Source organism: Microtus oregoni, unplaced genomic scaffold (assembly GCF_018167655.1).
Source record: "Microtus oregoni isolate MIOR12 unplaced genomic scaffold, Mior012 000012F_ref0000307, whole genome shotgun sequence".
Classification (NCBI taxonomy): Eukaryota; Metazoa; Chordata; class Mammalia; order Rodentia; family Cricetidae; genus Microtus; species Microtus oregoni.
Genome location: NW_024543071.1, coordinates 22,781,520 through 22,889,424, shown reverse-complemented (window position 1 = coordinate 22,889,424; position 107,905 = coordinate 22,781,520). Strand labels below are relative to the sequence as shown.

At 43.1% G+C, this 107,905-nt stretch overlaps 2 protein-coding genes across 4 annotated transcripts; one reads left to right on the top strand and one right to left on the bottom strand.

Annotated features, from left to right (window-relative positions):
- The first annotated feature begins 271 nt into the window (after nucleotides 1-271).
- Nucleotides 272-40,435, top strand: Pde6c (phosphodiesterase 6C). 2 transcript variants are annotated; one of them, XM_041661651.1, is made up of 22 exons: nucleotides 272-751; nucleotides 6,722-6,874; nucleotides 6,975-7,064; nucleotides 7,831-7,971; nucleotides 8,575-8,649; nucleotides 9,731-9,795; nucleotides 9,892-9,958; nucleotides 11,615-11,662; nucleotides 17,132-17,281; nucleotides 18,196-18,339; nucleotides 19,655-19,723; nucleotides 20,489-20,635; nucleotides 20,877-20,984; nucleotides 21,391-21,500; nucleotides 29,192-29,279; nucleotides 32,677-32,777; nucleotides 36,668-36,775; nucleotides 36,874-36,937; nucleotides 37,621-37,695; nucleotides 37,783-37,866; nucleotides 38,356-38,512; nucleotides 40,172-40,435. In XM_041661651.1, the coding sequence occupies exons 1-22, from the start codon at nucleotides 272-274 to the stop codon at nucleotides 40,231-40,233; spliced, it is 2,586 nt and encodes an 861-aa protein (XP_041517585.1). In that variant the 3' UTR covers nucleotides 40,234-40,435. The 2 variants fall into 2 exon arrangements, with proteins under 2 accessions (XP_041517585.1, XP_041517586.1); XM_041661652.1 differs by lacking the exon at nucleotides 37,621-37,695.
- Nucleotides 40,436-41,995: 1,560 nt separating this feature from the next.
- LOC121454357 (protein FRA10AC1 homolog) lies at nucleotides 41,996-71,900 on the bottom strand. 2 transcript variants are annotated; one of them, XM_041661655.1, is made up of 15 exons: nucleotides 71,725-71,900; nucleotides 70,520-70,610; nucleotides 69,438-69,511; nucleotides 67,788-67,880; nucleotides 67,618-67,663; nucleotides 64,486-64,562; nucleotides 63,181-63,264; nucleotides 61,934-62,018; nucleotides 58,045-58,090; nucleotides 55,589-55,702; nucleotides 53,825-53,867; nucleotides 51,719-51,834; nucleotides 48,898-48,936; nucleotides 43,480-43,558; nucleotides 41,996-42,290 (listed from the first exon to the last, which is right to left on the bottom strand). In XM_041661655.1, exons 3-15 carry the CDS (start codon nucleotides 69,509-69,511, stop codon nucleotides 42,248-42,250), a joined length of 939 nt encoding a protein of 312 aa, XP_041517589.1. In that variant the 5' UTR covers nucleotides 70,520-70,610; nucleotides 71,725-71,900; the 3' UTR covers nucleotides 41,996-42,247. The 2 variants fall into 2 exon arrangements, with proteins under 2 accessions (XP_041517589.1, XP_041517590.1); XM_041661656.1 differs by lacking the exon at nucleotides 70,520-70,610.
- Between the last annotated feature and the right edge of the window lie 36,005 nt (nucleotides 71,901-107,905).

Sequence of the window (107,905 nt, the reverse complement as noted above, 5' to 3'; positions counted from 1 at the left end):
GGGCTAATAATGCTGAGGGATTTTGGGCCTGAAAGGGCTGACTAATCCACTGCTTCTGGGCTCCCATAAGCCGAGGTCTCAGGCCACGTCCCAGGCAGTTTGAGAGAACGGCTAAGCAACCTTCCTGCTTTCCCTTTGGGGGCCTAAAGAGGTATCACTGAAGCTTCCTTGATGATTTTGGCCAGGATGGATTTCTTTTTCGTCATACTGGCCCCGGTGTCACTCTGAGGGGTCTTCCTCTCTGGACAGCAGCAGCAACACAAGCCACACCATGGGTGAGATCAGCCAAGATGCTGTGGAGAGATACCTGGAAGAGAACCCTCAGTTTGCCAAGGAGTATTTTGACAAGAAGCTTCGGGTGGAGGCGCTGGGGCCGATCTTCCAAAACAGCCATCCAGGGGTTCAGGCCAGCATGTCTCTCCCTGAGATGGCGCAGGTGGAGGAGTCAGCCCTGTGCCTGGAGCTACTGCGGCAGATGCAGGACGAGGCAGGCAGTGCCGAGCAGGTGGCTCACAGGGCCCTGCAGAGGCTGGCTCAGCTCCTCCAGGCTGACCGCTGCAGTATGTTCGCATGCCGAGCCAGAAATGGTACACCCGAAGTGGCCTCCAGGCTGCTGGACATCACCCCAACTTCTAAGTTTGAGGACAACCTGGTGGCCCCTGACAGAGAAGTCGTGTTTCCGTTGGACATTGGGATAGTTGGCTGGGTTGCTCATGCGAAGAAAGCCGTTAATGTCTCAGATGTGAGAAAGGTAGGTGGCCCTTCCTGCAGTAGGGCGGAGGTCTTGTCACAGACCTAGCCAGACTATAGTTAACAAAATACAAGGTGCCCGTCAAAGCTAGGTTTTAGAGGAGCGCTGAATACAGTTTTTATTGTAAGTGTAAGTGAGTCTTGAAGTGTTTTTGTTTGTTTTTGTTTTTTAAAAGCAGGTGCTCCTGGCTGGCTAGGTCTAGTATGTTCCTCATATTCTCCCCATTTCCTCCATTGCTTTGGGAACTACCATTGTGCCAAGCCCACTAGGAGATTAGCCAGCACATCAAAGTCTAGTACAGGGAACCGTTCCCAGGCCTCTCGGTCACAACCCTTGGAGGTTTCTCTACGATGAACCGGCTAATACACAGATTCTTCCATCCATAGGTCTACGGTGCAAAGAAAGAAAGCATTTCTCCTATTCAAAGTTTAAAATCTTTGACTTGAATCCTCACAAATGTGGATTTAAGTGATTCAGTGCCCATCCCCCACAACGGGGATGATCAGCTGCAAGTTCCAGCAGTCACAAATTCCAATTATATAAGGAGGGGTCATTGCTAATGACCAAGACATCACTGTTCTAAGACAAGGCATCACTATGCTCCTTATGGACACAGAAAAATCATCTCTTTCTTCTGACCACTGGCACACATGGTCAGTCATTTTAGAAAAGCATTATAAAACGCTAATCACCCATAATCCCTCACTGGGAAGCACCCAGAGTGCTGGCCCGCGGTTTCTGCCATCTTACACACACGTCCGTCCCATTACTGTGACTTACTGTTAACCGACGGGGACACCCCTGTTCTGAAGGAGGGGAGATGAGTCAGAGGGAAGCCCCTGAAGTGTCTTCTGTTCAGGGTTCATAAACCGACCCGTGACTAAGGGCAGCTGAAAGGTCGGAGATAATCTCCAAATACCTCCTGAAGCTGATTACAGGAGGCTTACCCCGACAGTGAGGATCAGTGTGTCAAACATTAGCGCCATTCCGCAAACCACCGCAGGACACTCCTCAGGTCCAAGGGTTGATTTGTCTAAAGACTGCATCTCTTGACCCCAGCTAACAGGTTATGTCCTGATGTTTTCGAATGAGAATATACTTCTTCACATCTCCAAAATTAGAGACATCAAACTTCAGAATCTGATGTGCGCCGTTTATTTTTTTTTTCTTCTGAGACTTTTTTTTTTTTTTTCTAAGGAGAATTGGGCAAAATGATTTCTGGAAGGGAGGAGATAACAGCAAGAATGCATCCTAGCCTGTCTTGTCCCTGGAGCGTCGCAATAAGGGTGACGGACTCGGGGAAAGCTTATCCCTGTTTCCCTCAGCACTCCTGGTATTCAGAATCAGGTGGAGAGGCACACCGTGTAGAAGCTGGAGAAGCTGAGCTCAGCGGGAGTCGGAGGCCTCTTTTCTCTCCAGTGGTCTACTAGAGTAGTCAACTCCAGCTCTCCGTGAAATCAGATTAATAGTGCCTGTGCTTGCGACTCCCAACAGACCAATCACAGTAGACACTCAGTCTGGGACGTGGGTTCCCCAGGTGGTTCTGATACGCGGCCAGTGCTTTACACACAGGTCTGTCGGGTGAGCAGATGCGGGAGAACAAAGAGAACTTCCTCAACTGTGGGCTATCAGAGTAGGGAAGGCTTGGTGAATCTTTAGCCCAGCCCTCTCCTCTGTCAGATGGGAAGTTGGAGGTCACAGAACAGTGTTTGCCCCAGAGTCCTTGGTAGATGTCAGTGAATGGAAGAGCTGGGACGGAATCAAGGGCTCCTGACTCTGGCCAGCGCCCTACCACTGCTCTGCATCTTCGTAGTGTCCCGTGCTTTGGCCACTGCAGTAAAATCTGCAGCAAAGGAAGGTCGGAGCTGCAGTTTTTTGTGTTTGGTTTTGTTTTGTTTGCTTTGTTTTTGTTTAATTACGTATTTTTATTGTTTTTATTGAGCTACACATTTTTCTCCACTCCCCTCTCCTCCTCCCCTCTCCCCTTCTACCGTTTTTCATGACTTCCACGCTCCCAATTAATTCAGGAGATTTTGTCTTTTTCATCTTCCTATTTAGATCCATGAATGTCTCCCTCAGGGTTCTCTCTGTTGTCTACTTTCCCTGGGCTTGTGGAAGCCAGAGTTTTAAGGGAACTCAGAATCACTCTTCGCCTTTCCATCGCATTTGCCAGTTAGTAAAGAATTTTTACTTCTTAACCTTCTTTGATTTGTGTGTGTTTGTTTTTTTGCTTTTTGAGCCAAGGTTTCTCTGTGTAGCCTGGAACTAACGCTCGTAGACAAGACTGGCCTTGAACTCACTTGTCTTTGCCTCCTGAGGGCTGGGATTAAAAACGTGTACCACTACTGCCCGGCACCTTATTTAGTTTTTGACAAGGACCCTTTACAGATGCCATGGCCCATGACGACATTTCCACCTCTGTAGTAAGAATCAGAAAGACAGGGTGTGAGGTCTGGAACAGTCGCCGAGGTCCTCAAGGCTTTCCTTTCTCAGCACATCACTGATTACACACACCTCCCATTGGGGTAGCAGTGTGGACAGGGTGAGCGTGTAGGAGACCCCTAGACAACGATGCAGAGGTGGTTGCTGCTGACCATGGAAGCCATGAAGGTGGTAACAGGGAAGTCATGACAGTGGCCTGGGATCAGATCCACGGCTGAGGTCTAGTCACTGTAATGAACTGAGTTTCCACCCCTGAGAAGGGAGACAACTAAATAAAATGATTGGCTCATAGTAGTTGCTCAGTTAACTACTACCTGAGGCTAGATAGCCCAAGGACTCTAGGTAAAACCATATACCACTGTCCTAAAAAACAGGACAAAATCCTAGGTCAGTGTCTACATTTCTGGTAGCATGCAGAATACCTTCCTGTACCAAAGATACTAGAACACAGGGATGGAGGCTCTATGTAGGCATCGTTTTGACATCGCCGTGTTCAGTGAGTTGTGTAGGTGTTGTTTTAGCAATGAGGCCCTGAGGGCAGTTTGTGGACAGCAACCTATGGTCTTGGGCCGACGAGTCTCATTCCCCTAGAGTGGGTGTTCTCTGAAATTGAAGAGCATATACTAAGTGCCTCCACAACCTGTTTCTCAAGTCCCTGACTTGGAGCACTTACTCTCCAAACTCGGCTGTCAAGTATTGCCATGTGTCAGCATTACCTGCTGCGGGTGCTGTAGGAGTTTATGTCCAAGGAGATCCATTTCTTTCTCTTCTCTCAAAGGAAATAAAGTGTGACAGGAAAGACCTTAGCTTGAGGAAATCTTTGGAGAACTGGCAAGCTCTGGCAGTGGCAAGGGGATCAAACAATCCAAGGGGGCAAGAATTTCAATGTGCCAGACACAATGACACATGCCTACAATCCCAGCACTTGGAAGGCAGAGGCAGGAGGAGCTCTCTGAGTTCAAGACCAGCCTGGTCTACATAACAAGTTCTAGGACAGTTCAGTTCAGGGCTACATAGTGAGACCTGTCTTGAGAAACATTAATCAATCAATAAATAAAATAAAAACAAAAACAGTACACAGCATACCTAAACTTACGGGACACAATGAAGGCGGTTCTAAGAGGCAAGTGCACAGCACTAATTGCCTAATAAAAAAATTGGAGAGATCTCATATTAGTAACCTAGCAGCACACCTGGCAGCTCTAGAACAAAAAGAAGAAATCATACCCAAAATAGGAAGAAATAATCAACTGTTTATTGAAATCAGTAAACTAGAAACAAACAAATTAATTAAAAACCAATAGAAAGACAATGAAACTGAGAGTTAGTCCTTTGAGAAAATCAAGAACCGTCAGCCTTGGGCAGGCGGCCTTCTTTCCAACCAGTCTGGACAGAACCTAAGCATTCAGTGACCAGCTTCCCCAGTAGGAAAGAAAACAGCATGGGGGGCATATCTCAGCTTCCTGTTGTTAAAAGATTTCCTCCTTTTAACTTGCTCTCAACCATCAAGAATCACTGACCCTTTTATTGACTAATCACACCTGGTCCCCAAATTCCTGCTCATACGATTGCTATGGAATAAAATGACCCCAGATGACATTCTGCTGTACTCAAAGATCGGCGCCTTGTTCAGCCATCATAGAGAAGCTTCCTCCTGCAGCAGATAGGAACAAAAACAGAAACCCACAGCCCGATGTCATGAAGGGAATTCCAGACTCTGAAACAGTTCTGAGAGGGATGCCTTGATTAAATCCCCTCCCGCCCCCCTCCCAGGGCTGAAGAGTACCTGCAGAAGAGGAGGTCAGGAAAAGTACAAGAGCCAGAGGGCTTGGAGGACAAAGAAATCAAGACCCTCTAAGTCAACAAGATGAATGCGCGTAGGAACGCACAGTGGCTGAGGGAGCATGCGCAAAGCATGCGCAGGGCCTGCGTGGGGCTGTAGTGCATGGGGCTCTCCCGCTGAATGGAGAAAAGCACACATCTCTCAGCAGGAAGTTATCTCCAATTGATAACTACTTGCAAATGAAAATTTCTTTTTCTCCCATGGAGTCTTGCGAGGGAAGTGAATAGCTCTTAGGGGCAGCCTGCATGCCCAGTAGTACATGGCCAACAGGAAATGAATACAATGGCATCTTTGGAGCTTCCTTTTCTTATAATGTTGTGTCAGGGCTTTCCCTCGATTTTAAAATTTTATCTTATTTTATTTGATATGTTTTTGCATTTTGTCTCTTTTAACCTTACAGGTTCTTTGCATGCACATTTTGGCTTCCAGTTTAGTGTTTTTATGGGTTTCCTGAGTGTGTGAACGAGGGGTCTCTGTTTCTTGCGCCTTCTCTTTATCTGTTTTGTTCTATACCGATGTGCTGGGTTTTGTTCTAACTTACTGTATTATACTGTATCCCTTAGAAGCCCATTTGTTTTCAGAAGAGACAGAAAGGGGGTTGTTCTGGATTGGAGGGGAGGTGGGCAGAAACTGGGATGGGAAACCATATGCAAGGAACATTATTTAGGAAAAAATATTTTCAAAAAAAAGGAAAAGAAAGTTTAACATTCCATAATCGAATCTGCACAAATAATTTCATGCAACCTGTTTTTCCAGTCAAAGGGGTCTTCGCTCTGGAAATCTATCTCATAAAAGCAGGAACAGAATGACTGGTGTGGTCTTGTTTGCAGACTGCTCAGGAAAGGACAGTCACAGGGAGTGTCGTCTAGGATCTAAGTGGAGTCCACAGCCACAGGCTTCACTCTGGAGGACAGGCCCTAAGACGATGTTAAGTGATTCAAATGTCACATAAAGTTAGACAAGTAAATAGAAAATAGAGACATCTTTGTCCAGTCACAGAGAAAGGTCTGGAAGGCACTACAATCTTCCTTACGTGGGAGAAGTTAGGAGGTTCTTGAGCAGTGGTTCTCAGCCCCTCTAAAGCTGTGACCCTTTAATACAGTTCTTCATGGTGTAATGACCCCAACCATAAAATTATTTTCATTGCTACTTCATAACTGTAATTTTGCTACTGTTATACATTGTAACGCAAATATTTTTGGAGATGGAGGTTTGTCAAGGGGGTTGCGACTCACAGGTTGAGAACCAGAGGTCTTGAGGGATTACTGATTTTTTTCTTATGCTTTGTTAGAGGGGTTGGTGGTTTCACCTGTACAGTTTGCATTAGCAGTCCTGGTGTCCAGCACACTTCCCCTCCCTGCGCACACGGCAATAACCTGGTGACCCCCTTTTCATCTTCCTAGCACCTCACTTTCCACCAGGTTGTGACATCACCTCCTTCCTCCTAGTCCTACCTCTGCCTGATCCAGATAAGTTACTGCTTGGGTGGGAAATGAACATTCCAACATGGACAGTTTTGTCCCACACTGATTACAGAATGACACAGGGCAGGGCTGAGGGCGGGACTACTGGACTAGAGCTCCTGCCATCTGTTCCTAGGATTCTAGAGAGTGTCTTAGAGCTAGCTACCACTCTCTGATTCTGTCCTATTTTGGCAAGTTCATGAACGTTTTTATCTTTTCCAGAACAGTCATTTTTCTGACTTTATGGATAAGCAAACTGGGTATGTCACCAAGAACCTGCTGGCAAGCCCGATTGTGATGGGAAAGGAGGTCCTTGCTGTGGTCATGGTGGTAAACAAAACCAACGCTCCTGAGTTTTCCAAACAGGATGAGGAGGTAATGCTAACCCAGAGTTCACCAGACACGCACAGGAAGTGACTTGGACACCCGAAAGACGTGATCCCAACTATAACTTGTTCCTCTCTGTTGCCTGTAGATCTTTTCCAAGTACCTCAGCTTTATTGATGTCGCCCTAAGGATGCAGCACACCAGCTACCTGTACAGTGTGGAGTCCCGGAGAAGCCAGGTAAGGGGACAATAGCTGTAGTCGTCCCATGCCTTCCCTCCCAGCCTTCAGCCTCCATGTGTGTGACAACCGACTGAGCTTGTTCAGTCTATGTCCTTGTTGCCTGTGGATTCTGCACCTAGGATGTGGTGGTGATTACGGTACCCACCTCGTATGGCTGGGGTAACTGTTAAATTGTCGCTAGTTCCCACTTAAAGCTCTTAGTTCACTGTAGGAAAAGAATCATTTATTTGTGGCTACCGGTTCCATGAGATAGAGGGGCAAAGAGGATTATCTGTAGCCAGGATTCTCAGTCCCTCATCCATGTAATACAGAAGTGGGCCTTGAGATGAGTGCGTCCAAGGTCTCTCCCTATTCCACTGTTCCAGGTTAGGCTAACTCTGACTAGCTAAGGACGCAGGGAGGAGTTCACAGGTTCAGTGGTAGCCCACTGATACTGGACCCTTTGCAAACGTTGAGAGCATTTGTTCTTTGTGCTGGACCGATCACGTGCCCCCCCCTTTCATAAGCCCATGGCTTAGCAAAGGTCATGGGTTTATGACCCATGATTATACATAACTCCACTTAGAGAGCCCACGATGGAGGTTGTTGGAGGTTCAACATAGAACTGCGGTTTCTTGTGTGTTCATTTTTGAATACACCTCTTGGGTTTTGTTTTTGTTTTTGTTTTTTTTTTGACTAATATTTGACTAATATCTCTGTGTGTCTGTTTCTCTCCCTCCCCTCTCTCATTTTGTTCTGTTTTCTTTTTAATGCTCACTTTCAGATCCTTATGTGGTCAGCCAATAAAGTGTTCGAAGAGCTCACCGATGTTGAGCGGCAGTTCCATAAAGCGCTGTACACCATCAGAACATACCTGAACTGCGAGCGCTACTCCATTGGTCTCCTGGACATGACCAAGGAGAAGGTTTCCTCTTCCATATGCCTCACCTCCCCTTGGGTCACCTAAAGAATGCATACCAAAATGAAACCTGATTCACTGACAAACAGATATGCAGATACCCAGCTCTGACCAAGAGCAAGAGCTAGGGCTACAAAGGCACAGCCCAGGGGCTAATGCGAGCAGCAAGGAGCAAAGGGACACAGGGATTCAAATTTGGCTTATCTGTCTCACACCTATATCCATCACCAGCAAGTCTCTTGTTTTGATTAATTATTAGTCTTTCATTTTAGACTAGTTTTGTGCTTATAATAAATGGAGCAGAAAGTACAGAATTCCAGTATGCTGTACATGGAATTCTTTGAACCATATGCCAGTGTTTGGTGTATACTGTTCATTTAATCCTCACAGCAAACTGAAGTTGGGCTGTCCCCATTTTACAGACAAATCAAAGATAAGCCATAGTCACAGGTTCATGAGCAATATTGCGGAGAATTAGGGTTTTCTCTCAAGTCTAAAATTCTAGAATGATAGAGAGTAACATGAAGTGTGTGAGCGTGTTAATTTGGGCAAGGTAAGGTGAATCATGGGCTAGCTTATTTAATAATGGTTAACTATGATTGCCTCCAGGAATTTTATGATGAGTGGCCAATCAAGCTTGGAGAAGTTGAGCCTTACAAAGGACCAAAGACTCCAGACGGCAGGGTAAATGCGAACATCTCCTTTAGTGCTGTCTGGGTACGGTGCCAAGGAACTGAAGTGCACGGAGGAAAGAACTTCACCAGGACTCTGCCAAGCACAGTCCTGCACAGCAGGGTGGACCGGAACATTTCATTAAGCTCTTGCTTTCCTTCTCCCCAAACCCCAAACTTGGCCTGTGGGTCTGCGGTTCTCCGCATGAGGCCTGTGGGTCTGCGGTGCTCCGCATGAGGCCTGTGGGTCTGCGGTTCTCCGCGTGAGGCAGGCATCAGAGCCACTGGCACAAGGTTGCTTGTTTGCTTTGTTTTTTGAGACAGGGTTTCTCTGTGTAACAGTCCTGACTGTCCTGGAACTCACTGTGTAGGCCAGGCTGGTCTTGAACTCACAAAGATCTGCTTGCCTCTGCCTCCAGAGTGCTGGCATTAAAGGCGTGCGCCACCCCAACACCTGGCAACACGATATTTGAAGAAGTCCATGGGCTCTTTTTCAGCCATGTGGTATGGGGAGCACTGGGGGCTGGGTTAGGCTTTCTGCCACACTCAGCTTCGTGGAGGCAGGAAGTGCATTCACTTCACAACCATACACTCTGCTCATGTTGAGTAGAAGTTGATTGTTTTGCTGGGCCTCAGATTCTTCATCGGCCCCAGGTCCTCCCAGCAGTGACCTCTCTTGTGGAGGGCCTGCTGAGATGAGCCGGGAGAGAAGGGCCGTGTGCTCAGGGCATGATCCATGTCTGCCTGTGGTTGATAAAGTCCTTAATGTCAGCTACACCTGGACAGCAAAGAAGCAACCTGTTCAAAGGAAAGACAGAGTCCTTGGTGGTTTGGTTATCAGAGTCCCCCTCAAAGCTCTTGGGTAAATTCAGCATTTTAAAATGGCATTGAGCCCACTCTTAGTGTGGGTATGCAGTCAGTACTGCATTACAAGCCTGTAACTAATATATGATTCGTTTAGTAGCTTACGTTATACAGAAAACTGTGGCTAGGAAATCAGGTACTATTTACATGAATTTTAAAGCCCACATCCTCCAGTGAAGACTATTTTCTTTGGGAACTAATGTTGTGCCCACGATCTCCTTCCCTCCTAGGAAATCATCTTTTATAAAGTCATCGATTACATTTTACACGGAAAAGAAGAGATCAACGTGATTCCGTGCGTGTTTCCCTGAAGTAGCCATGGGAGTGGCCGCTGGGTTTTCCTACTTGATCATTTCCATTCATGCCAATGACTTTTTTAATCTTCTCCAAGGTCCCCTCCTGCAGACCATTGGACGCTCCTTAGTGGACTGCCGACATACGTTGCTGAAAATGGATTCGTAAGTCACTAGACAAACTTCAATACGAAATAACAGCCTGAGAAACACTTAGTAGTTACAAGGTAAATGCAATGGTTGAACCAAGCACTCAGGAGATAATAGTGAGATGACCACTTTCTTTGGCACAGGAGAAAGGAAAGGAAGCTAGGAAAGACAATCTAAGTTAACCAGGACATTCTTATTCTGAAGAAACACAATTTTCAGAGATCTGCTTAAAGCTGGGGATATTAAGTCAGTGGCTGTGCCTCACGATCGGTTCGAGTCCATCTCAAGTGCTCGGCTGCCTTAGTATGACTATGATCATTTTCTCTGAGACCTCCCAGCAAAGGTTGAGAAACATGTCCATCACAGAAAGGTTAGAAGACTAGATTGATAGACATCATGAAGCCACACTCGGAGGTCAGCAGTCTGTGAAATGATGTCAGACATTCAGATTGGATCGTGAAATTACAATGGCACCAAAGAGTCCTCGAAGTTCTTAAATTATCAATACTCAGGGAGACAGTAAGGGGGAGTGTAGGGGGAGCGTGTGCCTATAACCCCAGCAGTGAGAGGCTGAGGCAAGAGGATGGCTAACCCCACACAATGCAGAGCTGCAGAGAGAAATCCAGACTCGCACAAAGAAACAAGAACACGACAAACCCTGAAAGTAAACATGCACCAAAAATAAACAAAAGCTTCGGAAGATTTCTGCATTTTCTTTGTAAGGCTAGCATAAAAAGAGTAGCGATATTTCATCTGCTCTTAGAAAGATCTGAGCCCCAGCAGTTTCCATGGCTCATGGAGCTTGCAGTAGTGGGGGAGATAATCCTTCAGACCTCACCCCAAACTGCCAGGTTTTTTAGGAATTGTGTGAGCAGGTAAATGTTGTCAGCCTACACCTCTAGGTAGAAGTGTTTATACTAGATGAACAGTATACAATTTATACAACGCCGGGGTTCTCCCTGAACCCTAGCCAGGAGAACCAATCCCAGCAGCCCTCTTGGGAGATGACAATTTGAGTCTCATCCAGTGAATTTGAACAGAGCCCTAAACTTTTTGGGACTTCAATGTCCTCATCTTTGAAAGGAGAAGACTGCTCCAACCATTACCATCCAGGCTTGAAATGCTGTCAGTTCAAGTTGGACTTTGGTTGAAGTGAAAATACAGTCTTGAGATAAGACCTATTTGCGCAGGTACTGAAAATTGAGAGCAACTCAAAATGGATATGAGAAACGGTCTCCAAATTCTGGCTGTAAGAGGAGTCAGTTTCTCTAGGGAAATCTTACTTTGGAGCAACTGAAACACTGCCCGGCCTTTTCCTCTTACCCCTCAGGCACCTTACTTTAGGGAAGCATAGACAGCGAGGCCAGGCCTGGCCCCCACACACCTGTCTCAGCATGGCTGTCTTTCTGTTCACCTTTCTCTTTTGTTTGTGCGGAGGGGTTGTTTGGAGGTGGCACTGAATGTCAGTCAGTGATGCAGCAGAAGCAGAGGTGACAGCAGTGAGCCTAACCTGGGCTAACTAGATGTGGCCTAACCTAGAGAGCGGGTGTTAACGTGTTTACCAAGAGCTGCGTGGGAAACACTCCCAATACGCACTCCCTCGCCTCCCTCATGGGTTATGTGGCCCTAACCTCACCATGTTTCAGAAGGACTCTGTCCCTTCCTTCGCAGATCTGCAACATGCTGAATGCCCCTGCAGACGAGTACTTCACATTTCAGGTAAGGGCAGCCATGAGCCTGCCTGGTCCCTCAGGCAAGGCGAGTGCTCTCTTCTTCCTTATCCACAGAGTCTGCCTTACTCGTGCCTTCATAGGGGGCCAACTAGCAAAGCTCTAGCTAGGCCAATGGCCTTCATGAAGCAGATTCTTCAGTAAAGGAACAAGGGGTCTGAGAGAAGAAAAATAAGAGAAGATGGGAGATTGTGTGTGTGTGTGTTTGTGTGTGTGCAGGAGTGTGCGTCTGTATCTGTATGTCTGTGTGTGCATGTGTGTGTGAAAGCAAGAGTGCACGCTGACACACTTCCACTCCCTCCCTTCCTTGGTTCTCTAGGGGCAACAACTGAGCTTGGTGCATGGCAAGCAGTCTATAGCTCTTGTCTGCGTGAATGATTGACTGGAGACATTGTATGGCCCAAAGCCAGCCCCATGGTGCCTTTCTCGGGAGCCCTTCCTACAGTGTACTGTAACTAGGATCTAAAAAAGAAAAAAAAAATCTTACCAGGTTCTGAATTTTTACATTCTTTTAATCAACATTCAGAAACCTACTTGTGGGAGAATCCACTTCCGGGAGAATCTTCCTCCACTTAGCACAGGGGACTCCCCAGCCAGCCCCTCTGTATTTACTGTCTGGACTAACCACTTCTACCCACTGTCACAGCTGGGTTTGAACGTTACCCCTTAGGGTTCATGTGTTGAAAGCTCAGTCCCCAAGCTCATGTACATACTATGTCTTGATGAGCGTGTTTGGAGGGGTGCAGATAGACCAGGGTGTAGCGAGAAGGCACACAGCCTTACCAGCTTCCCAAGAAAGGGAAGAGAGACTTAATCTGGCCCTTTCAGGGCCGTGTGTCCTGTAATGCTCTTTGCCGTGTTATGATTCAGTGAGCAGAGCCTCTGAGGTTATGGAGCTAGGCCCTTAGGCCTTCCAGTTTCTCAAACTAAATTGACTTTTTTCTTAATAAATTACTCAGCCTGTAGTATTCCATCACAGCAGTGGAAATGAGATCCCAGTGATAGGACTTTGGAGTTCATCTTCTTTCTAGCTTCATCGGACCTGCTCATCTTGGCTATACCTTCCCTGTCCCTTTGGAAAACCAGACAGATGCGATGGCTGTACCAGAATGCTGCAGCCTCTCTTCTGTGCATGCTGGCACTCCATGCCCAGCATTTCATAGACAGTAAAGCCCTGATCTGAGTCGGGAGGAGAGACTGCCCTCCCCAGGGACACTGCTAATGTTTGTCTTTCTCCGTACTATGGAGACACATGGAGTCCCATTGATTTCCCTAGGGTATGGGTGATCCTGCCACAGTAGCAAGCTAAACCCATCTTGGGAAAACCTGTCCACAGCTGTTTAGTTAAATGGAGGTTTCCCCGGCTCTGCCTGCCCATCCCTTTGCTTACCGAGGTGGAAACACACAAACACCATATGGTCCTGTTTCTTCTTGTCTCTCCCTTCCTGCACCCAGAACCTGCTCATGATTGTGTTGAGCCCAGCCCTGGCCCCTAGGTCTATAACAATTGTGTGCCAGGATAGAATACAAGTGAATGTCAGAGAGGGGAACAGCCAATGTTTCAGTGTCTGAACCTGGAGCAGCCTCTGTGGAATCAGCGAGATGGAGGTTATACAGCAGGTGCCCACTGAGGTTTGAGGGGCCCTAGAAAAGAATGGGGGGACCTTGTTTTAGCATCAGGAGTCCCTGGAACGGGGCAAAACTCCAGTCTTCAGTAACCTCCCAGAGATGCAGTATACTTCAGTGTGGTTTCTATGGAAATGAGCCTGTAGGAATCCCAATGGTTCAGGACTGCTGTACCCTGCAGTAACATTTGTTTCAAGGCCCGGCCTCCCAGATAGTAACTGATTGGCAGGCCCATCCTGGAAGGCAACCAGAATCCTCTAATGGGCAATATTGACCTAGGAAACCCCAGCAGCCATGTGTATTGTTCCAGAGCTGCACTGGGGTGATTTTACTCCTCCTTGGGTCCATCCTTTTCTCCGTAGCCTGGACCCTGTCTATCTAGCTGCCGTTTCCAGCTCTCTCCCCACATCCCCTCCCAAGCACGCCCTGTGTACGAGTCCCCAGAGCAGATATGGGTTGGGGTATCTGCCGTCCCCAGAACACCAGCTTCCTTCTGCACTCTGCCTTCCTGCTCTTACCCTACTTCTCACTCTCGACCCTGAATCTCATTATTCCCTGTTGTACCTAAAAATGTTAAGTGGAAAAAACCAAGCATTGAAAATGAGCTGTTTGGGGAGCAAACCAAGAGAGGCAGTGGTTCTCAAACTGTGTTTCCTGGAGATCAATGTATATGTTTCCTACAGTGTTGTAACCATAACAGACAGCAAACAACAACAAAGTACCACGTACTCCTGGAAACAATCTGATAAGTATGACCTTGTGGTTCTGAAGCCCAGAGTATAAAATGTTGCATACTGTACTAAAATCAAGATGTCAGAAGACGGTGTTCCTCTGGGAAGACGCTAGGAAAGAACCTGTGCCCTGACCTTCCCAGCCCTTGGCCCCTATGGGCTTCTGGGTTTCCATGGTTCATGGCCTCTTCCATCATCCACACCAGCAGTTGGCCCTCCAGACCCTGCTCTGCCGGATGGTCCTTCCCTGATTCTGACTTCACTGCTTTTAAGGGTCTCGGTTATTATAGGGGTCCTCCTGTAAAATCCAGGGTAGTTTGTGATTCTCAGTTAACTGATAGGTAACTATAATTTCATCTGTGAGGTCACACTCCCAGGAGCTGGAGATTAGGCATAGGCACCTTTGGCCAAGGAGTCTTCGTTCTACTTACCATCAGTGTTTCTTGAATTAGGCTCAGGGGTCCTTCCTTTAAAGAGACCCTTAACTCTGGGGCGGGGTGGGGGCAGTGATGGAGGAGTATATAGAATTGTCCCAGTTAGAAGTTTTTGTCCCCAAGTTAGATTTTTGTCTATCATTTTGCCATCAAAATCTCTAATTAACAGCAAAACAGACGAAGATGAACAAATAGCAAATGAACATTTACTAAAACACCCAGAAGCAGCCAGTAAAGCTTATTTTGGAAGATTTAAGATGGTACATGAAGGATGGGAATGTGGCTCCTAGGTAGTTTCCAAGGATGGACCCTTGAAAGCATTGTATATTGTGTTCTTTTTCCTAAAGCTTAAAGGTCCATACACTGAGGTTTAGTTTCTCTGCTTTTCACTCTCAGGACAATGACAGGTAATAAATGATAGACCAGTTATTTTATATATACTTAAAATATTAAATCTCTGTCTCATCATTTGGGAACTGGTTAGTGACCCAGAAGAAAATACCATAGGCAACAGAATCTTTAAAAAATGTTTTATTTTTATATATACTTAAAATTTTTAGTTACATGCTGTGGCAGGTTGAAAGAAGCTGGCCCCAAAGGGCGTGGCGTTGGAAGTGTGGTGTTGGCGTAGGTGTGGTCTTGTTGGAGGAAGTGTGTCGCTGTAGAGGTGGGCTTTGAGGTCTTATATATGCTCAAGTGTCTCAGACCACTTCCTGTTGCCTGTGCAAGATGTAGAACCCTCAGCTCCTTCTCTAACACAATGTCTGCCTGCACACCACCATGCCACACCATAGTGATAATGGACTAAACCTCTGAAACTGTAGGCCACCCCATTAAATGTTTTCCTCTATAAGAGTTGCCATGGTCACAGTGTCTTGTCACTGCAATAGAAACCCTAAGACACATGTGTAGTAATAGGGAGCTGTGGGGCTGCGTCCCCAGCACCCCGGCCCGCCTGCCAGCTTATGCCCGAAATAACAACACACAAACTGTATTCATTTAAACACTGCTTGGCCCATTTCTATCTAGCCTCTTCTAGGCTAATTCTCACATATTAAAATTAGCCCATCTCTAATCATCTGCATAGCACCGCTAGGTGCACTTACCGGGAAGATTCTAGCCCACGTCCATCCTGGGTCCGAGCTTCATCGCGTGTGCCTCAGAGAGCAGAGCTATCACGTCTACCCGGGAGAGCGGAGCATGGCGTCTCTTTGAGCTCACTTCCTCTTCCTCCCAGCATTCTGTTCTGTTTACTCCTCCCACCTATGTTTTAAACTATCAGGGCCAAGCAGTTTCTTTATTGCTTAACCAGTGAAATCAACAGATTGATAGATGACACTCCCACACCACACATGTATTCATGAAGGGTGGTGAGTGGGTGGGGTGACATGTGTGTGTGTCTGTGGATGGGTTTGTGCCTTATCTTAGCTCTTATTCTAATTTTTCTCTTCATCTACATTTTGCCTCAGGGATTTTTACCTTCTTTCTTTCTGTATGTCTTACTTTCCCGCTGTCTCTACATCTGGCTGTCTGGCTTCTACCTGGTTTCTTGCCCTGGGTGTGTCCCTTCTTTCTCTTCGTTCTCTTCTCTCATTCCTCTCCAGACTAGCCTTCTCCTCCTATATATTCTCTCTCCCTGCCAGTCCTACCTATCCCTCCCCTGCCTAGCTATTGGACTACCTCTTTATTAGACCAATCAGGTGCCTTAGGCAGACAAGGTGAAACAAATGCAACACATCTTTGCATAATTAAACAGATGCAGCAAAACAAAAGTAACACAGTTCAAGTAATATTCCAAAGCATAGACAAATGTAACACATCTTTGCCTGGTTAAGATTAATATTCCACAACACTGTGGTCCATGGGTCACATTTTGAGAAGCACTTCTGAAGCTATTTGTCTGCATCCCTCCCACTGGCATGGGAGCATCTTGACATAAGACCCATGGTTGACTCATAACTCTGGCAACTGGCCTGGGGCTTGCCTTGCCATTGGGTCTCACTGGTTTTCATAATCACAACATAGCATAACCTGAAAGTCTATCTTGATGGGTTAGATAGGAATTATGCTAAGTACTTGAACAGAAAGATCCTAACATAAGAAATTAACTACACAAACATTGTAAGATGAAAACAGTGCAAAAAGCAGAGAGGTAACGTAAGGATAAGAGCCCTTTTCATCCCCAGGGGTGCAGAGCAAAGGGGAAAGTTACAGTGTCCAAACACAATTGCCCTAGTTCTGGTGCATTTGAATGGACAGCCTAGAGTACTTATCCTAACCACGCTCTCATCCTAAGATTTACTTTAAAATAAGCTAAGTGGTGTTTGGGTAGTGGTCGTTGTAGGTCTAGGGTTTATTGTGGGATGGGATAGTTTAGTTGATTTTAATAGAAGTTGAAATTTTCCGTAAGAGATAAACATACACATAAGCACGAAGACACACATAAATCTAGAGAGACCCCAATAAGGACTATGATTGTATATTGTCTGTTTCTTGGTTTTTGGCACTGTACTGTGGTTACAGAAGATGTTTCTATTGGTGGGAACTGAGTGAAGAGCTCATGGATTTCTCTGTACATTTCTTTTGGAACATCTTGTAAATCTATAGTTGTTTCAAAATTGAAAAGTGAAAATATTGAAGTAACTTAAATTCTCTTATTGTTTATAGAAAGGACCAGTAGATGAAACTGGCTGGGTCATTAAAAATGTCTTGTCCCTGCCTATCGTTAACAAGAAAGAAGACATTGTGGGAGTGGCTACATTTTACAACAGGAAGGACGGGAAGCCCTTTGATGAGCATGATGAGCACATCACCGAGGTAAACAGGAAAGATCAACAGAGGCATCTGAGCATCACGAAATGACAGCGGCGGCATGGCTACTCCTTGGTCTGGAGTGACGTTCTGAAGAACATTTGAGACATGATCTCATTCTTGTGATCAAGATGCCGCTGTGTCATTTCTTTTCTGGGTTTCTACACTGCAACCTTTTATGTTCGAGTACAAAGTTTCAATTTCACCCAAATTCTTTTCCAATCTTATAAAAACAGCAGAGAATATTTTTTATCCCCCGCCCCTTCCTCTTCTATAATCTCTCCCATTCTTGGCCTCAGACGCCTGTCTAATTTTTAGATCCTACTTTATTTTACTGTGTTTGTAATTCCTTTCCTGCAGCAGAATATTCTGGAAGCATGGTGTATTGAAAAGAAAAGCTTAGTCAGTCTTACTGTCTGGGTAATAAATTCAGATATTTTTTTCCTTCTGTTGATACAAGCAGCTGGGTTGGCAGCACAGATGGGGGAAAGGGTTTGTGAAGTTCTATCCTTTAGTCAAGGAACAACAGTAAATTGGTGGCTTCAGGAGAAGGCTCAGTTTTCTTCAGAAAAGAGCCTCTGGGAAGCTACTCATGCTCCAGTAAGGGTCCCACACTCACGCACATACAGACGGCACTAAGTGGATCCAGTGGTTTAAGCACATGAAGTTGAGAGGCAGAAATGGTGGTGGAGCGAGCGATAGGTGAAGAATTGGAAAGATAATAAAGGTGAATTTAATTAAAACACATTATACGCACACATGCAATTCTCAGGTAATAGTTAAAATAATAAAAGTAACTTTAAAAACGAACTGGGTTGTCGCGGTGGAAGGGAGATCGTTATGGGAAAGTGTGCACATTGTGCACAGAGCAAGTTTGCCTCAGCTGTGGAGGACCTGAGCCACTGTTTCTTACACTTCAGACTTTAACCCAGTTTCTTGGATGGTCTCTCCTAAACACTGACACCTATGAGAGACTGAACAAACTGGAAAGCCGGAAGGACCTTGCCCAGGAAATGATCATGAGCCGCACAAAAGCCACCCCCGATGAAATCGGCTCTATTTTGGTAAGTGGGGCATCCAGTCCTAGATGGCATTTAAGCTCAGCTTCTGGAAATCACCTAGTGACTGGGGAGTCAGACTTAGTCCTGGGATAAGAAGAGGGGAACACAGTAAGGTGTGGGAGGAGCTCCGTCAGCCAGTGAGCTAGGTTTCCTGGAAATCCAGACTGCAGCGTTCCAATAGCACTTTGTGAAAAACAGCTCCTGGGCGTGTAGGAGCAGAAGCAGTGACACCAAGATTTGAGTATACTAGTGAGGGAAGCAATATTTTGAAGAAGAGTAATGTATCCGTCAGTCATTCTTCTCCAGTGCTGTGTAACAACCGCTGTATCATCTCGGTGACCTACATTAGTAGGCACCTATGTTTTATTTACATAGCTGTGGGTTGAGCAGGCTCTGGCTGACCTTGGTGACCAAGCTGTGAGTCTGGTTTGCTCTATGGCCTCTCATCTTTTGTGGACCAGCAGCTACCTGGTGACTTAAACTCTTTGCTCACATGGCAGTCTCTAAAAGTCTCACTGAAAAAAAATCTCACCAAGTGGCAGGATCAAGTCCATTGTCTTCTGATGAGGGAGCCACTGGATTTTTGCTGGCAATGTTCTAATTACCACAAAAGGAAGGGGAGACCACATCACATAAGCACTTTTTGTTGTTGCTATTGTTTTGGTTTTTCGAGACAGGGTTTCTTTGTGTAGCTCTAGCTGTCCTGGGTCTATCTCTGTAGACCAGGCTCCAACTCACAGAGATTCACCTGCCTCTGCCTCTTGAGTGCTGGGATTAAAGGCAAATGCCACCACCGCCCAGCCACATAATTGCTTTTATTTCTTGCTTTTTTTCTAGTCTTTTGAGTGTGTATATAGGTGTAGTATAGTGTGGGGTATTTGGTTTTGTTTTGCTGGGGTCATTGGGAGTTAAAAGATACTTCACTAAAGCGTTAAGATGATAAAAATGGCCACACATGCACGAATTAAGTGCAACTGCTATTGGCAATTGAGAGAGAGCGAGGGGGGGAAGGGAGCGAGGGAGGGAGAGAGAGGTAAGCCACCTATTTCCTTTCTTCCTTTCTTGCCTACCTGAAGCCCATAGCTTGGCTTTAAGATGGCTACCGCTATGTTTGGGCAAGGGAGAGAACTCAATCGCATTAGATCGTTTCTTTGATCTAATTCTTCCTAATCACGTGCCGTAAGGCTCTTCCCAAGCAGAATGGCTCAGATGTAACATGTGAAGCCTAACTCGATTTTATCTTAACTGCCTTAATAGTAGAGGGATCAGATGGGAATCTTTGTAGAAATTTTACACTTCTACTGCTTTTCCACTATAGAAATTTAAAGAGAAGTTCCACGTAGATGCAATCGAAGAGTGTGACGAAAGGCAGCTCCTGGCCCTGTTGGTAAGTGTGTCCCTCTGACGCCTGTGCTCTCCCAGTAGACTTGGCTGGGGCACACATTCTCGCTTTGCAAGTCAATGTTGAGCTTCTTTTTCCTCGACATTTTCCAAGACTGGAAGGAAAGATTTCTTCTGAATACTGACCTTTTGGTTTTCTGCTTTTCGCCATCATTGCTCAATATGATTCTGTCCACAGAGATCATTTACAATCCTAGCTAAACTAGACGCCTGCAAGAGGTACCTCGGGATCTAGAGAGACCATGGTTAGAGTTATCTTAGTAGCTTCCAGTCACAGCATAGCCATCCCAGAGGGCATGCCAGGGTGACAGACCTCAGCCCTTCTCAGGGCAGGGACCATAGTGGGAGAGAAAGCACCAAGAGGGAGGAGCAGGCAGCAGCTCTGTGGTCCACCCCAGACCTGCAGGGGAACTCCGTCCAGGGACTGTTGGCTGAGTGTGGTTCAGGGACTTGTACGTGGGTTTCTTTTATCATTGTATTTCTTTTTAATTACTCGATAAATTAATTGAGTGGGGATGGGGGGTTGAATCACGTGCCATGGCGCACATGGTGGCGGTCAGAGGCTAACTTCCGGAGTCGGTGCTCTCCCTGTCACGTGGGTTCCGGGGACTGAACTCAGGTCATCAGTCCTGGTGCAAATACCTTGAGCTTCTGAGCCATCTCCGCAGCCCCTTTACCTTGGATACTGGGTGTGTGGCGGAACAGGCCGTCAGCCGAATGTCACCTGCACCCATCTGTCCTGTGTCAACAGAAGGAGGACTTGCCGGACCCAAGTGCGGCAGACCTGTACGAGTTCTGCTTCAGCGACTTTCCCATCACGGAGCACGAGCTGGTTAAATGCGGGCTGCGGCTGTTTTTCGAGATAAACGCGGTGGAGAAATTCAAAGTACCGGTAGAGGTCAGGAGGCATTTTGCTTGAGAAGCAGTTTGGTTCTGTTGCTGTGCCTTACTGATGTTTTCCACAGTTCCAAAGATTAGCTCAAGTTAGGATTTCGAATTATCATTAACTCTGAGAATACCATGGCTTAAGCTCTGTCAACAGAACCGACACACTTTTTTAGATAAGCGTGCCCCGGGGCCTCCTACCCTTTAGAATTCTGTTCTAAAGTCTGAACAGTGTTGTTGCCTTTGGGTAACAGGTTCTTACGAGGTGGATGTACACCGTGCGGAAAGGGTACCGCCCTGTCACCTACCACAACTGGCGGCATGGATTCAATGTGGGGCAGACCATGTTCACGCTGTTGATGGTAGGTAGCACTGTTGGAAGCCGCTGGAAGGGTTTGCAACTCTGAACAGTTCCCATCTGAGAAAGAATGAGAAACGGTTGCAGCCCGTCATGTCTGATTTATCATTTGACATTCATGGACAGACGCACATCGTTCCAGAGCTGCTACCAGAGATGTGGGTCTCCCTGGGCACTCGGCTAGATTATCAATCAGAAATTCATATGTCTGCCATTTTAAAGGCAGATACAGACATGTCCTAGGTTTTGAAACTGCCTGGGATAACACAAGAGTCACTAAACACAAAACTAATTTTTGGTGGAAGCAAGATGCCAAACCCCTCACCCCCGCCTCATTTGCAGTCAGACTGGGCTACGCTGGGTATAAGATGTGCTGACCTCTATAAATACGTACTCATATATCTTTCTAGACAGGGCGACTGAAGAAATACTACACAGACCTTGAAGCCTTTGCCATGCTCGCGGCTGCTTTCTGCCATGATATCGACCACAGAGGCACCAATAACTTGTACCAAATGAAGTAAGTGAATGTGTGCCCTGCGCTGACCGATGCCGGCGAGGGAAGAAAGAGCCCCCCTGTCCTCCAGTCCCTTCCTCTACCTCATTTATGGTCTCAGGCAGGGCTACTCTATCCCGCCTCAGCTGTAGCCTTGTGGCAGCATCTGCCCTTTGCCCATGGTGCTCGCATGCCTCATTCCTTTCTGCTTCCACTTCTGGGGTTCCCCAGCTGTGTTCAGGCAGCTTTAATGAGAGTATCGAATTCAAATATCTGAGTATATTAATCTTAGGCGTACACTAGTGTATACCCAGGGATGGCTCCCCTGCTCAGACTAAAAAGCATGTCTTTTGGGGGTTTGTAATCCTTCAATTCCTGGTCCTTTGAGTGCACCAGGCCCCTCTCAGCTGCTCTACTAGCGCATCACCATGCCCTCCCCTTCCCTTGTGCTGAGAAAGGAAGAGTAAAGACGCAGGTGCAGACTTGTAGCGGACAGACTTAGATTTCAAGTCATTGGCTTTCTCAGCCTTGATTTCCTCATCTGGACAATAGGAATTAGGATAATGGTGTGCAGCTGCAAAGCTTAGCTGGCATACGGCGCATAGAACCCTCAGTCACGCTCCGCTCTCAGCTCCTAACACCTGACGCAGCATCCTCCTGAAGCAGTGAAGTGTTCCAGGAACGGCTTTGGTGTGTTGGCTTGTGGGCTCCAACTACTTCCTGGATGAAAAGCCTTAGGCAACTCACTGATTCTGAGACTTGGTTTCTTAACTTGAACATGGCTATAACATCGACCTGTCAAAGATTGTTGTGGGAGTCAGGTGACATCACCCCTATGAAATGTGCGTCAGGGACTTCAGATAAAGGCACTCCGTGAGTGAAGAGCAGTTTCCTCCCACTTTGAACAACTGGGCTATCAACCTTCATCTTGAAAGGAGCATCTCCACTGAAGCACTTTCCCAGGATGTCACCATGCCTGAGGCTCCAGTCCATGCTGGCCATTATGTCCTCCCTAAGGCAATGGTCCTGGCAGAGGGGTGAGGGGGTGTCAGTGGAGTTCCCCGTGTTCTGTTCCAAAGAAACTAAGACTTACTGGGCAACCCTTTTTCACTTAATTTTCTTTCTTTTGTTCTTTCTTTCTTTTACCAAGATTATGTTGCTATATAAAGCTAACCTTAATCTTATCATCTTCCCGCCTCATCTGGGACTGCAGTTGTGTGCCGCTAAGCCTAGTGGGTAAAACACCTCCCGTGGGCTGGAGGCTGATGGACACACGTGGTAGGCCTTGTCTCACTTCACCTCCTGCTGCCTCACATTATCCCCCTCTCTCAGGGATGAGCAAACAGACTCAAAGATGAAGATGAAGTCAGACTTGTCCTAGGTTATAGTCAGCAGTAGAGCTAGCTGAGGCACCTTCCTGCCTATGCTTTTCAGGACAGATGGAGCCACATCCCGGGCCTCACAGTGGCCTGGTATCTAATCTGTTGATGTATTCCAGCCATTTCCAGACATAATGAATGTATGTGACAGAAGAGTTTCATGACACCAGACTGGGGACAAGGCCATCTTCTTTACCCTTAGCGTGGTTGAACCCTCTAACAGTTCCATTAAATTCCTGGAATCAAATGAGCTCTCCAACTGACCTTCAAAACAAACAAACAAACAAATAATAAATAAAGCCCATGGCAAGCCCCTTTATGTACTTCTGCTTCATGGAAGAATTGCTCGGGATCCTTCAGAGATCCCACTCCACTGGCAAACGTAGTCACTGGAAAGTCTGATAAGACTCAACTGCTCTTCTCACTCCGATGGTGGTGGGAAGATCTCCCGCAGAGTGACCAGAGCTGTTGGGACACAGGGGACTCCTGGCTTGACCCCGCACCTTTGGTCTGATCCTTGTCTCCAGGATGTCTGACCCGTTATCTCTCACACTCAGACTCTGCCCTCTGATAACACCTGAAAGCTCCCATTTTCCCGTGTGATTGTTCCAGAGTTCCTGTGGACTCTCCGCTCGCTTTGTTTTCCCAGCCAGCTGGTTTTTTCCATCCTTTGTGTGTTTGTAGATTTCTTTCCCCTCTCATCCCCCTTTGCTCTCTTATTTTTTGGTTCTCTGATATTTCTGTCTCCTTGGACAAATGCAGCAGTTTTCAGAAGAATATTGAGAACGACAGCTTTTCCTTAGCTTCCTCTCTACATCTCCTGTATTTTGCAGTCTGCCCTTGACTATTTTCTGTAGTGGAGGACCCGTCTGCTCAAGGCGGGCTCTCCCTCTATTCTGGTATGAGTCTAAGAAGGGACTCTTGATGTTGACCTGAAATTGGTCTGCCTTCTATATAATTTCTATTTCTCCTCGTTTGGGTCTCTGGAGCTGCAGGGATTAGTATGGGTTCTCACCCATTGTCCCTTCTTCATGCATTAAAGAGGATTAGAACATCTTTCTTACCAAAATATTTGCTTTCTAGGCTGAACACACTAAGATTTTGAAAACTTTGAGGCATTTGCCTAGGAGGAATAGGGTCTTGCTACATAGCGAAAGCTGACTCCAACTCATGATCCTCCTGCCTCAGCTTCCTGCATGCTGGGATTATAGGCGTGTGCCACACCACTGGGCTTGAACTGCTCTTCAAGCAGAAGTTCCTACAGGATAGTTGTTTATAATGATTCTCTGCACTCCAGCATTTTCATGCCATGTCCTTCCTTCCTTTCTTTTCTTTCTTTCTTTTCTCTCTTTCTTTATTTTAATTTTTTGAGGCATGGTTTCTCTAAATCTCTGGTTGTCCTGGAACCCAATCTGTAGACTAGGCTGGCCTTGAACTCACAGAGATCTGCTTACTTCTGCATCTCTGAGTACTGGGATTAAAGGTGTGCACCACCATCATCTGGCTAATGTCTTTTCAAAACTGTGGATCCCAAAATTTGGCACGGTAATCCAGACATGCCTTGAAGTACTTTATATTTAATCCTATTGAAATTGAAATTTCATTACCTTAAAATTAAGGGTTCTTCAAAACTGTTAAAATTACACTTATTGATTTGTGTGTGTGTGTGAGTGTGTATGTGAGTGTGTGTGTGTGTGTGTGTGTGTGTGTGCTTGAGCACCACAGTACATGTTTGGAGGTCAGAAGGCAAGATTTTGGAGCCAGTTCTCTCTGTGTGTCCTATGGGTTCTTTGGGTATCAAACTTGGGGCTTGGTGGCAAGTATCTTTACTTACTGAACCATCTTACCAGCCCTTAATTCTTTAACCTACCTTTTTTTTTTTTTTTTTTTTTTTGAGACAGGGTTTCTCTGTGTAGCTCTGGTTTGCCTGGAACTATCTCCACAGAACAGGTTGGTCTCGAACTCACAAGAGATTCACCTGCCTCTGCCTCCTGAGTGCTGAGTGCACCACTACCTGGCCTTTAACCTACTTTTAATTGTAGCTTGGTGTTCTTGTGGGACTCCCAATAATGGAAGTGTGTGTGTGGAGGGGAATGAGGTGTCTCTGACTCTTTTGCTGCACTTGGGACCCCTACTTCTACTGGGTTGCGATATCCAGCTGTGATAGGAGGGTTTGTGTTCAGTCTTATTGTATCTTGTTAGGCTATACTGGGTGAATATCTCTGGGAGGCCTGCTCTTTTTTTTTTTTGAAGTGTAACAGAGGAGGAGTTGATCTGGGGGAGAATGAGTAGGGGAAGGGACTGTGAGGAGTGGAGGAAGGGAAAACAGAGGTCAGGATGTAATGTATGGGAGAAGAATAAAGGTTAAAAATAAGTAAAGAAAGGAAGCAGGGAAGGAAGGGAGAAAGGAAGAAAGGAAGGAAGGAAGAGAAAGAAAGAAAGGAAGGAAGGGAGAAAGAAAGGAAGGAAGGGAAAAAGAAAGGAAGGGAGAAAGAAAGGAAGGAAGGTCTATTTATGTCACATTGTGTCAGAGCATGATTTAAGATGCTCCCCCCAGTGTTTCGTCATGTGGAAATCAGGTAGTCATATTTCCACCGACGCTCAGCTGAGTGATGGTAATGTACTTCAGGACAGAGTTAAGGGTAGGACTCCAGCACATGACTGGAAAGATGCTTCAGGAAACCAACTGTGAGACAATCAACAAAGCCACACCCCTAAGTACTGCTCCAGCTATTTCAGTGAGAGCTGGGTGGATACAATCCATATCCCAACATTCACAAATAAATACAACCCATATCTCAACATTCATGGAGGATTCCATGGGGGAGGGGCCTTCCCAAGTGACTGGCTGAAATCGCCACCCCGCTGTCACTAGGTTTCCACAGAAGGGCCGATCACACTGCTTTGGCATCATTTCCTCACCCCAAATCTTCTCTGAAGCTCTCAGTGATTATTTATAGACCATCTATTTGAGCAATTACAGAACCAATCTCCCCGTTCTCTCATGCACAAATCACACCACTTTCTACTTCTTGAACTTTGAGGAAAACTTTGTGTCCAGCCTTTGGTTACCAAACCATCACCTCAGAATTTCCCAGGGAATATTGTAGATGGTCTCCCAATGACACACATGTCCTCAAATATCTGTGAGATGATTATGTATCGGTCAACTGGGCTGAAAAGTCACTCCAGTTTCACCTGATTGTCACCCCTGTTGGAATTTTAATCTTCAAGGATCATTCTCAGGAAGATAAGGAAACCCAGTGGGTTAAATAATCAAACCGCACACATTGCCTTTGAACTCAAACTCCTCTCTGGTCATTTTTGCCTACATGGATAGACAACATCAATACGAACTGTATGTTTTTGTCAGTTCAAGCTCACTGTGGTCAGACGTTCTAAAAATGGAAAACTAGTACGGATTTTTATGTTTCTTCTTTCTCCTTAAGATAGATAGCTTCAACATCTTCAGTAACTTTTCTGAAAACTGCCATTCTAGGAGACGGCCATGTCACGTTAGTTTTCTCCTATAATACATGTGTGTGAATATGTATACACATAGATCAATTCTCTTTGTTACTGAAGTATCTGTGAGTCACCTGCAGTCACCCAGGCATTTTGTTCCTAATTATTTCAGCACGTGCTTCCCAAGCATAAGAGGGCTGTACGCGGAGACACAGCACAGTGGCCCCACCCCCACCCCAAGGAAATTCTACAGCTGTGCTGTGATATTGTTTGGTGCAAGCTAATTGTTAATTAATTAAATTAAAATTAATAATTTTTCTAGTCACCTCAATACTGTCCTCCACAGCACCCCCAATTGATTGGAGAGATAAGCATCATCTGTTGCAGATCATTGTTGGTTATCTTTATTCTCCTTTAACGCATGGTAGTCTCTTCCTCTTGTGTTTCTCAGGATACTGTTTGTGAAGAGTCTAGGCACATTATTCCTTGCCATCCCTCTCCATCTGGATGTATCCAATGCTTCCTGATCCCTAAATACATCATAAGTATTTTTTGGCAGTCCCTTCTATGTGAGCTGCGTCCTCGGGATATTGGTATAAGGAGGCCCAGGGTATCAGTGTGTCCTAATTGTAAACTCCTTGTGGTTTAGATGGACATGCTTCTGTCTGTTGTTTGGTTATCCCTCTGTGTAGTGAAATATTCCTTAACTCTGTAATAGTAATATGTGAAGTGTGACTTCAAGAGTGAGCAAATATTTAGTTTCCCAATAACAAATTTGACTAATTTAAATTTTTAATAATTTGTTTTAGTTCTTTGAGTTTTTGTACATGTTTTAGTCACATTTGTCCCTTTTTGTTCTGACTCTTCCCAGATTCACTCCCTTCCCCTCCGCGTCCACTTTGTATCTTCTTGCCCACCAAAACCCGTTTGTGCTGCCCAAATGCTCTTCGCTGTGTGGTCTTTCACTGGGGCCTGAGCTGTTTATCAGGGGCTGCACACTTTGAGGAAACCGACCCTTCCTTTTCCCAGAAGCTAATATAGCCCTTAGCTCTACAGTTAGGAGCAGGAATTTGTGTTCATCTCCCACTCCATCCTGGAATCTGATCTGGCTCGTGTTGGCAAAGGTCTTGTGCACAGTGTCGCCCCCACTGTGAGTTCACGAAAGGAGCTGCCCTGCTGTATGTAGAAGACATGAGTTCCTCAGGGTCATCCACTGCCTCTGGCTCGTAGGCTCTCTCTGCCCCCCGTTTAGACATCTGCTCCCTATTGCACAGTGATCCCTGAGCCATGGGAGGAGGCGGTGCTGGCTATGTGTCCCATTTAGGGCTGAGTTTTCTGCAGTATCTGAAAGGAATTAAACATTTCCCTCTCTTCTAATTGAAACTGAACTTAAAAAAAAATCTCTGGTGCTGATATCCTGTAGAACTAAAATATTTGTTTTAAATGACCAATTATAATATTGGCTACTGCGCCCACGGTGACTTGGCCATGCCTCCTCCTCACAAAGGCCTGTTCTTTGTGGTATGAAAGGAAAATTTCTAGGGCTGCCACCCAGCTTTCCGATATTTTCCTTCAAAAGATTTGTTTGTCTTTCCCTGGAAAATCTTCCCATAACCTGCAGAATTTTGGTCTCGAGCTCTTGTCACTTTTCTTCCTTTTCTTTTTTTTTTTTTTGTTTTTGAGACAGGCTTTCTCTGTGTAACAACTTTGGCTCTTAGACGAGGCTAGCTTTGAACTCGCAGAGATCCACCTGCTTCTGTCACCAGAGTGCTGGCATTAAAGGCGTGGCCAGCATTGCTCAACTGCCTTTTGCCTTTCTGTATTTACCATGTCTTCCCCTCCCAGCGCAGGTGGCGTTGAAGAATAATGTTATCAAGGGAGTGGGGTCCTCACTCGCAGAGACGGTCTTGTACTTAACGAAGGGAGGATCTTAATTTCAAATGTATGCTATTACCTCGGGGAGGAAAGAAATGGCACTTTATACTGACTTGCAATTGTTTCCTGGGATTATTAATTAATGAATTTAATTAGTTTATGGTTTTTGAAACAGGATCTTGCTATGTAGCCCAAGCTGGTCTTAGTCTTGTAATTCTCCCTCCCTCAACTTTTTGGTTACAGGTTTGTGATCCCCAGGCTCAGCTTGGAAACTCTTTTTTTTTTTTTTAAGATTTTATTTATTTATTATGTATACAACATTCTGCCTCCATGTATGCCTGCATGACAGAAGAGGGCGCCAGATCTCATTACAGATGGTTGTGAGCCACCATGTGGTTGCTGGGAATTGAACTCAGGGCTTTTGGAAGAGCAGCCAGTGCTCTTAACCACTGAGCCATCTCTCCAGCTTGGAAGCTCTTAATGGACACTTTCTATACAGAGAATCCATGAGCTTACACAGTTGCTGGATGTTACATAAGTCATAGGACGGCACCACATATCCAGAGAACCTAACGATTTTACCTATAGATCAAACTTAGTAGTCTAAATGATTCAAATAATTCAACCACTTAGACATTGCTCCCCGCCCCCTTTATTTTTCACTGTTTGGAGACAGGGTCTCAGTATGCATGTAGCTCTGGCTGTCCTGGATTCCTTATGTGGACCAGACTGGCCTTGCACTCACAGAGCGCCATCTGCCTGCTTCCCAAGTGGCAGGATTAAAGGTGTGCACCACCATGCCTGGCAAGTAACTTTCTTACCTTCTACATTAACAATAATCTTTTCCAATAGTTTGTATTTGTTTATTTTCATAGACATTGAGTAGGGAAAGAGATGAGACTTGAACGGGAATTCTAGAAGAGCGAAGGTGCTGTGTGGGTGGATTTCTGTGTGATCTCTAAACGGAAGATCTTTGCCGTATCCTTTTCATCCCAGGTCCACATCTCCACTTGCAAAGCTTCATGGGACTTCCATTTTAGAGCGACATCACCTGGAATACAGCAAGACTCTCCTGCAGGATGAGGTATGAGAGTTTTTCTCTTGGGAAGCTTACAGGTTCTGGATCTAAGACTATCCCAAGTGCCCGGGGGAAACATCGGTCTTCAGTGAAAACACTGGCGCTGTGTCCCCCTGTCCAAGTATAGTCTACATGCCCCTGCCTCAGTGCAATGGCAGAAGTTGCTATACCGCATCCAGGTTTTGAAATACCAAGCTGCAAGTAGTTAAGACCTAGAAGAAAAGAGGCACAAAAGTCACAGAATCTCTGGGATCATTGGTAAAGAATTCAAAAGGGCTCTGGGCACCCTGACCATCTATTTAAAAATGTAAAGGGGACTAACAGCTATGCAGACACTATTTTTCTTACTCATGGGGCAGGAGGTTCTAGGTTGTACAAGAAAGTTTGCTGAGCGTGAGCACGAGGAAGAAGCCAGTAAGAAGTGTTCCTTCGTCAGAGTTGGCCTTCAGCTCAGGTCTCAGGTTCTTGCTGTGGCTTTCCCCAATGATGGGCTGTAATCTGCAAGCTAAATCAAACCGCTTCCTCTCCATATGCTTCAGGTTAAGGTGTTTGCTGGCGTCAGAGATGCAAACTAGAAAGCCTGACTTTGATGGCTGTGCAAACGATTGTTATTCTTTCTGAAAAGGAATATTGCCTCTCAGTAATGTATACTGTCTCTTCAAGAACTGTCTGCAGTGCCGTTCAGCCTCTGATTGCAGCTGTGTAAGCGTCTGTCAACATCGTTGCTAGACAACACAATCACACAGTTCATTTATGAGCAGTTAAATTGATCACAAAATATTGACGCTTTAGCTCATAATATCTGTCTTTTATATTTTAGAAAACAGTGTGGCTCTTTTTATTATTCTGTAAGGAAAATCAGCTCATTAAAAGTTTTCATATTTTTAACAGGAGGAATCCTTGGAATTTGTTCAGCAAACTTGTCTCTTGTGGTCATCACTCAGACATTTTGCTTTTCAGACTGTAGTACATTGAACTGAAATGTCCTTATCTTTCATAGATAGGGCTGCCTGTATTCCAAACTAGAGAGAAAGCAGCTTGTGACCCAAGTGACTAGGTGGAGATATTGTTAGCTAAATTTGTAAGAATACATACACGCGCGCGCGCGCGCACACACACACACACACACACACACACACACACACGCACACACACACCAGCTAAGCAATTAGGGGCTGGCCTGGCTAGAAGTGGGCTAGAGACTAGGCCTCCTGGCTTGTCTGGGCACACCTGCCTCTCTCTATATAATGTCTTCAGAACAATGTGCAGGGATAGAGAGATGAAGTATTACGTGCTTATATATTTTAAGAATTAATAACCTAGGAATTAGAAACAACACCCTATCTCAATTATAAAAGTTCAAGAATTAGATGAAATATGAGGGAAAAGTATAAACAAAAAGAGCAGTGTTCACCCTTCTACCACAGGACGAGCTTCGCTGCTATAGCATGGTGGTGTGGTGTGTGGTGGAATGCCTATGACCCGGACACTTAGGAGGGAGAGGCAGAGGGTGAGAATTTAAGGTTTTTCTTGGCCACACAGCCTGGGCTACTTAAAGCCATGCCTTAAAAAAAATATATATATACAGAGAAAATCCATGCAGGATCTGAACTGAGATGCCTAGTGAAGTCATTGTGAATAGTCTCAAGTAGAAACATGATTTTAATCCAGACATTTTTTTCCTATAATCTGGGACTTTGCTGGCTATCGCTTGACTGTCCATCTAAAAACACTGACTGTAGTTGGAACAATGAACTCAATGTTTTAACAAAACAACAAAATAGATTCCTGTCCACCAGTTGTGTTTGCCTTGAGAAATGCCAGTTCTCGTTCCAGATGATGTAAAAAGATGGCCTCCATGAAAGCTTGTCATGTCTAGAACAAAGGTCGTCTGGAATGGCTGACAGCCAGATTTGGTTTGGGGTTGAACACCTTGTTTAGTTTCATTTTAAACTGGAGCTGATCTCAAGCTCTATATGATAAATAAGATCAATAGAGATATAATAGTGAGTTAACATGTAGAAATCTTAATTTCTGAGTGATTCCCCAGGTTTGCTTCACTGGAGTTGACCTTGCATGGGTCTTTACTGAGCACAGACCATGAGTTAGACAGCTGAAAAGACAAGTTGATCCCAACTGAGAAAACGAGGGCGGATGTTAGGGCTGTGTCCAGTATACACCGCTATCCGTGGTGAAGCTGGGACCTGGCCCTGGCTTCTTGCTGAAAGACAGGATGGGGTAAAAACTGAGAACCCTCACTGTGTGGACGGGCCACATGGGTTCAGATATCACACCTGCCCTATTTGGCGGTTTAACCCAAAGCAAGTTGCTTAACATCTCTGCGTTACGGTTTGCCAGAGATTAAGGACATTCATGAAGCACCGAGAAGCTGGTAGAGGCACAAGCTCCTCAACATTCCGCTCTACCTAGAATTCCTCCTGTCTCCACACGGGCCTACAGCCTACTGTCTTTCTCCCTCCAGGGGAATGGTCCTGTGTTTCGTCACTATCGCCTTCATGTGGCAAAACCATTGTCCATCTGTCCTCTGTCCTGCAGGGCTAAAATGGTCAACCAGAAAACCATGACTTTCAGTAGCCACTCCCACTGCCTATTCTGGTTATCTAGAAAACAAAGACATGAAACTGATTCAAACACAAAAATTATTAATGAAAGACTCTGAAGAAAAGTTTTACTAATTCTTTATATGATACTGCAGACCATTTTAAGGATAACACAAGGGAGGGTCATTATATCCCCCCATACATGTGGATATTAACACAGCCGGCAGTTTCTGAGAGACAGGGGTCTCATGGTTACTCTAGGGTCGGATGGTCAGCAGTGCCACATGGCTGACAACTGGGCATCCCCCTTTTCAACAAAAAAAAAAGTTTTGATTTTATTGTTGTATTTTCACATGGTCCTGAAAGAGGACAAGTGATTTATTCTAAAAATGTAGATACAGAGGAGCTGAACCTATTTTTAGAGTTTCAAGGACCTACTCAACATAGAGTAGAGATGAGCACTTAGACTGTGAGATAAACAAAAACAGACAGCAGGGGTTGAAGACACGGCTCAGTGGTTAAGAGCACTGGCTGTTTATCCAGAGGTCCTGAGTCCAATTCCCAGTATCCACATGGTGGCTCACAACTGTTTGTAACTCCAGCTCCAGGACATCTGACACCCTCACACAGATATACACACAGGTAAAACACCGATGCACATAAAATAAAAATAAATAAATCATTAAAAAAAACCAGACACCAAAAAATGCTGAACGACAGGCTATATCAGCTCCCTAAGTATGGCTTCTTTTGTTTGTTTGTTGAATCAAAGGTCAATTGGTGCTTGTGTTCTATTGTGAATTGATGAATTAATCCTTTCTTGTGAACTGTTCACCTTGCAGAGTTTAAACATCTTCCAGAATCTAAACAAGCGGCAGTTTGAAACAGTGATCCATTTGTTTGAGGTTGCAATCATAGCAACTGACCTGGCGTTGTATTTCAAGTAAGTATAAGGATGGGGATCAGAATGCTCCTGAGCCCGGTGTGGTTCCGCCTTCCATGACCCGCACTGAAGTTAGAAGAGATGGCTCATTCCTTGTGAGCATTTGATATTCTTGCAGAGGACTGGAGTTGGATTCCCGGGACCCACGCTCACAATGGCCTCTGACACTGACTTCAGAGGTATAATGTTCCACCTGGGCTCTACTGTAGGCATCCACGCTTATGCATACGTTTTTTAAAAGCAGGCTCAGAAATCTCCTTTCTTTTTGGAATGGCAGTTATCCTCAAGATAGTTGACTGAGAGTGAACTTACTCTATTTGGAGATAAACTTTGAAAGCACAAGCCTGCCCTGTTAAATAGCTTGTGATCTGAGGCGGCACAGAGGGGACAGCGGTGCCCGGCCTGAAGAAGAAGGTCATGAAACTGCATGCCATGGCGATGTGTCCTGGTGATTCACCATGGTCCGGGGGCTAGTTTGTAACTGGGTTTGTTCAGAGGTAGAATGCTTGCCCAGAATCTGGTATGTGCTATTTCAGGCTCAGAAATTTAATCCTGTGAGAGTTTTGGATTGAACAATCTTGATGATTCTAACACACAAAGTAAACTCACAGAACCTGAGTTTTTACACAGCAGAGGACGAAGGAGACCGGATATGCCAAGCATGTGCGCATTCTCTCCTAAGTGAAATGAAGTTTCATGGTGAACGTTAATTAGAAAGAGGTGGGCTATTTATAGGATCCAAATATTTGGTGACTTTGGCAGTGTCAAATTTTGCCCTGATCATCCTCCTTAAAACTCTATTAAACAGCCTGACTATGATTACAAATGCCCAGGATAACATCATGGTATCCAGACACCCAGGGCTCACAGCCCACCAGTGAGAAACCATCATGTCATAAGTGCTTCAGAATTGAGGGGTTTTGTTTTGTTTTTTGTTTGTTTGTTTTTGAGGCAGGGTTTCTCTGTGCAGCCCTGCTATCCTGGAACTCACTCTGCAGACCAGGCTGGCCTCAAACTCATTGAGATCCACCTGCCTCTGGCTTCTAAGTGCTGGGATTAATGGCTTGCACTGCCACCACCTGGCTCAGAATTAAGTTTTTAAGGGCAGACGCAGAAGCAGTGTTGCAGCTGGGGCACTCCTGCCACCGATCTATCACGGAAAATCCTCTTACTTTCCAGAGAGAGCCACTTGCTACTGAAATGCTCCGTTCTTTCCACTCAGGCTCCTACGTGGCACTGCTGGGTGCATCTTGAATCTTTCCCCCTCTATGACACCATACTGTCTGTAAATATCTTTCCACAGCACGTTTTTCCCACACAACATTTTGTTTTAAAGATTTGCCTTTGGTGACATGACACTTCTAGATTGATTAAAAATATTCATGTTGAAGCACTTCAAGTGGATGATATGGCATTCACTAACACGCCAGATTCAAGACAAGACCCTGAAGAAATAAACATGCAATTTAAAATTAGTGAAAGGGCTGGCAAGCGGGGTAATAAGTAAAGCAAATGCTGTTAAGTACGGAGATCCGAGTCTGGATTCCTCAGCACCAGTCCAAAAAGCTGAGAGTGACAGTGACCAACTGGAACCCCAGCATAAGGAGGGACTGTTAGTGAGGACAGCTGGAAAGATGTCCACCTCTGGCTTTTACACAGAGATAGATGGGCACTCCTCTCCTCCATACAAACAAGTACACATACAGAGATAGATAGATAGATAGATAGATAGATAGATAGATAGATGATAGGTAGGTAGATAGACACATAGATGATAGATAGATAGATGATAGATAGATGATAGATAGATAGTTAGAAGATAGATAGATAGATAGATGATAGATAGACGATAGATAGATAGATAGATAGATAGATGATAGGTAGGTAGATGATAGATAGATGATAGATAGATAGATAGATAGATAGATGAGATAGATGATAGATAGATAGATGAGATAGATAGATGATAGATAGATAGATGATAGATAGATGATAGATAGATAGATGATAGATAGATGATAGATAGATGAGATAGATGATAGATGATAGATGATAGATAGATAGATAGATGAGATAGATGATAGATGATAGATAGATAGATAGATGATAGATAGATGATAGATAGATGAGATAGATGATAGATGATAGATGATAGATAGATAGATAGATGAGATAGATAGATGATAGATAGATGAGATAGATGATAGATGAGAGATAGATAGATAGATAGATAGATGGGATAGATAGATAGATGATAGATAATAGATAGATAGATAGATGAGATAGATAGATGAGATAGATGAGAGATAGATGATAGATGAGAGATAGATGAGATAGATAGATGATAGATAGATAGATGATAGATAGATGATAGATAGATGAGATAGATGATAGATGATAGATAGATAGATAGATGAGATAGATAGATGATAGATAGATGATAGATAGATGAGATAGATGAGATAGATATAGATGAGAGATAGATGATAGATAGATGATAGATAGATAGATGATAGATAGATGATAGATAGATGATAGATAGATGAGATAGATGATAGATGAGAGACAGATAGATGGGATAGATAGATGATAGATAGATAGATAGATAGATGAGATAGATGATAGATGATAGATAGAGATAGATAGATAGATAGATGAGATAGATGGGATAGATAGATAGATGATAGATAGATAGATAGATAGATAGATGAGATAGATAGATAGATGATAGATAGATAGATGAGATAGATGATAGATGAGAGATAGATAGATAGATAGATGAGATAGATAGATGATAGATAGATAGATGATAGATAGATGATAGATAGATGAGATAGATGAGAGATAGATAGATAGATAGATGAGATAGATAGATGATAGATAGATAGATGATAGATAGATGATAGATAGATGATAGATAGATGATAGATAGATGAGATAGATAGATGATAGATGAGAGATAGATAGATAGAGAGTAAATTGAAAGAAAAGATTTGCCATTGGTAATGCACAGAGAGTCAGTTGACCTGCTTCAATTGTAGCGCATTTAACCGCTGGATAGACAGTAACACCCTTACACTCCCACACATAATAAGTTCCCATTGTGTATTATCTCCAATATCGTCCACAAGGCTACATTGCAGATCATGTGCATATATGTGGGTTTCTATACATAACGGTGGGACTATGGTGGGGTGCATATGTGTTTTGTGCGTATGCCGCCTTGCAGCGTTGGGCTCCACCACTTACATCCTATCCGCAGCACGTCAGGCCCCTCTGATCCCATATCTGAAGTACTCTTGATCTGGACACATTGGATTTCGGTTTGCTAACTTATTGAGTATGAGAAGATACCCTTCTGTTTAGGTCTGTATCTCCCATGTATGAGACCAATCATCCATGTAGTTTGGCTTCTGTGTTTGTTTTTTTTAAATATTTATTTATTTATTATGTATACAATATTCTGTCTGTGTGTATGCCTTCAGGCCAGAAGAGGATACCAGACTCCATGACAGATGGTTGTGAGCCACCATGTGGTTGCTGGGAATTGAACTCAGGACCTTTGGAAGAGCAGGCAATGCTCTTAACCTCTGAGCCATCTCTCCAGCCCCGGCTTCTGTGTTTTTGTTGGGCAGGGTGTTATGATGGTACAGCTCCTGGCCTTTGTGTTTCTGTTGTGCTTTTTCCTCGTTTGAACTTTTGGGTGGTTTGTGCTTTTTCTGCCTCCAGCCCTCTCCATGCGGAGATAGTCAGATCTGCCTGCCCTCTGTCCTGGCTCTCGGCCCCTGCTAGGCAGACAGCCTAAGGCAGAGTGGAACACAGACTATGAAAAGCGCACCCTAAAGATCCTTTTCTGTGCAAAAGTTGATGCACAGCTGCATCTTTTCCAGGAAGAGAACCATGTTTCAGAAGATTGTTGACGCCTGTGAGCAGATGCAAAGTGAAGAAGAAGCCATCAAATATGTAACCGCCGACCCAACCAAAAAGGAGGTCATTATGTGAGCAGTCAGAATATTAATTCCTTTTTTTTTTTTTTTAGCAAAACAGCACGTTTTGTATTTTTTTCTAGTTTAATAATTTTTCTTTTCTTCATAAGGGCCATGATGATGACTGCCTGCGACCTGTCTGCCATCACCAAGCCCTGGGAGGTACAGAGTCAGGCAAGTCCCATAGCCTTGCTGGTCTGTCACACACCTGTGACCCTGTCACACGTCTGTGATCTGTCTGCTATCATTAAGCCTTGGGAGGTGCAGTTAGGCAAACCCCACAGCATTTCCTGTCACACACCTGTCTGCCATCATCAAACCCTGGGAAGTGCAGTCAGGCAAGTTCCAAGGCATTTCTTTTCTTGACACACATCCCATGAAAAGCCACACAGTGATCTCTGGCAACCCCAGAGTCCTATTCTGATTTTTACAAACAGCAACGGGTCAGCAGGTCATTGGAAACACAGAAGGCTTTGAAAAGAAAATGGGGGGGGGGTGAAAGTGGGCGACAGATTTCCTTATTATTGGCTATAAAATGTTTATGTGGAATTCACCAGACATGGTCATTCAGACCTGTCATCCAATTGCTCATGAAGAGACCGAGGCAGGAGGATACAGGATTCAGTGATAGCCTGGGCTACATAATAAGACCCATCATGAACCCTCCAGTAGGAAGAAAACCCTTCCTATTTCAAAATAACCTGGAAGTGGCAACTCTTTTATAACTTCAGGGCAGCCTTCTTGATTACGCCTCAAGCAATGACTGGAAATCCTACCCTCGGATGTCACTCATGCTAACGTGACGAAAGATCTCTGCTAATCATGGGTACCACAAACCATGCCTCTGTTCTTTGCAGGTAGCACTTCTGGTTGCAAATGAATTTTGGGAACAAGGCGACTTGGAAAGGACAGTGCTGCAGCAGCAACCGATTGTAAAGACCTTGTCATTCCATGTTACTGGTTCAAAACCATCCGTAAATCGCAGGAAACCATCTTAAAGGGGTTTCTTCTCTTTCTAGCCTATGATGGACAGAACCAAAAAAGATGAACTCCCCAAACTTCAAGTGGGATTTATTGATTTTGTTTGTACTTTTGTATATAAGGTATGTAAACAAATTATTTGAATGAACTGTATAGTCATTTCAATGATAATTTTTCTTTCAAACTATAACTAGAGTGAGCCAGGTGTGGAGGTGCATACCTGTAATCCCAGCACTAAGGAGGCAGGGGGATCAGAGTTCAAAGTCATCTTGGTAAGTTTCAGGCCAACTTGGGCTATACAGCAAGACCTTGCCTAAAAAAAAAAAAAAAAGTAAAAAAAAAAGTTACCAATGAAGAAAACCATTAGGCCATTTCCTCCGTAGTATTTTGAGCACTGAATTTGATTTATTCAGAGTGGAATAAAAGGCACAAGAGCCACGCACAAACCCCCTTGACATCAAAGAGCACCTGCCTTCCCCACGCTTCAGAAGCACCCAGGCTCATCCCAGTAGCTCCAGACACCGCCCACCTCCCAGCTTCTCCTCCATAGATGAATGCTGCTGAAAGTCAACTGTAGGGCGCACTAGTTTTCCACCTCAAATTCTCCGCAGGAGTTCTCCCGCTTCCACACGGAGATTACCCCCATGCTGACGGGCCTTCAGAAGAACAGGGTGGAATGGAAATCTCTTGCAGAGGAGTACGAGGCCAAGGTGAAGGTGGCCGAAGAGGAGGCAGGAAAGCAGGAAGAAGGAGCCATGGATGAGAAAGGTTAGCCGGAGCCTGAGTCTGCGTGTGTGAGTGTGTGGGCAGCTGAGTGGGTGTCACATGACACAAATACAGACCATACGTGCTAGCAGGAACCCTGCTTCGCCGATCCAGTCAGGTAAGTGTAAGAAGTTATCTCCAAGTTCTTACCTCTGAGGGAGAACTGGGTATTAAACAACCAAGGCATAATCTGACAGTGAGCCTTGGCGAAAGCATGGGGTGTGTACTAAGAGCAGAGGAAGGCTTCCTCGAAAGGGATTGTCTGTGCTGAGGTCCCAAGACCCTAAGCCCCAACCCACACAAAGGAGCAGAGGTGGGGCAGAAGAAAACAAAATAGGGCGTGTAAAATACCTTCTGAATGGCCTAGAGGGATGGCTCAGCCGGCAAAGGAGAGGCTCACAGCCAAAATAACTACTCAAGTGGGAATAAGCTTGGGGTAGCAGAACCATTTAAAAACACGTCTGTGTATAGTCAAGAGAGGGCAGAAGCCCGAGTACCAGATGAAGCTGGCAGTGTAGGCAGCTGACCTAGAGAACATAGCCTGCAGTCAGCCGCATTACACAGTGGGCAGGGGCTGCACAGGATGGTCTGAGCCGCACTCCAGGAAGGCAGCAGAGATCTTGACTAAGTGTTTGTTAAACTTGGGAAGTTACTTTGTCTCTTCCATTAGAATGTGAGCCCAAGAGAAATCCTAGGACTAAGAAATTTGATGAGAAAGATACTGTCCCCTTTTCCAAGTGGCTCCTATATTTATTGTCAGCATTCTTTAATACAATATTTCTGTCAATTCTTTGAGAATTTCATGTAGATGCACAACGCATTTTGGTCGTTGTGACTCCAATCCCTTCCGATTCCTCCCAGAGTGGACACAGGTCTTCTCTCCGTCATTTGCATACATTTATTTCTAATTTCTGTCTATTTCTTGGAGAGTTCATTGAGAATTAAGACCATTGATTGTGCTCCTGGGTTTCAGTGTTTGCTCCTCCAGCTCAGAGTCTAACTTGTTTAGTTTCACTGAAACAGAAACGGTAACTGCTTATCAAGTTTCATTTTATTTTGTTTTTTTGAGAGAGCCTATGCAGCTGTCTAGAACTCACAGAGATCAGCCTGTCTCTGTCTCCCGAGTGTTGGGATTATAGGTGTGTACCAATGCACCCGGCACCTGGGTACCTATATACTTTTTTTTTGAGTCACACACTGCCTTTGCCTCCCAAGTGCTGGAATTAAAGGCATGTATCTCCACACCCTGTTCATTTTTCAATTTTTCCCCCAATTTATGTGTACGAGTATTTTGCCTGTATGTGCATGCGCCTGACGTACAGAGATCAGGTTTGGATCCCTTGGAATGGGTCCCTACCGATGGTTGTGAGTGAGCCACCATGTGGGTACTGAGAATCAAATCTGAGTCCTCTGCAATAGCAACACGTGCTCTAAACTGAACCATCTTGCTAGCTCCTTGAATTTTATTTTTAAGTGAGCCAAATGTGAATAAAAAATTGGCTGTAAACAGTCAAACCCTTGGAGTTGCTATAAGCTAGTGTTATCTTGAAGTAGTTATAAGCTAGTATTATTAATAATAAATCTGACACAGATTTCATGAGAATCTTGGAATAAAAGTATTTATCACACTGACTGCTGATGTTTTTTCTGGTTTTTCACTAGCTGCCACAGATTTAGGAGGGAGCACCGAAGACAAAAAGTCCAAAACGTGCTTAATGTTGTAATATGATCCAGCTGGTCAATATTTCAAGTATCATCTTAGTTTCCATGAAAAAATATCCAAAGGAACCTCACTGTAGCCCTGCAGTAACAGAACAGCAACATCTCCAGGAACACTGCCCTGTGACTATCCACAGAATACCTACTGTTGACCTGGAAACCCCATGAGCTAAATAAAGTTCAATCAAAGAACAAAATATGACAAAAAAATTAATTTTATGCCAGTTTCTTTTAAATTAAAAAATATGCTTTCTTGAAATGAGTCTGAAGGTATATTAAGATTTATTTATATGTATGTGTCTGAGTGAGTCTATGTAACATGTGTGTCTCTGCTGGTGAAGGCTGGCTTCCGATCCACACAAACTTGAGTTACAGGCAGCTGTGAGCTCCCTGGCACAGGTTCTGGGATCCCAGCTGAGGTCCTCGGGGAGAACAGCAAGTGCCAGTAACTATGGCCTGAGCCTCAAGTATTAAAAGAATGGCAACGTAAGGAACCAGAGCATGAAGCAGCTGGCCAATATTTCAAGAAAAAATATTCAAAAGAACCTCACTGTAGCCCTGTAGAGTCGATGTTAAATATCACCTCAGACTTTGCAGCTGCCTTCACATATGACTCCCATAATCAGCCACTGTGCTAGATCACTGTAGGGAGCTCCAGCAGGGTTGCAGCTGGTTTGATTTCTGGTGTTAGCTCCTAGTTTTAAGCTGTCTTTTGTGACTGCTACCTTTTTGTCTCCAGTACTTTCCTTTTGAAATATGTGAATCTTGTCTGGTGGTTTTTTAAAGGTGCAAAGCCCATGCAAAACTTGGCTGGGGGAGAACCTGGCCAACCGAGATAGATGCCCCTTAGCTGGGAATTTGCATTTCGCATTGACTCTTTGGGGAGCTTAGATAAGAGGTTTTGGAGCCGGGCAGTGGTGGCACATGCTTTAATCCCAGCACTCGGGAGGCAGAGGCAGGCGGATCTCTGGGAGTTCGAGGCCAGCCTGGTCTACAAGAGCTAGTTCCAGGACAGGTACCAAAGCTACAGAGAAACCTGTCTCGAAAAAACCAAAAAAAAAAAAAAAAGAGGTTTTGGGATATGGAAATTAACTTGCTAAAGGTATAAATTGGATTAATGATAAAAAGAAAAAGCCCTTTGCTAAGCTATAGAGAGTCAGTCTGCCAGAGGCTGATCCCCTCCAGCTGGAAAGGCTAGACACCATCCTCAGAGTGCCTGTGTCTCCTTTCCATGGACCCCTGAGAACCACACCCAACATACAACAGATTGCTGTGATTTTTATATAATTATCTGAATTCATACTTGGACTTAATATCATCAACTGTATTTCAAAATATATTGTTCTATGGGAAAACAATGTATAGTCTTCCCAGCATTTCATTTTGTAGAACTCTATCTTCTGATGATCACAGGATGATGAAAATACCTTCATTGTAAGAATGCTTAGCTACGGGAATTCCAGTACTAATAACTTTGGTGTTGGACATTTCAGATAATTTCCCTCAGAAATCAGGATTCCTTTTTACTCACCTTAAGTGGTAAGCTGAAGAACACCTTTAAGAAATGAGGAACTTTTACGCAATATTTAACATCAGTACACCCGACACAAATTTACTATTTTCTGACAGTTCAGAAAGGACTGCAAAATGACTTCTGAAATAGCTCAGCACAGGGCCTCATGCCTAACAGAAGCTGGGCCAGCAGTTACAGAGCAAATGAACAATTGTCCAATAAAAGAAAAAACTCTTAACACTAACCATTTAAAATTAGACACGAAATAATTTATTTACAGTTTACTGCCAACCACTCATGTTCAAACGTCACTTAAAACAGTGTATCATATACTGGAGAGCTATGGACAAAACAGATTTATAGAAAAGCAACTGAGACGCTACACGAACGAAGGAAGAAGTGTCTGAAACAGTCTGTCCTGGTGGCTGTCCAGACTCAATAGCACGGACAAGTTCACGGAGTTTCACGGTACACTTCCTCACCAAGGAATGATGCACTCTCCCAGTTCACAGAAACAAGTCCTGAAAATAATCATCAAATTCTTCTTCCCTATTAAAAAAAGTACAAACATGGATTATACTCAAGAGTACTCAAAATAATAAAAACTAAATAAAAAATCAATAGTGTAAAAAGTTAAGATACATTTATATGAGACTAATAAAAATAAAATACTTTCAGTATAAGAGTTGACCATTCTATATATCAATATGTTTTTATAATTCAAATAATTCTGAGTTTCTAAACAATCATCTATTCTCAAAATTGTTAAAATTGGAATATCTCACATGCTGGTACCTCTCTCAAAAGCCCTCAAGTTTTCTTTGAAATACTTTTGTGAAACAACATTGCTTGTCTTTGCTCTTTTGGTTGATTTTATATCTTCTCGTTTCAAATTATAATTTCAAATTCTAATCTGCTTAAGAAATGCATGAAACAGAAACTATGTTTAAAAAAATACAAGTCTTGGGGCTGGAGAGATGGCTCAGAGGGTAAGAGCACTGGCTGCTCTTCCAGAGGTCCCGAGTTCAATTCCCAGCAACCACATGGTGGCTCATGACCATCTGTAATGAGACCTGGTGCCTTCCTTGCCAGTAGTACATTGTATGCTTAATAAATAAAAAAATCTTTAAAAAAAATACAAGTCTTACTCTCAGGGATGTGAGGACATTTGAGAATAATAAATATGTACTTGTAGCTCATAAGGGTTATGTCTAAGAGAAAGAAGAGAACTCTGAGTAGAACCTGTCACTACTATGAGGAGCGTCAAGCGCTAAATAAGGGCAGTGTTTACAGCCAGCCTCAAGCAGCCAAGCAGCCCAGGCTCTGAAGTCAGCGGCGGCAGAGAGCAAGTGGTCCGAGTTATCGGTTGTTGGGAGGCTGGGGTGAGTGCTGGCAAGGATTTCCACAGCTGTGTAAACCCTTCATGGGGCTCCTCAGCATGGGTCCTGAGAATGTAACATCATGGGACAGGCTGTCCTAGATGCAAGTGAGCAGCCGCCTCAGAGGGAGTCCAAGCAGGAACAGAGGGCTGTCTGTTCCAGTGAACTGATGCTGGACCCACTGGCTCTCTAGGGCCAAGAACAATGGCTGGTAATAGACTTTCACCTTGCCAGGGAAGGGAGTCTTTCGCACTAAATTTTCATGGCATTAAATATTTTCATTAGCTGATACCAAGAACAGCTGTATCCACAGCCCCTAAGCTGACGCAGAAGGGAGCATCTACGAATCTAGCACTTACTGTGACTTTCCATCTGTCTCTGGCAGGGGACCCTTCCAGAGCTCGGACTCTGAAGCACTGTCTTCCTCATCAGTGTTTCCTGCTCATTTAGAAGAAAATGTTTTGTTTTAACATAACACATTTTGAATCATTTACCAGTGCAATTAAATTAACTATCAATTTAACAGCAATTTCTACAATTCCCTGGAAATTTAAGTTATCCCTCCAGATACAATAATTTAAAAATTAAACAAGAAATACCAGAGTCTCAGCAAAAAGGGCACATCTTAGGAACACCTTCCCCATGTTACACTGAACAAAACTAGCAGCTGATTTAGTTATTTCCTTGGTCATAGAAGAGAAATGAAATTAAGATTTACATCGAGACCATATCTGGATTAGGACCAACAGTCGAGAACAGCTTTAGACCAACAGCTGTCACTGAAGAGGAGTCACCAAGTTAATCATGGGTGGTTTGTCTGCACATTATCCAACACTGTGTAAATTTCAGTTGAATATTAGGCGATTCATTTGAGGTCTACTTTTTAGTATTTTTAAAGAGGAATATATTATTTTTATTATTTTAGAGGTAATAAGTGCTCACTGTCTAAAATAAGAGCGATTTGGAAATGTTTTAAAGTACAGAGGAAAAGTTATTCCAAGCTTACAGGTAATACGATCATTATTTAAGTCTGGTTGGCCCTTACAAATTTATGACACATAACATACACATTTTTAAATAAATTGGATTGTACTGTGTATATTTTCTGTAACTATAAAAGGTTTGCGATAGCACAGTTTTCCTTCACTATATATAAATATGTCAAAGGTTTTTTATAATTAAGAATTTTTTAAAGAATTTATTTTTGTTTTTAATGATGCACATGTGTGCACAGGTTCCTACAGAAGCCTGACGTGTCAGATCTCCCAACAAAGGTCCTGGCAATTGAACTTGGGTCCTCTGTAGACCACTATATGCTTCAAGCACAGAGCCATCTCTCTAGTCCCACGAAAGCTTTAAGCAAGCAAACAAATAAAAAAAACAAAATAAAAAGTTATATTCAATTCCTGAATAGTGGAAATTTAGGCTGTTTTCTTTTGTTATTTTTATCGAGGGTGTCAGTGATAGTGATTAAACCCAGGGTCTTAAAAAATGCGGGCAAGGGCTTCACAGTGGGACCACAGCCCAGCTGAATTGTTTCTCTTGTTGCACGGTGCACATTACTGTTTGCATTTTTCTGGGTGCTTACCTATTCCAAATAAAATATCAAATTCTAAAAGTAGCACCACCGGCAACCAAACATGCGCTCTAAAGCAGCTATAGGGCCAGACTTTCCTCCAGAAGAAAGGTTACTCAGTTTCCACTCTTTTGAACAGCTGTTATAATTAAAGTAATAAGCACCATTTTTATAAATGTCTGGCACATGTTTTTTCGTAAGGTAACTGCTGTTTTACACAGAGGCTGGGTCTCCCATGTGCTCACCCTAACACAACGTGCTCTTTACAGACCTTAACTTCCACGACTTTGATGACTAACAGACACTAAGTCAAGAATGACATTGCAAGAGATAATCCCCTTGGAGGAGTTAACACTGCAGTTCTGACTTAACCCAGATTTGGCTTGCCAGTACAGAATGTCCCTCGGCTCAGCACAGCACAGCACAGTACAAAAATAAAGCAGCATTGATTTGCCACGGTGGTGCTAGCCTTTTACCCGCTGGACTCTGATCCTTGAATCAATGTGTATGCCTGAACTTTGATTCTGAGTCTGCTGTGGCACCGATTTTAACAAATAGCAGGGGGAGGTGCAATCTAATGAGCTATGTACACATGGTGATGAAACTAAAGTCTTGGAGGAAGATGTCTGTTCTGTGACAGCCATCACTACAATTCACAGTATCCTGAACAGATCACACAAGAAAGAATAAAATCTTCCACTCACTGAGATTAGAATAGAAAATATTATGCCTAATAAAGTCATCTCTCCAGCATTACTGTTAAGATGTCAGAGAACAGAATCTACAGGGCCTTCCAAACCTAGCAGCTGATTTAAAAAGTTTTACATTACAAACTGCTGTTGCTTACTCTTGTCCCCTTCCAAGAAGATTTTCCACAAGTCAGCTTCCTCTCCCCAATTTCCTTTGTGTGAGTGTATTTATAGCTCTATGTATGTGTGCATGCATGGAAAAGCATGGAGGCCAGAGGTCAGCGCTGTTCCTTGGGTGTTGCCCACCTTGTTTTTGGGTAAGGGTCTTTCTTTGGCCTTCAACTCACTATGCAGATAAGGCTGGCTGCAAGGACCCAGAGATCTGCCTGTCCCCACTCCCCAGCAGGAAGACTCAAAGTGTGTGGGACCACACCTGAGCATTTCTCTTTACACTTATTTGTGCACATGCAGGACACAGTATGGAGAGCAGACAACAAGCAGTGGACGTCAGTTCTCTCCCACTGCCATGCGGGTTCCAGGGATTAAAACTATCAGGTTGGTGGCAAGCACCTTTACCTACTGAGCTGACCTTAGCTCTGTTTTTTTTTTTTTTTTTTTTTCTTTTTTTTGGTTTTTCGAGACAGGGTTTCTCTGTGGTTTTGGAGCCTGTCCTGGAACTAGCTCTTGTAGACCAGGCTGGTCTCGAACTCACAGAGATCCGCCTGCCTCTGCCTCCCGAGTGCTGGGATTAAAGGCGTGCGCCACCACCGCCCGGCCCTTAGCTCTGTTTTTAAAGTGGGCTCTGAGGACTGAGTTTAGTTTCTCTTGTTTCATGGAAGCGCTGTATCAACTGGACTACTGATCTGGCCCTGCACATCAATTTCCTGATACCAGATAATGCAATTTTACTTTAAAAAAGTTAACTCACCTTAAAATGCCTCAGGAAACAAATGTATAGACTAGACTAAATGATTTGTAAAGTCCCTTCTACCCTATGAATCTAAAACTTCCTGGTTCCCTGAGGTGACAGTCACTACAAACACCAGCCAGCAGGGGTGACAAAGAGTACTGCTCAGGACTGACAAGGAGAAGGGCTGATACACAATGACATCCTTACAGCATCACTGTTGAGTCTCTGCAGTAATCAGGTCAGAGGACATGTGAATTCTGAGGATCGAACCCAGGTCATCAGGCTTGGCAGCAACAGCCTTTATTGGTTTCTGTGAGTATTTTCATTCAACTCTACCTCCAAAATGAACCCATCCATTGTAACACTTCTGATAACATGCAGTGTGCAGTCTGTCTCCTGAGACAGCTCACTTCCTCTATTCCTTTTACAGACAATTCCAAATGGCAGTTTTTCTTAAACTGAGACAAAAATATGTCGTCAGGCCATTTTTATCTATAGACTCTAGTTCTGTGACCAATCACCAAAAATAAATCTCCCATATAGTAACAGCCTCCAAACGCCTCCAGTTTCTACGACCTCATCCTCCCCCTTCCCTCCTCTCACTCCTTCACCTTCCTCCACTAGACATCTGTAGTTGCGCCAGCATCTTCCCAGAGCACAATTTCAGTTCTAACACACTGGCTGCTCTGTGTTTCATCTACTCAAGCCTCTGATGTTCTCCTTAGTGTGGGTGCTTAAATACTTTGGGTTTTCCTGAATGGATATATATGGTAACTAAAACTCACTCCACTGATGAGATGGTGAATGTCTGCAGTAACTATAATAAACGACAGGCATTAACTTTTGATCTGATCAATTCTAGAGAGCAAATACAGGCTCTGTTTAATGTCTGGCATTTTTCTTTTTGCTGGCATTGCAACAGAACTACAGGGTATCAAGGACTTCCTTTGTGTATGGCACAGGCCTTGTGCGTGGGTGTCTTCTCTTTTCACAATAATTCAATGAAGCTGGCCTGTTTATACACCCATTCTACAAAAGAAGCAAGACACGGACAGATCAATCATTTAAGATGGATCTGTCTGTCTATCTATCTCCCTCCCTATCTATCCATTCTGTCAAAATTACAATGTAAATAATAGGGCTACACCTATATTAACTCATCAATAATGGACCAAAGAGCAAAAAGGTACTGTGTTAGAGACTACAGACTTGAATCTAACCCTATCTTTGACAGTAACTACTTAGCCTTGAATAATTTTCTTGAGTTTTCTGGTTCCCAGGGGACCTAGTGAATAGTTTAGAGCTTAACTCACCACAAATGGATGTCCTCTAACTGGACACAGTGGCATATGCCTATAATTCTAGAAATGGATGTCCTCTAACTGGACACAGTGATATATGCCTATAATTCTAGAAATTTGGAAGACTGAGACAGAAGGATCATGAATTCAAGAATAGTTTGACCTTGTCTCAAAAATAAATACATTAAAAATTTTAAGCAATAAAAAGAAATATTTTAAAAATGCAGGGAAAGGGGCAGCACTGGAGAGGCTGGTAAAGAGTGCCGCTCTTTCAGAGGCCATGGGTTTGGTTCCCAGTACCCACATTCAGCGGCTCAGTGGTAAAGAGTGCGCTCTTCCAGAGGTCATGGGTTTGGTTCCCAGTACCCACATTCAGCGGCTCACAACCATCTAGAACTCTAGCTCCAAGGGGCCAGTGCCCTCTTCTGCACTTCAATGGCACCTGCACTTAAGTGGATATACTCACACATATAAGTTAAAAAATAATAAAAATAAACCTTTACAATTTAAAAAATAAAACTAATTTTCTCTATCACAGACAGAGCATTAAAAAAAACCCTATAAATGTATGTTCCTTTTTATAATCCTACAGGAGATTCTTCCCTCAAAGCTTCCAGGAAAAAGCTAAATACACACTGAGGTCTCTTTATTACTTCACAATGGCACTGTTATTCTGCTGGTGGTTTCATTACTTGCTTTAGTTATGGGTAGAACAGTGACAGAGCCGAGGTCTGTCTTTGCAGTCATGTGACGTGCACTTTTGCCTCTGTCTTTATTCTGCTATTCTACCTTGCTTCCCATTCCTCCCACATCATGAATTTTAAAACAACCTTATACACTTTTTGTAAGTCACTGTGCACACCTGGGGCAGTCACCCGGTAAAATCACTGCTTTACTCTAAGCGGTAAAACTGAAGTACCATGCACAGCAGCAGCTCCTCCAGTCCAGAGCCACAGGGCCGCTCGGACTCAGGGACAGTGAGAAATCTCTATTCTCAACTGCCTTTCCTTCCCCACTTCAACTGTATCTCTGTCTCTTCCTGCACACTCTGCAGTGTGAGATTGAAATGCTTATGAACGATATTTATTGAAAAGATTCTGGTGCTTTCTATAATTAAAATAAGAAACTTCAAATTATTTTTAACTGAAGAATTAATGTTCACTTTTTGTCCTTTATGATTCTTCTCATGTTGTACAAAAACAAATATAATTCCTATCAGAGTAGGAAACAAACAAAAAACACAAATCACAAATGCTTTGAATCTACATATTGCTATTGAGAAAGAAAAGCTTGATACTTACTGTTTCTAGAATCTTCTGGCTTTTTTGAGGATGAATGTCCTGAAAGGAAAACAGCATCATTTTACCAAGAATCATCTTTGGGTGGTGTTGACAGTTGTAGATAAAACCATAAATTTTTCACAAATTTGGTTTTCTTATGCTCAAAAACAAACAAACAAACAAACCCTTACTACTTTCTAATCTTTCAGGTTCCTTAGTCTTATCTCCTCAATTAAAATGTTAGGTCCTTTTAGATCGATCACCTTATGTGTTCATAAAGCCTGGGATAGCTAACATAAAACTTAAAATCTGAGAGCCTAGGAAGAGTCTCACATGACTAAAAAATACTTCACGTTGCAAATTGATAATAATAATATTGCTTTTTCCTTGTGGAGATGTTCAGCCCTTCCACTGAACAGTGTACAAATATACATTTCTTCCAAGGCTGGAAGGGGCGGTGAAGGGTTGGAGCTGCAAAGCAAGTGCTCCACCATTGAACCACACCGCAGCCAACCTTGTCCAGCCATGGGGGCTATTAAAGCACAGCTTTTCAGCAGTAACTACTGAGGGAGACAAGAAACGAAAAGTACACATCGTGTGTGTGTGTGTGTGTGTGTGTGTGTGTGTGTGTGTGTGTATTTTGTTTTTGGAGACAGGGTTTCTTTGTGTAGCCATGGCTGTCCTAGAACTACCTCTGTAGACCAGGCTGCCCTCGAACTCACAGAGATCCGTTTGCCTCTGCCTCCCAAGTGCTGGGACTAAAGGTGTGGGCCACCACCACCATCTTTCTATATCTTAAATCACCACTCTACAAAATCCTCTGGGAGACATTTCTGGAGGGTGACGAAATAAAAAGCAGAGGTGACAGAATGACACCCTAACAAAACTGCAGAGGGCTAAGAAGCCTAAGTGTTTGTCTTTCAGAGGCAAAAGGGGTCCAAGAGAGCAGAGTAAAGGCATGGGAATGTGCCCAATGTAGGTGGGAAAGTGAGGCTGACTCTGTGGGTCTCCTGACATCAGCAGAACCAAACTGGGAAGTGTAGGCTGGGGCCACACGTCAGGGGAAGCTCTAGCAAACACGACCATCTGAAATGTGAAGGGCTATTGTAGGTGGGCTAGGTTCCTCTTCCCTGAGACACTGAAGCAAAGCCACAACCAACACAGGTCACAGGGCAGAGCTCTCAGACAGTGACTTCAGACCAACATACAACTGATCAACACCGCTGATCGAAAAGCAAGAACTCCAGAACATCATTTTGATTATAAATCTGGGACTGATTTCTGGAGTTTCTCCAACTACGAATTCACCGAAGGACTCCCTCACCTAACATCTACTAAATGCCTACAGTGTTAGAAATGGAGGTGAGTTAAACAGTCACACAACCCCTTCTCACAGAAATGAATTATTTCAAGGGTTCTGTGCATTCCTAGTCTGGGGAAGTGAGACAGACGGTCTTAAGAAGGGCCTTTCCAACTGAGCTGAACTGAAACTGAAGGGTGAGGTAGCTGAGAGAAAGGGAAACGGGGAGAGACGGTCTTGAATCTTTACCTAAGGATTTTGTTCTTCCTTATTTGCAAAAGTGATCGCTCTTCACACATAAGCTATTGTCTTACTTCCATCTCTACACATCATTATTCTACACATCCACCAATGTGTAGCCCAGCCACTCACTTAACACTCTCTATGATGCTAACATGAAGCTATAAAGGATACAGTCTCATATAACGGGAAAGAATGTCTAGGTTTGGATAAACAAGCAGTGCCAATGCCATACGCAACTGTGATGTTTAAATATTATTAAAGCTTATGCCAAATTAAGAAGGTCTAGGTAGACATAAGCTCTTTCTTAATTGAATAATTACACGATATGATTATAGCAAAAGGTAACATTATTAATGTAATAATGAATATAACCAAATTTTCAAATGGTATATTACTATATTAGCATATTACAATAAATAAATTTTAAACTCAAGTGAGATTTTCACATTTATTAATTGAGATTTACTTTGGAGTTAGGAAATAATTAAGAAAGACATGAAAAGACTTTCAGGTTCAAATGTCAACTCTGAATAAATGACAGGATAACAGTTCTTCTACTAACCATCCATTGCAACTCAGCAATACTATGTACTATATATGCAAGAAGGAAAAATGCATGTAAGAATGCACCTCAGCCAACTACCTTCCTATCTAGAGCAAGGGAGCCCTCTCCTGTCCAAATCTTATATTAACATTAGTTTAAATTTAGTTGAATCTTGCATTGCCCACCTAGTGTGATGCAGTTGAAGTTACAGCCAATTAACTAATGATGCTGAAATAGCAATTAGAAGTAACCTTTACAATAGCTAATTACATGGCAGGCATTAGTCAAATTCTTTAACAAATTATCTCGGTTTTCTCCTAATCCCGTATGCTAGGTGTACAATCATGACTTTAGATTGAGTGACACACTGTAAAGCTGCTTTACACTTCTGGGCGCCTTCACATTCTCATTCTGACTCTGCTTGAGCTTGACAAATATGGAGGTGGGTGTTCACATCACCCAACACACACGGAGAAAGTAAGCTCAAAGAGTCGGTGTGTCCTCCAGGTAACTCAGCTTGGAAATATCAGGAACTGACACTGCTTGCAGTATCATGTGATATGTTGTACCTGTCCAAAAGGAATCAAAGCCAACTCTGCTCTTAAAACTGTAAGTGACGATAAATCTACATCTGCTTTCTCACCACTTTACTTTCCTTGCTACAAAACAGAGTTCTACTGCACCACCAGCGAGACTGATCAGCACCGCACAGACTGCACCACACTCGGAATGAGGAGCTCTTGAACCTCCTTTACCTTCCTCTGTCCCCTTGGAGGCCTCTGAAGAAGACGATCTGGATTTCTTACGTGGTGAATCGTCACACTCAATCTTGGTTTTAGCCTTCCTTTTTTTTGACTTGATTTCTTTTCTCCTTTATGTTAAACAACACAATATTGAAGTTAATTTTTTCAACTTATTTTATAAAAAAAATTGAACAAATTAAAAAAGTTAAAGTATATATAATTTATATAATAAAGAACCTTGAAGGAGTATGTAAATATTTTAGGTCAATATACAAGTTAAGATAATTCTGTAAGATAATAAAGCCTAAACAGAGACAGGGAACTATTTCATGAGTCTCCACACAATAAGACAGCTTTACTCAGCCCTCCGCCAGCAAGAGACCCACACCCACCGAGCAGAGAAAACACGAGGAGAAGCAAGTGCTGTGACGGTTCTGACACGGTGAGAGTACACTCTCCTCTCAGAATACAGACTAGAGGAAAGGGATCTTGGAATGGAGAAAGTGCTGATTTTTAATTCACCTCTCAGCATTAGACAATTTATAATTTGCCTTCTTATTGTTCTGGCTTTACTTCTTCTTACAATTTAGTCAGTACAATAGATGAAAAGCAATTAATTTTAACAGCTTAAGAAGGAAGCACGAGGAAAAAAGCTCTCAAATATTTCTCAGCAGACTCCTGATTAAGACATCCCTGCTGATGCTATCATGCTGTCACAGCAGTTAATCATATTTTTTCTTTTATCAAAGTCATTTCAGATTTGATGACACTCAAAAGAGAAAATCACAAAAGACTTTCAGTCTCTCTCAGCATTGCTGACAGAAAGAGGAAATTAAGGTTAGGGCTGGCTGCCCATGTAACAAAACATCTGCTGACTTTAAGAATTTATTACTCATTTGTAGCAGCTATAACACTATATAGACATGCTTATAATAAAACCCATTTTAAGCCAGGTGTGGGGGTATATACCGGTAACACCAGCATACAAGAATCTGAGACAGGAGAATCACAAATTTGAAGCTAGCCTCAGATACATTATTATTGAAGGCTAGCCTGCCTCAAAAACAAAACAAACCAAACAACAACAATAAAGAAATAACAACAAGGGGACTGGAGAGATGGCTCAGTGGTTAAGAGCATGTCTGCTTTTCCAAAGGTCCTGAATTCAATTCCCAGCAACCACATGGTGGCTCACAACCATCTGTAATGAGGTCTGGTGCAATTCTTCTGGCCTGCAGGCATCCATGCAGATAGAATATTGTATACATAATAAATAAATAAATAATTTTAAAAAAAGAAAAAAAAATAACAACAATATGAAACCAATAAAACCGAGGTCAATGATCTCCTATGCATGCATGGTACAGGCCAGTGGTGCTCCTATCTAACTCAGACACAGTCCCCATGACTTAACAGGAGACTGACTTGACCAATGACGCTTGTATCACTGATAAACTCTATTTAAAAGACTGTTTAAAAGTAACAAGGAGGATTGGAAAGATGGTTCAGAGTGTAAAAGAGTCTTCAGTACAAACTTGAGGATCTGAATTTGAATCCCAAGAATTCACGTAAATGTCAGTGTGACCATGTCCACAAATAATCTTAGGGTTAAGAGGCAGGAAGGTTGAGACCAGAGACTGGAGAATCACCATGGCCTGCCAGTCAAATTAGTCAAAAATGGCAATCTCCAGGTTCAGTGAGAAGCCTTGTCTTAAACGAGCAGTGCTGAGAAAGTCGGACAGCACAACAATCAATGTCTGCCTCTGGCTTTAGAACACACATGCATGCACACGCTTACTTTTGAACTTTAAAAGTTCTAAGAACCATTCTATGTAGTCTGCTTTATAATATCATTTCTAAGAATATTACAGTGTCTGGCCATTGGCTCCAAACTAACAATTCTCCTAACGGGCATCTTTGCCCTCCACAGATGTTCACATACAAAACTGCTTGGCTGGATCAAGGTAGAGTGGATGTCCGGTTCCATGAATCACACAATAATGTTCAATTTTCTAAACAATAAACTAAATCCACTTTCCAAATTGAGATTTAGACAAAACAATGAGTATGGTCTAAATTACTAAATATTAAAAATAGTATTTTAAAAGAAAAAATTACCTGTGATGAAAATTTAATTTAAAGGAACATTCTTGGCATAATCCTAAAAGAGAAAAGCATATATCACTAAACTTCTGAATCTGTGTGATTATATTGCTAGTCTATTTTAATTATGATTTCTCATGTTCTATATACCCCTTGCTATATATAGGAAATAATATGAAGAAAATAACCTAACATTATACCTCAAATTATATTAAAATGTCTGAGAGTTGAAAATATTTTTAACAATGCTTTGTTTTTAAAGTTTTTCATACAATGTATTTTGGTTATATTATTTCTCCAAAAGACCCCCTCCACCCACCCCACTTCACATTCTTTCTCTCTTAGAAAAAAGGTATGACTCACTGAAGACAATGGATTTTCCCTGCTACAGCAGCTATCAACTACATACACTGCCCACCTCACCTTCTGCCCCACTGCTGGGCCCTGCCCCCAACTCTGGCGGACTTCCACTGCTCAGGGCAAGCCACACCAGCCAGACGAGCAGGTGAGGAACCCTGTGCCAGATGAACTGCCCCTCTCTGTACTCGGTTCTCAATTACAAATAGCTTCTTGCTTAGGATCAGGACTTTGTACCCATTTCCCCTGTCTAGTTTGAACCTGTGCTGGTCTTACGTATGCTGTCATAGTCTCTGTAAGTTCATGATGTATCAGCCCTGCTGTGTCTGGGAAAACTGTTTTAAAAGGACTTTAGAAAGTGTCATCCATTGTGACAGAATTAGTGTCCGACATCAAAGATATCTCCTAACATAATAACATGATGTCATAGTATGCATATAATAACACTAATAGAATGGTGCTGTGGTCAACTTTTTTTCAGTGAGAGACAATTACTGCAGAGACTTAAACAGGTCAAAGTGCTGAGAATAACCAGCTGTGAGTGTTCAGCTCTGCACAGGGCACCTGCCCTACCCTCTCCAAGGCCCAAGGAACATCAACAAGAAAGCGGGGAAAAGATTAAGATCCAGAGGTTGCATGGTATGTTGTGTGATGCTGTCCTATGAGCATGACACGGCTACTAGACTCTTGAATGCTCAGCAGTCGTGAGTACCTGAAAACCTGCACTAGATAAGTGAGAGTGGGGGAGACACACGAGGCCCTGTACCTTCCTGAAGACTTCTAAGTGCTGCCCATGCAGCTATAAATAATCCCTCACTGTGTTCTGTAAGGAACCCCAATTACACTCATTGGACCACCAACAAAAACAAAAATCAAGACACGTAGGAGGACTAGTGAAGAATGGACAGCCAGGAGGTGAAGGGTAAAAGAGAGTGAGTGGTTTGGGATGAAAATGTCATTGTGAGACCTATTATTAAGTAAAATTACTGTATGCGAGGTGAAAACGTCTTTGAAAGGATTCTTTCCTAAAATCTCGACTCATTGTCAAAGAGCGAGCTTATTTCCTGTCTGTGCCACGTGACAGCTACACATTCAGCCACAGGGTCCTCACCACCTTTTCTGACACTGTCATGTAGACACACAATCTAGTGACATTCTCAACTTCGTGAGATCTTCACTCTACAAGTTACCAGCTAGAAATCTGACATTAGAATTGTTTTTATCAAAGTGCTACCAAAATGCTAAAAATTTTAGACTCAAAGTTTCTTTGAGGTTTGGGGAAACTACAGGGGAAAAGAGCACTTTCAGGAAAAAGCATTGAATCTTTTAAAATTGAACTGTAAATAATCTACACATTTTCCAATTCCAAATTAAAGATTATTGTGGAAGAAATCCACCATATCTCCACTAAACTCAACTTACTTAATTTAACAAGTGCATTTCTCTTTTCACCGTGCTCAATATACCCAAAGTTAACTTCCCAGCTCCTCAAGCCTTCTTTCTCATCACAACGTTTATTTCCACAAAAAAACTGACCTGCAAAAAGGAAAGGACTATCAGCCAGGACACATGACTTATTGGCATACAAACCTATGACCTCTGAACTTTAACCCTACAAAACTATTACCTCTAAAACCTTCTTTTAAAATTGTAAAATAAATAATAAACATAATAGGATGCAAAATAAATATTCAAAAATATATAATTGTAACAAAGCTTATTATTAAAAATAATTGACCACAATAACTATAGCATCATATATGATGCTGCATGAAATCAAAGAGATGATTTGGGTTTTTCCTTTTGTGACGGCAACTGAACCCAGGGGCATGTGCCTGCTAAGCACGTGCTTTACCACTAAGCCACATCCCTGCTCTTTTGTTTCTTGCTAGTTTGCTTGCAACATTGCATCAGCTGACCTAGAACTTGTTCTATAGGTCAAAGTTGAACTTATAGACATCTTGTCTCATCACCCAAATGGTAGCCGGAACCATCAGACTGTGTCACCAGACCTCAAGAGCTGAACTTTTAAAGGAAAGAAAATAAAAACAAAAACCAGTCACAGAACTCCTGATGAAAAACTGTTCATGTAGGTAGAAATGTAGTGAGTCCATATTAGAAAATCTTGCACTTGGGAAAGTGAAAACATGAAGTGTGCTCACTAAAACCCTGGAAGGAGAAATCATTTCCAAAATATTTCTTCTTAGATCTGAGTCCTTAGTCTTTAATGGCAATATTAAAATTAATGTTCTCAAGTATTGTTACATTCTTTACTTGAAGTTCTAGCAAAAATGTTCATAAAAAAATTTTAAAACCTTAAACCTGACATACTAAATTTTAACATCTGACTGTTCTATCATATATCTGAAACTTCTAAACCAGGACAAAAACTGATGATCTGGAGGTGAAGGGACAACTAAAAATTATCTATTTTGTCAGAAAAAGAAAAACTAAAAATGATTTATACAACAATTTCCACCACAATAATTTACACTAAGCAGCAAACAGAAACCACAAAATCCTTTTCATAAAATGCAAAAAACTGCCAAAGTGAATTTATAACATTAACATCTAAAAGGCTAATTCACAACTCAGCTTTTTGAATCATAATCTATTGCATGTAGCCCAGACTAACCTCAAATTTACTGTGCAGCAGAGGATGATGAACTTAATACATATTTTTAATTTAGTCTGTCTGCCTATCTATCTATCTATCTATCTATCTATCTATCTATCTATCTATCTATCGTGTATGTGTATATACATGTTATGCCATGGCATATATAAGGGAGTCACAGGATGACTTTATAATTCATTCCAAATTAAACATGCACATGTTTATTTAGTATGTTTAGTAATGGCTGTTAAGCAACAACCACAACATTCTATCTTAACAGAGCAACAGCTTGCCCTCCACCCCAACTAGTCCTACACTCACGACCTTAGAGAAAAACGCCCACCAACTTTTTTAAAGGCAGTTTTATATACTCTCCTAAAAATTATACTTGACAAAATTAACACAGACATTTTTATTAGTGAAAGACATTTCAGGATCTCTCATTATGTTAGATAAAATTATAAAAGAAAATGTAATCTTAAGAAAATGTCTACACTGCCTTATTTTTAGATGTTTATTAGTATTGTGTATGTGTGCAAGTGTGGTGCCTGTGTGTGTGTGTGCCTGTGTGTGTGTGTGTGTGTGTGATACATGTGGAGGTCAGAGGACAACTCGGTTGAGTCTGTTCTCTCCTCCCACTCCAGGTTCCAGGAACTGAACTGAAATTACTAGTCAGGTGTGACAAGTGTCTTTACCTACCGACCACTCACTGAGCTGTTGAACTGTTTTTCCTTCTCTTCTACAGAAAACATCCCTGCCATTTTTATGTGTGCACCCCAGGCATGCCTACTGCTGGGAGAGGCCAGAGAAGGGTTGGATCCCCTGGAACTACAATGTTCTTGAACGGCTCTCAATGCTTGATCTTTGATACTAGACTAAATATTTGGGCTCAGTCTAGAACTAGTCTGTACAAAACTTCTATTGGGTTCACATTTGATGCTTAATTTCTACTTTCAGAATGTTGATTTCTGTTGGAATAGAGTACTGCCAATATTTTATTATAATTGGTAATCAAACACTCACTTGTTCCCTGTTATTAAGTCTTTAATTCTCATAACATTTTCTACATATTCTCAAATATTCTAAAGGTCAAATTCTAAAGGAAAAGTCATGAAAGTGTTTATCTGAAATACATATTCCATAATTTTATTTTATAGATAATAGTTTATTGTCTATAACAGAAAAAATCTTACCCAATGATTTCAATTCTATATAACAAAATAAGCTGTGTTCTATTAAAACATAATTTTAAAAAAGTTACCTTTTCCTGAGATGACTTCTTTCTCTATTCTCCACCTGAATCCAAACTGGCATGAAAATAAATGCAAGCATAAAATTTAAATTACATATATATTCACATCTAAATATAAAGCCATGGATGACGACATTTTCAGCCTGAAAAATAAACCCAATTCTCAAGGTGATGGCTTTTCCTCTTTCTACAGGAATTTGAAATACCTCTGGACAATCACCAACCTCTGTTAAAAACGACTTTTAAAATCCACTACAAGTTACAGGTGTCAAGGCAGGAAAACACCTGCATTTATATTAGGGGTTGTGGTTATGGCAAAGGACAGTATTTCAACATGTTAACCCTGTAGGATCATGGTACTGAGAAAGAATCCAGGGGCTCAAGAGACGGCTCAGTGCCTAAGAGCACCGGCTGCGATTACAGAGAGCCAAGTTCCACTCCCAGCACCCATGTCGTAGCTCATAACTGCTTGCAACTCCAGCTCAGGGGATCTGACATCTTCTGGCCTCCACGAGTACAGAACACATGTGCTGCACAGATATACATGCAGACAAAACAGTCATACACATTTTTTTAAAAAGAAGGAAAAAGGAACAATTAAAATTTAATCTTTTTTGTCAAATTTATATCTTAAATGCAAACAAAGACTCAAAAGAATGTCAAAACATTCTAGTTAAACCCCACATAAAAATAAAATCCTCCAAGTTTGCAAAGAAAAACAAAGTAAAAATTCTAGGATAGCCCCCTTTCATTTTGTGGTTAAACTTATGCAAAGAAAAACAAAGTAAAAATTCTAGGATAGCCCCCTTTCATTTTGTGGTTAAACTTATATATGAGTGCAGAGACTGTGTACCATTCAACACTCTCGGACTGTCTGCTGAAGCACCAAATCAAGTGCATTACTAGCAAGGGTTTCCCAAACCTTCTTAAGTTAATTTATTTAACAAATATACTTATTAAGCACCCGTTTATTGGATGTGGTATTCAAATGAGGATAACAGGTAATTCTAAAAATAATGTCCATTAAATCTTATTTTTTAAAAAATGGGAGAGGGGGACGGAAGAAATGGCTCAGCTGTTTAGAGTGCTCAGTGCTGCTGCAGAAGACGCAGGTTTGGTAGCCAGCATCCATAGAGTGGATCACAACCACCTGTTCCTCCAGTCCCGGGGATCTGGCACCCTCTTCTGGTGTCCACAGGCACCATGCACCCACATAGTACACATACGTGCAGGCAAACATTCATACACAGAAGATAAAAACAAGTAAGTCTTTACAAAGCGATATCCATCATCAAGAAAGTTGTAATCTATGGGGAATGAGGAACCACACTATCATATGAGGTAACTTCTGTAGCCTCATACTCTTTACTGATACCAGTTCTTGCTGGATTCAAGCTGCAGTTACTAAAGGGTTGGTCCTGAATCCTGCATCCTGCAACACAGATTCTGTACACTTGAAATTTTGTGAAAGAAAAATAGCCTTTGGCTCATTTAGGGCAGTGTTCTTCTTTCCTTTTTTTTTAAAAGGAAAAAATATGTTTTTTTTTTAAAGTTATCTTTTGGGGGGCTGGAATGATGGCTCAGTGGTTAAGAGCATTGCCTGCTCTTCCAAAGGTCCTGAGTTCAATTCCCAGTGACCACAACCATCTGTAATGAGGTCTGGTGCCTTCTTCTGGCCTGTAGGCATACATGCAGATAGAATATTGTCTACAGAATAAATAAAAAATATTAAAAAAGTTATCTTTTTCTTGTGTCTGAATCTAATTTTAAATGACAGACTAATCCAAATATATTCTGAATTATGAAGTTTTCCTTTCTTTTTCTTTCTTGGTTTTTTGAGAAAGAAACTCTATCTTGTCCTGGAACCTACCATGTAGACAAGGCTGGCTTTAGACGCACTGAGATCTGACTGCCTCTGCCTCCCGAGTGCACTCCACAAGGCATGAAAATTTTTTTCAAAGAAAGGTGTAGAAATGTGGAACAAAGGAAGTCACTAGAAGTGCCTCCCCTCTCCCCTCACTCTCTATATGTATACACACACATATACACGTGTGTACATATACAGAGTGAGAGAGTAGGAACTTCTAGTGACATGTATATATATATATATATATATATATATAAAATGTATATACATACACACATACAGAAGGGGGGAGAGAAGACATTGAATTAATAGCTGCTTAGTTAAGTGAATAAAGCATTATCTGTGTAAAAAAAGTTAAGAGCAAATGAATCCTAACACTGGACCACTTTCTGCAACACTTCAAACATAGTATGCCAGGATACATCTACTAATACTTTTTAAATAGAGCCCTTAAACACTTAACTTTTATTTGTGTATATCTGTTCTCCTCAACTACACCACAAGTTCATTTTCTTATTTGTTTATTTGTTTGTTTTGAGGGAGGATCTCCCTCACATTTGTTTTGCAGCCTAAGCTCGCCTTGAATTCACCACCCCGCCACTGCCTCTTGAATGCTGGGATTATGTCCTCTGATGTGGGAATGTCATATATCAATCTGTTGATTTCATTGGTTAAGCAATAAAGAAACTGCTAGGCCCATTTGATAGGCCCACCCTTAGGTGGGTGGAGTAAACAGAAGAGAAGGCTGGGAGAAAGAAGCTGAGTCAGAGAGTTGCCATGATTCTCCCACTCCAGGCAGATGCAGGTTAAGATCATTCCTGGTAAGCCAGCTCGTGGGCTACAGCAGATTATTAGAAATGGGCTAGTCCAGGTGCGAGAGCTAGCCTAAAAGAGGCTAGATAGAAATGGGCCAAGCGGTGTTTAAAAGAATACAGTTTCCGTGTAATTATTTCGGGTAAAGCTAGCCGTGGGGGCGGCCGGGTGCCGGGGACGCAGCCCTGCCGCTCCTATTACAACAGTCCTCCACTATCACATCTGGCTAGACTGCAGCTCTTCATGAAGGGCAGTCACTATATACTGCTTCCGGTTCAATTTCAACAAACACTGGAGTGATCCATAAAAAGCCATGGCTGAAAAGCCACTGCCATGTATCCCTGAAAAGAAGGTGTTTCAGACTTGACCAGCAGTGCCATGGGGATTCCAGATTAGTTACGACAACTAACTGGTATAGACAGGAGCTCTGCAGCAGCACCCACAACGAACCTACAAGAAACTGAGTGGCCAGGGTTATGCAAATAATTATTGCTACCGTCTATACAGAACTAGAAAACAACTTACAAACTAAAAACACTAAAGAGACCAAACTAAATGAAAAAGAACTCCTTACAGTTTCTTTAAAGATAGCTGTTTACAAATGGTTGTTTTCTTAGTAGACAGAAATATGCACTACCCAACATGTATTCCTTCTTTTCGCATTTCCGACTGAGATTACCCGTTCCTGGAATACCTTTTTTAGTTCCTGTGGAAGTTGAGCTAGGAATAAAAATAGCTTTAATATTAATTAAAGATGTAAAGTAGAAATGGGAATCTGCAACTACTAATTAGCACTGAAAGTGAATTTCATCAAAATAGAAATATTTATGTAACAAAAGTGCATCTGCTACTCCATAAATGTCAATCAATCAAAACCATTCATTTCAAACATGATCTGTGAATGAGACATCATTCTACAGTGTTTAGTCACTAGAGACTCAAGATGAGAGCCCGAATAGGATCCAATTGCCAGCTGTGTGTAACTTTAGGCTTTTTATGGTCATCTCACAAACAAAAAACACCCCATCCTTCATAAATTCCATAGATTCTTTGTAAGTCCCATGATCGCACAAGTTAAGCAGTCATAATGATATTTCAAAGTGCAAGATAACAGATTCAAATCAGTGCCATGAAAGAATAATGTGGGTCACAGTGGTTAATAAAAACTAATGTTGTAATTGAACAAGAGCTCCAGCTATAAATAGTCACAGGACATACCTTATTTTCTTTGTATCTACTGAGGTCAGCTATGCAATATTCCTTGAATAATTTATCATAGTATTTCTTTGCAAGTCTCTTCTCCCTAAATCCATAAAAAGTATGTAGCATACATTTAGAAATCCAACCACAGTTTGCTGCTTTGAAACATTATCAAATAGGTAGCTTATGATATAAATATTAATGTTAAAAGAGGCCTAACGCAGACAGATGTGCTGACTATCTGGTGATGAACTGCTAATGGCAGGTCTCTTGGAAACTGAAGGACTTGGGGAAATGAGAAATAGAATTACTCTTCATTCATTACCCTTTGTGATATCTGCACTTTCATGGCTTCTTTCTCCCAAAGTATTCAAAACATTTTATAAGAAACATAAAATATCTTATTATAAGGCAACAATAAAATAATTATTTTTGAAGATGGGGGGGTCAAACAATTAGAATTAATATTGCCAACGATTACTGGAGGAAATTTAACATTTAAGAGTCAAGAGTCTTAAATGTTAAGTTCTATCCTTGATTTAGAAACTGTCCTATTAAGAGTTGAACGCCTTGAATCAATGATGACTAAGACAGTGTAGACTGGTGCTGGAGAGACGGCTCAGAGACTAAGAGAATGTACTGCTGTTCTTCAAGAGACATGAAATTCCCAACACATGCTGGGTGGCTCACAACCACCTGTAATTCCAGGGAATCAGCATCTTCTGGCCTCCACGGGTTCCCACATACATGTGGCATATACACACACAGACACACACATACACACACACAAATAAAAATAATAATATCTTTAATAAGTAATAAGCAAAGAGAAAACAGAATAAGAAAGACAAGACTGGAGAGACGGCTCAGTGGTTAAAAGCACTGTCTGCTCTTCCAAAGGTCCGGAGTTCAATTCCTAGCAACTGCATGGTGGCTCACAACCATCTGTAATGAGATCTGGTGCCCTCTTCTGGCTTGCAGGCATACATGCAGACAGAATATTGTATACATAATAAATAAATCTTAAAAAAAAAAATACAAGACTAAAACATCTGCTTCACTAGAAGCTAATGGTTGAAATTTCCAAGCCATCAAAATGGCAACACGGTTTAACCAGTGACAGCTCCTGCCAATCTGCTGATCTGCTGATCTGAGTTTGAACACTGAAACCACAATGCAAAAAGAGAACCAACTCTTTTAAGTGGTCATTTAACCTCCATCCACATATACATACAAAGTAAATAAATAAAATGTAATAAAGTTACCAAGTCATATCTGTTTCATCCTCTTCATTCCATAGGAATCTATGGTTTTCTCGTATAACATCCAGGTCTGTCTTATCATTCTCCCTAGGAAGCAAAAATTTTCATTTAGTACAAAAATAAGTCAGATTTAGATTAAATAGTGCTAAAATTTTTGAAACCTTGAATAAAAATATAGATAAAAGTACAATTCTATTTGGAAATTTTTACATAAAACAACTATTTCAATATTTTCAGAAACTATTTAAGAAAAATGCAAGAAAGGAGTAAGTTCAGTAGAGAAACAAATTCAATCATCTCTATGGGGTCTAATCATACAATTAAGGGGTATAAATATGCAAAGTCACCAAAGCAAGAATGAGAAAGTGAATAGACTCTAAGTGAGGAAATGGGAATAACAACAAGTGAGGCAGACCCAAGAGACCAGCCCTCGATGATAAGCAATGCTACATCTTTTCACCAGTTTCCTGGGAAGACTAGTGGAGAAGGAAGAGAAATAGATGCTCAGCATGGAAGCAGAAGAAACGCTTGAGCAGTGGGCTCAGTGGATGGGGAACAGAGTGGGACAGCTAAGAGAGTGTGCTGAAGTCTTTAGGGCCTACTACCCAGGAGGAAATTCATGCAAGAACAAGAGCCTCAACACAGGAAAAAATTCTGTGTGGAAATTCTAGAGTGAAGTTTCTAGTTTGTCTTACCTTTTTATTAATATTTTTTATCTTTTTGAGATTATAAATATAATTACATCATTTCTATCCTTCCCTTCCTCCCTCCAGCCCCTCTCAGATACCTTCCCAAATGCTCTCATTCAAATTCACGGCCACCTTTCCAACTGTTACACACACACACACACACACACACACACACACACACACACACAGATGTATACAATTATTGGTTGCATCCATTCTTTGGACACTCGCATGGCACTTTCTGGTTTGGGAAGGAGCCTTTCAGATCCTTTTATGAATCGTGTGTCCTAAGTGTCTGATATCTTCAGTAGGGACTTACCTTCAACCTTCAGAGAGCAACCAAGAGCAACAGAAATAGCCTTAATGTTTGGAGAGTCTCTTGGACATTGCCTTATTTTTACAGTCTAGCAATCCTGGACACTACAGTTTCCTCATCAAGAAGACACAAGTGTATTTCCCACACAAGTGTATTTCCCACACACACTGGTACTTCCCACAGCACTCTTGCCTCGACAGGTAAGGAAGCTACCTGAGGCCTGTTGCCTGGGAGGATATAACAGAGGTCCTAGAAAACCATCCATACTCACCCTACATCCTATGTAAACTTCACAACACTTACCCTAAGCGCTTGAAGTCCTCCCTTTTGCCACCATAGTACAAAATATAGTCATTTACAAACTTTGTGTGCCTTTGATACTGAAATGCAAAACATTAAGGATCTTAATAACTGTTCAAGAACTGATGCATTGGAATATATTACTAAATGAGAGATACATTACTAAATGGAAAGACAGAATGGCATGAGTCCATCTAGCATTTTCAAATGTCAGGCAGACAACTGCATGACAGACTTTCACTTTCTGCTGAAAACAGTTCAAGTGCGTATCACTTGTAGTATCTGGAATCTTCATGCATACATTATTCTTGTGATAAAAATGTACAACCATCAGGGAGAAGAGGGAGCTTTCTGTTCTGTTCCTAGACTGCACACAACCCCATTCTCTTATCCAGTCTAATAATATTACAAATTAAGAAACTGTGGCTTCTAAATTACAGGTAAGAAGTAGAAGTTATTGTCCATTATTACACAATGTAATAATCAATGATAATGTATATAAAAATAGGATATAATGTTTATAAAATTAAGTCATACCAACATTAAGGTTTCAAAAAGCAAACAAGAAATCAGAAGACAGGCATGGTGGCTAACACCTATAATGCCAGTGTTCAGGAGGCTGAGGCAGGAGAACAACAAGTGTTGTTCCCCTCTGTATGTTGTAAATATCACTGGTTAATAAAGTAGATGTTCTGGGCCTGTGGTAGGGTAGAGAAGAACTAGGCAGGGAAAACTAAACCGAATGCTGGAAGAAAGACTCGCTGAAACTTTGCCATGACCTTGTGGTGATGCACAGATTAATAGAAATGGGTTAAGTTAGTATGTAAGAGTTAGCCAGCAAGAAGCTAGAGCTAATGGGCCAAGCTAATTAAGACAGTTTCAGCCTGCTCTTCAGAGTCTGGGCAGCTGGGAAACAAACAAGCAGCCGCCTACAACACTGGCCAGTCTAGGCTACAGAGTGAGACAGTGTCTCAAGAAGAAAAGAAATGAAATAAATAAATCACAGGTATTTTTTTATTCCACAAAACCATGTATATTTTCCACACACTGTAACAAAATATATAAACATTTAGCATTTGCTTGTGAAGCCTTGGCAGCACTCTCTGCACTCAAGCAAACTGAGCTGTCTCAACTCCTGTGACTACATTCTTGAAGACACAGTTATTTCACTGGCCATGATGTGAACATGAAATTGAGGTGGGGGAGCCCAAATACCTCAAGGCCTGGCTTCAAACTCTTCAACTACCACTAAATGGGCATGGGACAGGAGCAGCTAATTTTTTCGATAAGGATCTAGGTGACAAATCTTGCAGGCTTTGCAGTCTCATGTCTGCTGTCACTGCTCAGCTCTGCTAGTATAACATGAGACAGTCAAAGGCAACAGGCAACTACGTCAGTGGGAGCTTGGCTTCCAAGAGAACCAGTAGACAAAGGCGCACCCCTCCAAATTCCTCATATACTAACAACTCCAACTTTGGGCACCATATATAAAAACAAACACAAGCCTGGAGAGGTGGTGACTGAAGGGCACATCCCTAGGCTTTCTTTGTGCCTCATCTATCTCAGATTTGGAGGTGAGACTAGCAACTAGAAAACACCAATAAGCACAGACTGAAACAATTACAACAGCTTTTCTCCCTCACCATTAAAAGGCCAAAAGTCATTATAGAAAAATCATCATCTGTTTTGTTGTTGTTTGTTTTGTGTTGAGACAGGGTCCCACAATGTAACCCTAGTTTTCTTGGAGCTTACTATGCAGACCATGCTGGCCTCAAATCCAGAAACCTGCCTGCCTCTGACTCCTGCATGCCGATACTGAAGGTGTCCACCACCACACCCAACAAGACCGCTAACTTTTAAGATAACTACTTCACTGTAGCTAAACATCCCAGAAAAAAACTGAGGTCCTCTGCTGCGGACAATGGTTTTACCCTATAAAGATTTGTTTCTTGTACTTGTTCAATAAAATGCTGATTGGCCAATAGCCAGGCTTCCTGTATAGGCGGGGTGACCAGGCAGAAGTAGAGGCAGGGCAATGAGAACAGGAGAATTCTGGGAAGGGGAAAGAGTCAGTCTGCAGCTGTCACCTAGACACAGAGGAAGCAAGACTGCCTTGCCGAAAAAGGTACCAAGTCACATGGCTAACACAGACAAAAGTTATGGACTAATATAAGTTATAAGAGTAATAAGAAGCCTGAGCTAATAAGCCAATCAGTTTATAATTAATGTAGACCTCTGTGTGTTTCGAGACTAAATGGCTGCAGGATCAGGCAGGACCGAAATCTCTGTCAACAGAAATCCCTGGCAACACTGCTACCATCCATGCCAGAAAAACAGCACCTATACTTTCATTTCTGCTAGTGCCCTAACACCCACAATGAAGGTGAAGAGAAGGGAGAACATGCGTTTAAAGCTTATGGGAGAGAAGACCCACTTGGAGGCTAAGCCAAGCTTCCGATGGGTTAAGAGAGAGAGAAAAAAAACAAACCTAGGACACAGTAACTTAAAGGAAAAGAATGACACAAAGTGAGTCAGATGACTCTAGAGTGATGCTTCCTTTTCTCAGTCTCCTGGAGCAGACCCAGAACACCCCGGGGCTTGCCTGACCTCTCCTGTTCTCTACTCTCCCCTCAGCAGTGCCATGAACTCAGACCAGACTGCCTCCAGTTCCACCTGCGGAACAGAGTGACAGCAGGCCTATGGATGGCACTAAGGCAGATTTAATTTTAAAACAGAAGTTTTGCAGAAATTTTAAAATAGCCAAGAACCAGGTGTGAAGGGAATACATTAAAATGATACTACAGAAGATAAGAACAGAGAAGGGAAATCTGGAAAGATTGACAAGAACAGGCTGGAACATCTGTTTAAGTTCATGGACTTTTTAAAGTCTATTTATAGAACAAAACTAATATTATTCATTATTTTTACCCCTGGATTTTTCCTATATATTAGCAATAGAGAATTATACCTGAAAATAAATGGCAAATATCTATATCAATAATTACTAGCCTGAAAATATGAAACTGGTCCTTCTGACTTGACAAGATTTTGATTCTTAAAAATTAGAAAACACGGTTAATAAGCAGATTTTGAAATATTCTATTGGTTATAAAAACAGGACTATAAAAAGGATACAGCATCCATAGCTATGAGATGAAACCTTCTATTTCTTGCTTCTTCCCTGTTTTAAAAAAAAGTTTAAGTTAACTCAAATACCCATATTTTATTAACATAATAAAATCCTCTTGTCCCAAGATTATAAAACAGCTAAAACCAAGGAAAGTCCTAACACCAGAACACCACACCTGTCCAGCAGGTCCGCGGCCACTTGCTTGTGGACCTTCCCATGGTTTTCTTTCTGAAATGGTTTTGTAAGCAGCAACTCATCTTCAACTGTCCTAGTGTATTAAAAAAATTCAAAGAGTTAGTTTTTCTTGAAGGATTCACCCTAATTCTTTGCACGTTCACGACTGCACAGCAAGTATTCTATTAGTGACCTGCAGCTCAGCTGCAGCAGTTTGAAGGAAAAGTTTCCTGCAACTACAGCTGAACACTTGGTTCCCTGCTGGTGGTGCTGTTTTAGGAAGGTGGGGCCTTGCTGGGGAGTGGAGCACTGCAGAAGGTCAGCGGTTTTATAACCTGCTTCCAGGTGCTTCCCTCCCTGACTGCACCCCCTTTTTTAGAAGTTTTGCATCTTATTCCTATTTAATGCTTGTAAAATGGAAATGACAAAACAAAATGGCTGGTTCTAACCAGCAGGTTCCTAGTTCAGCTCCTGACTCAATCATTTACCACCTAATCTTATTATTAGGTTATTTATCTGTAAAGTAGGAATAAGGATGATTTAACAATTAAAATATGGAAAAGAAAGGTTAACTATAAAGGCCACTGACCACAAATGAGCAGCCTGACTGATACAGATAAATGGAACCCTAGACCATAGTATCCAACTAAATTTGGTCAAATTCTATTCTTGCGTACTGCAGCTGGGGCTTCATGTATCTGAGGCAAGCATCCTACAAACTTAATTACCTCCTCAGACCAAAATGTAATGTTTCTTAATGAAAATCTAAAAAACATACATTGTTATTAATAGTATTTCATAATTATACTATTCTTTTTGTTATTCATGAAGATTGACGATCTTATAAAATGTTCAGTCCTAGTTAGTGAACCTAACATATTAGTCTCACTGTGCAATAATGAACCAACTTCTCTTAAGCTCCATTAGTATGAATCAAGCACTCCAATGTCAATACGTAACATGAAGTTTCTAAGCACCAAAAGTTAAGAGCAATGCCCCTAAACACAGCAACTTGAAGACATAGCCTTTAGCTGGACATGGCAGCTCATACCTGGAATCCCAGCACTTGGGAAGCTGAGGCAAGACTACTGTGAGTTTAGGACAGCCTGGGCCATATAAGGAATTCCAGGTCAGCCTCAACTACATAAACACTGTCCCAGAAAACACAAATGACAACAAAAGAACATGTCCTGTTTGTGACAGCCAGGCTTGTGTGCTGGATCTTGGTCCCTCCAATTCAATAAAGCTCCCCAGGAGTTCCCTCCATTGACCTGCTAGTTCAAGAAAGCATCACAACTGTTCTGAATTACAATTCATCCTCCACATGGACCTCACTTGGAAAGCAAGCACTAGCAACTAAACCCCCTTTAAGTTGTGACATTTTCAGGCACAGTCTTAACAACTGCAAAGCAAATAAAACAAAACACATGCAATAGCGAATCTTTCCTTTTCCCGCCATCCCTTTCAATAAACCCCTTCACAACTACCTCCAAATGTAAATCCGTCTATTGCAGTGTAATGAACAAAGCTCACTTGCTACAGCAGTTATTCCCATGCGCAATCTCAGTCCTAAACCTTCCAGTACTACTTACTTATGTATCCTTCATGTTAGTCCGGAAATAACGTGAACTACAGACCGATAAAGACTTACTTCTTCTTTTTGTTGGATTCTCCACCTTGCTCATCATCACTAAAATCCGAATCGTAACCTCCATGCCCGTGCATCTGCAAAGGAGTACGAAGTCAGCTATGCAGACCTTCGGCTGCCAAATATTCAGGAAACACAAGCGTAAAAAGTACGTGATCTCAAACAGCCACAGGATTTATCAGAGGAGGCAGGCAGATCGCTGTCTATGGCTATGTAGCTATCTAAACCTTTCATTGCCTTTGAAATAACAGACTGAGAGCTCAGAAGTGCACAAACGTTTTCCACCTTTAACTGCTATTAAGGAAATTAGCCGCTGGCCTTTCCAGTGAAACCTAAGACTGGATGCTGCTAAATGGCTGTATGTGTCACCTTCATCTGACTCACAATGTAAGTTACTGTCTAGTGTGCACTTCCTAACGATGTTTCAGCCATTGACAGACCCCCCCAAAATTTTTTATAAAGCCGAGACATTACTGCCCAGCACTTCAACTACACATTTTACATGTGTAGCTATGCCAACTGTGCAAATGGCATCACATTACAGTTATCTACAGTAATAATTACAACAACATGATATACAGGGTTATAGCCTAGAAAGAAACTAGTTTCCAGGCTGTCTGTGATGTGGGTGTGTGATGGCTGTACCACTGAGTAAACATGCTCTGTGATGGCTAACCACTGAAGAAACTGCCAGAAGATGTGTTTCTCAAGTGTCTCTTATTAAGCAGTAAAGTGAACTATATAATCACTTTGTCACAGGCACTGTGCTAAGTACTTTATAAACAATGTTTATGATTTTCCGAGTTAAAAACAAGTACTTACATTTTAGGAATGAGAAGGGTCAAGGGCAAAACCAATTTTACAAAGCAAGTAGCTAACCTGATCTACTTGATTTTTACAGCCCTAGTTTAAACTGTGTCTCGGGAACACGGTTAGTCACAACTACCCAGAATCAGTGTTTGCAAACAGTACACTATCAAATAATTGAAAACCTTCCCTTAAATTTTTAAACATGAGTTGTTTTGCTTGAGGTTTCCTCAGAATAAATTACGTTACCCCTTTGCTTAGTCAGTTTTATTGCTTATTTTTAGATGGACATTCTTGGAGTTGGTGAGAAGCCTCAGCTGTCAATCAATTATGTCTGGAAAGACATCTGATTCCAGCATTCCACAGAACCTGGAACACACATGAGCAGGGGTACTGATGGGTTGCCTCACTATTGGATGCCATCATATTCAATTCCTACACCTGAAGAAAGCCAGTCCAGGTCAGGTGACACTATTTTTAGCTTTAGTATTTGTGTCAGCAAGTGCACAGAACGTGGGGCACACATTAATAGGGGTATGACAGGAACCAGAGTAGGCAAACTGGCATTAACTTTAGCCTGTGTGTAGACAAGTACAGCTAGGACGATGCTTCCAATCTCGACGACCTTCCTTATGTGATTGCAACTCTTGGGACTTCATTCGTTAGATAAACGAAGTAGCTGTGTCCAGCCACTGAAGTCTGAGTCTGTAATTCCACTTCCAGACTTAGGTGTGTGAATACTCACCTCTTTTCCCTATCCCACCAATTGCTGAAGCCCACAGCCAAGCTCGGAGGCACGGGTTTGCATGCCATGGTTCCCCACCTTCCTCGGCTGACATCTACCGCTGCCTTATACATCGAAACTTCACAATTTTTAGCAGATCAACACATTATCACAGCTGTTCCTCTAATCCTACATCCTCACTTTCTTCATATTTTGATGGTGGTCAAACCATAGTGTGGAGCCTGGGGCTTTAGCCGAATCCAAGGTCTGGCACAGATGCTTTTCATTTATCTTATCTTTTTCAAAGAGAGTATTCCTTAATCTTTCTGAGCCTCGGCTTCCCCACTTACGTAAAGGTTAACATTAGTCCGGACCTCGCAGGAGTAAATGAGCCACCAAGCTTAAAGGGTTTGGGAATGGTATCTGGCACAGTAAACCCTGTAAATACGAATTAGTATTTACATCCTGACCCCTCATCCCCGACACCACTTCCCTGCTCCGACTCCCCTATTGATCCTTCCTCTGGCAGCCTCACCAATCCCAATCTACCTCAACTCAGTAGCTTCACTAAAATCCTCTCACTCAAATCATGCTATCTATCGACTAGAGGTAAGCAAAGAGAATGGGGGGGGGGGGGGGGGCGGGCGGTATCTGCTGCTCCTAGAATCTGTCAAAATAAAAATTACAACCAACAGCTATGAGGAACCAGTTTCAAAGTCACTTCTAACACGCAATACGCCCACGGCCCTCCTTACACACCCCTTCCCTTCCGCTCCTCTCTGTTTGGCAAGTTCGTCCCAAGAGTCGTGGCAGCTGCAACGACGACCCACGGCCTCAGCGAGCCGCTGCAGGTCCGTGCCGGTCCTACCGAGCCGCGCAGCGACGCCGCAAGCGCCACCGCCACCGCCCGCCGCACGCCCGTCCCTACGGGTACCGGCTGGGAGCAGCTTCCGGCCGGCTCAGGGGCGTGTCACTGCTACAAGGCACCGATCTCCGGCGCTCCGACCTGGTGCTGCAGTCAGAACGGCTCGGGGGGGAAACAAGGACGGCGGGAGTAAAGGCCCGGAAGAGGAAGCGGAGGTTGTGGTCCTCCATTCCCTCCTGTGCCACCTCCCTATCCCTCTGGGGAATCCAACATGTAGTACAATGTGGCACTGCCCGTAGCCCAGCCCACATCCTTCACTGGAAAAGATATCTCGCTATAGAAACAGCCTGTCGCCTGCGGTCCTCTCTCTAGTAACCTTAGTAACGCCTCCACGGAGCATCCTCGCCCAGAAAGCGGCTCAGCCTCAGATCTGCCTTATTACCCTCCTCTTCCCCCAGGAAAACAGTGCTCATAATTAGAACAAAAATAGCTTCTCCGCGATCCGCCACCCACACAATAGATACTGTTCCAAATGCAGTGCTGGCGGCTGAAGAAATCGATTTGGCGAGGAAAGGAAGACATGAGGAATGGGAGAGGTTTCACAGGGTGGCGGATTCTCGGCCAATAAGCAACCTGGCACGTGCGAAAGGGCATCCAAAATAGAATTTAAAAAAGGGAGGGGGCAAAATTAAATTATTTTAACCCCCACCAGTTCTTCCTGCATTGTGCTCGTACACTGTGACGTACCATTCTGCTTTCAGACCTTGTCTCCCTCCACGAGATCCATCTCGTCCTTCGCACCCAACAGTGTCTTTGAAATCAAAGGAGCTACTAAAGCATTCCTTGAATAGGACTGGCTTTCACAGCAGGCCCATTTTAAGAAATATTCTGGCACATAATAATACACTTTCCTTTTTACATCTTTCATCCTAAACAGCAGATAACAATATCTCTGTCAATCAGTTCAAGACTTCTTTTCATTCCTGGCAGTAAATTATAGATACATCCCGGAGCAGTAAGTGTGATCTTGTTAGTTACATGATTATAAATTCATGTATTTCAAGATGCATTTGAACTATACTGTGATAAAAATATTTCCTTAAGAAACTAAAGACAACAGGAAGCCTCATACTTTACTATTATAACATATTGAGTTATTTTGTGGAGCAGTTATTTTTGATAAATATCTAAATACAAAATACTTTGGTTTTTATATATTACTAATAAAGTCAAGAGCATCTGTACCTTATATCCAACTCCTTTATACCCGTTTGACATATATTAGAATTCTTGTTTCTTTTTAAGTGTCTTTTATCTGTTAACTTCGTTTCGCTTAACAACTCTGTGCCACTATTGTAGGCCCTGCATTTAAATTTTTAAAACTTTTTGTTTATACGTACATATGTGTGCCTGCTTCTCTGTGTTCCATTACATGTGGAGGACAGAACACTGTGTAGGAAGCCCTTGGAACAAGAGTTGGAGTGGTGTGGGCCATCTGTTGTGGGTACTAGTCCTCTAAGAGAACAGCCAGTCTTTCAACTGCTTTGCCAACTGTGGTGGTTTTGAATGAGAATGGTGCCCATAGACTGATATATTTGAATGCTTAGTCCCCATTTATTGAAATGTTTGGGAAGGATTAAGAGGTGTGGCCTTTATAGAGTCAGTGTGGCCTTATTGGAGGAGGTGTGTGACTAAGGTAGGCTTTGAGGTTTCCAAAGTCCAGAGGCCCAGTATCTCTCTCTCTCTCTCTCTCTCTCCCTTTCTCTCTCTCTCTCTCTCTCTTTCTCTCTCTCTCATCATCTATCATCTACATATCTACCTATCATCTCTATCTCTCCACTACCTGCCGCCTGTAACTTGTGGATCAGATGTGAACTCTTGGCTACTGATCTAGAACCATGCCTGTCATGCCTGTCTGCTGCTGAGCTCCTTGCCATGATCGTTATGAACTCACCCTCCGCAACTGTAAGTAAGCCCTCAGTTAAATATAAGCTTATAAGTTTCCTTGCTTACGGTGTCTCTGCACAGCAATGGAAGTGTAAGACTCCATCTCTCCAACACATGCTTTGCTTTACACATGAGGGAGAGAAGCACAGATTGGGACTCTGCAAGTTGACGAGGGCTTGGAGCTGGGCAGTGCTTGCGTTTCTATGCTTCAGCTTCTATCCCTCTGCTCATGGTTCTATGGGAAGTAGCTTCTGGTTTGATATGTGTGCCTATTTTTCATTCAATCAAAGCTTTCCTTGTTTGCTTTGCGGTCACCAGCTACTGGAGACCATAAAGACAAAATATATGCTATAACTAGGTCACATCACCTGAAATTGAAACAACACAGGACTGAAAACTTGCCTGATGGAAAATCTCAAGTAAGCAATTACAACTCAATATTAAAAGATACAAACATCCATCAAATAAATACTTGCTCTGGGTGGGGCAGTCATTCGGAAAATAGATGTGTAAAAACTGCTTCCTTATCTCAAAGACTAGCTAGTTGGAAAGACAGAGTTGTTGTGGTATGAGCGGCTAGTGGTGGGCCACTTCCCACCACTTGGCTGCCTGCATGGCTAGCTTTACCCGAAATAATTACACAGAAACTTTATTCTTTTAAACACTGTTTGGCCCATTAGTTCCAGCCTCTTATTGGCTAGCTCTTACATATTGATCTAACCCATTTCTAATAGTCTGTGTAGCCCACGAGGTGGCTTACCAAGGAAGATCTTAACCTGCGTCTGTCTGGAGTGGGAGAATCATGGCGACTCCCTGACTCAGCTTCTTTCTCCCAGCATTCTGTTCTGTTTACTCTGCCTATCTAAATTCTATCCTATCAGAGGGTCAAGCAGTTTTCTTTATTACTTAACCAATGAAAGCAACAGATAAGATACAACACCCACCTCCATCACAGAGTATATAAAATAATAGCAGTAATGTATTTTATCATACACCCTAAGTAGATGGTATTTGGAAACCTATGGGTCCCACGCTTTAAGATCTGTTATTGATGTTTGCAAACTGTAAATATGCATTGATATTATGTAACCCAAAGCAACAAAATGCTATGGTAAATATGAGATAATGGTGGGAGATTATGGATGATGTTGGTGGTAAAATAGCAAAGTTGTGTTTTTAATACTTACTCTGAATTCAGAATTTTAAAATATGAGTAGTAAGGGAAAGGTTGCTGAAAGAACCTGAGGGTAGACTGGCAATGTTCTTGGAAGCTAGGCTTTGGTGTTTGGTTCGTGCTAAAGGAAAGTTCTAAAATACGGGGTGGTATTTTGGCTCGGCGAGGATATGAAAATCAGTGTAGATTGTGTGCTTAAAGGGTTCAGCATCATTTCTGGCTCTTAGTAAGGTTTATTACGTGTTCACTGTTGTTTTGAAAAGAAGATACTTTGTGTAGTGTTTTAGTGATATATTTTCTGCTTAGTGAAATGTAGAAAGACAAGAATGGCTGGAGGCAGAAGGGGAAGTGCGGAGTTCATCAGGACAGATGGCAGGCAATGTTGGGAACTGAGAGAAATAGTTTAATAGTTGAAGGAATAATGGTAGATGTTGTGGCCAGTTGAGTGCACAGGATGAGGGATAGAAGAACGAAAGGTGTATCTGAAGTTGAAAAGATTGAAGGATTGTAAGCATTTTAATGAAGCCAGGAGGGTAACTTAAAAAAAAAATAGTCCTTGGTGAAATAACAAATTTGCTTGGGGGGGAGGGGGACTGGAAACTAGCAAAGCACACAAAGATATTAAAATATCTCTTCTGTGAAAAACTTTGATATTTGTGTACTTTGGTTTAGACATTCTCTACCTCTTTATTCTTTTCTGAAGATTTTTAACTCATTTTTATTTTATGTGTATTATTGTTTTGCCTCCATGTATGTTTGTACATCACATGCATACAGTGCCCCGAAAAGCCAGAAGAGGGAATCAGAACATTTGGGACAGGACTTACAGACAGTTGTGATCTGGAACTGAGAACCAAACTAAGATGTTCTGCAAGATCACTGCATGCTCTTTACCACCAGACCATCTCTCCAGCCTGTCTTCTTGTAGAGCCTTTCACCTCTCCATCTTCCCCCTGAAAACATAATATCATCACTGTCACCCCCTATCAAAAACGTCTCTGACTTCAGAGTCAACTAGAATTTCCCTGGAGTCATATTCCTGCCACTCACAAGTTAGACAATTCTGGCAAATGATTTCATTCCCTAAATCTTAATTTCCTCACCGATAAAATGGGACTATATGTGTATCTGTATTTCAGGGATTGATGAAGTTTAAAAGGAAGTGATTCAGACAAAAAGATGCCTTGCCAATAGTGACTATAATAAGTGCTCCTTGAAAAAAGAACCCAAATACAAACAAAGAATAAGTTTAACTACTAACTGCTTCTCAAGTATGCCCCCAGAAATAGATGAATATATACCCAGTTCTGTGGTTAACAGAAGAAGATTCAGTATGGTCTGTTCAATAGATAATTCTGGGTCAATGGAATAAAATAATATTGTGGGAGACTTTTTTTCCTGGAGGAAGCATGATACTCAACCCTGTTACTCATTCCAAATAGGCAACCAAAAACAGACCAAAATAACAATACCACTAAAGTCCAACTCAGAAAACTAGCAAGTTTCTGGAGTCACTTAGAGGAGCATGGGTAATTAGTTACGTACAGGAACACAGGCAGCTACATCACCAAAAGTTCACCCTATAACCCATGAAAGCAAGAATCCTGGAGCTCTCTGCACAATTTACAGGCAGCTCAAGAGGTCACTATCCCTTCTTCTGGACAGTATATAGCCTTGAGGAGGGAGATGCTTTCTGAATCTGATACGTTTCAGGGACTTCTTGAGACTTGCGAATTCTTTACTGGCTGAATCTTAAGGAGCCTTCCTTCAGAACTTACAGGGACTTGAGTTCCCTCATGTGTGAAATATTTCAATTTGGAGGAAATTGGGGCTGCAGAGATGGCTCAGTAAATGCATGCTGCTTTTACAATGGGCCCGAATTCAGTTCCCAGCACCCACATGAGGCAACTACTAACCGCTTGTGACTACAGCTCCAAGGGATCCAGGGCCTCCTTCTGGCCTCCTCCAACACCTGGTCCACATGCACATGCCCAGATATTTATAGACATAATTAAGAAGAAAATAAAATTTTCAATTTGGAAGAAATTGCCATACAACATATGGTTTAAAAAGTTAAGCTCGATTCCTGCCTAAAATGATATACAAGTTAGTTTTAAATAAAACAGGAAAACATCTTCATGGTATTTTAAAATATTTTTCTTAGAGCCAGAAAAACTTTCTTAAATAGAACGCACAAGGAATTAACCATAAGGAAACATAAATAAGTTAAGACATCTGTTCACTTAAAATCTTTTATTAAGAAACTGAAAAGTTAAGTTGCAGTTTGGGAGAAAAAGTCACATATGTATTCACAAATGCATACATACACACATATATGAGTATATATACATAGACAATAAATTATAGAAATATATACATGTATACACACATATTATATATATATATATATATATATATATATATATATATATATATATATATACTATTATATTAGGGGTTGGAGAGATGGCTCAGATGTTACAAGCACTTGCAGAACTTGCAGAGGACCCAGGTTTGGTTCCCAGCACACACATGTCAGCTCACAATCATCTGTAACTCCAGCTCCAGTGTACTTAATGCCCTCTTCTGCCTCCAGAGACACTTCACATATGTGATGTACATACAAGCCTGCAGGCAAAACACTCAGACAGATAAAAGTAAAAACAAATAACACTGAAAAATGTATCACATTAAAAGTAGACGTCTTGTAGGAAAAAATGGCAAAGGAGTTGAAGGAATCGTCCACAGAAAATAACAAATGCTGGTGCATAGACAGGAACACACTCATTTTTACTGTTGCTGGACAAATGCAGGTTGTGAGCACAGAACACGTGATTGCACACTACAGTGGATAAGGAGAAGGCAGCTGACCTAGTGATGGTGAAGAGGGGCCCTGACCTCAGCTTTTACACACTGATGCTGAGCATTGGAAACAGTGCTGTTAACACTGACATTGGATAAACATAGAATGTTCCATTTGATTCTTTAACAACAAAATGTTCACAGTCATTGAAAAACCTGAACTAGACTATTCATAGCAAATCTATTTATTAGGAAGGAAGGAAGCTAGAAGCAACCCAACTAAGGTAGTTGAATAAGTTTTGGGTTAAGTGCACAACAGAATACTATACAGCAAAAACCATGAAGAAACTACAACTAAATACAGCAGTGTGGATGAATCTATAAAACATGTAATGTACAGCAGATGAATTGCAGATGTCAGGTGATACATATATGCTTCTATCTATATAAAGAGCAAAAGCAACAAATATGATGATTATGTAAAGTAATGCTCATGTTAATCAGCTATATCTAGTTCTTCCACATTATAAATTTATTTCAAAGCAATGTTGTGAAGGTAAGTAGAAAAAAAATTTATCCATCGAATTGAAAAAAAAGGAAATGAATTTACAATCTTGCTGAAAGTCATTGGTGATGTCTAAGGAAACAAGACTAGAAAGGGAAGAAGACAGGAGGTGAGGGCTCTGAGAATGGGAAGGGCCTATCCTACCCTGGTGCTCATGATATGAGGGGCTCTTTTACAGATGAGATTTATATACTTCCATGTATATGTGTTGTAGCCAGTGGAAAACTGATATATGTTTGTAATAATATATGATATATAACATAATGTGTGTATATGACTGTCTATGGCTCCTAACAACTTTAACTGAAAATGAAAATTTTGTCAAAGCAATTTCAATTGAATACACAGATTGAAGAATGGTAGGTAGAGTTTAGCGTGCCCTCAGAAATCATGCCACACAAATGTTCATATAATCAAAAACAAACATCCTGTGGTCACCAAGACAGAGCAGGGGTCGGGAGGAGCTCTGTAAACGCTGAGACAGCACAGCCAGTACCCAAGGACCTTCAACTTGGGCAGAGTCAGCTTGGACTTCACAAGCCCAGATCTCGAAGGTATCTAGGGAACCTCTGCAGTAAAGCTCAGCTCTTGGTTAGAGAGAAAGGGTGCAACTATATCCTTTGCCAGCTGGTCAAAGGTTGTGTGCTCACTTGTCTAAAAGCCTGGAGGAAGCGGCCAATCAGGCTGGGGTGAGTAAATACTGCAATCTGAATGTACACTGGGAGACAGCAATTCACCAACTAGCTAAATGAATTGATTGTCTTTTTTAGGTCGGTTCCCAGGAGACGAGAGAAGAGACAGGCTGTCTATAAAACCCTTTGTGAGGCAGTAGTGGTCGAGGGACCTTGTGATCAAGAGATAGGAGGCACTTAGTGTACAGATGAGACAGAAGGCAGAGCCCAGGAACACGAAACGTCACTGGGAAATTGATGAGCTGGGTTCTGTTATAAGATATCTAAGGTTATCAAGGTTCCAAGCCTCACCCAGGAACTGCTCTGGGAAAGGCTAATGTGGGAATGGAGGGGGATGTGGATGTGTGCTGGGTGGACCTTTCTTCAAAGGCTGACCAGTCTGGGGGCTCTGGACATGGGTTTCCTCTAAGGGGGGCACAGTAACAGGTTATTTAGTACCCTATGGTGAGCAAGAACAGAAGCAGACCCAGGAAGCAACAGAGATGCCAGGAAGGTGCCTATCCTAAGAGAGGGGAAATCAGAAATACCTCAGACTTCATGTTGGAAATGCTTAAACTTCTGGAATTAAGTCTGTGCTCCAAGTTAAGTTAGCTTTGTGTCCTGAAGAAAAGGAGTATGGGAATGTTCCCTCAGGCCTCTCACACCCACAAAGGACTCCCAGCAGCCTCTCCTGGTGCACAGGAGACAGCAAATGTCACTAGCATCTTCACATTTTAGGAGCTCTAAGCTGGCCACGAGGCAGTGCACTTGTACAAATGGACAAGAGGACCAGATAAGCATGTAAGGACACAGAAGCCCTGAAGTTAATGACACCAGGGTATCAGGAGATGAGTCAGTATGAATGGTATGCAATTCCCCCAACCAGTGTCTTGACTAGCAAAGTCTCTGAAGCAAATTCCCTTTGCCTCATGATGGTGGTAACAAAGGGGGAATCCATTGCCTTCAGTCCGGGACTGGGCCTATATGGTAGACTTTGAGTGTAAGGCCTGCCTGGTGAGCACCCCTGCAAGGGAAGACTCAAAAGTACTGGAGAGATGGATTAACAAAGAAGAACGCTGGCTCTTTTTCCAGAGGATCCAGATTCAATCCCCAGCATCTACACGGCAACTCATAACCATCTGTAACTCTAATTCTAGGGGATCTGATGTCCTCTTCTTCCTAGGCTGGATGTGGTGCATAGATGTGTATGTAGACAAAACACCCACACACATAAAATAAAATAAAAATCTAAAGTTTTAAGCATCAAGAAAAAGAGGATGGTCCTGAAATCCTGGTCTAAAGCCTGTGCTGCCTCAGAAGATAAATCTGTCGCCCAGATTGAAGAGATACAATTCACATCTCTGAGCATGACATTAGGGTTTAGCCACATCCTTGGATGCTGTAAAACAGAGCAAGTGTTAAAGGAATTCTCCTCTTCCTTACCCTATCTTTTCTTGTGCTCTGGAAAACAGTTTACCATAAAGAATCTCTCTTTCCTATTGGACTTAAATAAGACAACAGGAAGGCTGTGATAGTCAATTTCGATTGTCAGCTTGACCAGAATAAAAGTGATGTATCAGTGCCTTTCCAGAGATTCAGCTGCAGTGGAAAGATCTATCCTGTATATGGATGGCACCATCCAGTGAGCTGGGTGTCCCGAGCCAAACAAAGCAGAGAACGTGACTGGATGAATATTATCGTCTCAGCTCCTCTGAGCTTCCCGATGGTGGACACAGTGTGACCAGCCTTCTCCTACTCCTGCCCCCCTGCCCTCCCTGATGAGATGGACAGCCCTCAAACTTTGAACCAAAACAAATCTTCCTTCCTTAAATTGATTATATCAGGCATTTGTCACAGAAGTGAGAAAAAGCAATATAAATAATAATATAAATAAATGAGTCCACCCAGACGCAGCAAATTCCCTCTCTTGCTCTCATAAATAATGGGTGGAACTGCTTATTCCACTGCCCCACTGACAAACTAAACTGCTTGTTAGCCAAACTTCAGTTAGCATTTTTCCTATCGTCAGATCACCGCCCGCCCCCGCCACACACACACACACACACACACACACACACACACACACACACACGGACCACCCTCGGGCTAGCCAGCACACAGTCTCTCCTGGGAACAGGCTAGTCTCTGAGTGAGACATTCTGATATACTAGCCCATCAAACCCTTTGTCCTTTTTCTCCACACTCTGTCCTTCCAGCTTGGTTTCTTCATCTCTGTAAGAGCATCCGCTTTCTGTCCAACTCCTCATAGATCCTACCATAGCAGTGTTCTCTCTATTGCGACCTTCCTCCTCTGCTTTGCAACAGTCCTCCTGCCCCGGCTGTAATCTTTTTAAATTAAGACTCCCCCTGTTAAGGTCAGATTGACATATTGCTTAGCAGTGTCTTTATGTGTGCTAATCTGTACAGCAAATTTCCTGACATAACAGTGTGTTATTAAAAAAGTTCTGTTTAAGGGCACAGATCGTAGCTAGGGTGTCTACTATCTCAGTGAGAATCAGGCATCCACTGAGTTGACCCCACTGGAGGGTTAGTAGCAGTCAAGAGTACGATCATTGTTGTTCCCTGTGTAGCGGTGGCTCCCATAACACCACACCCAGTTCCCCTTCTTACTTGGAGTCTATGTTATTTGGGGACCCGGTTTCTTTGGGTTTGTGTGGGTTGGATATTCTTTCTGTCTTTTAGCCACTCCTGTGGCCCAAAGGACCTGGTGCATCTCTCTAGTTCAGAATTGAGCTCTGGGCCCACACAATCACCTCTACACGTAGCATCTCTCTGCAGCTACCTCCAACTTCATGGCAAGAGAGAACCTGGTACCAGGAGTGGAGTATTGCCGTGACAGACCTAACTGTGTTGTTTATGGGAGGATTGCTGAAAGGCTTTGGCAGTTTGATCCAGATCTTGAGGTGGGATGACACAGGCCTTTAATCTGGGCCACACCGTCTGCTGGAAGCCTTTATAAGGACAATGGAAAAAGGAAGGGTTCGTTTGTTCTTCACCTGTTTGCCCTCACCTTGTCAGCACATCCGTTCCTTCACTGCCCTTGGAGCTTACTTCTTAGGGACTCCAGCACATACAGATGACCAGCGGAGACACCCAGCCTCGTGGGACTGAGCAACTACTAGATTCTTGGGCTTTTCGTTCACAGTTAGTCATTATTGAACTGCAGCCTGTAAGTCATTCCAATAAATTTCATTCATATATATATATATATATATATATATATATATATATATATAGAGAGAGAGAGAGAGAGAGAGATTTATTTCATAAGCTCTGTGACTCTAGAGAACCCTGACTAATACAACCACCAAGGACCACAGCACCCATGGAGCAGAGTCGGTAGCCTAAAAGATGTAACTCATATGCTGTGGATGGCTGGCCAAGCTCTCAGAGGAGCCCAGAATGCTGGTAGAAAGAAGGTGGAGTCAGGGAGAAATCACGCAAGCCACAGCCTTGTGGCAATACACAGATTAATGGAGATGGGTTAATTTAAAATATGAGTCAGCCAGAAATACGCTTAAGCTGTTGGCCTAACAGTATTGCAAATAATATGGTATCTTTGTGATTATTTCAGGGCTGAGCAGCTGGGAACAAACAAGTGGCCTCTCACAACATACATCGCCTGTCTTTTGGTTTTCCTTGATTTCTACCTTCATGTCTGCAGCCAAGATTTTCAAGAGATCTTCCCTGGTCAAATCTGGTCTTTATTAATTTTGAAGAGATCCATAGCTTTTTGTTTCCCGTGGAAACAAAAGCATAATCTTTCCCCCAATGCAACACATTTCCAGACTTTCATTCCGAAGTTAAGATATCCTTAAATATATAAGTTGGTTTAATTTAGCAGTTTTCCACAATCCAGTGTCTCTCAGTAACTGTTGTTTTTTGTTCATTAGAATTTAAAAAAAAAATTAAAGTTAGTGAGGCACTATATAGGATACAGACCTCCTGCATCATAATATTTCCAATGCCTATATAAAGTATTATATATAATACTTTACTCTCTCTCTAAAGACTTTATTATGTTTAACTATTTATTTTTTCTATTACTAGCTATACCCATATTCTTTTCTTTCTTCAGCATCTAAGCACATTTCCAAGCATACTGTACCTGTACAGATGTTTCCTTAGTCTGGATCCGAATTTCTGTGTATCTACAGCCTTCTCTGACCATGTGAGTCAAATCTTAGATGGTCAGGCATTCTGGCAAATGACTCCAGTTAGCACATCCTGCTGACTTCACCCCTCTTGGGTTTTGCAGGCAGTGGCAAGAGCCATAACAATAATCCCAGCAACAACTAATCGTTGAGAAGTTGTAGGGCCCCATGCTGTAGCAGGCATTTCTACCTCGTGTTAGGCTACACAGCAGCGTCACTTAAAGGAGCAGCACCTCTGTATGCCACAGCTGTGTCTGGCTCTGGAGCCTAAGTAGTCAGCTTTCTCATCAGAAATTCTTAGACCGACAGACCCAAATAATGACACAGAGACTTCTTATTAATTACGAATGCTTGGCCTTTCCTCAGGCGTGTCCACAACAAACTCTTATAACTTAATCAACCATTTATATTAACTCATGTTCTGCCACAAGGCTTGCTACCTCTCCTCCATACTGTACATCTGACTCCTCCCTTTCTGGCTGGAAAAATCCAAATGCCTCAGATTCTTTCTGAGTTCCTTTCTCTCACTGGAAGTCCCAACGACTCTCCCTTGCCTAGCTACTGGCCATTTAGTTCTTTTTCTTTTCTTTTTCTTTCTTTCTTTTTTTTTTTTTGAATTTTCGAGGCAGGGTTTCTCCGTAGCTATTGGTTCCTGTCCTGGAACTAGCTCTTGTAGACCAGGCTGGCCTCGAACTCACAGAGATCCGCCTGCCTCTGCCTCCCGAGTGCTGGGATTAAAGGTGTGTGCCACCACCGCCCGGCCCTTCAGCTCTTTTTCAAACCAATCAGAAGGTATCTTAGGCAAAGACACATCTTTACAGTATACACAAAGATTATCTCCAAACGTTTCTTTCTTTCTCTTTCTTTTTCCTTCTTTCTTTTTCATTCCTTCCTTCCTTCTCTCTCTCTCTCTCTCTCTCTCTCTCTCTCTCTTTCTCTCTCTCTCTTTCTTCTTTCTTCCTTTCATTTTGTGACAGTATTTCCAGGCTGTCCTTGACACATGATCTTCCTCCCTCAGCCTCCCGAGTAAAGAGATCTTAGGTATACACCACCTCACCTGGCTTCACATGACTTCACCTTTGGCTTTAGTAACACTGCTATGGGCATGGCCATCAAACATCTGGTCAAATCTCTACAGTCGTGTGAGGATTGTAGGTTTGATATTCTGAAAAACCACCAACTTGTTTACAATAGCAGCAGAACCATTTTACATCCCCACATCCTCTACACCCTCACCAACATTTATTCTTCATTTTAAAAATGACCGTTATAGACATCCTAACAGGTGTAAGAAGTTTCTCACAGCAGTTTTGACTTCTACACACATACCAAACATGTTATTGAAATCATTCTGAAGGAGAAGAATATTCTAGATAAGTATGTGGTGGCTTGGAAGAAAACATCCCCCAAAGGGAGTGGCACTATTAGGAGGTGTGACTTTGTTGCAGTAGGTGTGGTCTTGTTGGGGGAAGTGTGTTACTGTGGGGGCAGGCTTTGAGGTCTCATATATGCTCAAGCCATGGGCCACTGACTGAGACCACTTCCTGTTGCCATCAAGTCAAGATGCAAGACGTTCAGCTACTTTTCCAACACCATGTCTGCCTGCATGCCACCATGTCGCACCATAATGATAATGGACTAAATCTCTGAAAATATAATTGTTTTTTCCTTTCTAAGAGTTGCTGTGGTGATGGTAACTCTTCATAGCAACAGAAGCCCTAGCTAAGACACAGTACACACATACTCCTCCTTTTGACTACATGGCACTGAAAAGGGAATTGGAATTTCCTCTGGAATCTTATGCTGAGACAGGAACATGCTGAAGCCTGTTGCTAGCCAGAGGAGGAATTTGGTTTGTCAGGATAACTTTTCAAAACACATTGTGGGAGAGGCTGAGCCAGTGAAGGGTGAAACTCTGACTCCATCGGAGCAGCTTGGCTCTGCATATTCTACTCTCTGCAATCAGGACTCTAAAGATGGCCTTTGTAGCTACATCCAGTAAATCCTACCTGGGCCTCTCCCTAGGGGTTGGCTTTCTAATTGGCCTGTAGGAAAAGAGTCTGTGAAGACTGCCTGGGTGTCAGCAGAGAGTATAGTGTTCTCTTCTGGCTTCATAGTTTGCTGAAAAGTTAATTTTAAAACAATCAGGAGGAGGCTCAGAAACTTTGTGTGTGTGTGTGTATTTGAGAGAGAAAAACAAGCAGGTAGTCTGTGAATCTCAGTAGCTTTAGAGAGGAAGGAGGTGAGAAGAGGAAAAGAAAAAGGCATGCTTTCTTGAGTTAGGGTCCCAGAAAGCCAGCCAGTCAGCAAACAGCTGTGTGGCAGACAGGAGGGGGCTTCAGAGAAAGAGTGAGGAAGCCCAAGGTGTCAGGGAATGCATGCTTAGACTTTTGACTAATTAGAAACAAATTAGAAAAAAAGGGGGGATGCATTTCATGCCAGACTGTAGATCTGAATTCAGAGGGCACCCATCCCAGGCTTTTGTGTTCTCCATCAAAGAGGTCCACCTGGGGCACATTGTCAGAGATAGAAAGAGACAGAAGGGAAAGCACACTCCTGAGGATGGAAGTGGCTAAGGTATGGGGGGACAGGGGAGGGGCAAGACGAAGCTCTGGGCTACAAGGTGTGCACCCCTTTATAGGACATCTACATAGCATCTGCCTCTGGTTTGTATGCCCAGGGCTTTTCTCCAGTCTGATGTCTGGTTGTGAAGCCACACGGGGAAAGGTTTCTGTCGTCCTCTGCTAGCTTGTTTCTTTCCTGTTGTCCCCAGTCCTTACTCTGCCAGGAGAGCTCTGGCTTTGACCCTTGTGACTTTGGTAACATTTCCACAGGCTTTGTATTTTCTTTGGAGAGCTGTCTAGTCAAGCCTGACCATTTTTGGTTGGTTCTTGCCACTGTTGGTGATGGCACTATTGAAGTTTAGCTCTTTATGAATTCTGGACACATTCTAGACGTGATTTGCATGTTTTCTTTCCATTTTGTAGGAGGGCTTTTCATTTTCCTTGATAGTGCCTTTTAATACACAAAATACGTGATTTTCATGAAGCTCGGATCACAAAAATACTTTCAAGAAGCTAGAATTGTGGCTCATGTCCAAATATGAAACTAATGTGTCCGAGATTTTATTTTACTAGCGAATGAGGCCGTCAGTAAGCTGTTAGGACTGGCTCAAAGGAGATTTCTAAGAGCACACACACAGACAGTCAGAAAGGCTCCCGTGGATTCAGACACTGATGCCAAACTGGTTGGCAGCCTCGGGGAAGTGACACTACCTCTCTGGTGGGCAGTGTCCTCGCATCTGCACCCACAAGGATCGTTCATAGGGCTCTCAGTGTTCTCCAGCAATGTAAAATAATTCAAAGACAGAAAAATCGGAACAACTCAACAGCGCACCAGAGAAACAGGTTTTTCTTTTCTTTTTGGGGGGGAGAGGGAGTGGGGCGGGATGCGGGGAGGACTACTCTAGAGTCTTTCATCATTTACCCTATGCCCTCCAGTGCGCTTTCCACACCTCACGCAGCAGGAACACTCTGCTCTCCAAAGCTTCCGCCGTTCAGCACCAGGATAGCTACAGGGGACAGTTTGCTTCAGCGCAGCGCAGCGACTGAGGGCGTGGGCGTGGTGGGGGGCGGGGTGGAGTTTGATCCTGCAGTCCTTCCTGCTGCATTCGGTAGCTATTGTGAACCGGCGCTGCCTGAGAAGGGTTGTGAGGCAGCTTGGTCTCATCTCCGTGAGCCTTACTCTCCAGATGGAGACAGGAAGAAGTAAATCAAATAATTACAAGCTGTGATAAATGCAACGAAGGCAAGCAGTTGCCGACACGGAATCGCAACCAAAGGGACCTCTAGCTGGCTGCCAGACAGGCTGCTCCCAGGAGAGAACACTAAGGCTGAGATGGGAGAGGTGAAGAGGAGCCAGGAGAGGCGTTTGGGTAGGAGTGGCAGGAAGTCAAGCCAGCAGCCAACTCTATAGTCTGTTCTCTCCCTCTGGACTTCTAGGGACAGGCCCGCAGAGGCTGCCCATACTGCTGATCCTTGTCCAAGACCCGGAAGGGCCAAGTCCTGCCCTCCCAGCCGCTTGACTGGCTGGTTTTCAGTCTCTGCTCCGAAAAAAAAATGTCAAAGAAGAGAAGAGCCGACCCTTCTCGAGCCAGCTCCCCTTTCCCTTAGGTCAGTGACCTTCTGGACCCCCTATCTGCTAAGGGAATCCTGAAATAACAGGGATGAAACCACAAAGACCATAAAAGGCTTTGCGAATGCAAATGACCGGGAGAGTTGGCACATTAGTGTGACGGTGTGAAATGATTAGCTCTTCCCCGCTGAACTTCCATCAGAAAACTGCAAAGCACAAGGACTTAGTGGAAGAGGAAAGGCTAGGAACAGGGTGGGGGTGATGGAGCAGCAGGGTCAATGCCACCTGCCTCACAGCTAAGTCCTGGACCCAGGCTGAATGAAGCGCAGCTCCGTTCCAAAACCAGTCCGTGCGGCTCCACGGATCTCACCAGGAGGTTGGCACTAGAAGGCCAAGGTTGGGAACCATCTGCCCAAGTTGGAGCGATGCCCCAGGGGACAGACAACAGAGGAAGGAGCAGGAGAGTCTGGGGGCAGTGATATAGGCAGGAAAGGAAGTGGCAGATAGAGAACAGAACTGGAGAGCTTACAGAACTTGGGAGGGGGGCTGTATCATAGCAACCGAAGGGAAGTGTTTAAAGAGAGGATGCTGCCAATTATGTCAATACAGAGGACTGTTTCTCAAAATGTGGTTCTGAGAACGCCCCCAGTAGAGCCACTCAAGGCTGGTTAAGAATTCAGTGGGTGCTGGCAATGCCTGCTTCAGCACCTCTGCCCTTGTAACCAGAACTGAGCGCTGTAATAGGTACGCAGGAGTTCTCCTGCTCTCCTGCTGCCCCTAAAGCTCTGCCGTTGATGGTTTTACTAACCTTCATCAGTTTCTGTGCAAATGTTAAATGGAAAAACCCCAGAAATAAATAATTAAGATGAGTTCTAAAATGTGTGTCGTGGTAAGTATCCAAATCTCTGTCTACCTGGCTATCAGGTCCCAAAGAAACTCAGGAAAAACGGCTAGGGTGCCCATTAGCATGCCAAAGTATGTTCTGACCTGCAGGCTCCCTGATTACACAAGTTCTGGTTACAGGGTCCTGGCTCCTTCAGCTCTTCTCGCCAAGGCCCGACCCTACATACACATCTTCAGTCCAGAGACTTGGCTTTCTTTCCCCTGGATTCTCTGCCATTTAGGCTACAAACTCTCTCGGTTATTCTCTCTCTCTCTCTCTCTCTCTCTCTTTCTCTCTCTCTCTCTGCTCAGTCTTGGCTCTCTTGGTCCACTTACTCTCAACTCTCCTTCTCTTTCTCTCTACTTTCCCCTACCTGGTGGCCCAGTGCAGTCTGGACTCTTCCAGATGCCTCTAGCTGTACTCTCTCTCTATCTACAATAAAATACTTCTCTTCAACCATAACCTGGAGCCGCCATGTCCTCATTTCCTTCACAGGCTCCATCTAGACCGGTTGTATGAACTGTCCCTACATCCAGTGTATGCACACTGTATATGGTAAATCACCAAGTGGAGCCCTGGCCTTCATTATCAGATGAAATATTAGATCAGAGTGTTTTATGTTCAAGTAACCTTGTTTTACTTTAAAAGTCCCCAAAGTGGCCAGGTGTTGGTGGCGCACGCCTTTAATCCCAGCACTTGGGAGACAGAGGAAGGTGGATCTCTGTGAGTCTGAGGCCAGCCTGGTCTACAGAACAAATTCCAGGACAGCAAAAGCTACAGAGAAACTCTTTCTCAAAAAACAAAACAAAACAAAACAAAACAAAAAAGTCCCCAAAGTGCAATAATATTGATGTTGGCAATCCAAACACTCCAATGGGAAGCAGGAAAGTGATTCTTTTAAGTAAAAAGGTAAAAATTCTTAATAGATAAAGGGGCAATATATACTGAGGTCAAAAGAAGAGCTTTGGAAAGTGAGAGACCGACCATATTCCATTGTCAGGTCCAAATTTTGGCAGTTGAACAAAAGCCATAGCTCCGGAATTTGTGAGGCTGGTTCGCCCTCTACCTGACCACTGGCAAAAAGGACAAACGGTTCTCTGTGGTACCATTAGCATAGGAAATCATATGCCGGCCTTCAGGCTCCCTCAGTATTGCGAGTACCTGTCACCCAGTTCAGAGTCCGTATCGGCATCCTGGCTCTTCTCGCCCTGTCCCTTAACATCTCCAGCTCGTGGGCCTCCCTCCCCCAATCCTCCTGTGCTCATTTCTCCTTTTAACCCTGCTATTTCAGCTGTTCTCTTCTTGGTCTTCTTCGCCCACACTTTCTCTGTCTTCCCCTCTCCTTCTTCCTGTCTCTCTCTCTCTCCCTCTCTCTCTCTCTCTCTCTCTCTCTCTCTCTCTCTCTCAGGTCTAGCCAGCTGGCCGTGTCCAGTCAACTGCTTTCTGTCTCTGTTCTCTTCCAGATGACTCTGGCTGCACTCCCTTTCCTACCTACAATAAGAACAACAACAAACAAACAAACAAACAAACAAACAAAAACCCTTCTGCTCAACCATAACTTGGCATGGCCAATTTGTCAGTTTATATTTCTGGTGCTGAAACCCTCAGTTTATAAACGTATCGTTTCTTCCACAGGATGGCTGTGGTTACTCTTTTATTTTTTATTGTCAATCTTTTAATGGTTCAGTCTTTAAATTCACCTTTGCCATAGTATGTATGTAGGAGGCAAAACCACAATAAACATAAGGTTGAGAGTTATGTACAATTTTAGTCATTGACAGGGGAGCTTGGCATCCATCTTCCATGGATATGGAAAATTCATGCAACTGAAGTGTCTTAAAACACTAGATTATTAGGTAAATTATTTATTTTCCCTGAACCTGTTTTTTTTTTGTTTGTTTGTTTGTTTTGTTTGTTTTTCAAGACAGGGTTTCTCTGTGGTTTTGGAGCCTGTCCTGGAACTAGCTCTTGTAGACCAGGCTGGTCTCAAACTCACAGAGATCCGCCTGTCTCTGCCTCCCAAGTGCTGGGATTAAAGGCGTGCGCCACCATCACCCGGCTTGTTTTGTTTTTTTTTTTTTTAATCCATAAAGCAATACCTAATTCATTTATAAGGTTGACTTACAAACTCTTCACATATGATATTTTTGTATACAATCTATGCAGTGCTTAGCACATGCCTGCAGCATACCTGGGAGTCAGAGAACTTAAAGTAATTATATAGTAAAAAATTTCACTGGGGGGTAGTGAGAGGGCTCAACAGGTAAGGCGGCTTGTTGTTCAAGCTTTAGGGTCTGAGTTTGATCCCTGGAACCCACGTAAAGGTAGGAGAGATCAGGAGAAAACTGCCTACATAAAACTGTGCTCTGACGTCCTCACATGTGCCATGGCACCATGCCCCCCCCCTTACACACACACACACACACACACACACACACACACACACACTTTTTTTAATTAAAAAAGAAATCCCACTGGAGATAAGAAGAAGAGGAGATTTTTCTAGGAATTAAAATGGAAATAATATGGATAAATACTCAAAAGAGCCGATGAAGATTATAAATTCAAAACGGAAATTTGCAATCGGAGAAAAGGCGGCTAGGTTAATAGAGAACGTTACACCTGTTAGAGAAAGTTTAATTAAATAGCAAGGACTAGAGGGTGATTGGCAGAAGTACCAGTAATGATTCTGTGGTGCAGATACAGGAAGGAAGCAAACAGGACTGAGAGCTAGCTCACAGAGAGGATGGAAGTCTTGAGGATGGACACTAGATTGCTTTGAGAAGCTAGCTGCTCTGTCCTTGAGAATCCAGGAAGGAGGTGTTGCAAAAGCCCCAACCAGTGTGACCCCAGAGCAAACCCCACCCTGGAACATGTTAGATATGCACTTAAGGCAGCACCCTAATCTTACTGCATCAGAAATCCTGGAGGGCGTGTCTAGCAATTTGTGTAGGGGAGACTGTTTGGGGGTTTTGTATATGTGTATGTGTGTGTATGTACATATGTGTGTGTGTGTATGTTCATGTGTGTACCTATGCATATACACACATGTGAGTCTACAAGTCCATCTCATTTTCTGAGACAGGGTCTCTCAATGAACCCACAGCTCACTGGCTAGACTTTCTGGCCAGCAAGCTCAGGGATTCTGCCTGCTTCTGGCCTGCTTCTCCCCGCTCAAATATTGGGATCACAGGTGTGTGCTGTCATGCCTGGCTCACATCCACACACTTGTGCAGCTTGCACTTTATATAGTGAGTCATTGCCCTAGCCTCCTAGGTGATCCCTATATACCTTAAGTCTAAGAACTAACCACTGGGCTAGGGATAGCTGCAAAAGCAGAAATCTTTGACTTTGAAGTCTCGAGATCTTAGAGTATCTTGATCGTACAGATCTTATAGTACCAATTATATTGTATTGTATGTTGAAAATTGGGTAAGAATGCAGTTTTTAGGTACTTTCTTCTGGTGTATATACGTGGACTCACACATAAAAATAAAACTGCAGCTGTGAACGTGTGAATTTTCTTAACTTTGGTTAATTATTTATAATTACAACAAAACCCCATCCTATACATTGCATATATATACATATATATGTACACACAATATAAACTATATATGTATAAATAAAAATAGAGTTGTGGTCAGGCTGTGGTGGCACACGCCTTTAATCCCAGCACTCAGAAGGCAGAAGCAGGTGGATCTCTGTGAGTTGGAGTCCAGCCTAGTCTACATGAGCTAGTTCTAGGACAGGCTCCAAAGCTACACAAAAACCCTTTCTCAAAAAAACAACAACAACAAAAAAAAAATAGAGTTGTGATGGAAAGTGACAGGTGACAGAGATCCACGGTAAATGACTGCCTAGGAACCAACAAGGTGACAGCAGGATTTGTGGAAGAGGTAGGATGCCTCACCCAGATGGGAAGATTTAGAAGGGACGGTATGTTTGGGGGACCAGCTGCAACCTATGGGCTTGGGTTTAATCAGGGCCTGGGTCATTGCTGCCTATGAAATAGAACACAAGAGAACTGAAGCATTTACCTATATTGCTCTATTATTAATAAAGCTCAGGAGTCAGATATTGAGGTAAAAATCTGATAGATACAAGACCAATGAATGCTGTGGGACAATGGTCTGTACATACCCTGTCACTTATATTTTAAATAAATGCTGATTGGCCAGTAGCCAGGCAGGAAGTATAGGCAGGGTGCCCAAGCAGGAAGTAGAGGTGGGGCAATGAGAATTCTGGGAAGAGGGAAGCACATTTTGCAGTAGCGACCCAGCCACAAAAGAAGCAAGATGTGCCTGTCTTGCCCAATAGGGTACCAAGCCACATGGCCAACGTAGACAAGAATAATGGGCTAATATATTATAAGAGTTAAAAAGAAGTCTGAGCTACTAGGCCAATCGGTTTATAACTAATGTAGACCTCTATTGATTTCTTTGAGACTTAACGACTGTGGGAACCAGGCAGGACAGAAAACCTCAGTCAACAGGTAAAGTAATGATCAGCTGACCCTAACTCGCCATACTTCCCAGATCAAAAGGCTGTGAATCTCTCCAAGCCGTTCCCTATATCTTTCTGTGCCCTGCTATCTGGGTCCTTCAAAACCTCTATGGCTAATTCTGGTCGGCCAATTGTTGACTCCGCCCTCTGATTCTAGGTGAACTTAATTAGCAGTCTTGGAGTCTATGAGAACAAATATCCCGCACCAAAATGGTGGAGAGAAACAGAGCCCTCCTCCCTCTACACCCTGTGCCCCTTCTTTCTTCGGGTAGCTCCTTAGCATGTACTTCCCTTCCCTCACCTTCAAGACGTATGTGTGGACAGTTGTGCACAAACTTGAACCAGCTTGTCGATCTTTTCAACATCTGGGTACGTTTTGCCCAGGTAGTGCATTAATATTTTTCAAAGCCAATGCCACACCCACTGGGAATTTGAAGGTATTCAAAATTGAGTGGCCTTGACCTCCACGCTTTCTACAAAGGGCTTGGGATTTAAAGCTGAGAACTGAGAAGCCCAAATAATCTTTCTTCCCTCGCTCTTCCTAGCGCCTGGGACACTTCCTCAGGCTTTGGGTTCTATTGCAGCCTGTTGGGGAGTACTAGACCCATCGAGGACAGTCTGAGACACCACACTCATTCATTCATACTGAAGGGAACCAGGGAAGTCACTTAGGCTAGGCCATGGGGAACCAAAACCTTAAGTGGCACATATGAAAACAAAACCAGAGGGGCTGGAGAGATGGCTTAGCAGTTAAGAGCACTCGTTGTTCTTCCAGAGGTCCTAAGTTCAATTCCCAGGACCTACATGGCGGCTCACAACCACCTGTAATGAGATCTGGCACCCTCTTCTGGCCTGCAGGCATACATGCAGACAGAACACTGTATACATAATAAATAAATTAATAAAAAAAAAAAACAGACTCAGGTCTCCTAATGCCCTCATAACACCAGCTTCCTCCTTCCCTCTTAGAATCAAACAGAAGCCCAAAACTAAAATAATTTTAACTCAACTCCCCTAACTCCCCCCCCCTTCAGTCAGAATAAAGGTACCCAAGATGTATCACAATCTAAACATCTCCATTGGTCAATAATTGAATAGCATTCTCCAAGGAAAATTATTCTAGAAAGGGAAGAAAATGAAGAGTTTTTATATTCTTTATGTTGTTTCTGCCATCAACAGCAATTGAAATGCGTGGGCCTTTCCCTAACACGCCACAATGGTTCTTCTTCCTGAGCTGTGCCAGGTTTCCCTCATTCCCAGCTTACATTCCTTTAGGGAGCAAATCTGCTGAAAGGGAAAGACCACATCTTAGGTATTTCTGCATTCCTCCTGGTTGCTTGGCCTGATTTTGGCACATCGTTCCTACTGAGGTTTCGACACGGCTTTTGCTTTTCATAAATATTTGCAGGATGATAAGACGTAAAAGAACCTGAAGCCAATATTTTTTGCAAAGTTCGCTTTCCAGATTTAAAGGGAAGCCAGACAGCAAAACGAATGTGCCGCATGGGTGGGGGAGTAACTGCCTCTTAAAGGCATAACAGCTGAGGAGGCGGGCTCAGCTCCACAATTCAGAAATCAAGAGCACAAGCCCAGTCGGAAGCGCTGGATCAAACCTACTGAGGCAAATTAAAATTTCAACCGTAGCAACACTGACGAAATCAAATCAAATTACATTTAAGCTAATTCCCCTTTCTATAGTCAATGTGTTGTTTTGAGGCAAAGAACAATAATACATCTAAGGAACTGGGTTTATTTGCAGTTTTTGAAAGAAAAACTGCCTGCTTGCTTTCCGGAAGAAAAAAAAAAAAGGAGAAGAAGAGAGGGGAGGGCTCCTAGATGCTTCAGCTGAAAAGTGAAACAAGTGCCCATGCCAATAACTGAAAAACGAGGGGGAAATTGTGCCAAACACTTGGCAGCAGCTGGAGCAATTAAATAAGCACCTGCTTCCAGCTTCATCTGCTGCCCCCGCCTCCCTGGTCCCTTCGGGCTGCTTCCTGAGGATTTTGAAAATATTTGCAACTCACTGTGCAGGCATACAGATCTGAAAATCCCTTCTTTATGTTTCTTATGTTCTCTTGTCTATCACTGTCTCCAACGACAGAGCAGCAGGAAGCTCCAGGCAAGGCAGGTGGTAAAGGCACCTACATCCTAAACTCTTGAGTCTTCAGAGAAGCGTGAGGCTTGCTGTAACCACAGTAATCCTTTCGACATGAGAGTGCCCCATGTCCCCTGCTCTGACCAAGCGGCGTCACCCCCAGAGAGACCCTGCAAATGAAGAACTAGGCTAGCCTTCTGGAGGCTGGGTTGCTATTGATTTAGTCTAGAACAAAAGCAAGTTGGGCTGCAGAGATTTGGGCTTGCAAATACTATCTGCTAGCACATGGTAAGCATGGTAGTCAGAGAAGACAAGTGACCCAGGCTTGAAAGAGCTGAGTTGTACAAATGTAAGGAAGGCGTTAATATTAACATGTTTATAAAAATTCAACCCAAGGGAATAAGATAATAAGTTATTCATCTAGCAGAAGCGAACGGACCCCGAGCTACCATTTCCTCCTCTTGTCTATAAAAGCTAGCTAATGATGCTCACTTCAGAGGTGTTTGTGGGGTCAGTTGAGATAGTGTATGTGAGCCACTTTGCTCTGAGTTTCCTTCACAAAAGATACTTTGTGACTGTCAATTGCTTTTCAAATGGAAAATCAAGCCCATTATCCCGAGAATTCCTCCTGCTCACAGTCCACTAATAGACACTTCACATTAAATCACACATTTTCAATAGAGAAAAATGGAAAGGTTGCCATCCACAGTTGACAAGCAGTGGCGGGGGCAGCTCCTCACGTGGAGAAAACCAACTCTAAGGAAGTGTGAGACAAATACACATTTGTCCTTCTAAATGTCAAATTAACAACGCTCTCTCCATTCAGATTCACACTACTCTGTCCCCTGGGGCCCGGGAACTATTTTAATGCTTTTGAGTTTCTCCTAACACAGCCAGGAGAAATTCTGAGAACACAACCAGAGCTCCTGGCTACAGCCTCACAGTTCCCTGAGGACAGGAATCACTCTGCCTGCCCTGCCCCCCACATCTCCCAGCATCTTCCAGAATGTTCCCCACATTGTAGCACTCAGCGTAGGATTACTGCTTCACTCCAGCGCTTCGGCGCTAGGAGGAAGGAGCTGAGGATGGGAACTAAAGTTGTTTTGTTTTGCCAACTTCATTGGCATGCCCTGCTTCACACGCCTTTAAGAGCGACATGGAGTCACATTTGTCTTATTGTTTAAATTGTGATTATTGTTAGGATTCAGGCATCATGCTGTCCTCTGTCACCTGGCAGGATGCACCCAGGCAGTACAATGGCCAGTCCAGGGTCCTATGGACGCTACTATCACTACTATGTACACAGTGCAAAAGGTCCCTTTAAGAGACAGACTCCGACAAATGATGGGGCTACGTCCTTGCGGTACAATCACGCATCCTTTGGATATATACCCAAAAGTGGTTTTGCTGGGTCTTGAGAAAGGTTGTTTCCTAATTTTCTGAGAAATCGCCATACTAATTTCCAAAGTGTCTGCCTTAGCTTGCACTCCCACCAGCAATGTAGGAGTGTTCCCTTTACCCCACATTTTCCCCAGCATAAGTTGTCCTCAGTGTTTTTGATCTTGGCCATTCTTACAGGTGTAAGATGGAGTCTCAGAGTTGCTTTGATTTGCATTTCTCTTATGGCTAAGGATATTGAGCATTTAAGTATAGCCAGAACCTGGTGTTATTCTTTTTAAAGATATGGCTAGGGGTGGGGGAGACTGGTCCCATGAGGGGCTGCAATGAATCACACGGTGAGTCCCCAGAGGCCTCGGTGTGTTGGCAGGTAGGAGACCACAGTGGGTGAGAGACAGACAGATATGCCATGCAGAGAGAGTTTGGATATAGAGTTTATTTAGAGGGTTATGGAAGGGAAAGGGAAGGAAAGGGAAAAGGGAAAAGGGGGAGAGAGAGGGAGGAAAGAGAGATGAAGAGAGAGAGGCAGCCACCACCTCTTCAGAAGAGAGGCTTAGTATAGAGAGAAAGTGTGGAAGAAGACTGGAGGAGGGCAGAAGATCCCGCTTGGGGGGGGGGGAGTGGGTGGGGCTTGTCTCTTAAGGGGACAGGGTACCTAGGTGACAGGACAGGCAAGTAGATCATAACACTTGGAAACAACCTAAATGCCCCTCAACCAAAGAATGGATAAAAAAAGATTTGGTATATTTACACAATGGAGTACTACACAGCAACAACAAAAAAAAAATGACTTCTTAAAATTTGCAGGCAAATGGATACAGATCTAGAAAACATCATATTGAATGAGGTAACCCAGACCCAGAAAGACAAATATAATATGTGCTCATTCATAAGGGACTTTTAGACACAAAGCAAAGAAAAACCAGCCTGCAATCCACAATCCCAGAGAACCTAGACAACAAAGAAGACCCTAAGAGAGACTTACGTGGATCTAATCTCCATGGGAAATAGAAAAACCAAGATCTCCTGAGTAAAATGGGAGCATGGGGAACATGGGAGAGGGTAGAAAAGGAGGGGGGAGGAAAGGAGGGGAGCGGAGAAAATTATATAGCTCAATACAAATAATTTAAAAATAAAAATTAAAAAAAAATGACAAGGGTTAAAAAAGAGAGATGAGCCCTGCCCACTCCCAAGCTCTCTTTCCCACTGCTCTTCTGAAGAGGCAGGCTGGTCCTTGCCTCTTCTTCCTCTTTCTCCTCTCTTCCCTCCTCCACTTCCTTTATCTCACTAAAACTCCCACATAAGCTCTCGTGCATGGCGTGTGTGTCCCTTACCCGCCTATGGGCGCTCACCTGCCACAGTCTCTCTTGCCATTTACAACAGCTGTGAAGTTTTCTTTTGTTGATGGGGACACTTTATCTTGTTCTTAATAGGTACTTGTCTTGTGACTAAGACCCAGAGTTCTAGAAACAGAATCTGGAATAATGAATTTACTAATTGTTAATTAGTTAACAGTTAGCAAAAGAAACCATTAAGACTGGTCAGACCAGAGTCCTAGAGTCTAAAGGCTTAAGGGTTTAAATGCTTTCATTCTCTCTCCCCATTTCTTTTTTTTCTCTCTCCCTCCATCTCATTCCTCTTTCTTCCCATTTCTCTCCTCAACTCTTTCTCCTTCTCCTTTTTCCTCCTTTGGCTTCCTTTTGAAAGCCTGGTCCAAACAGGTGTGAGCTTCTGGTTGTATCATCCATAGAATACAGCACTTTTGAACACACATGCGCACGTGCGTACACACGCACATACACACACTAACACAGAGCTGCTTTATCCTCAAAGCACAGCTAGGCATGCTCAAATGTACCTAGACAGCTGGATTAGCCAATGCAGCATGTAGCCTACCTGTCTTGGTGTTCCTATTGCTATGAAGAGACACCATGACCACAGCAATCCTTATAAGAAAAACATTTAATTGAGGTGACTCACTTACAGCTTCAGAGGTTCAATCCATTATCATCATGGTGGGGAGCATGGCAGTGTGCAGGCAGACGTAGTGCTGAGAATCCAACATCTTCTAGGCAATAGGAACTCGAGGACACTAGTGGTATCCTGAGGATAGGAAACCTCAAAGCCCACTCCCACGGTGACACACTTCCTTCAACAAGGCCATACCCACTCCAACAAAGCCACACCTCCTAATAGTGCCGTTCCCTATGAGATTGTGGGGGCCGATTACACAAAATTACTCAGACTACCACACTACTGACTGCTCAGATGCCGTTTATTAATCCCCCTCCTATAAAACCTGCAGCTCCTGAGCTCAACTTCAAGGGGCTAACAATAAAGCAGAAGCTTGTAAATGAACAGGAAAGAGAGGGAGAGCATGTAGGGAAGGGAAACTGACCTAAGTCAGAGTAACGGAGACCCAGACCTTAAACAGCCTTCGTTTGTCTGAACACATCACTCAGGTAGTGATGGACAGGTAAGAACTACCAGAAGGCAGGGCCATTGGAGATTCTAACATCATCATGGACTAAATAGAGAAAAGAGGAATCAAAATCTAAAGCAGTCTCTGCTGCCTCAGGGTGTGACCAAAAAGCCCTAGAGTGCTACTCTTTATATCAATTCTAAGCTCGGGAAGAAAAATAGAGCCACTGCCGTGGTTTCAGTATCTGACAGATCAGTGATGACCTCATAGTGGCCCTAATGTCTTAAATTGGCCCACGGAAAAGACAGTCTTTCAAATCCATAGGGGGAAACCTCCAAAGCAAATCTTCAAAACATGGACTGGTTCTATGATGGGAACCGGCTAAAGATGCTTTAGCAGACCTGAAAAACATACTGGAGTGGGTCTAGACAATCAGGAGGACGACAGATCAGGGGAGTGGGCCCTCTTAAAGCCCATCTGTCTTGGTTACTAACAAATCCTTTCACTTATCCATCTGACCGAGAAGAATATCAAGATCAGCTTAAGCTGATCTTGCCCCTGGTCTTCAACTGGGTCCATAAAATAGAACTACCTGGGAGGCTTAAAATAAGTTCCCAATTCCTAAAAATTAGTAGATGGTCAGATCCACGCCAGCGATTCTAAAGCCACATAGAGGAAAGAGGAGTATGAAAGTCTGGGGGCAAGAAGGCAGGCTACGTTTAGGGGGCTACTCACAGTTCTACATAGCTGTAACACAGAATTAGGATATAAACTCTTAGGTCTTAGATGGCCAATGGGGGCCACTGCTCCTCTGTAGAGCATTCATGTGGCAAGGAAGGTGTCCCCATTTCTAGAATGTGGTAGGGTTCTTCGGAGATATACAACACCAGGTGGTGTTAAAGGGAGAATCAAAGATACCTAGAAGAAGGGCGCAACAACTGAGTGTATAGCCATGCTGCACGGTGAGCCCAGCCTGCCTTCTAATACTAAGGGAGCAAGGCCAGTGGCCAGGATGGTGCCTGTGGGGAGAACCAGATCTCTGGGGGTGCACACTCCTGGATCACCTTATCCTTACACTGTTGCCCGTTTGGCCTATCTATCGTGGTCTTGAAGACCGTAACAGTCACATGTTATCTTCAAACGTCAGACAACACCCTTGTTTGGAGGGTGTGCTCGGGAGCAATGACAGTTTCTTCTTCAGCGGCAAGACACCATAACCTGCAGTCAGGTTCTTCGGTCCCCACCCTCCAAGAACTCAGCATAGCAGAACCTGTCCTGCTTTGTTGTTTGCCATGTACGATTACTAGGCAAGTTACTTTACCTGCCCGAAACTCGGTTTTATCTTCAGTATGGGGGCAAGAGTGAGTGGTTTGGAGAAATGATACATTCTCCAAACTCTGCTTCCTTTTCCTTCTGCTCATTTCCAGTGCACATTCCCAGCTTCTCTTGCAGCTAGCTCAACCGTATGACTGAGTTCTGGCCCTTAGAATGTGGATGGCAATGAAATCTGCCTTTCAGGCCTTTATCTTACGAAACCTCCTCTGGGGTCCTTGTCATCTACCCTCCTTTCTTTGTAAATTTGTCCAGCAACATACAAATGATTCCAGGGGCCTTAGAGAGGTTGAAGTTTCTCAAGAAGCAACCTGAGTTTTTCTTCCTTCCTCTTGTTCATATTATGGAAAAAGAAATCAGCTGCAGCTGGGCAATGGTGGCTCACACCTTTAATCCCAGCACTCAGGAGGCAAAGGCAGGCATATTCTGTCAGTTTGAGGCTAGCCTGGTCTACAAAACGAGTTCCAGGACAGCCAGAGCTACACAGAGAAACTCTGTCTCGAAAAACAAAACAAAGCAAATCAGTTGCTATAATAGTAAGTCATTTAAATTTTGTATTTTTTTTTTACAGCAATGACCTACCTGGACTAAGGTAACAATTATATCACACATATTAAATGTTTGATAAGCAAGGGTGATTTTTTTTTTTTTTTTTTTTTTAGGGCGACTCTATCTCACTTGAGATACATGGATTTTCCCCATTGCTAGAGCTTCCTCTCACTCACGTGACCACGGTGCCTCTGAATGGGCAGGGTTACCCTGTCTTTTAGCCTGATCACAGTTTTAACGCACAGCTTCCCTCTAGACCTTGAGTTTCTTACTGCAACTCCTTGCAAAAACCTGGGAAGGGTGCAGAGGGGCTGTTTCTATTGACACGATAATAATCCTGAAATGAGTCAGAAGCACGAGGCGGTCCAACTGGCACGGTTCGTCACGGCTCTGGTTCTTCTGCTTTCCACATTTCTGTACGAAGGCTAGGGCTGAGAGTTAAATTAGTTTGGGAGCTGACTCCATGAGCAACGCAATCTGCTCCTCTGGGGAAAACATTTCATAGAAACCGTTCCTGTCGAATTTTCGTGCAACTTCCAACTTTTAATTAGAAACAGGAGGCGCAGATGGGTGGCAAGAGGAATTTAAGGTAACCAGGGAGCAAGTGTTTGTAGACTAAGGTTAAAACCAGTAATGGGGGTTGATGGAGGTGCTTCATCAATACAATAGAGCAGCTCCAGGGATGCTCTCTGGAGGACCTCAGATGTCTCCTTCACTGTGAGTTGGCAAAGCCTGGAGTTTTTCACAGAAGCCCTAATCATATGCCACTTTATAGTTTTGTTTTGGAGATGTGGTCTTGCTATACAGTCCAGGCTGGCCTGGAACTCAATAATCCTCGGTGCTCCCATCCTCCCAAAGGCTAAAATTACATACCTGATATTTCTTAGCCCTCACAATTCCCCTGCAATGCAAAGACATAGTCACAGACAAAGAGACTCCATAAAATCAAGCAGTTTCTTTATTAACCAATGGTAATAAAAACATATTCACAGCATACAGAGGGGATTCACACATCGAACTCCAAAAATGAGGCCAGGGCTATGCCTCTTCATGGCTCTGAGTTTTACCCCTGCACTGCAAGGAGAGTCCCTGGAACACAGGCCTGAGGCTTAGTGGGTACCATCTTCACTTGATCCTAGTCAGAATTCTGAGGAGCAATGTGTGTGTGTGTTGGGGGGGGGGGGTAGTTGGTCTTGATCCAGATCAAGATCATAGACTTTCAGATCTGGTCTCCTCCCAAGACCTATTTTTTTTCTCTAACCCTCTCCTTCCATGGACCTTCTGACAGCTTCAGGAGAAGACTCGTATGTTAGGTGAGGAGACCTAACAGGATAACAGGAGGCAAGTTTAGAACAATAACAACTCACCATGAACAGATCTCTGAGTTGTATGTGTATATAATTTCTTTGTCACAGCAGTGCTGGGAAGTACATGTTTTAGCCACACTGTCAGGGAGGAAACTGAGGATGGGAAAGAAAGGATACTTGATCAGAGGCTGCTGGTGGTGGCGCACACCTTTAATCCCAGGAGGCAGGCAGATCTCTGTGAGTTCGAGGCCAACAAAATGAGTTCCAGGACAGCCAGAGAAGTTACTCAGAGAAACCTTGTCTTAAATAAACAAACAAAAAAAACCAAACAACAAAAATTAACAATAACAACAACAAGCAAACTTGACCAGATGCCTGCTGTAAAGTCAAAAGTCAAGGCCTGAGTCATAGCCCTCACACTAGACGCATCCCTCAGGTGTCCCCAGAGCCTTGAGAGCCAGTAGGTGTCTTCTGAGGGCCTCTGGAGGAAGGAGGGCTCACACAGAAAAGAAATGCCCAAGATTTCACAGACCCCATAGTTAGGAATCCCACAGTGAACCCTTGGAAATTGACCAAAGTCAGAAAAAAATATATATGTTCTTGGGCCTACTGTGACAGCTCCCCTGGATTCTGGTTCCATGTCTGCACAATGAGGACATTAGTGCCTTGTGTCCAAGGTAGGTGAAGTAGCCATCAAGACAACCCAAGGGAAGCACTAGGCCTGCAGGAGAACCCCAGGTCTGGCTTTCTCCATCTTCCTGCCTCCATGACTGAGAGCAGCGTGGCATTGCTGCCTGTGAGGCCCAGCTAAAGCATGGCCCAGAAACTGTTATACTTCACTGACGTGGGATTCCCTCTGTATGCTGTGAATATGTTTTACTACCATTGGTTAATAAAGACTCTCCTTTGGGCATATGGCAGGGCAGAATACAGCCAGGCAGGAAATCCAAACAGAGATACAGAGAGAAAATAGGCAGAGTCAAAGAGATGTCATGTAGCTGCTGAAGGAGACAGAAGACAAAACTTTACCAGGTAAGCCACAACCTTGTGGCGGTACACAGAATAATAAAAGTGGGTTAATTTAAGATGTGAGAGTTAGTTAATAAGAAGACTAAGCTAATAGGCCAAGCAGTGTTTTGATTAATATAGTTTCTGTGTGATTATTTCGGGTCTGGGTGGCTGGGAAACAAACGAGCAGTCTCTGGCTCAACTCACCCTTGCCCTGGACCCACAGGACATTAATCCTATGGCCACAGCCAGTTCTCTCATCGCCTTGCTATTTTCTGGGGTCAAATTCTTTGCTTCTTGGGTCACCATTCCTACTGAAACTAAGGGGTAAAATAGAGGCCGCAATAGAACACACTTAGTTCTTCCAGAATGAACTAGAGTCTCAATAGAACACACTTAGTTCTTCCAGAATGAGAGTATAAAGCGAAACAAAATGAAACAGAAGCCTTCCAAAGGGATAAGACAAAAGACAAAAGCCTAGGACCCTGCAGCACAGGCCAAGTTTCTGAAGCTTTCACAGTCTGGTTGTATGAGTTTCCACTTAATTCCACAATCTTAACCAAAGCACAATCATGAAATTTTTTTAAAAAGGAAAATTCAAAGGACAGTTAACACTTTCTCTTGGCTGCTGAGAACCATCTTCGGAGTGACTCAGCCAGGCATCAGGCAGGGCGGAGAGCCATCACGTTTTCTGTTCCGTGCTTCAGTGACCCAACCTCGTTCTGGGGTAGCACCTCTGAGGGCTATGGCTCTTCCATAACACTGCCCCCGAATATATTTCAGCTATGCTATTTTTACTCTGCCCATGGTTTAGAATTATCCTTACTTTATTCCCAAACACCCTTCCTTTGTAGAATAGATGTCTGTAGCTCTTGGGCAGGGTACTCAGATCCGATAAAATTAAAATATTCATCCATATTTCTGAGAAAATACTAAAAGTTAAGATCAAAATTTATTGCCTGAGATCACTTGGTCCTGTTTACTTCTTCTTGTTCACTGTTGTCGTTTTTCTGAACAGTCTTTTCATGTAGCCTAAGCTGGACTAACTAGAAATTGCTGTGTAGCTCAGGCTGGCCTCAAACTTATGCTCCTCCTGCCTCTCCTTCCCACAGGCCAGATAATAGACATGGATCACCCTGTATGGGTTATCATAATTGTTATTGCATACAACTTGTATATGTTAGGGGTTTCACTGTGGCATTTTCATATGGCCCGCTCTATTTTTGGTCTGAAGTTATGCATTTTAGTTAAAGGCACAGTCTTAAGAGTGGTACCCAAATCATAGAGTTCACCCGTAGCAGAGGCAGACTGTGGTCCATTGCTTTTCTTCTATGTCTCAGAGACAGTCCTCCCACATGCCAGTATTTTCAAGACCCAATCTTGGCCAGCAACTAGACCAGCATACAGGCCCAACACTCACCATCTCATGGAGGTCCTACAGTTACACAGCTTTTGCTTGCTCCTGTGTGAACGAAGAGAGACCACTTTTATTCCAGGAAACCACTGTGATGCAAAGAAATGGGTCTGTGGAGATGGAGAGATTATTAATTTCATAGAACCTAAGGTCTGTGTGTTTTATCTTAAAGCCAGCTAGACAAGTTGAGCAAGGTGCCTAACCGTGGTGAGCCTCAGTTTCCTGACTTAGAAGCTGGAGACCAATAATAACCAAACTGTGTTCTAAATGACTAAGTGGGCTATGGTTCTAAAGCACATGAAACAGTTGGAACACTATATGGCAAGGATATAGGTTATCATAATCATTATCTCACTATTTCTCATGCCTATGAGAACAACACTCCTTTTCTTTCTCTGGAAAAAGCAAAGGTGGCTCAATTTCTGCTGGCAGGAGCTGGGAGTAGCTCTCTTCTTGAAGACCTAAGCAAGAACCACCATTTGCTTTCGGCTCAGCCTTGAATAGGAGCATGAAAATGTATAAAGTCAGAAATAAAGAAATAAAGTGATAAAATGTAGCAAAACGTGACTTAATGGTTTCTGAGTAAAAGTTCAAGCTCACACTTCTAAACCAACTTTTCTTTTCTACATAACTATTTTACCTTCTTTTCCTGGCTGTTGACCATTCCCTTAAAGGGACAGAGAAGTAAGTTGTGTGGCCTGCATCCAAGAAAGAATTTTGAAGCAGTCAAATTTGGTGTCTTTCTTCTCACTGGACTGGGAGGGCCTTGGGGTATTGGCTGTCCCAGCCTGGACAGAAGTCCTTACTTTACTTTCTTCTTGTCCTTTTCTTGGAGACCATGACTCCTTCTGGGATAATCTTCAAGTCCCCAACTTGTCTCTGGTACAACATGGCCCGATGAGCTTCGCACTGAAGAGTGGGCAGAAAACTGTAAGTCAGTGTGTACCCTTTCCTGGACTCGGATGTTTTGGCATCTGAGACCAGGCTGACGGGGAGGGAGTGCCTTTCTCTGGCCAATCCCAGAGATAGCAGCTGACTTAGCAAGGTGGCTGTGCCTTCCACACACACAAACCAATCAGTCCAGACTCCACCCCTTACCAAGCATTGCTCTCTCGGGCTCTTACACTCCAGGCATTATCTGCTGACCACTCCAGCCAAGTCCCAGACCCCCAAGAACAGCCTATTCTGCCTCACCTGTTTCTTCAGAAGAGGTACTTTCTCCTTGTTCTGTCAGACTCTACCAACCTTGACACCTCCTTAGGTATCAAGCTATGCCTTCTGTTTTATGTTCCTGCATGATTCCTTAGATTTCCATGGGGGAAATTTTTTTAAAAACAGCTAAGTTATAGCTGGGCATGGTGGTGCACACTTATCATCTCAGCACTCGGGAGGCAGAAGTTAAGTCGATCTCCGTGAGTTCAAGGCCAGCCTGCTCTACACAGTGAGTTCCAGGACAGTCAGGGCTACACAAAGAAACCCTGTCCCCAAACAACAATAATAACAGATAAATTATAATCTATGTGGCAGATGCATCATGGGCTTTAAAAATTCCTTGTGTAACTCTAAAGATCAGCCAAGTTTGAGGCCCAGGTTAAGTTTTCACAGCTTATGAATCTTCACTGTGTCAAGTCTCCAATCTTCTCTTTCAGACACTAGAAATGCAGACGCTATTTTAACCTAGAAGCTCACCCATCCCACCATCTACTGCCTCTTAGTCTACATCCATGTAATTGCACAATCATCCTATAGAGAGGTTGGATCTTGTCATTGAAAAATAAATAATTTTACACAAGACAGTGAGGAACTTTTGGTAAAGAAGGAGTTAAAAATAATAGCTAGCTCAGCTGCATGCTGGGAGTTGTAGTTCCATAGCAATGTCCTAAGGTGCTGGTACTGTTGTCTTCCAAAGCAGGACACAGTATTTCCCACTCCCCAGGGCTCATCAGAGAGGCAATAAATACCATGGATATCAGGGTCAGAAGTCCCAGGTTAGAGCCCAGCACCGTGTCACTAGCTGCAGGGCTCCAGTCAAGCTTCCCCCCCCCCCCCCCCCCCGTACTTCTTTCCTGTGCGTATAGGGTAAATAATGATAGTCCTCCCTGGAAACAATGAGGATGGGAATCACAGCAACACCCAGCGCACAGAATTGTGTGAGTTAGTGGGTGGACTGTGCATTAGAATGCCAGCTGCCATGTAGTGGGCATTATATAAGCCCCGATTTCATTTTTATTGTTTCTCAACTCCCCTTTGGGCCAAGCTTCATTCTCTTGGATCAGAGGAAGCAAAACTCCGCTGATTCTATCATTAGAAGGCCAAAGTTAGCTGTCCTTGAGAAATGATCCACAGCTGTTTGTCCAAACTGCCTTCTGATCGTTTTTCTTTTCAATGGTGGAGTTGGGTGTGGCATGGCAGAACAGAGAAAAGGGAAACGTTAGCTAGCACATCCTGGCGCCATGGCACACACTCCTTGGTTTTGCCTGCCCAGTGTCCATTCCTGGGCCTCTAGGAGCAGCACCAAACTTTCCTTCAGAACCCATCCCTCTCCTGTCACACACCTCCGTGGGAATGCCCGTCAAGAGGCTTGCTTTTTCACGGCACCTGACACTAGCTCAGCTTCAGACTCTTTCCTTCGTGGGGACACATGAGAATAAGGACTCCTCTGAAATGCCACCGAGGTCCCTAAGCTCTCACAAGTTTCTCTATCTCAAAACCTGCTTGGCCCAACCCTTTCTTGGATTCTAGAGGCATTCTATCACCATGGAAACAGGTTCCTGTATGCTTAAGTTGGCAGAGGTGGCAGCTGAGTCTCTCACTCGCTACCAAAGAGTCCTACATGGTACTACTCCTAAATCCCCACAGAGATCGGCCTGCCCACTAGCCACCCTTACTACCCCACCTCCTATGGAATTCTGGCAGAAGCCTGCCTTCATCACACACACATCATAGTCTGTTTTAACGCTAAGCATGCAAACATGCTATTACTATAATCAATGTAGAAAATGAGGCACAGAGGAGAAAGGCAGTGTGCTCAAAGTCACAGAGCTAGTAAGTATTAGAAGCAATACTTCATCAGGGTCAATTTCTGCTTTCTGTCTGCAAGTGAAGCTGATTGGGTCATGGTCCTGCTGCTTCACAGATCCTGGGGTGGTCAAAGATCCTTAGCATATTCTGATACAGTGTTTTTTTTGGGGGGGGGATCTCTTCTTCCCTCATTCCTTCCCCCATTCTTTCTTTTCTCCAGTTGTAAGCCACTTATAAGAAACAAAATTCCTATCAGCACGATGGACTCCCACACACTAAGTCAGGAGGCAAGTTACCCTTAGGAGAGCTATTCAACTGCGATTTGTATGCAGAATCATGTACTTTCAAAAGCTGCTTGTACCCATCAGGTTGATTTCCCAGCTAACTACTGCATCTGACGCTCAGCTTCAAAACCCCTGGTCCAGTAAGAAAGCTGCTTAAAATGACACTGGCTTGCTAGTCCAGCGTTTGCAGAAGGAGGTGGGGCCAGGCCCGATTCTTGAAGGTTCTTAATGATTTGTTTACCACAGCTAATGTGGGGTTTCCTAGGCCACGCCAGGCTGAGGGGAAAATTGGGCTCATCCCCACAGCACAGGCTGTTCCTTTCTGCTCTGCTTTCGTCAGCTCTTCTAGATCGCCAGCACACTCCCGGGACCCACTTCAGTCATTCTG

Coding starts and splice junctions, on each gene's coding strand:
- Pde6c (XM_041661651.1), top strand. CDS start 272: ATGGGTGAGATCAGCCAAGATGCTGTGGAGAGATACCTGGAAGAGAAC. Junction 32,778..36,667: donor GACCTGGCGTTGTATTTCAA/GTAAGTATAAGG, acceptor CATCTTTTCCAG/GAAGAGAACCATGTTTCAGA. Junction 36,938..37,620: donor CCTGGGAGGTACAGAGTCAG/GCAAGTCCCATA, acceptor TGTTCTTTGCAG/GTAGCACTTCTGGTTGCAAA.
- LOC121454357 (XM_041661655.1), bottom strand. CDS start 69,511: ATGCACGGGCATGGAGGTTACGATTCGGATTTTAGTGATGATGAGCAA. Junction 55,703..58,044: donor AGAAGTCATCTCAGGAAAAG/GTAACTTTTTTA, acceptor TCCTTTTTGCAG/GTCAGTTTTTTTGTGGAAAT. Junction 42,291..43,479: donor GAGACAGATGGAAAGTCACA/GTAAGTGCTAGA, acceptor TTTTTTTAATAG/GGAAGAAGAATTTGATGATT.